This window comes from Amblyomma mixtum, chromosome 6 (assembly GCF_055824585.1).
Source record: "Amblyomma mixtum isolate Tamu chromosome 6, ASM5582458v1, whole genome shotgun sequence".
Taxonomy (NCBI): Eukaryota; Metazoa; Arthropoda; class Arachnida; order Ixodida; family Ixodidae; genus Amblyomma; species Amblyomma mixtum.
In genome coordinates, this window is record NC_143017.1 from 112780391 (window position 1) to 112924569 (window position 144179).

General features: G+C 45.5%; 4 protein-coding genes across 14 annotated transcripts; 3 read left to right on the forward strand and 1 right to left on the reverse strand.

The window, feature by feature from the left end:
* The first annotated feature begins 2590 nt into the window (after positions 1 to 2590).
* Positions 2591 to 22308, forward strand: LOC149340063 (acetylcholinesterase-like). Its single transcript, XM_089551046.1, has 2 exons — positions 2591 to 2692; positions 20808 to 22308. The coding sequence occupies exon 2, from the start codon at positions 20830 to 20832 to the stop codon at positions 22306 to 22308; it is 1479 nt and encodes a 492-aa protein (XP_089407172.1). The 5' UTR covers positions 2591 to 2692; positions 20808 to 20829.
* A 9397-nt stretch (positions 22309 to 31705) lies between these two features.
* LOC149340064 (acetylcholinesterase-like) lies at positions 31706 to 33938 on the forward strand. Its single transcript, XM_089550637.1, has 2 exons — positions 31706 to 32931; positions 33800 to 33938. Exons 1-2 carry the CDS (start codon positions 31706 to 31708, stop codon positions 33936 to 33938), a joined length of 1365 nt encoding a protein of 454 aa, XP_089406763.1.
* A 12476-nt stretch (positions 33939 to 46414) lies between these two features.
* LOC149340065 (acetylcholinesterase-like) lies at positions 46415 to 55781 on the forward strand. Its single transcript, XM_089550639.1, has 3 exons — positions 46415 to 46457; positions 50057 to 51556; positions 55607 to 55781. The coding sequence occupies exons 1-3, from the start codon at positions 46441 to 46443 to the stop codon at positions 55743 to 55745; spliced, it is 1656 nt and encodes a 551-aa protein (XP_089406765.1). The 5' UTR covers positions 46415 to 46440; the 3' UTR covers positions 55746 to 55781.
* Positions 55782 to 82944: 27163 nt separating this feature from the next.
* On the reverse strand, positions 82945 to 140144 carry LOC149340066 (4-vinylphenol methyltransferase 1-like). 11 transcript variants are annotated; one of them, XM_089548811.1, is made up of 6 exons: positions 140051 to 140143; positions 136183 to 136258; positions 96669 to 96710; positions 94837 to 95438; positions 92263 to 92422; positions 82945 to 86020 (listed from the first exon to the last, which is right to left on the reverse strand). In XM_089548811.1, exons 4-6 carry the CDS (start codon positions 95413 to 95415, stop codon positions 85848 to 85850), a joined length of 912 nt encoding a protein of 303 aa, XP_089404937.1. In that variant the 5' UTR covers positions 95416 to 95438; positions 96669 to 96710; positions 136183 to 136258; positions 140051 to 140143; the 3' UTR covers positions 82945 to 85847. The 11 variants fall into 11 exon arrangements, with proteins under 11 accessions (XP_089404937.1, XP_089404936.1, XP_089404934.1 ...); XM_089548810.1 differs by lacking the exon at positions 140051 to 140143 and adding an exon at positions 137254 to 137375; XM_089548808.1 differs by lacking the exon at positions 96669 to 96710 and having other exon boundaries at positions 140051 to 140144.
* Between the last annotated feature and the right edge of the window lie 4035 nt (positions 140145 to 144179).

Here is a 144179-nt window from a genome sequence, read left to right on the forward strand (position 1 = left end):
CAGGTACCTTGATCTTCATCTTCACCTTTGTCGCCACAGCTGGGCACTTGGCAGTCGCGTCTGCAATTGCGCTGGCTGGTGCTCGGCCGCTCCTCTTCGCCAGTTGTGGCATGTGTTGTGTCACGTGATTTGCTCTTGTGCTTGGCAGTCACGCTCGCCGCTACACCGACCGCCGCTCTGGACGCTCGCTCTTGCAATTGTGGCACGTGATGCATCACATGATTTGCTCTCGCTGAAGTCTTAAAGCAATAAAGATGAACCAAAGCCAAAACTTGTATAAGCAAGCGTAACAGAGCATTCGCTCTGCATATCCTAGCTCAGCTGAGTTCAGCCACAGCCACATTTCTGTCACGAGCATGGCGCTCGTGGTAGTGTGGTAACGAGTAACGAAGCCTGCCAGTCAAGGTAGCTGTTGTTGTTTTTAGCCTTTGAAAGGATGGCACATACCCACACTGGAGGATCGGCCAGGAATCGGGAGGTAAAGGTTTCTATTCACCTTTACATAGTAAAGGCAAAAGAAAAGCACACGGGAGAGCAACAGCGGCGGAGTCTACCCCAAGGAGGGCAGGGAGTGAAAAAAGGTAGGAGCTTGGATTGGAGAGAGAGAGAAAAAAAAATTGAAATATAATAAAGCATAAAAAAGAAAATACTGTAAGCTTTAGCAAGGCAGTCGACGAGATTTCACTAAGAAATTTTGAACGTCACAAACAGACCTGTCGCTGAACCCAAGTGTGGTGGCGCCAAATGATAGCAAGAGTGGGCTGTTCAAACTAAGGTCAAGATGTTGTAAGGGAAACTCCAGCAGTATTCTTCTCAAAGAGGTGAAACGACGACAATGGAGCCAAAAATGATCGATAGATTCAGGCTCACGGCAAAATGCACAGAGCGGAGATAACGCCAAACCAGACCTCTGCAGATAGAAATTTAGAGGGGGGATACGGCAGCGCAACCACGTCAAAGATACTTCTAGCTGGCGAGATTGACAAATTTTCCTGCTCCAGGAAAAAATTCAGGGGGCACTTTGATTGTCTGAAGTGCATAGAGGCGAAAGCGTTTTCCGAACCACTTTCGCTGCTTCTGTGGCACTGGTGGCGTCACATATAATTGAGTACTAATTACTAAGTGATGACAAATTAATAATTAATGATTAATTACTGATTAATGCCTGAATACTAATTAACTGCTAATTAATGACGCTTAAGCTTCGCCTTTAGGAGTGGAACGCGACAGCGTGTTGTAGCGCTGCCAGGGAGTCCACGGAACGCCACCACCCGTTCGGCGTGATGCCTTGCCCTTTGAACTCAAAGGAAATGGCGCAGTAATTCTCCGTCATCTCGGTGGACACCTGAACCGCACTGTAGAGGGAGGGAGGAAGTGGGAGTGAAAGAAGACAAAGAGGGCCCGTAATGAAGGAAATGAAAATTGTATTTGAGGAAAGGAAATTTACGCAGTAACTGTCTCACATATCTCGGTGAACACCAGTCAAAATTCAGGGGGCACTTTTTTACCTAAATTGTGGTCACTGATGTGTGGTTAAGATGTTAAGCTTCGCCTCTAAGAGTGGAACGCGACGTCCATAGAACGCCATTGCCCATTCAGTTCTACGCCTCGCTCGTCGGTAAATTGGTTTTTGAGGAAAGGAAATGTATCTGTCTCTCATATCTCGGTGGACACAACCTCTCCGGAAGGGAAGGGAGGAGGATGGGAGTGAGCGAAGACACCGTATTCACTAGACGCGCCTTTGTTCATTCGAAACCGTCGAGCTGGCATGGCGGAGTGGATAGCATGCTCGTCTCGCACGCCGAAGACCGGTGTTCGATTCCCGAGCTCCACCAGTTTCCTATTCTGTTTTATTTATTTATATGGCCTGACTAGAAAAGTTAATTAGGCTAATTCGGTAATTAAGCAATTAACTAAGCTCAGTCCCACTTGGAGCATCACTATACGATCCCTTCCATTGGTTGCATGGTTACTAGGCAAAGTAGAATTAACCCCGTTTGAAATTCGCGCACTGTGACGTCACGGCCGTTTCGACCAATTGAAAAGCGTGACATTTTCTGTCGACAACTGCTGCTTACAACGATGAGGCATTAAAGGCTTTCGCCTTAATATTTCAGATGCTGATATTCCGCCGATGTTAAAAGTGCTGTGTCTTGCGCGCTTGATAACACTCGTCGCCGGAACCTAGATGCTGTGATATACGCTGTAGCCGGGATGATGGGCAACACGGGGCCGCCTAGGAAGCCTTTGCGAGGTTATCCGCGATCTCATTTACTGTCCCGCTGCTGAAGTGAACAAGGCCATATCAAGTGAGCAAGGCTCAAATGTGAAGGAAGGAGCGATAAAAAATGCCTAAAGTGGGACAGTCAACATGCAATGCGAGGGACGAACACACGTGGTGGAAAAAAGCGCCTGAAGACGACGACGGGACAAAAAAAAAAAACAATGAAGAACGCTGTAACGCGCATCCGCTATGCACCCTGGCCAATCCCCCGCCGTGGGTATGTGCCATTCAGCCCGAGGACATCATCATCATCATCATCAACGCGCATCCAGCAGCGCGTGGCCTTGGTAGCGGCAGCCATATTTCGATGGAGCCTGCGGGGACGCGGTGATCGGCGCAGCTCTTCAAAATTTCCCCCTTGGGGTTCGCTCTCGTGTGCCGGCGGTGGGCATCACTACTAACTGAACGGTAAGCGCAGCGCAGTCGTCGTGAGTAGCTGTACAGTATAGTAGGTAGCTGTACCGTGAGGTTCGTTTCCGTCGTTCGTGGCTGATAGCTTTTTAGGCCCGAGATGTTCTCAGGGGGCGGGGAGCCTCGTACAGCTTTCACTGGAAGGGAACAGAGCCTCAGCCACTACTCCCCTTGTGTAGAAGGTATAAGTTGAATCTTTAATGGGATGCAATGTAAACTGCAGGAAGTGTGAGGTGCCTCGTCCTTAGTCCGTTCCCCCTCGTTCACTGAAGGATTCTTGGTCACGCAGCACTGCTGGCGTGTATGCGGTGTTCTTGGAACCTTTACATTTGCGGTCTCCGCAATTTGTACATTTGCGCAGACAGGTAGTATGTGAGGCTCACCCTCGTGGAGCTGCCCGTTCGTAATGGAGCCATCCAAGCGGAGGCTCCCGATCAATTTCGACCACCTCCGGGGTCGTTTACAGTGCATTACACTGCATTTACACCGCAGAGCACACGGGCGTGCTTGCATTTCGCCATGTGCAGCCGCCTCGGCCTGAATTATATTCCGCGATCTTGCCTCAGCAGTCGAATGCCGTAGCCACTGAGTCACCGCGACGGGGGCGAAGAAAGGTTTCAAGCAGCTGGTAATAAACTCTATATACGTAAGAGGCGATATACTTGGTGACGCAGCACCGAAGCTTGCACGCTAACATTTCTGCATCTCAGCTGGTTTGCGCGCAAAACAGTATCTGTACTCCATCTGCGAAAGCAATGGTGTCTTCAACTGAGAAAGGGTTCAACTTATATATATATTAAGGATTTGCAAAATTTAGAAACATTCAAATGCTAACTGAATATTCCCATGTTCGATTCGCTGAACGAAACATAGAGCATGTTTCAAATAATTGGAAACGAACGTATATCGTTCTAATGCTTTGAAATATCTCTTCACTATATGGCGCGCACTTCAAATTGGCCATGCCGTAGATTTGTTTGATGACTGCATAGAAAGCAGGGCCCAATCCGCGCAGGACAGGTTGTCCCTGTCCTAGGAGAACACTCGCATTCTGTACGTATCATTAGTATTGGCAAGTGACTGCGGAAACCGACTGTTTCTAAGCGTCGCGCTAGCTGCCTTCTGGTCAGCAAGAGTGCTAAAGCTTCCAATCGCTACCTATCGGCTTCAAGCAGTGTAGAGCGCGGGGAGTGGGGTGGAGCCGAGCAGTGTGTGTGTGTACGTGTGCGTGGAAGGCCTCCACGCAGTGGTTCTCCCTCAGGAAACAGCGTGTTTTGTGTTGAAATGCATGCTGCGCAAAGCAAGCCGGTGTGTGAATTTTAGGCAACCTTTTACACCAGACTCGGTTGTTGGTCAAGTTTTCATGCATCCGCGCACGAAAAGAAACTGCAAAACGCGAAATATCAGAGCACATCTCGTCAACGACAAGCTCCGAGTGCTTATACTATTCTCATAAATCTAAAATGCAAAACGAGTAGGGAGATTCTTTTCTGTCATTAATGAAAAACAATGGTATGCACAGCGAATTGTCTCCTGACAAGGTAATTTGCACGGAGCGTAACCACACAGCATGTTGTGGTGCACTCATCTTTTGCTTTGTGAAGAGAGAATATGCAGTGAGCCTGCATGCATACCTCGGAAAACTTTAACTGAAAGCGGGTCACATGCACTGTGTGGTATACGTGGCACATACATTACTTTATAAAAATAACAAATGCTCTCAGTAATTTTGCTCGCTTTTTCCTTCGTGGAAAGGCAATAATTTTATCAACTTTGTTTGAAGTGAACGCGTAGCCCTTACCAAAACCAAAAATAGGTAGCTGCACTGCACCTGTGACGCAAGTGTGCACAACAATGTGTGAGGGAAAAAAAAAAATGTCTTCTGCACCCACAGACAGCCTCACCTCCCCTGCTGTCCTCACAAACGACACGGGTCAGGCAGCACCTTGCAGTCTCTCCGCTTCCAGATAACAATTGTGAACCTACCATTACATCAGGCAGCTCCTTTCAATACCTGATCAAGTACTGTACAACAAGGTTCCTTGTAAGAAAGAGGGGAATAATATAAGGAAGGGTGGAGGGGCCTTGTACAGAAAAAGTGCCTTTACCTTCTATTCCACAGTGGGGCAGTGGAGGAACCTAGAGGTAGGGTGTGAGGATGGCTGGTGACACCATACTACAGTGAGATGCCTGCAGAGTGCAAGATACTTGCTTCATTTGCTTGGTTTAAGGGGTTTGCGTCGCAAAGCGACCCATGCTATGAGGGACGCCGTAGTGCAGTGCTCCGGGTAATTTCCACCACAATCCTAATCTGCACTGAGATCGCACAGTAGACGGGCCTCTAGCATTTCATCTCCATCGAATTGCGACCGCTGTGGCAGGGATTGAACCCGCTTTCTTCGGGTCAGCAGCCGAGGACCATTGCCACTGAGCCGTGACAGCGGCTTTATTTGTGTGATGAAAGCAATTTTAAGCATGAAATGCTTTTAGCTCCCGTTGTCGGCAGTGTGGTGACGTCACCCCGAGACCGAGATCCACTCATCCGGGCACTGAAACGAGAACATCCGGGCACCGTACGAGACTTAACGAGATTTAACGAGACTCTCTAAGCCCTCCTACGCGACCGGCATGCAAGCGCCGGTTGGTCTCCAAACGAGTCACAAAAAATAACTGCTGCTAGTGCCTTCTCAATGTTTATCAAGATATCAGTCGAGCTGTCGTTTGATAATGCACGGAATTATAATTTTCGATTTCTAATAACGCGTGCAAAAAGCACATACATGCCACAATATTCAAGCATGAAATGCTTTACGGTGCAGTTCGGGTGTCCACCGCGATGACAGAGAATTACTGCTCCATTTCCTCTCCTCAAAAAACGTTGCGTTCAAAGGGCAAGGCATCGCGCCGAATGGGTGGTGGCGTTCCTACCTTCCTGTAAGGTGCGGCTCGGGTGTCCACCGAGATGGCAGAGAATTACTGCGTAATTTCCTTTCCTCAAAAAGCGTCGTGTTCAAAGGACGAGGCATCACGCCGCACGGATGGTGGCGTTCCGCGGACTGCCTGGCAGCGCTACAACACGCTGTCGCGTTCCACTCCTAAAGGCGAAGCTTAAGCGTCATTAATTAGCAGTTTATTAGTATTTAGTCATTAATCAGTCATTACACACTAATCAGTAATTTGTCATTACTTCGTCATGAATTATGTGTGACGTAATCCAGTGCTAACATCACCAGTGTCAACGTTACGTTGACCAGTGTCACATACGCAAAGTGGTGCTGAAAACGCTTTCGCCTCTACGCACTTCGGACAGTTTCGAACGCGCTGCATATACATTCTTGTCAGGCCTGCGTCTCGTCGTGTCTGCGCGCGCTTCACATTATGCCCGTAAACATTTCATGCTTACTCTACTCTCGGTTACGGGAGAGGCAGAGTTTTTTTTTTATGGAATGTTTATGTCTGCGCACTCATTAACTGGTACATGTCACACAAAGCCTGAACATGTGTTTTGGGGCAAGGCACTCCAGCTGGTTTTGTACACAGTGTTTAAAGAGAGAACTAAGTCGCACCTGAATCCAAAGAGCTCAAGGAGAACAAACGTGACTCTAAACTTACGGGCACTATAGGCAAGGAGGAAATCATTTTATTTCCATACTCTGAAGGCCTGGAGCCATTGAAAACAGGATTTGGCGAACCGATAGAACTGGCAGCAACTTCTTTGAATTTAATACAGCCAGAGATCGCATCAATGGAGGCCGGAACAGAGCAGGAGAACCACAAGCTTAAGATAAAAGAGAAAAGAGGCAAAAGACTCAGTGCTGATGTGGCCCACACCAAAATATTTTAAAGGCAGCATTGCCGAAATCTAGTGTTCCGGCTAAGGTACTATAGGACAAAAGTGTCCAGGACGCACAGAATGAAATCTAACCACAGAGGGTAACCACAGGCTTTCAATGCTTTAGGTGGGTTTTTTCTTCTCTGCATCTCATAGGATGTGCTCAGGATAATTAAAAAACAAAGTACAACGTTCCACACAAAATAAAATATGTTCAGAGCACCTTACAGTGCACAGTTAAAACAAAGAGATCAGCAGAAATTGCGGTGATACAGTGAATGGATGTCCCCACATGAAGACTTCCGGCTACAGGTTTCGTTTTTTAGCAGCGTGATGAAGTATTGAAGTATTGAAGGCACCGACCATGCTTTGAACTTCTGTAATGTAGGGAAAACCCTTCTACTAGCTTTTCAAGGCCCTCGAGGTAGAAAATAATGAACTGAAGGCTCAGAATGAAATTCTAGTGGCTGAGCAAGAGGAGCTTAAAACACTGGCTGTTCAACATGAGAAGAGAACAACTGCCCTTGAGCAGTATTCACGTAACAAAAACATTGAACTGAAAAATGTCCCCAACTCTTCCGATGAAAAGCTAACAGATGTCCTTGCGAAACTTGGTGAAGCAGTAGGCGAGCCGATAGAAGAAAGCGACATCGATATTTGTCATCGTGTTCCTGCCAGAGATGCCCCTTTCCCACACATTATTATACAATTCCACAACAGGTCTAAACGGGATGCTGTGTTGGAAAATGCGCGGAAAATGCGTCTATCAGCTACCGACGTCGGCCTTTCAGAAACAACGCCCATCTACGTAAACGAGCATCTCTGTCCGCAGTTAAAAAAGCTGCTCGGTATGACAGTGGCAAGGAAAAAAGAGATGAGCTGGCTGTATGCGTGGACGAAAGGTGGAAAAATATTTGCCCGTAAAACCGATAAATCCGGAGTTCTTCAGATAACGAGCAGCAGTGACCTTGAAAAGATTGTTTAGCACGCTTAATCGTATACCAGATGGCACCACAAGTATCAACCTTGCCGCTCTTTCCAGAGAAGTACAACATTTCTTGCTTACACATAAATGCTCAGTCAGCCAGAAACAAACAAGACGAAATAACAACACTTTTTGACGGTTTTAAGTTTGATGCAGTGATGATAACAGAAACCTGGTACCGGGATGACTCGGAAGGGCTTCGTGTGCACGGCTATCGAACCTACCACTTGAATCGAAGTGGTAAGACAGGCGGCGGCGTAATGTTATTAGTGAAAGATACATTTGTATGCGACATTGTTGACATTTTTTCTGTAATAACTGATGATTATGAAATGCTAACTTTGCAATGTAATATGACCATTTTTTCTGTGGCATACCGTCCGCCCAAAGGTAGCAATAGAGCTTTTCTTTCATTTCTCGACACTTTCTTAGGTTGGATCAACGAAAACGCCTACAAACTAATTCTAGGTGGAGACTTGAACATTGACCTCCTACACTCGTCCCCACAAAGTGAAGAATTGTGCTGCACTTTAGAAACTAATGCTTTTATTAATCTTATAGAACAACCAACTCGTATAGAGCGGGATACATCTACACTCATTGACATTTTTATCACCAATGCTACAAATGTGCCCATCAGCTCAGGTGTTCTTCGAACACACATTAGTGACCATTTACCTATATATTTAGTGCTTAGTCATAAAAAGTTCCAATTAAAAGACGCGAGACCGACTGTAAGTACATTCCGGGAGATAAATGAAGATACCCTGGGGTCTTTTTATAATTTAGTTTTAGGGATATCATGGGAGAGTGTTCTTTCAAGCGCTGATGCGGAGGAGGCTTATAACATCTTCATAGACAAATTTATAAAGGTATATAATGATTGCTTTCCCTTCAAAACTCGTAACCGGCCACGCAAAGCACGCAAACCTTGGATTACAGCTGAATGTGTCAAAGCTATAAAGCTGAAAAATGTTCTTTATCAAAAGTTTTTAAAATCCAGAAACGAAAACGATTTAGGTGACTTCAAAAAACACAGAAATAGGACAAACAACCTATTACGGAGAATTAAAAAAGAGTACTTTGAAAACCTTTTCATGCAGGACACGAAGCAAACTCCGGAAATAATTTGGAAAAGATTAAACACACTCCTAAATCGGCACACTGGTGCAATTGATAGCCCGATGGAGATAAGTATGAATGGCACAACTCTTGCAGGAGAAGAATTAGCTAAAGCTTTTAATGATTTCTTCACATCTGTGGGAAATAGTCATCATGACCCAAGCTGCATGAATTTTATGCACCAACCAACAGAAGAGACTACATTTTTATTCCCGGTAACTGCAGATGACGTTGTGTCTACAATCTTATCTCTAAACAATACTACCAGTACTGATGTAGATGGTTTGGAGATTCGGCCACTTAAACATGTTGCTACTATTATAGCCCCTGTTTTAGAGTACATCATTAATCAAATATTTTCATGCGGCCAATTTCCTCGCCGGCTCCAAGTGGCCAAAGTTACTGCCATATTTAAAGGTGGTGAGAAATGTAACATGTCTAACTACAGGCCAATTTCAATACTCCCTGTATTCTCCAAGGTCGTTGAGAAGCTAATACATGTACGAATGAGCTCATTTTTAACCAAGCATCAGATTATGACACCGCATCAGTTTGGGTTCACCAAAAAACGCTCTACAGAAAGCGCCTTGCTAGTGCAAAAAGAAATCATTCTTAACGCCTTTGAACACCAATTGTATTCACTTGGAATTTTCATAGACTATTCAAAGGCATTTGACAAAATAAATCACGTTACACTATTAACAAAATTGGAATATTATGGTTTCAGAGGCTGTTTCCTTTCTCTTATTAAATCCTACCTACAATACCGCCAACAAAGGGTGCACATAAGTAACTCTTGCTCCAGCTTCAAACCATTGCTACATGGCGTTCCGCAGGGAAGTATTCTCGGGCCACTACTTTTCAACCTATACATTAATGACCTTGTTAACATAGATTTAAATACATCATTTATTATTTATGCCGATGACACAAGCTTATTTTTCTCCCATCACAGTTTACCCCTGCTTGTAAAGAAAGCGAATGCAGTGCTTGATGTATTGAACACTTGGTGTCTAAATAATTCCTTAACTATAAACGTCTCGAAGACAAAATCAGTTCTTTTTCGCCCTAAAAATAAACCAGTTAATTCAAATATTGTCCTGCAACTTGGTCTTTCAGTCATAGAGGTGGTACCAGTAATAAAAACCGTAGGTGTCCTTTTTCATGAGAATATGCAGTGGAACGCACATACTGACCTCGTTCACTCCAAACTATCTCGAATAGTTGGTATTCTTGCACGTTTTCGTAACTTTCTTCCTAAGCACATTAAATTGCTTTTGTATAACTCCCTTTTCACATCCACATTATCGTATTGCTACTTGATATGGGGCACCACAACGTACACAAACTTGTCCAAAATCTATCGACTGCAGAAAAAAGCTGTAAGAATTATTTCAAATGAACCCAATGACGCCCACACAAAACCTCTTTTTGATGACCTTAGATTACAACCATTACCAAACCTGTTCAATGCACTTCTGTTAAAACGTCATCATGCCTTTCATCTAAATAATGACCCTTTCCTTGAAAACCTTGCGACCCTGTCTCCGTTTGCGAAAGCATATAGCACACGAAGCAGTCAGACATGGAAGATTCCTCACACCCGTACTAACTATGGCCGCCAAATGCTGATGTACACACTACCAAATGCTCTTAACTCTTCTGATAACACCTCCAAGTCACCTCCAAGACATTATCACTTTCAATTATGAACCCGCAATGTTAGCCCTATCACTTAACATGTTTTTATGAGTATGTAAAGCCGTCGCCATATATATATATATTGCTTTTCTTTATATCGCTATCACTTTTTTTTGTCCCCTGCTGTATTGCTTTGTGAACGGGGTGCTAGCCTTTGTCAAGCCGTTACAGGCTTTTTGCTAGCACCCCGTTGCATCACGAGTTCTGTAACATCATTGTTGATGCTAAAAAATAAAAATTTGAATTTGAACTTTTAGGATACTGGGAGTGCCGCACTTCTTGGATCAAGGATCAACAGCAGACCTTGTGGCCTGAAGACTTTTGACTATGGCTGTACAATTCATTACAATAGGGGACAGCTAACTTGAACCTTGGAAACCAGAAAGTGATATCAAATATGAAGAACTGTCCCACTTTTCCCACTTTTCATCGAGGTATTGTTCAGATATATACATACTAGCGCCATTGTTGTGCCGCTGTGTATTGGCAGAGAAATGTGTACTGCAACCATGAGAAGCACTGAAGTTAATTTAGCGGTAAACGGGACACAATAAGGAATAGTTGACAACACGAGCGCTGTTCCTTCTTTGACATTGGATGCACTGATACAGTTAATAGCGAGGGAAGGTCCGAGTACTGGGTAAACTAGAGGCTAAATTGGAGGTCAGGATAGATATAAGTGAAACTGGTGCAATGAAACTGGTGCATAATATTGATTAAACAAATCAGCAGCAATACAGCTGGAGAAAAAAACTCCAATGTGTTGGTGGAACGGACGTGCATTCCAAGTGCTTCTGCATAAAATTTAAAGCCTACAAAAATTAGCTTGCTCTTAAAAATAAACTTGTTTGCTGCCAATTTTTTTTTCAAGCTCGAGCAAAATTTCGGAATAGACTTTGTTGCTGCACAGTGTCACTACAAACAAATTTGTTTTTGATATGCAAGAAAACTTCATGATCGCTGCAGGACATGTGATGGCTGTGGCAGTGGTGAGCCATTTGCTTCTGCCACAGAATAAAAGTGGTCAAAGCCTGCACACATTAGGGTCACAGAGGAAAATTACTCCGGGAGAAAGACCAGTTGTCACATATAGCAGAAGTGAGATGTGGTGTACGTTCGCATAAATACTGCCCAGTTCACGAAGTGGCAAAGGGAGTAGTTGCATGTGTTAAACCTAAGGATGGCAACGCGTCCACTGATGCCCCAGTCACAACAAAGCTGCAGAGAGGGAACAGATTGTCTGGGATTTTCGTCTAATTCGCCTAACAGTTTTAGCAGCAGCCACGAAGCAAGGCAGAGGTAACTAGGTCGGTGAAAGTGAGGCCTAACGCAGTGAAACGTCGAAAAGGCGGCCAGTGGCCTTGTCTTTCATGCATACAAGTTCGGCAGGTAACAGACATTAAACAGTTGCCTCACTTTTTGCCTGGAGGAAAGCTAGAATCACTACACGTAGCATTTAAGAGCTGCAGCAGTAAAAAGTGCATGCAGAGGCTCGAAATGCCAAGAGAAAAACCCTCGTTCGCTGTGTGGACACACACAAATAACTCATTATGAACCTGTAGTCGTATGAACAGTAGCCTACAAAAAGAGACTGCAACCTCAGCAAGATGTGGTAAATGCTGGCATACACATCCACTATGTTTTGAGCATGTGAATATACCTCACTGAAGCTGTAAGCACGTCGTGGAGTGCTCACTTTAACAGACATCGCAGACGGACGAACGGACGGACGGAAGGACGCACGCACGCACACGGGCACGTACGCAGACGCATGCACGCACACACGCAAATAGCGTTAAAGCGCATCTAGCCAGATTGTAGATGGTAGAAAAAAAGTCTCTTGGAGGCTTTCTGTGTCGTGAACTACAGCACCAGAAAAATCCCTATTCTACTAATAAGCCTCATCGGTCGTCACACATTCCAGTGACAAACTGAAAGTAAAATGTGGTCCTGTTCAAAGAACAGCACAAAAATTGTATCTTGAACAGCTTTCTTGCAGTGTGCAATCAAAGGCGCAAAAAATGTTCCATAGATCATAGCATGACTTCATGTGAAAACAATGGGAGTGAGTCCTGTAGCTGGGTGCAGACGCATGCGTTGTCACACAGTGCAGGCTGTTATCACCTTTGAAGCAAGAACCGTGTTCGATATGGAGAGAACTTGATCCCTTCGAAGACACTTGACGCCACCCTTCCAAGGAAAGATACCCTGCTTGACAAGCACTCTAGCTGAGAGATGAAAGGTGTGTAATCAAACAGCAGCACTACCCAGCACACGACTTTCTAGGATAGGAGTGATGCGCCAAGTCTGCGCAATATGCACACTTCCACGTGCATGGCTATCGCTGCGTTTAGTGCGCGAGCTTGAGTGTATTGAAAGTTTCACACAGACAAGAAAATAGAATCCAAATACTGTAAAATTACCGCGCTGCAATTACGAAACTAAAGTAAGGTTTCACGCATGACTGTAAAAGATGTAGAATCATTTACTGGCTCCCAAATAAGCTATTTCGTAAGTGTTTTTTTTTTGTTAAGCTCTATCAAAATGATGGAGGAATTAAGCCAAAGACCTGTGAAAACAGCTTCACTTAACAGCTCCACAGCTTCATTTCATAACCCTCATAAGCCCGCCAGGTCGCTACTGTTACCCTTACGTTGCGCTTATAATATAGTGTGTGTCGTTTCATTTCAGAATAAGAGAGTTGTTAGGCAGCGGTGTCTTTTTCTGGTTTCGTCTGTCTTCTATTGTTCGTTTTTTTTTTTGCGCAATTCTGAGATGCACCGTCTCGGTGCCCAGAAAGCATTGCTGGTAGGGTGCAATAATTCTGTCACCCTCGATGAACACTTAAGCCGCGCCTTAAGGGAGTGGGAAGATGGAATTGAAAGAAGTTGTGGAGAGCTCCTGATTAGCTTAGACCTCTGGATGTTGTTCATCGTTCGTTGGCATCTCGCTGCACAACTGTGCAGCGTCATTACGCTGGCATCGATTAGGGGCCGCTCTCACGGTCTAGTTTCGATCCCGCGATCCCGTTAAATTAAGGCACATTTTCAGAAGGTTTCAAAAATTCATTTTGGTTTCGCCATGTGTCTCGTATGCGCACTTAGAAGTATATCTACTTCCTGTCTTCTTACAATGAGTGCACGCTGGCCTCGGTTCGATAGAGGCGAAACGCGAAATTCGCCGTGTGCTCTGCGATGCGAATGCACATTAAAGATCCCCACATGTTCGAAATTATTCCCGAGCCTTCCACTGCGGCACCATTTTCTTCTTTCCCACATTCCTTTCTTCCTTCACGGTGCGGTCGTGCTGTCGGCCGAAAAGTGACGCAGTTACTTAGCCTTTCATTGCCTCAATAGCATTTTTTCCGTTTATTTTGCAATTAGTGCTGGCGACACACGTGCCCCACGTGCTGTGCCGTCAGAGCTCAAGCAAAAAACAAAGAACGCAGTCTGTCACAAACGTGCTGCGGTGGGGGGCATTTGCCGGTATAGCTGTATTGCTCAACTACGTTCTGTCCTTGTAGCGCGATGCCAAAGGACAGTACAATAGCTGATGGAGTGCTGTAATAAGTTTTCGGCATGCGGGCGCATGCGCACGCACGCACGCACACACGCGCACGCGCGCACACACACACGCGCACACACACGCACACACACTCGCACACACGCACGCACACACGCACGCACGCACGCGCACGCACACGCACACGCACACGCACACACGCACACGCACACGCACACACACGCGCACACACACGCGCACACACACGCACACACGCACACGTACACACGCACACACGCACACACGCACACACGCACACACGCACGCACACGCACACGCACACGCACACACACACACACACACACACACGCACACACACACACACACACACACACACACACACACACACACACACACACACACACACACACACACACACACACACGTGATAAAAAGTTAACAATAACTTAAAAGTTTATGGGTGCAGTGGTGGTCTATGGTTAGGATTTGTCGCTCTTAAATGAAGCGCTTCTGTCTGCAGCATTGAAACATCTCAACTAATGTATAGCCTCGTGTTCCATTTCGGGAAGTTAAACCGCTCCCACCATTGGTGTTAGTCCTTTGCGGTGGCAAAACTGCATGAACAGGTATGCCGATGCTATTTCAAGAACGTCGCGAGTCTAAAAGCGGGTTAATTGCATCCAATATTTTCGTCCGTCGGTACAGCAGACAGGCGCAAGGTTGCTCATCCACCTTGCTATAAGCCGAGTCAGACAAAGCACGGGGAGATGCGCTATAGGCGTCGAGCACGTCCGTGCTAAGCGAGTTTCACTGGTAGAAACATAATATAGCGCCAACTTGACCTGAAAATTCACACGAATGGCTCAAAGAGCAGTAGAGGAGTACGTCTGAAGAATTAATGCGCTATACCGCCCGTCAGTTACATGAAGATGTAAAATTCACAGAAGATTGATCGGTTGATCCGACGGAAATGTGTGATCACGGACTCGCTGCGACTGCATAGATATCCACACACGCTTTCTTACAGTGTTTCATTTATTTACTCTTTGTTGTACTGACTTCCGTTTCAGCGCGTGGCGCCAAGCTTGGGAACAGGGGCGCGTGACCCGCGTATGCGTAGTGGCGATGGCCCTGGTCTCACCACTGGGGCGCCGGGAGCCTCCGTTCCCACGGCAGGCGTCACCGTCCCCACGTAAAGATATTTTCTCCTCCCACGACATTCATTATGGTGGCGTAGCTCGCTTACGAACCCAAAGGTTGTAAATTAGAATCTCACTGTCTGCAAGCTTATTTCTGCTTAGTTTATGTTTATTTAATCGTTCCTTGACGGTCTCAGTAGACAAACACTTGTTCTCGACACAGACCCTCTAACGCTGACGCTATAAAAAAAAATGAAAACTCAGAATCACCAAAAGCATACCTCAAAATTGTCACAGCGCAGAACAGCACTTTCCCCGGCAACAGACGCGTCGCTTAATATCGGGAGCACAAAGCTCTTTGCGGCTCAAGGTAATACGCGTTCTACCAGCTGGGAGCGAAAAACAAACGCGCTTGCTACAGCTGTCGGACCAGTGGGCTGGAAACAATACTGGGCCACAGTGTCAGGTAACAAATTAAGCACACCGAAGCTGAAAGTCGAGGATACCCTCTGTATGCTGCGAACGTATCCAACTGCTTCCAGAACAGAGGAAATAAGGGCGCGTGAAAACTTTTTCCACTGAAAGTAACACTGCTTTGGAACATCTTTAAATCACGCCGAACTGGGTCGGCAAATTCTCAAGATTTCAATGCAATTGCGCAACGCATAACACTGTTCTGGGTCTCGCTTTATCCCGCAGTTCCATGGTGCACACCCGTCGTGGTGGCTAAGCCGCAATGACATTATATTGTTTGGCCGGAGGGCATGGGTTTGATTCCATCAATGCTGGCTTCATTGCGATGGATGTGAAACGCAAAAAGTCCAGTCTACAGACATTCAGGCGCACGCTGAAAGATCTTAGCTGATCGAAATTAATCCGCTGCCCTACTATATTAAAAAGGAACGCCTAGTAACCAACAATGCTGTCATGACATGTGAAATATCTACAAATCTACCATGAGGTCTGTGTAAAGCGCTGAGCTTTTTGATATTAGGCAAGCAACGACTACGCTCCGGAGTGCCATTGGAGGCTGCACATATATGCAAGCAGCCATGTTCTGTATAACTTCTGAACTCAAAACTTAGGCTTAATCACTCGCTGCTTTTGCCAGTTGGAAGAGCAGCTGGCGTACTGACCTGACAGGTAAGAGAAACGAGAGGTCTGGCGTCCTGTACGCATGCAGTTAGCCGGCAAAATTCAAAATGGAATGTTTCCAAACCAATTTAATATGTCACTTTGCAATTGTACTACGGCCCGGAACGCAGAGCTATCTTGTGTGTACTATGACACAGTGGGTTCAATGCTAAAAAGCAATTTGATTGAAACATTATATGCTTCACTCTACCCAATGACGTTTACCGCAGATGCAAAGCACATATGGAGCCAAAGGGTTTGAAAACCACCGTGTCAGGGGCCTTAGGGCTCGGGGCGCAAAGCTTCATACTGAGCAACAGCAGACATGACACAGCCATCGGAAAAAGAGACGTGAAAAACAGCAGCGTTTAAAGTCGCTCTGGTCGAAAGAGCATCGAAAATTGAACCTGTCATCACTTACGAGTGTATGCTTTTACCAGACTGTAAGTACGAAACATTTAGCTAAACTTTCTTCGCATTGCGGTGTCATAGTTGACTCGTAAAATAGATCCAGAGCTACGGCGGAAAGGATTTCTCAGCACTCTCTCACCAATCGCAAAGATTGTTCCGCGGCATTAGAAAGGGCCTGTGTCACTGAACTTCTTTCTTGCCGTATCCTGAGTCTGTCATCATCGTCATCACCCCATCAGGAGCAGCAGCAGCCTGACTACGCCGACTGCAGGGAAAAAGACCTTTCTCATGTCTCTCCAATTAAACCTGTCCTTTGCCAGCTGCGACCACCATATAGACGCAAACTTAATCTCATCCACGCACCTAACTTACTGCTGCCCCCTGCTACGCTTGCTTCTCTTGGAATCCACTGTGTTACCCCTAACCACCAGCTGTTATCTTGTTTTCTCATTACATTCGCTGCCCAAGCCCGTTTATTTTTCATGATTTTGACTAGGTTGTCATTAAACCGCGTTTGTTCCCTCACCCACTCTGTCTGCTTACGGTCTCTTAGCTTTACACCTATAATTTTTCTTTCCATAGCTCGCTGCTTTGTTCTTAGGGTGAAATTTTTGCTTAGCCTCCCCGTTTCTTCCCCTTAGGTGAGTACCGGTAAAATACACCTGTTATATACCTTTCTCTTTTTCTCTTGAGGGATACTGATAAACTGCCATTCATGATCTGAGAGAGCCTGCCAAATGCATTCCAACCCATACTTAGTCTTCTAGTTATTCCCCTCTCATGATCCGCATCAGCGGTCACTACCTACCCTAGGTAGACGTATTACTTCACCATTTCCAGCACCTCGCTGCCAATTCTGAACCGCTCTTCCCTTGTGACGCTGTTCATAGTAACTTTGATTTTCTGCATATTAATTTTTTGAGCCACCATTTTGCTCTGCCTTTCTAATTCATTTATCATGATTTGCAGTTCAGCTCCTGAGTGACTTAGTAAGGCCGAGTCATCAGTGAATCACAAATTACTTAGGTATTCTCCATTAACTCTTATCACCAACTGTAATGGTTGCAGACTCAGTCTGTTAGTTTGTTGATATCTCACCTTAACTTGTGGTAATTAATAAAACTTTAGGCTTAAATTATTTTGTGCCGTTTCTGACTACTGTTTCTCTCCTCAATATCCAGTGCATTTCTTTAGGACCGTGCTGACTGTTTTTGGTTAGTCTTTTCACATTACCAACGACAGTCTATATTTAGTACCTTATCCATACCACATTTTCCACTTCGTAATACTGCGCCTGTTTCGTTTCATCTGTACAGCTGTGTTCCTTTCAGAACCCTTTCAAATTTTCAAAGAAGCACATAGTTCGAGGTGCATTATGTTGTTACAAAAGCCTTTACCCGAACAGTCTGACTGTAATAAATGTTATTTAGTCGGTATTAGTTAAGCAGCCCATTGATTCGCAAGGCTTATCCGTTTTCTGATGCGTTACATTGCTGTCAGTGCTATGAAGAAAAATGCGCTCTTATAACCGAAAAGTCTATTTCTAATAATTGCAGAACATCTCAGGCGAAACACCCGGTATAGGACCCCGGTTGAAACGATGTATATACGGCCTTGAGTGCTCCTTAGAGTAGCCTTTGGGGGTTTTTCTTTCGCCTGTCCTTCTACCGCATGTGCTAGCCAATTTCTGGGGGCGATGAAAACCATTCGCAGTCCATATTTGTTGACCATCTTCTCTAAATTACGTGTCACCATCACGTAGATGCAGGGGGCAGGGGACATAGCTTCCAAGCTCGCGTCGGATGATGCGGGTCACATTTTCTGGCGGCGCTGGAGTTTCCCGGTGCCGTAGGTCTTCACATGAGGAAGTCGCAGTCATGCTGGGGAGGCGTGTGTACGGCTGGGTAGTGCGTCTGCTTTTGGCTTGCTCGAGGCGTCGACATTCCTTAATAATTCCGTCGACGGCAGTGAAGTTCTTGTATACGAGCAAGTTGAAGGCATCGCCGGCGATTCCCTTCAACAAGTGGCCCACTTTGTCAGACTCGGGCAAGTTGGGGTCAACTTTGTGGCAGAGGGCCCACATGTCCTGAATGTACGACACATAGGACTCCGTAGAAATGTGACCTCGGGAGGCAAGGTCCCTCTTAACGGCAAGCGTTCAGCCGAGCGGCCGTCCAAACAGTTCGCACAGTTTCTCTTTGCACACGTCCCGGCTGGTCAAATCGTCTTCGTGGGTCTCATACCAGACCCGAGCGGTGTCTTTTAGATAGAAGATGACATTTGCGAGCATAAGGGTCGGATCCCAGCGGTTGTAGGTACTCACGCGTTCGTACATGTGGATCCAGTCTTCGACGTCAATGCTTTCGGTGCCAGAAAATGTCCCAGGGTCACGAGGGGGAGAAAGAACGAGTGATGGCATGGCCGGTACTGAGGTTTGCTGGGAGGCGTCTTGGGTCATGATTAGCGAAGGCAACTGGCGGCCGCTGCGGAGCTCCGTCATCGGTAGGCGTAGGGGAAATCCGCACCTCCACCAAATATGTCGCGGGAAAGAATATATTTACAGATATTAACGTATAGAAAAGAACAGCTGCGAACGGCACCGAGAACACAGTCAGAACTTCGTTGTCGTCTTCGTCTCCTCCCACTCGTTCCATCGCTCATTGTCGTCGTCGTCTACCCGCTTCAATAGCATTCGTACATCAGGAATGTGACCCGTCCGCTAATAGGTACAGACACGCTGTGAGGGGCATATCTGGCCATCATAATTGCAGCCAGGAATAGGATAATTTTAGTGCACCATGACACAGGTCGTCAACAGTCATCTATCTGTTTAGCTTCCCTCTTAACAGTGTACGTAGCACTGAATGATACCAGGCAGAGCTCTCCTCCCTTTCCTCCCCCCACACCCCAGCGCTACTCCGCGACATAAATAATCACTATTATTATTATTATTATTATTATTATTATTATTATTATTATTATTATTATTATTATTATTATTATTATTATTATTATTATTGTTATTATTATTATTATTATTATGATTATTATTATTGATCACAGCCTTTTAAAACAGTCTGTACTTGTGCAGCGGTCGAACAATCAAGACCTGTGAAACAGCAAATTAAGTAGTCGGCAAATAACCCATCGTACCCTTATGTATAATACTGGCAGTCATAATCAGCATCCCATGTATTGTGCGATGTCAGTGGACGTTAAAGAACCACAGGTTGTCGAAATTTTCGCAGCCCTTCACTACGGCGTCCCTCATAGCCTGAGTTGCTATGAGACGTTAAGCTTCCTAGACCATAAACCATAATTAGCATCCATTTTTGCGGGGGCAAGGTTGCGATTATAGAAACGCAAACGCACTGTTGAAGGGGCAAAACCTTTTCAGTGATGCATCCTAAACGACATGGTAGTGAGGACGTTTGTTGTGGTTCAGTGCATATTGACGATTACAGACAAGTGCCAGTGATGTTCGATGCCGTAAACAAATATTTCCTTAATTAGACCCCAAAATATCTATTTCTGGCCAGTTTTTCTGTTCAGCAGTTGGAAAGTTTAAACAATGTGAAAAAAAAAACGATAAAATGCGCTTCTTAATATCCCCTTAAAGCTCGGTATAGGAATTTTCGGCAAATTATACTCTTAAAGTTATCTGAAAGGCGATTCTTGGAATTGAACGCTACTGACCAGCGCACATAATTCACTGCTGTAGACTTGCACATTCCGATTCAGGCGAAGAAAACCTGCCACCTTAGTGAATCGTTTCTGAATCCTAAGTCCTCGAGTAACCGTGTGTGCTTTTGAAATAACCGCTGCCGTATGCAGGAGGCGCTTGAGAGTGATTGTCGGTAGGTTTCACTCCGTCCCTGAACAAAAAATACTGTACTCCGCTGGCCTTGCTGGACGCACCGCTAAAAAAGCGTCACCTGTTTAGATAGTCATGCTGATTTCTGTGTTTGCCGCAATAAAGCAACTGACCATTGTTGGTAGCCTAAGTATATTGCGTCACTGCACACGCCGTAGGAGTTTCCGTCTTAATGTTGAGCTGTCCTTCTTTAAAACCGCGCAGGATGCGCCCAACCACATAAAATATATATGCCCTGCGATTTTTCCTTCAAAGATGTAGCATCATTTAACGCATTTAGTACTGAAATCAAGACGACTTAATTGGAGAGAAATTGTACAGGTGCCCTCATATATCACTTTTTGGCTGTTCTACCGATCTATAGCCAACATAATGATGATTTTTACATGCAGATGCTGTAAATAAAGAAGGACCATGGCAACCCGGAAGCACTCATTCATCTTGGCAGTACTCCTTTCTTGCGCCTTACCACAAGATGCAGCGGTCGTCTCCACAACCCATGGTCGTGTTCGTGGGCGAAGTGAAACGGTTCTTGGGAAGAACGTTGATGTATTCCTAGGTATACCATACGCAAAGCCACCCGTCGGAGAGCTACGGTTTCTCAAGCCGCAACCAATACCTCCATGGGATGGAGTCTACGATGCAACCAGCGTTAAAGACTCCTGCATGCAACCTCGAGTCCCCTTGATTTTTTACATTCCAACTAAACTCTCTGAAGACTGCCTGTACCTGAACGTGTGGACGCCTAAAGCGTCAGGAAAGACAAAGTTCCCTGTCCTGCTGTGGTTTCACGGAGGGATTTTTAAGCTGGGGTCAGCTTACGAAACCAGATACAATGGAGCCGTGCTGCCTGCACTAAACAACGTGGTTGTTGTGTCTTGCAACTTCCGTAACGGCGCCTTCGGATATCTTGATGCGAACAACAAAGCATCCCCGGGAAACATGGCCCTCTGGGATCAGCTGCTGGTCATGCAGTGGGTGCAGAAAAACATAAGGGCTTTCGGCGGAGACCCGGAGCTTGTAACTGTGTTTGGAGAGAGCTCTGGGTCCATGAACATTCACCTCCACCTGATTTCGCCCTTCGGCCGGGGCCTGTTCCGCCGCTATTTCTCCATGAGCGGAACGCAGACTACAAACTCCAACGTCGAGTCAGTGTTTGAGAGTATCGCCAAGGGCAACGCCGTTGCTGCAGCTCTCGGTTGTGCGAACTCCTTTCAAGACCTCACAAACCACCCTGACAAAGTCGTAGAGTGTCTTCGGACCAGATCAGCTGAAGAGATAATCGACGCCACGGAAAACGTAACAATGCCAAAAGTTCTGGGTTTTTTCCCAACCTTCAACACCGAGTATGTTCCGTATTTACCGACCATTGCCGCTGAAAAGGGGTTTTACCGTGTTGTAGATTCGCTGGTTTCAGTTTGTGCAAATGAGGGCGCTTTTCCTTTTGTCATGCAACCTGAAGCCCTTGCTCGCGATGATGTTAGCGGGTACGATTACAAGAAGTTTGTAGCCGCTATAAAGGAGATCATTCGGAACTGGCTTAAAGAAAATGTCGTCCCTTTAGGCTTGGCCTATTTGGAGGACAGCCCTTCTAAAACGAAGGAAGTACTGAGAGATAGGGCAGCGGACTTTGTTGGGAAGCAGAACTTCTACTGCCCCACCAAGATTTTCAGCGAAGGCAACTCGAATCGTAAAGGTGCGGTCTACGGTTTCGTGTTCGCGCACCGATCCCAAAAGTCGAGGCTACCAAAATGGATGGATGTCGTTCACATGGAGGACATTCCGTACTTCTTTGGAATTCCATTCTTGGACAACGTTAACTACTCTGAAGAAGACCGACAGCTGAGTACCTACGCTATGGACATGCTAGTCTCATTCGCTCGTGACGGGTGAGTATTCTTTCCAATCATTTTCGGCACGTTAATATATTTCTATGACAAACTCTGGTAATGCCTCATTTAATGAGATCATGGCGTAGTGATGTCGCTGTCCACGTACTTTAGAATGGGCGAAGCGAAAAAGAAATAGTGACACGCTGTCAGCACCGCGTGAGGCACGACGGGCAATGTCGACATTCACAGAACGAATGGAAAGGAAAGGGCTGGGAGGGGATAGGGAACAAGAGGAGGCGTAAGCGTTGCCGATTAGTCGGCGCCAAGCGTCTGCGAAAGCAACAATTTTCGGCTTTATCGCTCCACGGCTCTATGAAGGTGGAGAGGGCACTGGAGAGAGAAAGCACCGCCCATCGATCACCCCTTCTTCATTTTCCTTTTTGGAGCTCCATGTTGTTCTGCGGCCCATCTTTCGTTGTGCTGATGTGTGGCTCCAGAAAGTACAAACCACTTGAGTAAGGCTAAAACACAGTGAGCGACACCAAGGGCCCCAGATGCCACGGAGGTACCGAAATTTGCTGACGCAGACACTACGTAATGAACGCGATGTTGCGTTGCGAACAGATGAGCAGGGCTCGGCGAAATTCAGTAGTACGTGCAGACAAATATACGTACGTGCAGACAAATATACGTACGTGCAGACAAATATACGTACGTGCCATCGACATCGTGTCAAAACCACGTACGCGCATAGATTATGCCGTGTGTACTGCCGAAGCTTTCTGAAACTCGCGTTGCTGGTAAGTAGAGCGACGAGAAATTTTTTATGGAGTAATCTTGTGCAAAGACAATGCTCTCGTCAAGATTATAAAAAGCTAGCGGACTCTTCTTCACACAAAGTATGAGATTTTAACCATGCGAAAATTCCGTGGTTGAGTCCTTTTAACAAGTTTAACATTCATGCTGTTATTAATTGACAGGTGTAAGCGTACCATTCTTAGGCTACTTTAATAGAACTAGTACCAGTGTGGCAGTATGTAGTAGAAAAAGCTCCTGCATTCGTCTGCTTTTCAAAAACTTTGCTGTCCAGAGCCATGAGCGACGTATGAGTGTGCCAGTATAGGCTCCCAAGAATGCACCGTGGTAAGGGCCAAGCAGGGTTGGGATACGGAACGCTCTTCTATTGTCGGATGAAACCTTAGTCTGCAGTGAAGATCCGCTCATATTTATAACCATACAATTCCCAAGCGCGAATAAAATAGCCTATGAAAAGGTAATTATGAGGCGAAATTATAAGAGCAAGACTCTGATGCCTCTGGATTGTTCATAAAGAAACATTACAAAAGCGTTTTCGTTTTGGTTGATCATGGAAGCTCCTCAAGCCGTGGAAGCAGCTAGCGAGACTATGCGCGTTGAATAGATCAGATATCGAAGGGTCTTGGCCTATACCAGCCATAAAGTGACTTTAACCACCCCTCACCAAGACTGCCATCTAAGAGCCGTCCTGTAATGTGCTGCGTGTTTCCTGCCATGCATTTCATGCATGCATTTTCTCTAGATAACGAGATATGCTACGATTTTACACTTAAAGTTGCTATAGGAATGTTCAGCCACTTTTGCGGCGAGTGTTGAGCGTAAGGTAGAGTCCGCGAACATAAGTGACCTCGTCGCGAGTAGTGCGCATGTACGATAGGAAAAGCTGTAGGCTTTGGGAGTGCACTCGGAGCGTACGCGACAGGAGCAGTTTGGTGAGCACACGTGGTTCACCCGCAGTGACCCTGACGCGTGGGCTCGGCGAGCGGCGCTCTCTGCTGGTGTAGGTGGACTATCGCAACATGTACGCATCTGCAAAGAAAGGCGCAGGAGAACGCAAAAAGTAAATGTAAAAGCACTAATGCAACATCTTGCGCTCAGAATGTACATTTTCTTATTTAATGCAAAAGTAATAATTACTAGCCAAATAACACGAAATTCCGTCGGTGGCCGTCGTTGTGACGGAGAGATGGTCCCAAAATGATATCATCACGCCGTCTCCAAGCGAGGCGCGTGCGTTGCGTCAATGCCAAGAGCGCTACAGGAGGAGCAGATGGCGCCGCGTCAGGGGTATACCGCGGCAAAGACGCTTCAAGCCCAAGCGCACTGCAGGGTCTCCGCCCAGGCCATGTGCAGCTCGAAGTTTCGAACATTTGCAGGTCTTCGAACTATCTCTCAACAAGTACTTTAAGTGTCCCTATCCAACTGTTTTCGTTTGCGATGTAGTACCACTGACAGGCAGGTTGTAAAGAAAACAGTTAAGATAAGTATGAAAAAACTTATAAGAACAAAAAACTAGGAGCTGGTTTAGTTGGTTTATGGGGTTTCACGTCCCAAAGCGACTAAAGTTATGAGAGACGCCGTAGTGGAGGGCTCCGGAAATTTCGACCACCTGGGGTTCTTTAACGTGCACTGACATCGCACAGTACACGGGCCTCTAGAATTTCTCCTCCAAAGAAATTCAACCGCCGCAGCCGGAATCGAACCCGCGTCTTTCGGGTCAGCAGCCGAGCACCATAACCACTGAGCCACCGCGGCGGCAAAACTAGGAGGGTTTTCATACAAATTCAGTGTTTTGTATGACAGAATAAAACAAAAAGCAGTAGAAGAAAGACTCACAGCAGAGTGTTTTTTTTGCGTATGAAACGAAAAAGCTGTGGCAAATAGCAAATGCGCCTTCTTGTCAGGTAAATAGAGTGGATATTTGTGAGCTGAAATGTAGACAGCATTGTTTAGAGGGTTGAAAACGGCAACTACCATTTCTGACACCGACGACATAGTGGCGTACAATGCATGAATATATTGTCTTTCTGCCTGTAGCGCGAGTCCTTTCGTGCGCTCTTGACAATGAGTAACTTCCTACTTACCCAGTCTTGTGTTTTATCTTTATTCCTGTAGTATTCGCAGTTTACAATACATTTTTGTAGAGTGATAGCTTGATGGTTCACGGAAAATCAGGAGCTTTGGCTCCGATGACTGGGGAATGTATTTCCTTTGCACGCAGGAAGCCTACTGTGCCTCAAGGTCAGCAGTGGCCGAATTATTCGGTCGAGAGTCCGAAGTTTTTGTGGCTGCAGCACGGAAATTACAGCCTTGTGGATTTCTACGAAGGAGACGCGTGCGCCATGTGGAGAAAATTTTGACACTCTGTTGTACACTGAGGCATACAGTAAAAATTTGCAAATACAACTTTTCTTTTATTAAAAAGACTTAGAAACATGCCATCATGATTCTTGATTAGTTTTTTTTTCTCGCTCTGAATGCATTTATGGCAGTGATGGCCCAAAACACTGAGCTTAAACAATCCAGTTTACGAAGACAGCCGGTGCCTAAGAGGCAAACCTTCTGGTGCCGCTAGTACTGCTACCCGATCCTGTATGTTTGTATCGCATTTTCCTTGGCGAAAAATAATATCAGTTTTTTGTAGGCAACTAATTACGACGACAAAATATGAAATGCAATGCTCTGCCTGCTTACGTCACTACTGTGCAGCAACTGTTCTGTTCTAAAAACTGTCCAATCCTATTTCGCGGTTAGGGTACAGCGTGCTTGTGCAGTACGTAGCACTCCTGCTTGCTCAGAGTCTGCCGCTGACCGGTAATGGCAAACAAAAACAAAGGCGCTTGCTGTAAAGCGGTCAGGAAAACAGAGAAAGACCTATATTTCTATATGTCCAGTTTTGTAGAAGTTGGTATGAATGTTGCCTCACTATGTGTGTGTGTCACGAACAAGGGATGAGTCCGTATACCTGTGCAGGTGGTGAAGACCATATAAAAAGGAAAGGGGTGTGCAAAAAGTGCGCGGTATAATCCACCTAGCAGCACCTGTTGATGCGGAGGACAAGGGTCGGTTTATTTCCGAAGCCGTTCACTGCATTTCATCCAAAAAGAACGTCAGAAAGAGGAACAAAGATGTAATTTCTGCTATTAACTATCTTCGAAACAATGACTTAGCCCTGTTGTTTAGCGACAAGGAAGGAGGGTTTGTCGTCATGCCAAATTCTTTGTACCGTGAGAAGGCCGATCAGGCATTCAATAAGAATTTTGTTAACTTTACCTTTTCCCGGGCAAAAGTGAAAAAACGAGCGTTCGAACTACGTGAGAGTTTGAATCTACCGAATTTGTGCAAAAGTATCTCAGCAGCAAAAAGAGACGGGTTGCGTGCCTTTTTTTCTGCAAAAACCCACAAGGAAGGGGTGCCTTTTCGTGCCACTGTTACGGAAACGGACTCCTGGCAAGGTGTGGTATCCAGATTTTTGCAGAAGCATATCAGCTCGTTACCTTTCATGGATCCTTTCATGATTCGAAGTTCGTCGGAAGTCACAAGCTACCTAAAGAACAGGGGACAAGCTTCTGAGAGCCTGTACGCTTTCTCTTTGGATGTGGTAGATTTGTTTTATTCTATCCCACAGTCGGATATGCTGCGGGCTGTAAGAGATCTTATCGAAGCATCGGGTGCTGTCGCATTCCAAAACTCGACGGGTTTATCTATTGACAACTTCTTAGAAGTGCTTCGTTTTTACCTTGCATCAACATTTGTTATTCATAACGGACAGTCTTTTCTTCAAAAAGAAGGCATATGCATTGGTTTCTGCCTTGCCCCCATTTTATCTGACGTCTTTTTAGCCCATTGTGACACGTGCATTAGCGACAGCCTTGATAAATCTGTTGTTGTCAAAGTGTTTAGGTATGTGGATGATTATCTTGTGGTTATGAAATCGACAGAAGGTGGCCAAAGTAGCAATGCTATAAAAAATGTGATCAAGGTGTTCGAAAATTGTTCCCACGGTCTGCAGTTTACGTGTGAGGATCCTATCAAAGGCAGTCTGCAGTACCTTGACGTTTGTTTGACTCTAGATAAGGATAAAGTCTGCTGGGTGTATCAGCCGCGTACCAAAAAAGGCATTTTGAACTATGATTCGGCCCGCTCAAAGGTAGTAAAGAGGGGGATTGCCCTAAATTGCATACGTGAAGCCCTCAACAAATCGTGTAAGCATAAAGTATCGGCCTCTGTGCAGATGCAGTCACAGCGAGGGCTGGTTTCCCACAAGAAATCATCGCCTCTGTGGTGGAAAGCCTAGTGAAGGAGCTAGAACCTTTACTCATTTATTTAGGCATGCTCATTTATCATTACATGCCGTTTTATGCCCTGATGCAATAAACATCGCATTAAAAAAAAAAAAAACTCTGGGAAGCGAAAAGAAAAGGCTCCCCAGACTAGGCGTCCGGCGGTGATCCCCTACATACACAAAGTGTCGCACCGGCTAAAAAAGTGGCCGACAAGTGCGGGGTATCCGTCGTGTTTTCAGCGCCCAATAAGATCTCACAAATGTGTCGAGCTGTCAACGAGGTGAATGACCATCCTGGGTGCACAACGAAGCATGCCACCCGTTTCACAACCTGCGTCACAGGGGTGGTCTACGAGATTCCGCTCTCGTGCTAGAAGTCGTACATTGGCCAGATAGGCAGGTGCCTGAACGATATGTTGAGGGAACACCGTCGTGCTGTGCAAGCTGTAGCAACGGATGGGCACCTAGCAGAACACAGCAAGTAATGTAAAAAATGTAAAGCAAATGATCCGCACTTCAATGCCACACGCACGTGCGGTAAAGGAAAAAAGAGGCTTGACAGAGAAATTATAGAGGCTTATCGCATTGTAAAGAAAGCTGAAAATTGTATCAGCACTCCTTCCCTGACCTTATCACGCAAGGAAATTGCTTACCTTGATACCTGTTCACGCTAAACACACTTGAGATAAAGCCGATTCATTGTTTGGTTAATAATTTGTTTCCGCCCTCTATGTATCTGTATATATGTGTTTTTTTCCCGAGTAAAGAACTAGTTGATGTCAAGCGTTTGTCCTGCGTGCTTCTTCTTCTTCTTGTCCCTGTCTTTTTATTGCGCTTTGCTAAGTTCAACATGTATTACCAACTCGCCCAACTTTCCGCATTGCTTGAAGACTTATAGGTCGAGCAACGTATATCTGCGCCGCCAACTTCCGAATAAAGTAACTGGCACAGCGTCTCGTGTATCGCCCATGCCGCGGCGTCATGACAACCGCACAACTGGAGATAGGGCTACCTAGCTGCACCCGTCGCGAAGATACTAAGGTGCTGCATTCAAGAAAGCCAGAGAAGGCGCTTGATGGATTCGCCTGGTTCTATTATTCCGCGGCAGACAAGCTAAATACCCGCAGCGTCACCGATGTCGTACCTTAACTGCAGTTATTTATCGAACAGACAAGCAAAGATAGTATGAACGCGCTATCGGCTAGGTGTCGCCTCCTCTTGTTCTTTCAACGATTCCAATTCTTTTTAATCGTGGTTACTTTTGTGTCCATATTGCTTTCGTGTCTCAAGGCTGCGTTTCTCGTTTCTGGGCGCCTCTTTTTCCCATAAAGCTGTCCCTTCTGAACGCTCTACGAAGAGACCAGTCATTTTTGTCATTGGAAATGCCTTGTAAAAAAAACGTGGCAATTGTTTGGTATTTAAAGAGTCACACACGCATTTTCGGTTGCGCAAAGGGCGCAGGTTTAAAACCTAGTGAGACCTAAACATTTTCTCGGTGTATTTTATTGTCGGAAGTTTTTCTAGTGGTGTGGACGGACGGACGGACGGCGCGAAATTCGCGGACGTGAACAGGTGGAGGTGGATGCAAACAGGATACCTGCATTAAAAAACACGCCAGCGATACCCTTTTAAAAAGCAACTTGATCGGCCGAGATAAGCGCCGACAAAAGCAGGAAGGCTGGCCACTGAGGTGTAGTAAACATGTTGTGAACTCCCAAGGCACTTCCTGCCGCGTCTGGAACAGCTGCTGAAGTGACGCGCAGGAAAACTAAACGTGAACTGTGCGATGTCAGTGCATGGCAAAGAACCCCAGGCGGTCGTAATTTCCGAAGCCCTCTACTATGGCGTTCCTCACGGCCTTAGTCACTTTGGGATGTTAAACCCACAAAAACTATGAGCAGTTTAGTATTTGACGATGCGTAGAAAAAGGTAAACCGCCGCAATTATGCTACGTGAATGAATTCATTTAGTTTGCCTCCGCGGCTACAAGTTACTGCAAGGAACATTCAGGTTCGTGCCGGATGCGGGTCTCTCGCCGACCAAGGGACCGCATTATCGCTCGCTCCTCGACTTCATGAGATCGGCGAACTTTTTTAATTAACCTAACTATACTTTCCTTTCATCCATCATTACATACCCTCTTCATGCCATGAGGCAATAAACATCGCCTAAAAACAAGTGTGCTGGCCTCGAGGTATTTTTTTTATACTTACATACATATACATACAGGAATTTTATTGCAAGATATATATACACAGTACATAGCGTGTGCCCCCAGAAGCGCAAGCGCTTGTGGGCGGGCCACGGCAGTCACAACAGCATGCGGTGAATACAAAACGCTGAAAGTGCACACTTTACAATCCATAAAGAAGAAAAAGAAGAAGAAGAAAGAAGAAAAAAAAAAGCAATAACAAAGTCGAAATATTACATATAGTTCAGTCAACAAATTTAGCGATTGAGAATTATGTAAAGCAAAGAAAATCTGCAGTTAATAAATGGAACACAAATTGAAAAACAAGATAGAAATTACAAAGCAACTCAGTATTTCCTTTCTTTGAAACTTTCAAACCACGCTTGCAGTCCAGATTTCACAGCCGTCAACGAATCACAACCAAACACCTGAGCAGGTAGTTTATTAAAATGGTAGGGTATATAGAACTGTCGTGTCCTTTTACCATAATGTGTGTAAACCCTGGGAACTTTATAACGCGCTATATGCCTAAGTGACTCTGGTTTTTTATCTGGCTGTTTAAACTGTGCTGAAAAGTAATTTCTGAGAACTACCACCTGTAAGTACAAGTCATGCAGAGGAATAACTCCTGCTTTAGCCATTCTGGTGTTATGGTCGGACTTCTACGGAATGTTGACAGCGCAATTCATACTTGTCAAATAAAAAATGATGGAAAAATTTGAGAACGAAATTTGCCGGTGACATCCCATATGTGATACCCATGAGCTCAATCACAGCGTTGTAAAAAACGCGGGCAAATTTTTTTTTTTCCTGTGTATAAGAGCACATGGGTAGCAGCCTACTGCAAAACAGATGTGGAAACCAGCAGCGCTCGCATGTGTAGCGGGCGAAAATCACTTTATAGGCTCACTACCTGTACATAGAACGGAGAAAGATTGGCGGCATGAGCATGAGTTTCATCGAACAGTAAGTACGATGCATTCGACTTCCACTGGATTGCGCGAGTTTTCAGCAAGTTTTCTGACCGATTTCGTGGCTACTGATGACAGCGTTTAGTCTAGGAGTTTCATCTCCTGTGTGAATTATACAGCAGGAGAAAGACTTAATCTCTGTGAGCAGTAAGTGGGAATAATTGACTGGGGTCTAAAGTTTTTCAAAGCTCTGAGAAATTCGACGCATATACTAGTGGCGGTGTCTTCATGCCAGTTGTTAGAACCTGTAGAGGCTATCAACTACAGAAGACACAATCGTCAAGACCAGCAATACTTTTACGGGCCATTATTCAACCCACAACGTACTTATTGTTCTCGAAAACCAGCATCTGGTAAAGAGGGGTTCATTGTGGTCACCGATAACCTAAGCCGTTACACACAGACTAAAGGCCCGGCCGGTGATAACACAGGTGAAGCTGCGGAATTTTTCCACGGGAAATGCGGGCTATAATACGATGACCGCAACCACCCGCAGCCAACTCTGCAATGTTATCGACTGTACACGATAATATACTAGTGGCCAGAAAAGTTTCTGTAACAGAAAAATTACAATACAAGCTAATATATGGGCAGTCTAAGCACGCAGCAACGAACTAACTAAATGATGTGCTTTACATGCACTTCCCTGCGAGACCATGCACAGTGCAGCACTCAATGCCTGCGTGCACCTTTTGGCAGGCAGGGAATACAATTTTTTTGTGATTTTTCATGTCCCCGAAACATTTTTGGCCACCTTATTAGGCAACGTGTAGAATGTTCGAGTCATGCATGCATAAACAGAGCGAAGCCGACTGTCAGTTTTTCTGTAGACAGAGATAGAGAATGTGGAGGTTAGATGTTGTGATGGTTCTTTCCGGGAACCTATATTAAAAGAAAACTTTTCACAATTTTTATGTGCAGCACCCGCGTGGGATCTGAGACAGCGGAAACCTGGAAGAACTCATTCATCGTCGCATTGTTCCTTTCTTGCGCCTTACCCCTCGATGCAGTGGTCGTCTCTACGACAGAGGGACTCATCCGAGGGCGAACTGAAACAATCCTTGAGAAGCCAATCGATGAATTCTTAGGTATACCATATGCGATTCCGCCTATCGGAGAGCTACGTTTCCTCAAGCCACGACCAATACCTCCATGGGATGGAGTCTACAATGCAACCGATGTCAAAGACTCCTGCATGCAACCTCGAGTTCCCTGGGTTTTTTACATTCCAACGGCCCTTTCCGAAGACTGCCTGCACCTGAACGTATGGACGCCTAAAGCATCAAGAAAGACAAAACTTCCAGTCCTGTTGTGGTTTTATGGAGGTGTTTTCAAATTGGGGTCAGCTTACGAAACCAGATACAATGGGGCAGTGTTGCCCGCCTTAAACGATGTGGTTGTTGTGTCTTGCAACTTCCGTAGCGGCTTATTGGGTTATCTCGATGCGGGCAACAAAGCATCCCCGGGCAACATGGGCCTCTGGGATCAGCTGCTGGTCATGCAGTGGGTACAGAGAAACATAAGGGCGTTCGGCGGGGATCCCGAACTTGTAACTGTCTTTGGAGAGAGCTCAGGCTCCATGGCCATTCACCTCCACCTGATTTCGCCCTTCGGCAGGAGCCTGTTCCGCCGTTATTTCTCCATGAGCGGAACGGAGACTACGAGCTCGAACGTCGACTCAGTGTTCGAGAGCATCGCCAAGGGCAACGCTGTTGCGGCAGCCCTCGGTTGTGCGAACGCCTTTCAAGACCTCACAACCCACCCTGACAAAGTCGTGGATTGTCTTAGAAGTAGGTCAGCCCAGGAGATAATCGATGCCACGGAAAATGTAACGTCGCCAAGAGTTCTGGGATTTCTCCCAACCTTCAACACCGAGTATGTTCCGTATTTACCGTCGATTGCTGCCGAAAACGGGCTTTACCCCGCTCTAGAAGCGATGGTTTCAGTAGATTCAAATGAGGGCGCTTTCCCATTTATAATGCAGCCTGATACCGAGTTAGCTCAGGATGACGTTAGCGGGTACGATTACCAAGACTTTGTTGCTGAGGTAAGGAATATCCTCTCGAACTGGCTTAAAGCGAAGATCGTTCCATTAAGCTTTGCGTACCTGGACGACAGTCCTTCCGATACGAGAAGAGCACTGAGACAGAGAGCCGCCGACTTCTTTGGCAAACACAATTTTTACTGTCCGAGCAAGTTGTTCAGCGAGTACAACTCGGATCAAGGAGGCAACGTCTACGGTTTGGTGTTTGCGCATCGGTCCCAAAAAGAGACGCAGCCAGAATGGATGCGCGTTGCACATATGCAGGAGATCCCATACTTTTTCGGAATTCCTTTCTTGGACACTGCTAACTACACTGAAGAAGACCAACAGCTGAGCGTGTTCGCCATGGAGACGTTAGTGGCTTTTGCTCGAGATGGGTGAGTGTTGATTGCGCAATTTGAACTCTTCGTTGAATACGAGGAAAGCCATATAGACTTTAGGGAGCCTTTCCAACAGTACATTTCCAAAAGATTTTCCTTTGAACTCCCAATGACAAGACAGAAGTTAATGCACGATAATTACCTTTTTTTCTTTTTCGTCCATCCAGATGCTCTTATTTCTCTTTCTTCGTCTCGCGCCTTCAACAGCATCTCCTGGCATGAGAAGGCGTGGCCTAACATGCTGGCCTAACACTGCTGTAATACGTCATGATTGCTGGTTGAACATTTTGAAGAATTCGGCTAATTTTGTTATTGTTTATTTCAGAATGCGTCTTGGCTTTTTTTCCTGCCAACATTGTTTTCTACGGATCAATTACTGCTTCGTTTTTTTTTGTTTCAATGATACAACGCATTATTACTGGGTGGTTAGAAGCCCCACACAGTGTTTATCTTGGACTTTTTTCAGCTCAAGGAGTCGACTTGCCCGTAATTACAAACATACGGTCGCGCTAAAGTGGTATCGTCATTAAAAAAAGTTGCGGAAGTTAAACGGCGAGGGTGTCAGACAAAACGCAAGCGGAAGTTTACTTCTAAAAACTAGGTTGTCACTTGGGTAGCTGCGCTGGCTTAAGCAAGAGGGCGGGCGTAAAATGGACGCCGTGTGGACAACGAGAGAACCGCCGCGAACCGTCGCAGTAACCTAAACGCGACCATTTATATAGCTCCTATGCATGGTTTTGCGTCAGTGTTCTCACGTGCAGCGGTGGAACTGCCGCCGTCTCATTATGCCCCCAGCTTCAGTAGCCCTCGGCGATGGGTGAAGGTAGCTTCCGTTGGCGAGAAAATGCATTTTCTTAACACGCAGGAAACCGGTCGACCCGGAGGGACTGCAGTGGACCACCTATTCAGTCGATCGGCCGAAGTTCTTGTGGCTGCAACCCGGAAACTACAGCATGGTGGATTTCTTCGAAGGCTGCGCGTGTGCCATGTGGAGAAAATTTTAGTTCCACACGCTTCAAAGTTCAACCATTGCTAAGCAAGAGCATTCCTGCGCTTTTTTCTCCAGTCAAAAAGAAATAGGATAAAATTATACACTCCAAAATATATTCTGCGCTTAATAAAGACAACAGAAACAATTGCACTAGAATGGCGTCTCGTCACCTTTTTTTCTTCAGGCATGAAAACGTGTGTCTAACTGATTCATTTCTTCGTATTTGTCAATTTATCTGGCCACTTGCGTGGAGCGCTGAACTACGCATCATTAACGATCTGCTTCCGGCCTGCAGAGTAACTTTACAGTGCGCGTTACAAGCCGCGCATTAAAAATATCGTGTGCGCCTAAATGAGTGTCTGTGGAGTAGGCCAATCCATATTTTTTTGAAGGAGTGCAACAGGGCATGCGTATATAATCTTAAGTTGGCCACTGCTTTGGCTGCTCTAACGCTGTGTGATAAAAAAAAAACTGCGCTAGCAATTGCGATCTTTGCCCGACTTAATTAGTGGTTTTGTACAGTATCCGGAACAAACTGAGGTTCTGCACCTCAGACTGCGGACGCAGTGTAACGCCCGAAAGTTTTGTGTATACCTTAGCATAAGTTTACCTTAACTGTACCTTAGCAAGTTGCCACTTCGAGCCCATGCAGTAAGTGAAAAAATACTGTACCCAGGCGCCAGGAACAAATAACTGTAAAATGTGTGCACCTTTACAAACATGAAGATGGGTTCCACAAAAGTAGCGGCCAAGTGAACTATACATCAAGTGATCCCCGCAGGGGGCGTCTGCCGCATGCAGACGTTGGTGAGTGGCGCCACCACGGGGTTAACCCGAGTATCCGCAGGGACATCCCCGCAGGGGGATGATGGTGAGCAATGCGTCACCACGGACCCGAGCATCCGCGCTTAGCCGTGCGCGGCATCGCCGTGTCCGGGGAAAAGGGGATCCTGGTGGTTGAGCCGATGCCGAGCGTTTGGACCTTTAAGGCCCCTCGGCGGAGGCAACACACCACTTTGGCACCAGCTTCCTGTAGACGGCACCTCCGGCCTGACCCGACCGGGGGAAATCGGCAGTCGCCTTTTCCTTTCCTCCCCTTCATCTTTCACTTTCCTATTTTCTTTCTCGAAACTTTCCTGTATTCTCCTCTCTTCTTTGTTTTTTTTCTTTTTTTCTTGGCGGCGAGGGTTAACCTTGTGGGACCAACTACCCTGAGTTGAGTCATATTGGGTTATAGTTGGGGTGTACAGCTGGCGAGGGCAGGACTTGCTTTCAAGTTCCTGTCGCGTCCCCTTGTGGGACTCCATGGTGAGTGGCTGGCACCATGACCGAAAAACTAAATTTTTCTATGGCTCCCCCCCTTTCCAAACCAGATCGCCCTCTCAAAAGAGGGCGGACCGATGTGACAGCTCAGTACATTCAGAAATCTAAAGAAAATTTCACCAAATTCCATGTGCTCCACAGCGAAGAGACAGATAAACCTGCCCGAACGATATCTCCATTCTTGGTAGCAAAAAGCCTGACCGATGCCTTGGGCACGGGTTACAAGCTAAAAAAAATGCCTAGTGGCGACCTCCTTCTGGAGCTTAAAGACAATGGGCAACTTTCCAAGCTCTCCACCGTATTGTCAGTCGGGGAAACCCCAGTCTCAATAACTCCACACCGTTCCTTGAACAGTGTCCGTGGTGTCATTTCCGAAGCAGACTTTGTCTGCCTCACTGAGGAAGAAATCCTTGAGGATCTCAGTGACCAGAATGTCACAAACGTGCATCGTATTAAAATAAGGAAAGACGACAAGGAAATCCCGACGAAACATATTGTTCTGACATTCAACTCCAGCACACTTCCAGAGACTATCGAAGCATGCTACTTGAAAATAAATGTACGTCATTACATACCGAATCGAAGAAGGTGCTTCAACTGTCAAAGGTACGGACATGGGTCACAGAGCTGCCGTGGCCACAAAACTTGCCCTAAATGCGCCTCAAAAGACCATGCTTCTGAGAACTGTGAAGGAGCAGCAGTTCACTGCGCAAACTGCGAAGGTGATCATCCTGCATATTCTAGGTCATGTCCTTCTTGGAAGGCTGAGAAAGAAATCATAACAATGAAAACAAAACAGAACATCTCTTTCAAGGAAGCAAGACAACTCTACCACGCGAAGAACACCTTCACGTTCTCCACAAAAACAAACTTTGCTGACGTGGTGCGCAGGGACGCTGTATCACGCAGCACCCCGGCATCTGCCCAGGCCACCTTCACGGAGCCTATGGCAGGGCCATCCACGCCCCAAGCAGGGACAGCGAAGGCTGCCCTGCCATCTCCAAAGCAGGGAGTACCGGCCCACGAGTCGGCACCCCGCAGGACTTCCCCCCCGCCGGGAGAGGCCCGACACCAACACATCCGCGGCTTCGCGGTCCTCCAGCACCTCTGGTGAGGTGATGGATACAACTCCCACTCCGCCCGCTTTGCAGCGGCAGACCGGCTCTCTCGAGCGAAGAAAAGACAGAACCCCGGTAACGAGCCCAGAACAGTAAATTCCTTCCGTTCCATTCCCACCCTAAAACACAAACATGACATTTGTGGTTCAATGGAACTGTAGAGGAATGTTGAGGAACTACAGTGATATAACACATATTCTAGGGTCAGTGATGCCTCTAGCTTTATGTCTTCAAGAGACCAATCTTGGTCCACAACATTCAAATATCTTAAAACATTATAAAACTTTTAGGCGTGATCGCGAGCATGCAAATAGACTCTCGGGAGGCGTCGCAATCGTCATTCAAAGCGGCGTCCCGGCTCAAGAAATCAAATTGAAAACAAAACTTGAGGCGGTTGCGGTTAGCGTCATCAGCTACAAAACCATAACAATATGTTGTGTATATCTTCCCCCACACATCGCATTAACATGCCAAGATCTAGAAGGCCTGATCGATGAACTGCCGGAGCCATTTCTGGTAGTTGGCGATTTTAACGCTCACTCTCCGTTTTGGGGAAGCGAACGCTGTGACTCTAGAGGCCAAACAATCGAAGATTTTATACTTTCGAATAATGTCTGTCTTTTAAATACGGGAAAAGCCACATATTGCTGCCCAAGCTCAGCAAAAATGAGCTTTCTCGATTTAGCTTTCGCATCACCATTACTTTTTAACGATTTTAAATGGGTTGTTTTAAATGACCCCATGGGCAGCGATCACTTACCTACTGTCATCAGGCTCTCATCGTCCACTCCAATCATCCCCACAAGACCACAGCGCTGGAAAATTCACCTCGCCGACTGGTCACTTTTTACAAAAAGTGCCACTCTGGAAGAGGAATTTTGTGACCACCTCAGCACAGATGAAATTAATGAGAAGTTTACTGAATGCATAGTATCAGCCGCAACACTCGCTATACCACAAACAAATGGACTTGCACAGAAGAAACATAAAGTGTGGTGGACACAAGAATGCACATTAGCAAAAAAACAACAAAACAAAGCCTGGAGCGCTCTGCGTCGATATCCCACTGCAGAGAACTTACCTTTAAGAAGGCAAAAGCCAGAGCGCGGTATGTGCGAAGAAATGCAGAGAAAACCTCATGGCAGAAATATGTCTCCTCAATAAATAGTTCAATAACATCAAAGAAAATGTGGGAAAAAGTTCGTAAATTTACTGGTGACCATACCCCTTTCACACTTCCTCTCTTGACAGCACCCGGGACACAAACATCTTTAGAAGAACAGGACAACATATTAGGTGAGCATTTTGCTGAGATCTCAAGCTCATCCAATTACACAAGCACATTTCAGAAACACAAAGAAATAGCTGAAAAACGAGAATTCCCATCCGGAGCGGGTATACATGAAGATTACAACCAGCCTCTCACACTCCAAGAATTAAATAAGGTATTATCTTCTGGAAAAAAGACAGCACCAGGGCCAGACAACGTGCACTATGCTATGCTTGCCCACCTCTCCGAGGCTGCTGTAGAGGCACTGTTAAAATTCTTTAATAAAATCTGGATAACTGGAAATATACCTGACGAGTGGAAAAAAGCAGTCATAATACCTTTTCTCAAACCCGGAAAAGCACCAACAAGTCCTAGCAGTTACAGACCAATAGCCCTCACCAGCTGCATTGCTAAATCTTTCGAAAGTGTAATAAACATTAGACTGACCTTCGTACTTGAATCTCGGCAACTATTAGATACACACCAATGCGGGTTTAAGAAAGCATGCTTGACCACAGATCACCTTGTCCGCCTAGAAAACACCATCCGTGAGGCGTTTATCCACAAGCAGCACATTATTGGGGTCTTTTTTTACTTGGAGAAGGCCTACGATACCACGTGGAAGTTCGGCATCCTCCGTGACCTAGCAGAGCTAGGTATCCGCGGCAGGATGTTGAACTGCTTGAACAACTTCCTGGCTAACCGCACATTCCGAGTCCGCCTAGGAGCAACTCTCTCCATGACTTTCACCCAAGAGAACGGCGTACCCCAGGGGTGTATTCTAAGCACGACACTCTTCATAGTAAAAATGAATTCCTTAGCTAAAGCAATACCCAAGTCCATAATGCATTCAGTTTATGTAGATGACCTACAAATAGCATGCACATCCTCCAGCATATCAACCTGTGAGAGACAGATACAAATCACACTAAATAAACTAGGTGCTTGGGCAGACAAAAGTGGATTTAAATTTTCTCCTCAAAAAACAGTAGTTGTTCTTTTTTCATTGCGACGAGGCCTACAGGTCGATCCCAATTTATACCTGAATCACAATGCACTACCAATTAAACAAGAACACAAATTTTTAGGCGTAACTTTCGTCAAGAAGCTCACATTTCTACCACACGTTAACAACCTCAAAAAGAAAGCTTCTCAAACCCTCAATATCTTAAAAGTACTCTCACGGAAACGGTGGGGGTCTGATAGAGCCAGCCTTCTACAAATATATCGCTCTCTGGTGCGCTCCAAGCTGGACTACGGGTGCATAGTATATGGTTCGGCAAGAGCATCCTACTTAAAAAGATTAGGCCCCATTCATAATCTTGGTCTGCGCCTGTCATCTGGAGCATACAGAACATCACCAGTAACCAGCCTTTACGTTGAAACTAATGAAGCCGCTCTTGAGGATCGAAGAATCGCCCTTACATGCACATACGTCTTAAAAATCCGTTCTCTTCCGAAACATATCTGCCATCCAATTGTCACCAAGTGGCCATCTAAAAGATTATTCATCAACAAACCACATTCTATCAGGCCATTACTACTGCGCTTTGAAGATAAATGCGAAGAACTGACAGTACTAGATGCCCTACCGAATATTGCACAAAGGAATGTATATTTGCCACCATGGTACAGCCTGCCTTCAGTATGTGACTTCACAATGACACATTTAGACAATAAGCAAACGCCAAACGAGTACATATTACAGGAATTCTTTGCACTACAAGAAAAGTATGACACCTACATTGAATTTTATACCGACGGCTCAAAAAAGAAGGTCATGTTGGAAGTGCAGTAATCCAAGGAAAAAATAAATAGACAATGCGACTACCAGAATGCGCATCGGTTTTTACTGCTGAGTATTATGCCATCTTTGTAGCTGTAGAAAAAATAGTAAGAGAGAACATCAAAAATAGCATCATTTACACCGATTCCCTAAGTATGCTTAAAGCACTGCACTCCAGAAATGCAGCTGAACCCATAATAGAAAAAATCATACATAACATGGTTAAAATCACAAAACAAAAGCATAACATTAAATTCTGCTGGGTTCCTAGCCATAATGAAATTGTAGGTAATGAGAAAGCAGATGTATGCGCTGCACAAGCCCGGCAAGGCCAAACAAAGCAAGTGAACATACCGCACAGGGATTGTTTAAAGTTTATCTACAGTAAACTCAAAAATAAGTGGCAGGCTGCATGGCAAGAGCACGTAAACAACAAATTACATTCTGTGAAGCCAATTTTAGGGGCATGGCAATCATGTAGGCATCAAGAACGTTTTACCGAAGTTATTTTATGTCGGCTCCGCATTGGACACACCCACCTCACGCACAGCTTTCTGCTAACCAAACAAAACAAACCTCTCTGTGAAATGGGTGTTGTTGAACTCACAGTGAACCACATTTTAATTTCATGTATCAAACTGGAAGAACTACGAAAGAAATATTTTACAACATTTTACAGGGAAAGCATCCCATTACACCCCATGTTACTTTTAGGTGATCGAGCACTGGTTGACATCTCATGTATTTTTAGGTTTCTCAAGGAAGCCAGCGTTTTAAACAAACTCTAAGTATAAAAAGCTTCACCGTTAACAAAAACTCCAACCTTGTGTTTGGCGCATCATAGCCTCAGTTGCTTTTGCGCCATTAAATCAATATAACTAACTAACTATACATCAAGTGACATGTGAGCAACGAAAGAAACGCAATACCAATATGAGAAAATGTTTACAAATATTCAAATCATACATCAATGCCGTATCAAGAGGAACAGACGTTTTAACGAGATTCTAGTACAACAAGAAAGCACAGTTGGAGTGTAGCACTACAATTGAACTCATTTTCCCTCTCAGTGGGAGCATTGCTGATATTAAAAAAAAATAATACATTAAAGCGACGTAAGCGACGTACGTTTCTCCGCTTTGCCACCTGCCAACCGTGGCAGGTGGCAGCTGGCAAGTGAAGGCTACATCTACAGATAGGATTTTTTCTCCAGCGAGGAATCTAGTGCTGACGCACCAAAAATTTGATCAGTAAATATAAGTTGATTATGGTCTAATTATTGAGCTCTGTCCCATACATGATGTCCGCCTTGGTGTCCGCCATTGCGCCGACATGGACAACCGAACCTCGCGGCTCTTAAAATAAATATTTGTAAACTTAAGAAAAAGACCCCCGGCATATCTTTAGCCTTCCCGTTTGGAATCGAAGTTTAGCATTTTCTGAAAAGTGGAAGAAGCCTCTCTTGTTTGGTAATCACAGAATTGCAAAATTCCTGCCGCGCGTTTTATATTTACTGCTAGCAAGCTAAACGCGTATATACCTGGGCTTTAACCCCTTTTACCTATGTAAGCCCTCGGTTGTAAGTAATTTTATTTATTCGCAAGTTCAGTTCTTTACTTTTGCGTCTGCTGAAAGAGCATGGACGAGGCGCGTTTTGTTTCCTAGCTTTTTTCCCGAGAGGTCAGAGCATGTGGGATAACCAATAGGAGCGCGGAATGAAGCCTCGCTGCCTTTTTCAAATTAAGAAAGGAAATAAAGAAGTTAGGTCGCGCTCTCTCGTGCACTACAGCGCAACTAAAGCCTGAGCAGTGTAAACAAGCTACGGCAGGCGGCGCTGAGGTCTCAAATCCGGTAGGATTCATCCCGCGGGAACTACGGGTGTCGGATTAGGCGGCAGCGAAGAAAATGTAATTACGGAAGCCAAGGGCAACAGCATGATCACCGGAAAGATCAGCAACAGAAAAATCCACATGCTATGATACGGTGTGATGTGACAAATCTGCGTTAGGAGTGTTCGTCGTGCATTTCGCTTTCACATTGATCGCCTTCTCATTGCGTCTTTGAATTTGTTTTCAGCGTCGCATCTTCGTTGCGCTGATGCGTGAGCTACTACAGGATGGTGGAGGCTTCTGGCAGATGCATTTTCAGCGGAGGGCGGCCCGGATGTGCATGAAATGCGCGCACGCACGCGCGCGACAGAGAAGTGACAGTTACTTTGCCTTTAATTTCCCCGAAAGCAATTTTTTTCCTCTTATTTTGGAATTAGTGCAAGCGCCACACGTGCCCCAGGTGCTGTGCCGTCAGAGGTCAAACAAAAAACAAAGAATGACGTCTATCACAAACGTGCTGCGGTGGCATTTGCCCGGATAGCTGTATTGCTCAACAACGTTCTGTCTTTGTATGCGGGATGCCCAAGGACAGTACAATAGCTGATGGAGTGCTGTAGTAAGTTTGCGGCGCGCGCGCGCGCACGCACGCACGCACACGCACACGCACACGCACGCACGCACACACGCACGCACACGCACACGCACGCACACGCAGACGCACACGCACACGCGCACACACACACACACACACACACACACACACACACACACACACACACACACACACACACACGCACGCACGCACGCACACGCACACACAGGCGAAATCCGCGGCCAAAGCGTAGTCCGCCATGCAACCAAATTGAACACAGGCATATTTCACTGTGGCAGATTTCAAGAACCGTGACTGGCAACCGTTGTACTATCTCTTGCCAGATTTTCCACCTGCGACTCACCGTGACTTCGAGAAGCGGAAATTAGTGTGGCGGTATGATACGCGGCTTGTAGGATGAATGGCCCTTACTGCATCCGAGCCTAAAAAGAAGTTCACACTGGTTGAAAATTATAGCCAGATGGCCTGAACAACCAGCGGCTCAGAGCTCCGACCAGGATTTTCAGCGCTACCATCTCGTTTTATACCGCTATTCGTTTTCGTCTAAACCCCCAGTGAGGACTCGAGAAGAACAAACGATACGTGGCGGAGTGATATGGCATTGCGGACGCTCTACTTTCGCAGCCTCCTGAGCGGTACCTGCTATGTATGAAACGTAGTATAGTGGGTCCCCAACGTGCGCTGCCAACGCAGAGCACAATGGCATTTTGAAGCGAAAAGCTTCACTAGGCTAGTCAACACCGGGTCTGGCGTGCACCGTGATCAATTTTAGCCCCAGCGGCGCATGCGCGAGTTGGCCGCGTCACGTCACTGGAGAGGCGCACGTGGTCGGCGGAGCCGCCGCCGGGCGCGGCTCCGCCGGTCGACCTTCGCCGTCGTTCGCGCGCTCTGCGCGTGTTTACCGAGTGTGCATCGGCGCGCGCTCGGCTTCCTCGTATGACGCTACTTGCAGCCGCGTGTTTACCACAGTTACTACGCATGCGGAACGAGGGCTATACAACGCGCTTGCCTACACCGTTATCGTGGTGCTCCCAGGGCATTGTGCGCGAACTGCGACAGCCATGACGTCAAACAAAGCATAACTGCAGCTTTTCGCTTGTATATGCAGGCTTAACCAGAGCTAAGCCAGTGCCAATTTTTTGTTCATATCCGATGACACGGCTTTTCAATCAGAAACCGAAAACCAAAGCCATTGAGCAACCGCGGCTGGCCTTTCCGAAAATATTAGGAGAACCATACGCCACAGACAGTACAGGAAAAAAAGGCAATTCATGACTATGATTGGAACTTGGGTATGTTTGCATGTTCACGGTACAATGCAGACCCGCAGGTGTTTAACCATGTTAGAAATGTTTTAAACATTTTGCTCACAAAATGAGGAAAGCGGTCGTTTGTCTTCTTGGATTGATGCCGTGAGCCTACCATCTTTGCATATTTTCAAAATGTTAGGTGGTGATAACTCAGTGTCTCTGGATTTTGACTAAGCACTCGCTCTTACGACCCTATTGTTGAGAGTTGCCATACGCCATAGTGGAAAGGCAATGCGCATACTGCTTGGGAGGGGATAGTAAAGGTTGAGCTGATAGCGCTAGACACAGGAGGCGTGCTTCTTTTCCTTAGTTACATATATGGTTTTGTCACACTACTACGCACGAAGATTTGGATTTCAGCGACATGTCTTTGGTAATTACCAAATAACTGCTTTTATTATGCTCTAGGCCATAAATCGCGTCATCGTCCAAATGACGAAGGCTAAGCTTTTCCAGTATTACTGTGCGTCACAAATGTCTCTCCGTATAGTCAGCATTTTTTGGATTAAGAGGTCTGTTAGCCTCAACAAGCCAATAGTGCGCAATACCAGTTCGCCATTACAACTTGTGCCTGATTGCACGTTCCTTGAACGAAAACGAAAACTCACGCGTAATGCAGGCCTCTGTGTTCGGCCTCTGTACTAAAACGTAGCTCCCAAAGCATCGTAGTGCACGAGATTTGCCGATGACACAGGTTCGCCGCTGGTCGCTGCTGTTCCTCCTAGTTCACAGTTTGATGTTAACGCAGGAGCTAGCGTCCCTTTCTTCAGTGCAGGTGTTGCTTTTCAAGGCCTGTATTCCGACGGCAGCATTTTGTAAAACTGTGCCGTTTTATCGGCAGTGTCTTTCTTGTCTTTTTTTCAATTGCGTTTCTAAGTGTCCACGCTCTTTTCGAGGAAAGGTGTCAAGGGCGCTCGGCTACGCTCTTCCCTCGCCGCTCCAGTGTTTCGACTGTGAGGCCGAGGTTCTGGCACCTCTTGTTCGTTCCAACCGAGTTACGCCGCCACGGTTATTCGATGTATGTGAAACGTACTCCCATTGCCCCCGTTCATACTTTGATGATAGCGCCGCTCTCATTCGTAGTAAGCGATCGTTCGTTATAACTGCGGCCGTTTCAAGTGGGCTCGACTTTGGAAATAATCTTTGAGTGGTTAGGGTTTTTTTTATTTTCCCTCTTTGCTTCGCAGGTTTCGAAGTCAGGAAGCAGAACACCTAAAAGATAGTTCAAGCTCGTTAAAACGGGGCTGTGAAAGATGAAGTGCATCAGGAAGAAGCTCGGCAAGCGCTTCAACCCTCTCTCGACGCAAATCCACCAAGTTTTCATTGGACCTTGAAGATTAGTTAAGCGGAAGCATTCCTCTTTGTTTTTTTTTTTTTATGGTGCAGCTTGCTTGTTTCAGTTGTGAGCGAAATTTTTCAAACATCGACAGGAGTGACTGGTGCGACGGAGGCTGTGCCCATGCGAATACCGTGTCAACATACACCGAATACCGTACAACATAGCGGGCATCATGTACCTGATACAGCTCTATAATTAAACGACGAGCTAACTAAATTTACCTAATTAACTCTTTATTATTTTATTTAGGGGCCAAGATCATGCGGAAAAATTGAAGACCGGCAAGTTCGAAGCTGAGCGCAGTTCTTAAATTTTCTTAATCGGCACTGTGGTGAAGAATATCTAACTTATAAAATGCCCATCCTAAAGCTGTTTCAGTGGGCTTTCACCCGTTGCATATTTACAAAGTATTGTCGCTGTCATTTCTGATGCATCAAATAAACAACCCGTTTGTGTATTTATGAGGGAAAAACAGTGATTTCCGCAACAAGACTCCGCGCCGATACCATTTTATAAACCAGCCATGCATGAAAGCCAACTCAGCGAGCTTTGAAATGCGTATTTTTGTCGTTCAACATTTCGAAACACATTGCCGACTGAGAAATTTTAAGAACTGTGCTCACCTTTGATCATGCCAGCCTTCAATTTCGCAGTAGAATCTTGGCGCCTTAAGTCAACAATAAGTTGATTACTTAAATTTAGTTGTTTAACTGTACATTTATGGAGCTGTATCAGGTACGTAACGTCCGCGAAGCTGTAGAAGTCACTGAAAAAACCATACTGTCTTATCTCTTACGCCTTTCCAAAGAAAAATCAGTGTTGAATAACTTGAAACACCCGGTATATGTCTTGCAAACTGGCTGTAGCGTAGCGCTGGCAGCGAGTGCCGTGAAGTGAGCCATGCAGCACACTTGTGAATCTAGTTTTAATGGTGGCTGACTGAGTTCTATAGATAGAATCATAGAACAGTTCAGACATTTGGAAGCTAGCAAAGTTACTCATTTCTTTAGTGCTACAATCGTTGAATAAATTGATTATGCGTACTTTCAGTTTACTGTTCGATTATTTACGGCGCGCAGCTGTCACGATAAGACTTTTGCCAATTATGACTTGAGCGAAAATTCCCTGTAAATATTATTTTCTAGCCCATTTGATACACTTAAATTAATCTATTTCTAGGAATGGCATTCGTTCACACAGCCACTTTCAGACGTACCACAAAATTTTACTGCGTGCGCATTCTCAGAAAAAAAAAGTATTGTAGCGTGGCCTCGCAACTAGTTGACTTGACAATCAAGTATTCTTACCAGCATATGGAGCACGCATGTCCTGCCATATCTTCACAATTCTCAAGCGACTGCGCCGAAATAGTTTTTTTTTCTGCAGTCGACATTCCGTAACCTTTGGCTGCCATAGCACACCTTCCGCTCAGAACCCAATGTAAGCATGAGTTTTAAGTTGTTTACCGTCCGTCCTTCATTAAGAGAGAGTTCAGACTACACCGAGCGCAGCTTGCAATCCAACGTCGGCGCTCGTATTCGCTCCACAGAAGGCACTGCAACTGAAACAGCTAGCGTGTACACACATGTAACAGCTGTTCATGGAGCTGGCACGGCTCTGCAACTAATTTCTTTCTCTTTCAATAGTTACTGCAGCTTGAAACAACTCAGCTTTAGCCTAACTACTCTGCATCTCGATTCACGGCGATATCAAGCTCAAGACGGTCTCCAGCAAGCTCGTTGCTCAAAACGTTGTGCATCAAATGCGTACTCAGCATATCATGTCGTGGCACATCCTTCCCCTCTCTCCCCCGCCTGCGCATACCGTAGAGGAGGATTGGCTTCGCGCGCGCCGAGTTCGAGGCTATTTTCCTCGTCGCCGCGAAACCGGTCTATGCGTCATCAAGAGAAGGGTAACACTGAACAGCATGCGTTGCTCCAAACTGTAAGTAGGAGACAATTTTTTTTGCTTAGTGGTGTGCATGTATCGTTTGTAAAGCGGCCTCAATCTGACGCGCATTCCTGCAAACATTTTGTCTTCGTTTTCTCAACAATCAACTTTTCATTTCTTTGTTCAGCCTTTACCTGTGCCTGCCCTAGTTTTGCAGTAGCGCTAATGTTGCGATATGCGCAATATACATCATTTCTGCTTTTTGTGAGTGCGTTTGACTTCTCTTGTTGTCTGCTTTTTGCCGTGGAAAACACCGGTTCACTGTACTGTATACACAATAGATTCATATCCAAGAGCAATTGTTCACTACAACTGGAATACTATCAACTGGCGCTTCTTCTCTGATCGATGCGGCGTTCTATATATATATATATATATATATATATATATATATATGGGAAATTCGGAAGCGCTTCATTGCTAGTTGATGGTTCGGACAGAGCCTGTCCTTTTTCTTGAAAAAAGACAGGCTCTGTTCGAAACGTCAGCTGGCAATAAAGCGTTTCTAAATTTCGCATTTTACCTCTAGCAATCAAGTACGTTTATCTTCCGGAAGGCAGGTAGAAAAAGAAAGTAAGCGATAGGAGACATGCGAAAGCATGTGTTTAGCCTGGTGGGCTAAAAGTTTTGCTTTGCTGTGTCGACGGCACGTATGGCGGCGGTATCCGTTCGATAGTAGTATTAGTTGATTTGTTCGCGCCGCCGCGGGTTACAATCCAAAACGCAGCAATATTTATTTTATTTTCTATTAATGGTTTGGCCAACGTCATCCTCAAAGTCAAGCTTCCGATGAAGAAGACGATGTGTGGTGCACAGCGCGAGTGTGTGTTGCAGTTTAATACGAGGTGTAATCGGCTGCTGCGACAACCTAATGTGTACTGACCAGCCAAGCTGATCTGTCCGCGCCGCCGTGGCTTTGAATGCGAGACGCGGCAACATTTGCTTGATTTATTTTTGCTTATTTATTTCACTAGGCACATAACCACAAACATCGCAAAATACTTAGCACAAACCCACAAATATCGCAAGATCTGCGCGAAGCCTACCCATTGGAACAATGCTTTCGCACTTATATGTTCCACTTGCGTGTGTGAGGTAGAGAGAAATATAACATTTGTTGATAGTGCTTGCAAATAATTCGCACACAACGCAGCTCGAGGATGCACCCCGAACAACTGGCGACAATGCCTGGTTTTAGTGCCAGATGTTCTCTCACAAGTGAAACAGGGTATATATATGGTTGTGTCAAGTGCTCGAAGGCACTGACCTGGCTTCACAAGCAGAAACAATAGAGCGATCATATCCGGTAACCTTTGTGGCCGTAGTCATTTTGAAATCATATCGCGAGGAAGGCGGATTGGATATAATCTATGATAGTAACACTTTGTTGCTTATGACTGCACCTCAGAAGCAAAATCGAGACATGCGTTCGACGTTTCTTCACTTCGTAACAACTGATCGGCCCATTCAGTTGGTAGGGCGCCGGACGCAAAATTCGGAGGTCGTGTGTTCGGATGTCACCAGTGGCATAAGGTTGTTTTGCTTTATAATAGATTATAATTAATTGAACTACTAATCTCTGATTCACCAACACCAAAAAATTTAAAACATACCCTATGTTCCTTGGCCTCAGTGACTGTTGTATTTCGTAATATATATCATAACGAGCACCTCTTTTCGCTTCTCTGGTCTATTGAACAAAAAGTGTTACATTTAAGATTTTTCTGAATACTTTCTCCTGCAACAAAAGCTAATTACTGACGCAAGTTCTGCTGGCGGGAGATCAAATGCTTTCCTTTCTTGCTGATTATTTTTCAGGAAAAACCTATAAATGGACAGCTTATATACATTGCTGCGCAAGTCTAACATATTTTTATCATTTAATAAAGTTATTTCATTCCATTTATTGCCGTGTGCAAAGCAACAGTTTTCCCCCAACAACAGTGTTTTCTACATCATCAGTGCAAGCGTTATCCATATGGACCGACGGCTGGGCATTCTCGATACCGTGCATGATGTGGTCACGTGATATAAATGGGCCACGAAGGAAAGGAAATGGCAGCTATCGCTATCGCTATCCTTCCTAAAGCTGACAAGAGAGCGTGATGTCTCGGAGCATTTCTAGACATGTGATTTTTGCAGCATGAAGATCTCAAGCTCTCAAGTCCTCTTCGGATAACATACGCAGACGTTAGAAACGCATAGTTATAAACAAGTTCACAGACGACATTATAAGATATACCGAATATTCTATGCAGCCTCTGAGGGAAGGATAAAGTATTTCTTATTTCTAGTAAACAACTAAATCAATGAAACAATATCAAACAATGAAACGTGAGAAAATATACATCCTTATCATTGCTAAGAACCGACAAAGCACCGAGGAACTCTCACTAAAACAGGCTACCTCATCGACTCGTGTATGCGCTGAGCTCGATTTTATTGCTAAATATTATCTTCTCTGAAATGTAGCCCTCCTTGGAGCGTTCACGCAAGCGCATCCGTCGGACGTTTTTCCTGCTTTAAATAATTCTTCAATTAAGCCTTTTCACAGTATCTGCTAGCAGATCTAGCTGGTTTTCTTTTTCTTCTTGCATTCTGGTTTCCTCCTATAAATGGTCCCTCCTCATTATCGCGATTTTTCCCACGCACACGGTCTTGAGTAGCTCTTGATTCACTTGAGACAAGGAAAAAGTTTATTTTGGCTTAAATTCGTAGAAGTGACTAAGAAAAAAAAATTCCAAAGAGCTGGTTCGTTCTGTACATTTTTTTTTTGAGCCATGCTTCGGAGCCATGCGTGCAGAACTCCTGAGGTGTCATAGACGCTGGCCTGCATGACGACGCAATAAAAAGAGAAATAAATGTGAGCAATGGGAATAGCCTCAGCGCCCCCTTCGCACAGGACAGAGAAATTAATTCACAGCGAAGGCTTGCCCCCCCTCCCTTCCCTCCTCAGACCGGAGGGGAGGCAGACTGGCTCGATGCAGACATAGTCACTCCTGGCTTCACGGACTTTTGGCTTAAGCAAAACTATGTTCACGTGTCTCACGATAAGGTTATAACAAAGTTTTGCTTAAGGCAAAAGTCCGTGAAGCCAGGAGTGACTATGTCTGCCTCGAGCCAGTGTCACGTATATAAAATCAAAGCGTTTTTTTTTACGGTATTGAAGTCATAACACGTGCGACTACAGGCGTACTGCTTATGTGGCTGGCTTTTTCGTTTCCCTGCTCAGTGTTATTGTTTTTTTCGTGTTCAGAAGAAGTGCCTTAATTCGAACGTTTCGCAGAACTCCAGAGATTTAGCATTTGACTGAGTAATCTGAAGTACTTTAAGAAACAAGAAAATGATACATATAACACTTACAGTGAGGCGTGGCTGCTAACAGCACTTTTTCAGCTTTATTTTTATAAATGTGCCTTTTTTACAGGACTTTCGTCCGAAATGTGTGCAAATTGATTAAATACGAATTACTGAACCCACACACCGCTTTTCAATGAATATTATTTGCTTCCAAGGCGAAAGTGCAAAGAACTAGGAACATACTACTGCTTTGACCATTGATTTTTTTAAAAAGTTACAATTTTTACATGCAGCTCATGGACACGGAGGCAGACCGAAAGAACTGCAATGCGCTCCTTTGTCGTGGGATTATTCCTTTCTTGGGTTTTGGAATCGGATGCCGTGATCGTCTCCACCCCTAACGGACTTGTGCAAGGCTACTCTGAAAACGTTCTTGGAAAGAACATTGAAGCATTCCTCGGTATACCATACGCAACACCACCCGTCGGGTCGCTGCGGTTTCTCAAGCCACAGTCCGCGTCTCCTTGGGATGGAGTCTACAATGCCACGCATGTGAAAGATTCCTGCATGCAACCTCGGCTTCCTTGGGTATTCGATATACCGACGGCTCTCTCCGAAGACTGCCTGTATTTAAACGTGTGGACACCTGAAGCATCAGAGGAGAAAAAACTGCCTGTTCTGCTATGGTTTTTTGGGGGAATTTTTAAGGTTGGGTCGGCTTATGAATTGAACTACAATGGCTCCGTGTTGCCTGCTCTGCATGACGTTGTCGTCGTGTCGTGCAATTTCCGTGTTGGCATTTTTGGTTTTCTGGATGCGAACAACGAAGCAGCCCCCGGAAACATGGGCTTGTGGGATCAGCTGCTGGTAATGCAGTGGGTGCAGAGAAACATACAGGCCTTCGGCGGCGATCCGGAACTTGTAACTTTGTTTGGAGAAAGCTCTGGGGCCATGTCCATCCACCTTCACCTGATGTCACCATTTAGTAGAGGCCTCTTCCGTCGAGTGTTTTTAATGAGCGGGACGATCACTACAAACGGGTTCGTTGACTCAGTGTTCGAAAGCATTGCAAAGGCCAATGCCGTTTCGGCAACTCTCGGTTGCGTAAATGCTTTCCAGGACCTCACAACACACCCAGACAAAGTTCTCGATTGCCTTCGAAGTAAAGTGGCCGAAGACATAATTGATGCCACCGAAAATGTGACGGAGCCAAAAGTTTTCGGCTTTCTCCCAACTTTCGACACTGAGTATGTACCCAACTTGCCGTCTATTGCTAGTGAAAACGGGCTTTATTCAGCTGTTCAAGCAATGGTATCAGTTGTACTAAACGAGGGCGCTCTTTCTTTTATCATGCAGTCTGACAGCAAGCTGGCTCAGGATGACGTAAGCGAGTACAATTACTCGCAGTTTATGGCTGCCATTCGGCAGATCCTTCGGAACTGGCTAAAAAGGAAGATATTTCCTTTGGGGTTAGCTTACTTGGATGACGGACAATCTGACACGAAGACAGCGCAGAGGGAAAGAGTGACCGACTTTATAGGCAAACACTATGTTTACTGCCCGACCAAGTTGTTTAGCGAGGACAATTCGCAAGACGGAGGCAAAATCTACGGTATGGTGTTCGCCCATCGATCTGAGAAGTCGACAGTGCCAGAATGGATGCGCATCATTCACATGCAAGACATTCCGTACTACTTTGGTATTCCCTTCTTGGACACTGACAGTTACACCAATGAAGACCGACAGCTGAGTGCGCTCGTGATGGAGATGCTGGTATCCTTTGCTCGAGATGGGTGAGTGGCAGCTGTAATCGTTTGTGTTAACGAAAGTGTCTTGCGAGCGAGTTTGTAAACTATTCCCAAATTTTGAGCACAAGTAATTAATTACTTAAGTGGGGCTCTGCAAACAGTATTACGAACGTCCTACAGGTTAATTCTTTAATAGTGTCGATACTATTCACCAGCCTCCGAGAAAAATTGCGCAAGGAATTTACGAGCGACCTTGAACTCAAGTGCCGCCTCTGCTTTGGCCCGCTAGCGAAGAATCAAGGAATTAAAAACCCATGCCTTGTACTCATAGTTGCTGGTTGCAGATTTATTTCTTATTTTTATGGTGAAACAACTGCAAGAAAATGAAGAAAATCTTTCTAAGTTCTTCTGTAACGAACCGAAAAGAAGGAGTGCTCAATGTGATTCTATAGCTGTGTTTATCAATAGCGTCCATTCTAACTTGAACCCCCTGTCATCAGCCGAAAACTTAAAACTTTAAGCGCGCGTCCTCTGTCCCCTTGACATATATTGGTTGATGGACACTTGAAAAACCCATTTCGTTGCCGCTCTTTTTTCTTTTTTTCCTTTTGTTCCTCTTCCCACGTGTAGGGTAGCCTGTTGGGCATCGCCTGGTTGAGTCCCTGCTTTTGCGTCCTTCTGTTTCTCTCTCTCTCTTTCTTCCTAGTGACATCTGCAGCTGATGTCAGCTGTGGCACTGGTGATTCATAGTTCTTGTTTTCAAGTACGTTCATGCTCAGCTGTGAATTACGCTTCTGTTTAGCTGCAGTTCTTTCGGATATCTTTTATGCCACGGGTTGCTTCACGCGCAATAATAAGGTTTTTCTGACCATGGCTTGCATCCATCGTTTTTTGTATAGGTAAATAGATGCTGCTTTGGTTTACTTGTAATTTAATTCAATACCAACTGCACATAATCTCGACTTCTTTGTTGCCGCACTCCACATAAATAAAGGCTCTAACTTTTTACACGTCTCACACTGTTGGGCATGTTGTTGCGCACCTATAACAAGTGTGCGCAAGTATCTTCGCTTAAGGACTGCGATTGTTCATCGACAACACATTAGCACACTTATTCAAAACGCTCAGAAGTGTTACGTGCTTGCTCGATAATTAAAAAAAAATCTGTTAATTTACTTCCGTCAAAAAGGCAGTCGTCCACGCCTTGGTGTATAGTGCGCTTAGATATGGTGTGTGTTGCTTCTTCAAGTATTACGACATATGAAAAAGTAGAATTAATAGTGTTTTGAAAAACACTGCAAAAGTTTTTCTATAAACGCCTTGAAAACATCTCTAACAGTGTATCACAAGCAGCCGGTTTGCTTTTTTTTTGACAAACTATTAAGGCAGAACGTCGCGGTAAACTATATTTACAATAGCACATATAGCCACAATATAGACACAAAAAAGTTAAGCCTGCACTTTTTAGATATATTCCCCATTATGTTACTCCAAGAGTGCGCACTCAGTATAGCAAAGCAATAAGGTCGTACTATATTTCCTCTATCTCTAATGAACTGCTGGACGGTGTGCTTTATTTAACTTCTAGGAAAAAGCTGAGAGCTGTCGCTCAAAAGTTAGATAATTTGGAATCCTCTCTGAAAATTTGGCGCGTTGATATTGATTTATTGTATTGTTTTTTTTTTCTCTGGTTTGGTCAAAGCGCCCGTGATGTTTCGCGAATACACGGTTGGTTGGTTGGTTTATGGGGTTTAACGTCCCAAAGCGACTAAGGCTATGAGAGATGCCGTAGTGAAGGGCTCCGGAAATTTCGACCACCTGGGGTTCTTTAACGTGCACTGACATCGCACAGTACACGGGCCTCTAGAATTTCTCCCCCAAAGAAATTCAACCGCCGCGGCCGGGATCGAACCCGCGTCTTTCTGGTCAGCAGCCGAGCACCATAACCACTGAGCCACCGCGGCGGCTGCGAATACACGGTTACGGCCAGGAGGCGCCACTCAAGCCCATTTGTGGCTTTGGCGAACCCGTTCTTTATTCTGTGGCTATAAACGCTGTTCAAGAAAGGATTCTACTCAAAAGGATTCTATGGTTTAGAAGGCAAACATGGCGCGTTGATGTTTCGTGCAGAGAGCAAGGTGAGGAAAAACGGGGAGAGTAATAAGATAGAAGCATGTCGTTAGTTGTGTTACTTCAAGGAAGAAGACACGGGTGCAGTAAAGTGATGAATAACTTGAAGGAAATCGTGAGGTGCTGGTCTTGTTACCCCATTTCTGGTTACGATGTCGTCCGCGAGGCGGCCATATTTAAGAACGAAAAAGTGCATTCAATCTTCTAAGCACGTAAGTAGTTAAGCGAGACTATCGGAGGTCTACATTTTTTTTTTTTTGCTCGTTTGACATATCGTGCCATAAGCCAATCGTTAAAAAGATTAGTGTATACCAAACGTTTGATCAATTTGTGAATATTGCTCCAAGCGCAAATCGCTGTGGCAAGATGTATTTGGTAGATAAAGCAAATTCTTTCTTTTTCCTGTAATGAACAAATAACCTTGAATAAATTACCCTTGTCGTAGTAGTGCTAGTAGTAAAAGCTTGTATTGACACATTGGCGCAGATGAGTTTGAGTCACGAAGTCCCTTGGGCCCCCGCATGGCCCCATTGCATTCAAACTTTCATGTTCCTGCGGCCCTTGACGTCCGCAGCCTGGTCGGACCGGGCTCTCTGTCGGACCGGGCTCTCAGAGTGTAGCAGGTTCTCCATGTCCAACCAGCTGGTAGGGTGCTCCAGGCCCCGCGGGGGCGATCCGCCGGGCTTTTGAATAGAATATGGCCGAGGGTGGCGGCGGGGTGGTTGCAGAGGGTGCAAGAGGGGTTGCTGAGGGTTTGGTAGTATCGGGACTTAACATAAGAGGATGGGAGGGCTCGCGTCTAGAGGCGGCACCATAGGCTTGGTTGTCGTTGCCAAGGAAGTGGTGAGGCGTGGGTAGAGCTGTCTCTCGGCTGTTCGTAACGGACAACGGAAAACCTGATTTGAACTTCGCTAGCTTCCTCATTCCGTCAGCAGTCGCCGCTGCTTGTACAGACGTGTCGGGTCAGTTTTAAAAAATTATGTGCTGTCAGTGTCTCTGGCGGCGAGTTATCTCGGCCGATGTCGCCGCTTGGTCGCTAGGCTAAACTTGGTTTAGTGCTGCCTCAATGGCTCAGGGATTTTCTGCTCCAATACGTTTAGAAATGCAGGGTCTTTCAGTGCCGAGTTACGTAAACAATATATTGTGCTAAGTGAAGGACGGACAAAGTCTACGTGAAGATAACGCATTTAAATGCGATTGGCTTTCAAGCAAAACTAGGGAAGTGGTTTGAAATATGCTCTCATGCAACACTCCAGCTTCCCTTCTCTTATGGTACTATCGCGCTCAATAAGAATTGCAACGTGCGGTCATCGACCGGGGCTCGTTCCGTGGTGTGCCTCCTCCAAACAGTCGCTCGGAATTCTGGGAGAAACTTTTTCCTGAGCGGGGGTGCTGTTGGTTCCTGGAACAGCAGTTTCTCACAGAATTCCGAGCGACTGTTTGGAGGAGGCACACCACGGAACGAGCCCCGGTCGATGACCGCGCGTTGCAACTCATATTGAGCGCGATAGATTATGCATTGTAACGCTTTGGTTAGGACACAGGGATAGTAATATGTTGTTCCTAGAGGTTGTTTTTATATCTTATGCCTGTAATTCCGGAATAATGTAAAATTTCTTTTTATGTACAGGCACCTTTTATGTAAATTACCTTTTCATGTGAAGGTAAAAAAGTTAAAATTTTTTACCTTTTCGCCATTTGTATTTTTAACAGTTACAAATGGCGGAGTCTCCATAATTCTTGCATCCATAGAGGTCAATCGCTCAATCACATTATCTATCGAGAACTGAGTTACAAAGACGTTCAAATGGCGAAGGCTAAGCCAGACTAAGCCTTACTTCGTGTGCCTGTATGTTGCGACTGGCTTACAGTACAACTGCCATTTTTAAGACTAAGAGGCGTGTCGACATTCTGCAAGAAGAGAACCTGGCTTTGGCAGGAAAACGCATCTTCTTTTTCACGCAGGAAACCTGTTGCCCCCGACGGACAGCAGTGGCCGGCTTATTCAATCGAGCGGCCGAAGTTCTTGTGGCTGCAGCCGGGAAACTACAACCTGGTGGATTTCTTCGAAGGCGGCAAATGTGCAAAGTGGAGGAAATTTTAGTGCTTAATAATCAAGAAGTCGTAGCACATCAGAGCATTCAGCCATTTTTTTTTTTGCAGCGCAGAGAAGCCGAAGAACAAAAGGAATGGAACCGCTGAAATACTAGATATGTTCATTTAATGTAACCGCCAAATCTCCGCAAGCAAATAAAAAAGTCTACATGGCCAAAGATAGACCAGACATCCGTATACATTTATGCTGTGTTTTTTAAAGCAAAAAAAAAAAGAATTCCTGGACTTTTTACCCTCATCCAGTGTACTCGCTTGGGTCGTTCCTCATGGAAAAGATGGGTGAACGCTGACACCCGCTATGTTGGTCTTCAAAAAAAGAATGTAACAAATTGTGGCTTCAAGTTGACCTCGGAGTAACACGAGTATTATCGTCAGGAAATGGTCTCACGTAGCCGAAGAAGTGGTAATTTTAACAGGAGCAATACTAGTACTAATAGCAGCAGTGGTACTTTCACTATAGTTGCAATAGTAGCAGGTGTGGTAGTAATAGTAGCAGTAGCAGTAGGAGTATTAGTACTGCTTCTAGTATTTGTAGTAGCATTAATAGTTGCAGTTGCGGTAGTAGTAGTAGTAGTAGGTAGTAGAAGGAGTGGTACTACTACTACTACTACTACTACTACTACTACTACTACTACTACTACTACTTCTACTACTGATAATAGCAGTTGTAACAATCGTAGTCGCAACAGATGGTGTTAGCCTTGCAAAGAGTGCTGTCAAATGGTTCTCCCGAGCGCCGCCAGTAAAAAGTAGCGAGCGAACTGTGCAGAACTGCTCGGCTGTAAAAATGTCAGTCGATTTGGCTAATTAGGCCAAATGCGGATATGTGCGCTAGCATGACGTCAATTGACGGTTGGAGCTACGACTTACTTGGTGGTACCAGGCTACCACATAATTGTCACCCCAACGTCTTCCGTTGAGCTATTGTGCAAGCATCATTCGAATCACGTTCTCCCCCTGACCGCTGCTGCTAATTCCACTTAGCTCGGTGCACATAGGGGCGGTGCCTCCTAATTAGCACCCCAAGTCCTCACCCGGTTACCACTAGATGCACCTCTGCGAGTAAGCCATCCGGTGGATAGGTGAGCAGTGGCGCAGTGGCACAAGGCAAGGGGTATGGTATGACAGGTGTTCATGATGTAAGAATAGCGCGAATGAGACAAAAAAGACGGACAGGACGACGCAGACATGTGCTACTTACAACCGAGATTTATTGCCGAATGTATGCCACTTATACCGGGTGTCCCAGCTAAATGTAACAAAACTTTCGAGAGGCTGGGCGCAAGCCTCTCATCCCTTATTGCAGGAAAGGTTCCCGTGAAGGGCAATAAACAAAAGGGAAATAACAGCTCGAAATGTTCGGCGTCGTGTTTACACACACTCAACAATTCTGGAAAAAGGTATTTTGGAATCAGAAATGGTATATGAACCAAATGTTTTAATATATTGTAAGATTTCACTGTAACAATCAATATAACCGCAGTCCTTCCGTCTTCGGGCTTGCATTCTTTTGATATTAACGTTGTCGCTATCGTCCAAAGCGTTCCCTATTGGTTTTCGATGGCAGCTTTAACTGCTCGATGCGAGCGATGCAAAAACTTTAAAAGGAGGATTTGGTTACACGCTGGAGGAATGGACCACTACCTTCAATATTTCCATAACAGTACCTTACAATTCTCCAATATTGAAAGTACTTGCCCAAATGTGTTGGACATGATACAAGCGCACCATTCGAGAGATCACCTGTACGATTTGACGCAGCGTTGTGCCTTACATTGATCGCTACAAAAAAGAGCAATCGCAATCTATACTTACACCTTACTCGACGACACTGGCACAATATCCGAAAGGTTCCTTCAGTTGTATTGATATTTTTTCTATTTTATGTTCTTGCTTCCTGGTTTACAAAACATGAAATTGAATATGGTAGTCAAATGTTGAAGAGGGCAGAAAAGAAGCTCAGACAGAGCGAAGGTCATCCACAAAAAAGAAAAGAAAGTGGCGCTAGAAAAAACAAGAGAGACAAGCCGGGCGGAGGAACAACGAAAACGGGGCATACGCTGCTACCTCCTCGAGACACAAAACTACCAGACGTTCCGTACACCATGGGGGTGAATGAAGCGAAAGTAGTTGTCTTTGCTTCTTATTGGTTCAGGTCGCCTGTTTCAGCTGTGACTTAAATTTCTCAAACAGAGGCAGGAGTGACTGGTTGAACAGAACACCGTGTCCATTCCAGTGACGTTTCTACCCTGAAGGAGTCACATCCCGTGGGCACAGGGTTAACATAAAGAGAGTGAACTACACGCCAGCGGCCCTTCAGGGACTGCCGTGGTTTGCACCGCGGGTGGACAGTGGAAACGAACCTGACACATAAGGAGACTGATGGAAGGAGGTCACACGAAGAACCGAGCGAAAAATTTCCCTTCTTTTGAGAAATAGACAGCGGAATAACGAAAGTAGGAAAAGAGAAATAGAAAAAAAAATACGCTTGCTTTTAGCGTACCAATAGGATCATTTCCGCATTCAGGACAAGCGCAAAAACGGACGGGTACACAAACACTAGTCCTAATACGAGGCCTTCAAAATGTGGAGCCAGTGTCTACGCTTCACCGTGGGTAGTGCAAACAGAAAAGAAGAGCCAGCAATGAGGTGATCCCTGCGGCAGTGAAATTGAAAAGATAGCGTGATGCGGAACAAAAGGGCTGCGAGAACAGAAGGTGGCCGTCCGCAAGTAGGAAAAAAAAAGAAAAAGCAAGATGAACGACTCGCGGCTGAATGTGATTGTATGCTACAGGAATCAAATCGGGAAGAGAAAGTACGCCAGCATGCGGGCGCCTTCTGAAGTGACATGAAAGGAATGAAGCAAAATGCGAAGCGCTCTATCCCATCATGTCCGTGCGCCGCTCGGTCTACCCCCGGGGAGCGTCCATCTGGGAGAGGCGATTCGTTCTGCTCGTACTCGTCGTCTAAATCGGGAGTCGGTAGGCGGAATAAAAGAAGCCAAGCTATGCCCCAGCCTGGTTTCGCAACTGGGAAGTCAGTCGGTGTGGGCTTTCTTTTGGCTGATAGTGAAATCACGCTCCCGTTTCCACCAAAGCTTGCCTTTGCCCTCCCCACCTTCCATTCCTTTCCTTGTTTGATCCCGGCGCCAAACAGTGATAAATATGCGCTGGGGCGTTTACTTGTTTCTCGTGGTACCCAATCTGGCGGCCGTGTTTCCTGCAGAACCGTGTGCCCTCGCTTTTCGGGCGACCCGAGAGAAGACGAAGAAATCTGCCTAGCTTATACGAGAATGTGGAAGCGGCAGCAAAAGAATATCGCAGTAGAAAAAAAAAATGGCCAAGCAGACATCTTCTTCTCGCTGCATTCTGCGACAAACGAAACGGACCGTGTTCGCAGCAGCTCGCCCTTTCTTCTTGAAAGAAAAAAGAAAGGAAGAAAGTAAATGCCGCGGGGCATGCCCGTCGTCTTTCCTTTGTGTCCTGTAAGCTATAGATTTTCCCAGAAAGTCGCTTTTATTTAGCTGCGTGCGCCGATTTTCGCGTTTCTGTGTAGGATATTAAATTTTTTAGTGAAGCCGTGATTAGATGCTGGTAGGGACGATCTTATCGATGCTCTTCTTATTGTTAAAGCGGTCCGGTAGCACTGTAATCGAAGCTGGCATATCCTGCTGGGTGTAAGCCAGCTATACTTACATTATATGCAGCTGCCACGGTGGCCGAGTGGTAAAGGTGTTCGGCCGCTGACCCGAAAGACGCGGATTTGATCCCGGCCGAGGCGGTCGGATTTCAATGGAGGCGAAATGCTAGGCCTGTGTTCTGTGCGACAACAGTGCGCTATAAAGAAGCCCAGGGGGTCGAATTCAGCTGGAGCCCTCCACTACGGCGTTCCTCATAGCCTGACTCACTTTGTGACGCTAAATCCATAAAAATATGAAAAAATATATTATATGCTTGAAGAGACTACTGTTGAATGCTGGCACACGTTTCTTCTTCTTTTTTTTTTTATCGGCAACCAGAGCCTTTTGGTTTGCAGGTCTTGTGCGCACTGCTTCCGGATCGTGTGTTCCAGACTCCATTTTGCAACGGCTGGCGCGCGTAAGTCGGCGCTCCTCAAATTCTCAAAAATAACAAGTAGTCAGTCTAAACTAGGAGTTGGAAAATAAATAAATAACCTGCAAAACGCATGGGTCATGTCGAGAACGCTAAGCAACGAAGCCCTAGGCTTGCTCTTCAATTTTCAATGAGATTTTGTAGCGAGAAAAAAAATCAGCTAATGTAAACAAAAGCGAAGGAAATAGTAATTTGAGCACGGAGTGCGCGGAGCAAAACATTGCGTGTTCAATCTATAAAGAAAGTATTTTTCATCTTTTTTTTCGTATAACTTTCTTTTTTACCGTTCTTCACATTGCGGAGGAACTGGTAGATTCTTACAAGCGGGCTTAGCAGAGAGAAAAGCTAAAGAGCACACTCAGAGCTCCGGCCCCCTACTTCTGCCTGTTATCACGATTTTCCATTCGGCTTGACAGCGAGCACAGACGACTAAAACAGCGTCAGCAATCCCTACTCTCATTTTAACTTCTGATTACCCATGATCAACATGCAGGCCCGCCTCACACATGCGTGCTTCATAGTCGTGTGCCTTCGATTGCGTTTTTGCAACATATACCATGTTCGTAGGTATACTTCCGTAGCATCGATTTCGGGCTGATATCATTGCTAGCACGGAGTTAAAATCTTTTTGTAGCTCGTTTCTTCGTAGGATTTCGGCAGAACAGGAATAAAACTCAAGTCCGCAGTTTCCAGTTCATGCATGCAACCACCGAGTTTTCGTTCTTATTGACCTCAGTAAACCCGCCACATACCCGCCTGGGGGATTCCTTTCACGTGTCCTCTCCTCTTTCTCCTGTTTCTTCAAGTTGAATTTTGTTCATATGGATGCGCTGGTAGCAAAATAGAATAAACCCTCGTGATATGAATTGATGAGAATTAAACGAAGCAAAGAGTAAAATCTCAATTAAGAAGAAGAAACCTTCTGAGCTGTTCTAACGCCTTTGCTGTGAGGAATCGTGCAGAGGAGAGCTACATCTTTGAGTGTGGCTTGTTACGGAAATATTTTTATATGGACCTTACACCTATTCGCCTTTAACAAGTTTGACCGCCGCTTTTGTAGCACCTAACTCCCAGCCTTTTACTGAGCTGTTGGATTTCTGAGTAGTTGTAGGACGCAAACTGCTCGAACCAGGCAACGATGAGTGTTCAACACACCGCATCCTCTCAGGCTTTTCAGAAGAGTGACTGCGAGTCATCCATCATTCCACTTGTATTTGCTATTTTATTTTTCAATGTCAGCAATGCAGATATTTCCTGGCCACTGAAGAACTTTTTCTTGTAATTGTGTAAGCAGCATTTTATAACTTTCTCTGGAATAAAAGCAAAAGTGCATTCATAATATTTGTTTTGGCATAAGTACCTAAAGTCATACGATTACCACTTATCAAACTTGCAAAACGTACAATACTATACACTTATAAATCGTAAGTACTGAATTATAAACCTGCAGTATTTCTTTCGGGTCAACGCGCAGAAAGCAGAAAACGCCACTGAGCATGCAATCACATTTACTACCGTTTCACGAACATGCATTATAGCTTAATAGGAACCTCAAGTATTGCTTTAGTGTTAAAGACACAGTAAAGAACATCTTTTCTTTACGGGTCCGCCGCAATGACTCAAAGGCTTTTGCGTTCGACTGCTGATGTTAAGGTCGTCGACATCGAACTCCGGCAGCTGCGGCTGCGTTCGAATGAAGGCTAAAATGCAAAACAAATGACGTACGATTTATCATGGTTAGTCCGAATGCGATTTAGGTGCGCCAGCACTTTCAGTTTCGGTTCGAGGCGGGGTTTCAGGGTCAAGCAAGTTTTAGTCATTGTTCGGAGAAATCGATGAGGCATTAGTGCTCGCGCACTGGAACTGGCGGGGAAACTTAAGCTCCTCCCTAAGAGTATAACGTATCAACTGTTAATTGGTTAATGCCAATATATGTGGAACTGGTCCTTCTCTACTTTAAATTCATGGATCGCTTGGAGTCTTCATACAAATCCTGGCGCAGTGGTCCACTGTCCTGCGATGCCCGGTGCTGCCACCGGTGGCTTGAGAGACCCAGGCCGCTATTCCAGAGTAACCTCTCGCGACAAATCATTAATTCAACTGCCACCTGTGGCGGTGAGGCGTTTGCCGACAATCAAGTGGGCAGGCTGTGACGACGTCAGAAGGTCACGTGACCCACCTGCTACCGAGGGCAGGTTGCCCGAAAACTGGTGAGCACACAGAACACAGAAGGACCTGGCAGGAAAAGGCTAAGTGGCTGAGCGAAAGCTCTGATGCTAACGCATTGGAACTTGAGCAGTTGCAAACACCCGCGTACGGTGCAATGTCGGTGCACTTTAAACGACACCAGGTGGTCTAAATTAATCCGGAGCCCTCTACTGCAGCGTATCTCACAGCCGATGTGCCGCTTTGGGACGCGAAAGCTCACACACCACCGCAACCTTTTTTTTTTTTTTGACACATTATGCCAGTTTTGCTTGCCATAATCATACGGCCGCTGTGTCATTTGAATAATGTAAAAGGGCACACAACACGCCCTGGTTGTCTTCCCATGAGCGTGAAAGATATGAACCTCACAGATGTCTCAGAAGTATGCACACACAGATAAAACTCAATTTAACGAAGAGATGAGCAGGCTCGAATCATTCTGTTAAATTGACAAATTCGTAAAATTGAGAAAACATTTTTCAGCCCATTGAAATCTAAAATTGTAACATAACGACGTCCAAAAGCTACCGCGGCATTGTATTTGCCGCTAACCCGTGCCTGCGCGTCCGCGAGTGCGACCCGGATTGATAGTTCGTGTAACCAGGAAGGAAAAAACACACACCTCGGTGTTCTGGAGAGAATTGCGAATTTAGCTTGCCGTGAAAAAATCCGTGATTTGCGCCTGTGTGTGTATCACTAGCAGTGAGTGTACACACTTCTCATAGCCCACAAACGCTTTCATTGCGCCTTCGGCTCGCTCGTGGGCCCCACTAAACCACCTCAAGAGGTCGACGGCGTCGATCACCTTGCTTGGAGTGGGCGCGGGAGCTTCGGCGTCTTCCGCGTCGTCCCCACGTTCCAGCCGCTCTTGTGCACCGGTAATAAGCTGGACAATGCATTCGTCATCTGAGACCTCAGTTGTGCTCTCGTAAGCGTCGGCATCTGCGGCCGCAAGCTGCCGCATTACACTCTTAAGGCTTCTTAAGTATCCCCGGAATTCTCGCTCGCACGCTGCCAACAAGATGCGAGATATAATGGGCAAAATAAGTAGAAATCACCTTTTCTTCCTACTCCTGTCTTTCCAAAAAAACTTCGTTAGATCGAGTTTAGTGGCCGAGTTAGTTTCGCTAGTTCGGGTTGATGTGAACATTGAATCCTTTGGGTACCTGCCGGGGAATGAAAATTTGTTCGTTAGATCGGGAACTTCGTAAAGTCGGGTTTGGTTAGGTCGAGTTTTAGCTGTATAAAAAAAATGATACGTGTAACGTTAAGAGATCGGAAGCAGGCGGAGTGGGTGAGGGAACAAACGCAAGTTAATGACATCCTAGTCGAAATCACGATGAAGAAATGGCCTTGGGCAGGGCATGTGATGTGAAGGCAAGATTTAAGGGTAACGGAGTGGATTCCAAGAGAAGGCAAACGTAGCAGGGGGCGGCAGAAATTTAGGTGGGCAGATGAGATTAAGAAGTTTGCTGGGATACGGTGGCCGCAGCTGGCAAAGGACAGGGTTAATCGGAGAGCCATGAGAGAGGCCTTTGCCCTACAGTGGACGTGATCAGGCTGGTGGTGATGATGAGAGAAAGAGTGTATGGCTTTTGCTGCTTAAAAGTGAGCCGACAACGGAGAAGCAGAGAAGCGGGCATGACATCGTTCCTCCTGCAGCAACCCAGGGGAATGCGCGCCCTCTTCTTTTCTTACCAAAGAAATTCTTTGCGAAGGCTAATCAGCGTGGGCGCACCGGTCGGCTCACATTTCCGTGGGGTAAAAGTTTATAATTACCCACGGGACATAACGACCGAAAGCCGGGCAAGAAGCAGGAAAGCGTGCTTAGCGCCGAGCAAAGAATGCTGCTAATTTTAAGCCACCACTTCTCGCTCATTGGCAGCGCCTGCAGAATGATACGTCCTTATGCGCACGGCCACACAGAAATAGCAAGCGCCTTAATTGTAGCAAATTTAGCAGAAGAAACCTTGATTTCGAAGCCCAGGCGCATTTCAAATCGCTGGAAAGAAGCAGGGGGTGACCTAACGGCAAGCTGAGATAGGTTTCCGAATACCGCTTCACTTTTGGCAACGAAAATTTTGTGTGGCATCCAATAGTGTTCCACGAAATGACGTGGGGACTCTCCCTCGGCCTGGCGACAGTTCTGTACGGCAAGAAATAACTGCTTTCGAAATGGGAGTCTGAGCATTCTTTGGCAGATCGTCGTTGCTTAGCTCATACAGAGGTCGGTATCTTAACGCAAGCGTTGACCGAAGTGGATGCTGTTAGTGTACTTAGTTAAACAACATACAGCCATCGTGCTGCTTTCTTGCAAAAAAAAAAGAGAATTGAAAGGAACATTTTCCCTATGATTTCTCTCATTCCTTTTCTTACTTTCTGAAATAATACTGACAGCAGCTAGCCTATACTATCTACAAGGAAGTCAATGTTGAGCTAACGCGTTCTTGGTCTCAGCGCAGAAGTCTTTAAACGAAAGAACTCTTTGCCTTAAGGTGCAGAGGAAGAAATCGAGTCGGTGAAAACGAAATTGAAATCCAGGTAAACAATTTTTTGAACAAAATGCTGGTCACCCTTCCACAGGAAAAGCTTACACACTCCGGTTTCTCTGGATTTCTGCCAGGCCAAATTGCTCTAGCTGTTTGCTCTGCTTTTATTTCGAACTATCGCCGCTTTTGTTGAAAAAGGCAAAAAAAAAAATGCATTTCCTTTCGAGTGGAAACAGGTCCCAAATGAAAACACAGCTAGTTTTCCGCGCCATATCTACTCTTTGGCCTAGTTCATGAAAAAAAAAAGAAACCTAAAACTTTGCTCGGCAGCCGTATCTGGAACGTAGCTCTTTGGACACAAATGGGCTTCGTACATTTCCACTTAAACCTTACTTTTTGTATTGTTCTTGTAGCGCGCGTTGCAGTTCGAACAATCTTCCATTAGAGGTTTATAGAGGTTTACGGTCCCGTTGAGGGCTTTGACAAGGAGGGAAAAAACGTAATCAGAAACGTTTTCGGCGCTTGCGTTTTTTTTTTCGCTCCAAAGATTGCAACGGCTGAAAAATAAGCGCGAACTGGTTCACTTGGTAGTGTGCTTTCTCCACCTACGAACTCGCGCATGCACAATAAGTTTAAAAACAGTCCAAGGGGATAAAGACAGTAATTACACAGCAGTGCGAACTGTTTTTTGCTTGACTATGTGGCGAACCAACCATCCCGCCGTTAATACTGACTTGATCCGCTCTCGCTAAACTCAATTTCTCGAGGCCATTCTTCAACTTTGTATTTATTTCCTTGACATTACAGCTGGTATTTAAATTTGCTGTAATCGTCAGCCCTCTTAATAGCGGTTCACTGAGAAAGAAAAATTTGTCCTACAGAAGAAAAACTGTCACTGCTCAAGTTATAAATTCGAGAAGTTTTATTTGATCTTCTGGCAACACTGAGATGCGCCGAATTTTTATCTTTGCGTAAGTCGCGGTGTTAACAATGTGTGCAAGCGCTCCCCTGATTTTGGCACGTTTCGCACAGTTAGTAAGGTGCAAACTTAGGCTAACTGGAAATGGCAATTTAAATTCATTGGGTCTAGCTATTTAGAGAAACGCCAAGGACAAAGCAGAACAGATGTAGAAGTGAATAACACTAGTCTTCAACAAGGGAGGGGAAAACCTCAGGTTGCTTGAGCCAACGTTTCGACAAGGGGACTTGTCTTCGTCTGGGCAAAGCGTTCATCATTGGCAGGGATTAAATAGGGCCTTCGCTCCGAGGAGGAAGGCCCCGGGGTGGGGAAGGAATGTGGTGTGAGAGGGGATGCGTGCCAGGAAGGGGAGGGAGGTGAAAGGCGGGGGACATTTCTTGGAAATGTCCCCCCCTTTCGTTCTCCTTCCAGTGCCAGCCTATTTTGTTTGCCTTGTTCTCATTTCCCTGTACCACGCTGACTAATCCTCTTATCTGAGTTTTTCAGGTCCACCCAGGTCCACCCAGCGCCAACCCCCCGTCGCAGCCCCTTCAAAGCCTTTGTTCATTACACACCCCCGGGATATAAGTTTTTTCACTATTGCAGCTTAACGAATCAAGATTCACCTCCCTCCCCTTCCTGGCACGCATCCCCTCTTACACCACATTCCTTCCCCAACCCCGGGGCCTTCCTCCTCGGAGCGAAGGCCCTATTTAATCCCTGCCAATTATGAACGCTTTGCCCAGACGAAGACAAGTCCCCTTGTCGAAACGTTGGCTCAAGCAACCTGAGGTTTTCCCCTCCCTTGTTCATTTTGTGATCGCCAAGGACCATCTACCACACCCTCTCTCTACCATGGACTAGTCTTCAACTGTTGTTCATTGGAAAAAGTAGGCATATATTGCTGCCTTAATAGTACTGGTCTAATCAATGTCACGCACACGCAGTATCCAAGGAACGTGTATAAGGCGACAGCTATTTTCCTGATAGAGGTACGGATGATGTGCTGACACAGTTGGTCCTTCCCTCTGCTGAGCTGAGGGCTTTAAAAGCTTCCCTGTCTGACTGCATTTACCCTGCCTGATTTCATTGCAGGCCAAGACGAGTCTTATCCACAAATGCAGTGAGTACAACCTACAGTGAAGTTGAAATTTTAAAGGAAGATGTTTTAAGCCCCCTGCATAGGAGAAGAAAAAAAAAAAGTTGTGCCGTCTCTAGATCTACGAGTAAAAGGGCTCTCAGATCATTCGGTATAGATATTGCACATTGTGACTGAATGATTACGCCACTCTTTTTCAGACTGCGATATGTGCACTGTTTTTGTCAGATAAACGACAGTTGGACTAGCGTCAATTCCGTCTACACGTGTTCTGTTTGGTCTGTGACGTCCACCTGATACGTACTGTGCGCGCGGCCGTCTCACTGATACGTGCTGAGATATGCGCTATGCCTTCATTTCCCTCACCCAGTTCTCACACAAGTCATGTGACCGTTCTGGCTGTATATATTGCGCGAGAAATTTTAGCCCGTTGTGCCTAGGAAGTGTGAGCAGGGCAACATTATTTTTCTTTCTTTTACTCTGCCCACACTAATATATGCATATATTGCGCGACAGAACATTAAAAGGGGCCATTTCTAGGTCACCATGCACGAGCGTCTGTCTGACCGGTCTTACATGGTCCTTTGTCCTTTACTAAAGCGCGAAGCGTGATGAATTTAAACGCATAGTTAGGCCCTTTTGTCATCTCATACCGCATGCCATGCAAGGTTGTGAACATACAGCCAGTTGCCTTTTAATGTGACAGAGTGGATTTCATGGGACGTGAAATGCAGCCCCGAAGCTGACCGAGCTATGCAGGGAGACGAGACGAGTTGAGAAAATCTGCTGGGATGGAGTGATCGTGGCTGGCATGACACATGACTAATTGAGGATCAGTTGGACTGGCCTTCGTCCTGCAGTGGACGTAGTTAGGCGGATGACCCTGGGGACAAAGGGCACTTATTAACCAGAATTCTTTCCAAGACGCACACTGGAGGTTTAAAATCCGCGATGTTTGAAGCGTGAACGCATGTAATATGCCTAGATGTTGTTTTAGCTTATGTCCCTCTGTTGCAGTGGTGGGTAGAAAATGAAGGAACTGTGCTTGGCCGAAACTAAACCACCTAACTCACATCTACATAAGAGATGCATTGATGAAAGGCGGGCGAAACCACTCGCCCGCTTCCAGTCCCAAGTATGTCAGAGTGCTTGGCGAGGCATAGGAATTATAGGTATGTTTTCGGGCTTTAGCACTAGCAATGGGCGCAAAAAAAAGAGCAGATGAACACTGTGTTCGTGTTTGTACTGCTATAGATTCACACTCTTCTAACGTGCTGTTCGGTTCAACGAAATGTGAGTTAATCCTTTGAAACAGCTCTGAATGGTGCGGTACTGAACGAACGCACTGAGGTAGCATGATAAATGGACCACTGTAGCCGTGAGCACAGAATTCAGTCATAAAAACCTGCCCATCGGCACATGAAGGGGATGTCAGTTTCTGCACAGTTCTAGTGAAATTGCAAATGTTTAAGTTGGAGGACGTTAGTTCTTTCAGAAAGTAACAAAAAATAAGTCAAAAGTGTTTTTGCATTGTTTTTATTCTCTTACAAACAACGTACACCTCATACCATATTAGGTAAGAGGGAGAGGAGGGAGGAGAAGAACAAAATTACCTGCTCCGGGCCACAATCGCACTTTCGTTCGTGTTCGAGTTCTGGCGATAAGTAATTTGCTCCCGAATGTCGTTGCGATTACGTCGGCGATGGTTCAGCCGCAGTGATAGATGGCACTTCCGCATTTTCCTCGCGCACGTCGGATCCCAATTAGGTGCCCGGTTGAACAAGGGGCCCGATGTGATCAATGGCCGCCGCCTCGTTGAGTGGCCAGCCATGACGGCCGCACGAATTGCAACGTTGTTACCCTTACATTGCTGCCTCTCTCGCTGCAACCTGCTGCCCGATTGGCTAGTTTGTTACGCTGTGCTGTCTTGTGATAGGCTGCATTGAACCCGCTTTGCTGCGATTGCCGTATCTGTTGCTTCCGTCATAATCTTGAATTTTAAATGTTTGTGGCAGCTAGAGAGTAGATTTAGGCAATTTTAAACCTAGACGCGTTAGGCTGCCTTGGCATCTTCGTGTGCGCCTATTGCCGCGGAGCATTTGGAAGGTCACAACTAGCGAATGAAATATAACGTGAGACGAAGAATTAACGCTAGAAACAACAACGGCTACAACATACAGTGCTTGAGGCTGCGGCTTTGGCCAAGTGACTGGAAATCGAAGATGCTCTGTTTGTGCCGGCGCTGGTTCGACTCTTGCTCGAGGCTGGAGCTTTTTCTGCTGGTTACGATTAGGACACAGGCGTTTTATGGTATCGTAAGATTCGACACGGTTGCAGTGAACTAGCGAATACTTTTATACATGCAACTTAGCATTTGAAAAAAAAAATATTCCAGGCGATCCAGAGGCTAGAAGTGAAATGTACAAACGTGCCATGACAATGCCAGGTGTACTGGATCCAGAAGTCGTTGCTTTCATTCACCGATGGGGTATTATTTTTAATTATATTACTTGTTATCACCAACTGAACACATTTTGTTTATATTCCGCATTAAGCCGCACTTTTCGCCATCAGTATTTCTTGTCAGCTCGTGCTACAGCTCTACATTTCATAGCTGAACTGGTAAAAGAGAATTCTTAATCTAGAGGTTGAAATCTTCAGATCATTGAGTGGAAGGCGTATCAAACAATCAAGCTCAAATATAACTTTCAGAAACTTTTCGCATATTTTCTTTACCCAATAAAGTTCCAAAACGCATCGAATTGGAAAAAGTTTGATTCAGGCACAGAGCAACGACAGTCAGAGAAATTGTTTTACTGCGATAGCATTACCAGTGGCATTTCGCAAAAATACCTGCTTTTGTCCGTGTGAAGAGTCGCTTGGTGACACCCCCACACTCCAGAAACGAACCCGTCAGCCCATTCTTCACTGCATCCCCTAGATGAGCAACAGCCCACCCAACAACCGCCACTCTCGACACCCCCATGCCACCACATCCTCGCCACGACACCCCCGCCCACGTTCAGAAGGGTCAACCCCCAACCCCCAGATCTACCCTACAGAAGGTACACCCACCACCAGTCTACCTACCTTACCCTTCACAAGGCCTGCACCCACTGGAAACCAGAGGGCAGAATCTAACTTAAAGAAGCAACGGGAAAGCCAGCCACCCTCCTGACACCACTCCCTAGCTATGGGTCAAAGGGGCTAGGGGGGCTAGGGTGCTGTGCATCTACCGCCACTCACCGCTCACGATCCACGTACCTTCCCACCCAATCTCCAAATTATATAAGCGCTACCCGCCTGCCCACTTATCCCCCTTCACCTTCCAGACAAAAATTGCTTGTGAGGTCTCGGCTTCACGTGAAAGCCTAAAAATAATCAATGAGGTGAAATCCAAATGCTGTTGCAACTTTCTCGCATCATGTTTCATGATCGACCTAAGAATTTGTTTAGGAATAACTGCTTGTGTCATATTTTAGAACCTTGTGAAAAAATTTAAAAAACGGTTGCTAAAGTAAATAGTTCATCTGTGCAGCAACTTCACGCACCCCAAACGCACATGCAGGTAGGCATAGTATATAAAAGAAAAATATAAAACAAAAGAAATATAAAACAAAACACGGTAAGATTCACTGATTTAATCACATTTCATTTTACGTTCGTCACCGCTCACTCCAAGAAAGGAAGAACAACAGTTTTCGACTGAGAAACTGACCCGCGCTCACTCATTTATCGCCTATCTTGTTTATGTCATAAGCTTGCGCGGCAGCAGAAGATGAGATTCTTGTAGTATGTATGCAAATGTATTCACCTAAGAATGTACTGTCTGCGCACATATTAAAAGGGTTTCCTGAATTAATTAACCTTACCGGATTTCTGAAAGCAAACGATGAGGAGTGCACGAAAGCTGTTTTCGTACGCAGCTTATTCGACCAGGCGTATACATAGTCAGACGGCAATCGTCGTCGTCAGCCTCCTAATTAACTAAAGTTAAAAAATTAAGTTATTACCTACTGCAGCTAGTGTGCACGCTTTTGTTATAACTTGGAGACGGTCGTATTTCCGGAGTATTCTATTTTTAGAATTCTCCCAGCACGCACGGTGTGTGTTCAGTAATGATCGAGTGCAAATTTTAACCCGAATCAAAGTTATTATGCATGCAAGGCGGTTACGATCCGCGCAAAAATCCTCCGGCGGACGTTATTTTCAGTAATGCGTTTCGTCTCCCAACGGCGCACAGCGGCAGGCGAAGCTGATAACTGTCTCTCTCATATTCGGCTATGGAAATGAAAGGAAGGCTCTAGCAACAGCTACGGGACCCCAGGGAGAAGCTTCACGTTAATGGCCACCGTCTTGCATGCATAATTATTCAGATTAAGTTGAAACTGGAGGTGGATATGTCACAATAGGCGCATCTGAGAAGAATTCTCCTAAGTGAAGTTGCGTAGGAATGAGACCATCTCCAAGCTTCCAGACCAATGAATCCGACAGAACCTTTAGTTTCGGCGAGAGGTCGCCTGAAATGCCACTAACGAAATTTGTTTGGACATTTATCTTTGGGGGACGCTACAATAATTACTGGTCACTGCGATCATGCTTAACGAAGTACGTTTGATTGCCAAATAAATGTTGCGCCACGACAATCCCGCTGTACAGGAAATGTACAATCCATCGGCACCTTAATCAACTTACATATCAACCGACAGATTTCCGGGCGGAAGGTCACGTGTCGGTTATTTATCACGCCACCCAACCAGCACTGATCCGGGTGGGATGAATGGTCACCGGTTCGCTTCGCCAACTCAAGAACGTCCTCCTGCAATCCGTGCAATGCCGTAATTTCTAAGTCCTGTAATAAACAATATGGCCCTACGGTCTCCGCTTCTAAGACAAGAATGGCAGGATAGCATTGTAAATTTAAAGCGGGCATAATGCCTAGGTGTTTACTTTTTTGTACTGGAAGAGGTAACAAAGGACGATGACCTCTGAAAGAGTTCTATGCGCCTGCGCTGTTATAGAATCTCTGCATGTCCTTAGCTTTCGATACTTATTGGCGCTTGTTCGCATAATCTCTCTGGATTGTTATCTAAAACCATACATGAGGTCCCGATACAGTCGCTGGCTAAGGCACACTTGTTGCTGTATAGTACGCTCCGCACAACAGTTACACATTTCAATAACAAATTATTATGATTTCTAGGGGTATAGTGTATAGTGGTATGTAAGTTATGGCATTAATGTCGAGACCAAGATCGCTTGACAATGACCTTATAGGCTATTTTTCGTACTTGGGGTATGTCAGAGACATGACGCAATTCTTATCACATGGGAATAGCAAAAGCGTCTGGAAAACATAATAAACGCTGTTGGAACAATGGCAATATGCATGCTTCAAAGAACCTAGCTAGTAATCCAGTCTATTAGCTATTTTATATGGAATGAAATTTCTCGCAGAAACGTTACGAGTTAATGCGTTCATTGGTGTAGGTTAGTTTTGCTATACTAGATATACATAAATTTAAGGTAGTCGAAATTAAGGGCTTTCCATCCGGACGCCGTGGTCGGCAGCTTACGCTGAGTCGTACAGTGCGTATCCTTGCCATCCCCAGCCGGCAAAAATGCGCCTTCCCCTACTAGCCGTCATCCATCTCCACCCTACATAAGCCACCACAACCATTTACACACCACACACCACACCTCATTCACCCTTTAGTAGCATCTACCAAGCAGAAGGCCATGAAGTACCGGAACTAAAACGTGACGGTAAAATAAAATTCAAAGGCATTATGGGAACGGGATGAATGCAAAACTTTTACTTCTTTCGGTAGGTTGGTTCCGTGAGTGAGAGAAGCAGTAGCCAGTCTGGCGCAGGATGCCAGCAATACCTCCTTGACACACACGAAACAAAATAACATGATCAAAATGAAAACCAAAATGAAAAGGCTACCATAGGATGTGATGCGACCAATTTGCGTCAGTAGTATTGATTGTACATTTGTACAATCAATACTACTGACGCAAATTGGTCGCATCACATCCTATGGTAGCCTTTTCATTTTGGTTTTCATTTTGATCATGTTATTTTGTTTCGTGTGTGTCAAGGAGGTATTGCTGGCATCCTGCGCCAGACTGGCTACTGCTTCTCTCACTCACGGAACCAACCTACCGAAAGAAGTAAAAGTATGACTAAAATGCATCTAGAGGAAATGAATTCGTCTTAAGTCCCGCTCCATCATTGCGCTACATGGCAAGTGAAAAATAGCGTAATTAGTAGAAACGAAATCAGCAACCTCGTATGTCTGGACAGTAGGGGACCGTTCCAGACGAGAAGACTGAAACACCGCTGTTGACAACTGTTCGTTTATTTGTGCGTGCCGAGCAGTGAATTAAGCTATAAGAAGGACGCTATCGAGGATGTAACAATTTTGATAAGATAAGATTTTGGTAATTATGAAGAGGTTTTCTAAGAGAAGGGGGTAGGATTGAGGGGGAAGGGGGAATACATTAGTGTAATTATTTTAATCCATATGAAGTCTTATTTTGAGCGTCAAAAAATTAAATACGCGCCACTGGCACGTTTTTGTACGCGAGGAGGTTTAAACCCATGATTACGCGTGAATCTTCGAGAAGTCCCTGTCATAGTGAAACTCGTGTCAAACGCGTTAGATTCTGCTGTCTCTTGCACCGCGCGAAAATTGACGTTATGCATTATGAGAGTAGTGCAGGGGCACTACAGCTTGTATGCGAGTAAATGCGCGTACCACAAAGGACCATCACCAGATCTAACCCTCTGCTTGCATAGTTTGTCGAGGCAGAGAACATTTTCAGCTCTTACACGCACGTTCTGCTTGCCATGATGGAGTACCACCAGTGGAATATGTAGGGTTAATTCCTTTTTGTGAATTTTGAGTTCACGTAGGAACTGCATATTTCATTTTCACATCAAGAAAACGGCGAAAACGGGGGCCGAATAAATGGATGAGTGGTTCGCGTTAACCGAGAACCATCTCATAGACAAGAGTGATGACCGGGCTGCATGATTGTGTGCACGCATCCAGTGCGCACGAGTTCGTGGTATTCGGGCGACTATGAAAGGCACATAGAGCTTTTAGGCGTGAGCGCAGGAGATGGATGGTCATCCTGTTCCCGCGGTTTTTCTAAATGCAGAGTAACGTGAGTGGCAAGGCCTATGGCATTCGCCCCTTACTTTCTTCAAATAATGAAAAAATAAACCTACGATACACGAATAGCTTTGCACAAAAATGTAGACGGCGCTTACATCAACTTCCCGCTGCAAAGGTGCACCATCCAAACCGTTAAACACACGTTTTCAGGAAAGTCCTGAGAGGTTGCGGTTTCTCTGCGTACCTTTTATAGAAACTTCCTGAGATTTTTATTTAAGTTTTCTCTCTCGGGTTGTACGCTACTGCCACATGAACTATCCGAACGAATTATCTGGAATAAAGGACCAAACAAAATAGATATATGACAGCTAGGCTGTGCTTGTAAGAACACTTGGAATTCTCTCGAATGTACGGGGCTGAGGCCTATAAACCATATATTATCCCAAAAATAGCTTCTTGCGCTTTTAAGGTTAATGGTGCACTGTTAATAAAATGGTGGTGAACTACAGCACGAAGACCTCGATCGCATCTGTCGAGGTGGAACAGCGCCCACGAGAAGGTCTGCTGCGCTAAACAGTGCATTCGCCAAGCTGTGCGACTATAGGATCAGCTCCGGTCTTAAGAACGCGTTTTTTTTAACAATCACAATAACTAACGATGTGATATCTGAGGTGCTCGTTAATCGTAAGCGACATCGTTATCAACTGTATCAGCTTGGCGTCCGACAGGCTGACAACTGCTCCAGAGTCAGAGCGAGCAATGACGTACGAGATTGAGCCTAAGGAGCTTAGAAGGACCTCACATTATCTAAAATCTGAGCACAGTGCGAATCATCCAGTTTAATGCAAGCAGAAAAACTGTATAAAAACACACTGCTAGCTCTTACTGTATGATCACGCTGTTAAGAAGTGCTTCAACATACGGCACGAACCAAAAATCTGCTTATATGATCAAAAATATCCTGAAGAGATTTGTTTTGTAAAAGGTCGCGCGAAACACGTATTAATCATAAGTTTCCTGGGCTAACGAAAAATCAAACTTAAATACTTCAGAATTAAAAGAGGAAGGCGAAACGAGCATAAGAGAGTAGCAAAAAAAAAACACTGTAGCGACAATCATTGTCGAACAGAGGAAATTCTCGATGGAGACGAAACGGGCCATGAAGGTGCCGTATCATACATCCCAGCAATTCCAGTAGCAAGTCTTGCAGTGTTCATTTGTGGATCTCCGAAAATCAGAGATGGGAAAAAAATGTCAGCACAGAGAAAAAATCTGTGCCTCTCCCGTAAACGACAGTAGAGTAAGCATGAAATGTTTACGGGCCTAATGTCATCTCGGTGGACACCCGAACCGCACCGTACAGGAAGGGAGGAACGCCACCACCCGTTCAGCGCAATGCCTTGCCATTTGAACGCAAGGTTTTTTGAGGAAAGGAAATGGCGCAGTAATTCTGGAGATAGCGATAGCCCTAGCAATGAGGGAGGGGGATAGAAAGGGGAGACCCTTGAATATTTTAACAGACTCACAAGAAGCGTGTCGAAACTACACAAAAGGAAGGGTAGGCAAAACGACACTCAGGATCCTCAGCGAGGGGACACCCTCGGGGAGGAGAGAGAAACATAACATAATTTGGATACCAGGCCACGCGGGGGTCTGGGGCAACGAAAGGGCGGACGAACTAGCTCGAGGGCTTACTATCCGAGCTGGGGGGTCACAAGCCCCGGAGGAGCTAGCCTAGGGGCTGGGTACACAAGCCTAGGGGCTGGGTACTCTGAAACACTAAGTTTATACAGGGGGCTAAGATACAAATACCCCCCACCACACAAAGAGCTAAGCAAGGAAGAAGCCGCAAAATGGCGGAAGCTACAGACAGGCTCCTTCCCCAACTTATATATACTAAGCAAGATGTTCCCGACACAATACCGCGCCACATGCCCTTGGTGCGAAGCGAGGCCAACACTATACCACATAACATGGGAATGCGACAGAAACATATCGTTCCACAAACACGACACACCAAGTGCGGAGCAATGGGAGAGCCGGCTCACCAGCTGCGAGCTAGAGGCCCAAAGGGCACTCATAGCACACGCAAGCGAGGTGGCCAGACTCAGTGGAGCCCTGGACTAGGGGACCACCCAAGGCTAAGGAGGCAACCTCAAGACTTGAAGAGAAGACTTGAAGAAGACCTCCACCGCAGGCTAAATCTTATAAATCAATAAAGTTTCTACTCACTCACTCTCTGCCATCTCGGTGGACACCCGAACCGCACCGTAAAGGAAGGGAGGAACGCCACCACCCGTTCGGCGCGATGCCTTGCCCTTTGAACGCAGCGCTTCTCCCCCGGATCACGTATGACAACGAAGTGTAACGTGGCATTTATGTGCTTTTTGCACGCGTTATTAGAAATCGGAAATTATAATTCCGTGCATTATCAAACCCACAGCTCCACTGATATCTTGATAAACATTGAGAAGGCACTGGCAGCAGTTATTTTTTGTCTCATTTGGAGACCAACCGGCGCTTGCATGCCGGTCGCGTAGGAGGGCTTAGAGAGTATCGGTAAACGAATTCTCGCTTCGGCGAGTGCGGCTTCGGCCGCTTCTTTTTGAGCAGCGTTCGCTCCGGCGGACGCAGTTGTTGCTGCGACGCGCGTCTTTTCTTTACTTTTTCTCTTTTACTCTGATCTTTTAACTCTCCTCAATCTGCACGTGGCAGCGGTGGTGGCTTGGCTCGAGCCAGTAGCAGGCCCGTGCAATTTCCTCTTCATCCTTCTCTCAGTCACAACAACAACAACAAAGGAATTCTCGCTTCGGCGAGAGCGGGTATCTGTTCTCGCTTCGGCGAGCGCGGCTTCGGCCGCTTATCTGTTTTTTGAGCAGCGTCCGCTCCGGCGGACGCAGTTGTTGCTGCGACGCGCGTCTTTTCTTTGCTTATTCTTTTTCCTCTGCTCTTTTAACTCTCCTCTATCTGCACGAGGCAGCGGTGGTGGCTTGGCTCGAGCCAGTAGCAGGCCCGTGCAATTTCCTTTTCATTCTTCTCTCAGTCACAACAACAACAACAAATCTCGTTAAGTCTCGTACGGTGCCCGGATGTTCTCGTTTCAGAGCCCGGATGACTGAAATTCAGTGCCCGGATGAGTGGATTTCAGTGCCCGGATGACTGGAATTCAGTGCCCGGATGAGTGGATTTCAGTGCCCGGATGATGGCTCTCGGTCTCGGCGTGACGTCACCACACTGCCGACAACGGGAGCTAAAAGCATTTCATGCTTAAAAAATGGCTGTGGCTTAGCTTGGTTAAGCCTCGTAATTGCGAAGCAAGGCGGCATCTGACAGGCTTGACCAGAGGAGCGAACCGGCGTTGGTGCCTACCAGCCTCGCGCTGCGACGGCGCGAGATGGGGCCCCGTTTTTACACAGATGGTATGACGTCATGCCAAAGGTCATGCCAAAGGTCAAGTGGTGCCTACCACCGCCTCGCGCTGGAACGGGCTGAGGTGGTAGCTAAAGTAGTATTGCTTCGCAATAGAAGGGGTAGGATGTGAACGCAGCTTTGCGAAAGCATGTACTTAACTGGTTTGTTTATGGTTTTGGTTTGCTGGGTAGACGGCACGTCTGGCGAAGATATTAGACTCAGGTTAAGCTTTGATCAAGGTTAAGCTGGTCTGATCTGTTCACGCCGCAGGTGGAAGTTGATGAAGAAGACGATGTGCAGTGCAGAGCGCGAGAGTGTGTTGCAGTTTAACACGATTCCAGATCGGCTGCGGGGATAGCACAGTGCTCTCATGCAGTGACCAGCGAAGTGCTTTGTTCTCTCCGCCGCGGGTTCGAAACCTAGTCACGGCAATATTTATTTTATTTGATTATGGGCTGCCGCTGTGATAGGTTTTGCAAAGGTCACCATCAAGGCCAATCACTGTTCACACTAACTCGGTGAGCCGGTTAGACCCTGTGAAGTAGTGCTTTTGCACTATTATCGTTACCAGTGGAGGGATGCACCTGCGGCTGAGCGATTACATGGGTGAGATATAGCCGCAAGCCAAAACTGGGAGCATTACAGTTTTCGCATTCATCTCATCCCACCTTCTGGTGTCAAGCACCGTGACCTTACCATCGGTTCATGGTGGTGGCGCATTCATTGTGCAACTAAAGAAAGAAAATCACTTTATTTTTGAGCGTAATATTAAGCTATGAGTTGATGCGGCTATAGTTTACGAAGTTCCGATAAACACGCTTTGCGGCATGTATTCTTGGCCGCTAGCCGATGCTGACGCCATGCGGACTGCGCTGAATCATTGAAATAACAATGCCACTTCTTTGTTTCACCGCTTATATTCGCTGAATACCGTAGCTGATGTTAAAGGATTACAAATGGAACAGGAGCGTAAAAAAGAGAGGAAAAGAGGGCAATGTCCTTACGCTTATAGAATTGTGCGCACCTCAGGCGTGCTCCTGGTTCGAGTGCTTTAAAATAAGCATTGCTTTAGGTGAAGGTCTAAACAAGCAAGTACTAATATGGAGAGCTGACGGAGCTGGTATTTTATTTTGAAACCAGTGCCTCCAGCATCTCTTATCTGGAGTGGCCCAGACAAGAGGTGAAGACAAAAACGGGCACGGCAAGTGCTTGTGGTGCCAGTATCTTCCTTTGTCACTGTCTGTTCACACTGTTGTTTTGGAAAATATTACAACGAGGAAGGCTTCCGGCGGTCATTTGAGTGTGGAAAAAAGAAAACTTAAAACCCTACATGTCTTTACGTTGTTTCCCTAGAGCTGTAACATATTGATAGATTTTCGCGGTCTCATGGGTTGCGGCTGCGTCTTACCGCTTTTTAAAGAAAGCCGGGTGTCCGCAATTCCTGAATCGAAAGCCCCAGCCTCCTTCTATTAATATTTCCAGCGCACAACACCTGCATGGCTACTGCATAGCACCCTCGCAGACTGTACGTTGCTACTTTTTCTTGACAATATTCCGTGCCCTGAATTTACTCTTCTTGCTTCTCCAAATTCCAGAGGCGAAATACGCTCCAGTTTCAAAGCCACTAATTTTTACTAGACCAGGCTGTTTGCAGGCGTTTGATGTTTCAAAACCACTAATTTTCGCTAGACGAGGTTGTTTGCAGACATTGCAAGTTACAAGAGCGGATCGATCCCAGGTTTACTGCAAACTGAATAATCTCCTACAACGGCACGAGCCCCCTCATACATTGGCAGGAGCCAAAAATAAAAATGCGAGGAACACCTGACCTAAGCCCTCAGGGTATGACGCATTAGCGTTAATGGGTTCGTTTAGCGTCCAGGGTTTCCCGCCGCTACTGGGGTTTACAGGGTTTATTTCGCAGTGCAAACACCGTCGAACAAGAAACACAAGGCCTCTCTTTAACAAAGCCGAACAAACCTGCCTTGATGGCCCGGGGTAGCGTGTCTGCGACCCAAGAGTGACAGGTTCGCTTCCCATCTAGTTATCCCAATTTCTTTTCAGCGCAACTAATTTACATCCTTACATGCTATGATTACGCTTCTGTCGTGTTGTACCCTCACAATCGCTCTTCAGTTCCGCTGCTCAAACGTGTGGCCTCACGGCCCTCTCGTCCACTCCGGATTTTCTGATCACGCCAATGCCAACTACGATGCAAGGTTCTTCGCTAAACGAGGCCCTCAACGTTTTCGCGTTAGAAAGAGTGCAGCTGCTTCAGCAGCCTCATTATTACCGTGCTGGTCGGCAAGATGAAGATCTTCATCCTTGCGAATTCCTTGCATTATTTATCTTCGACGTGCACCGTGCGCTCCGTCTGTAGCAGCAGCTCATCCGGCGTTACCCAGGCGCCTACGCGCTGACAGCTCTCTCAATAGGGCGTTGGAGTTGGAGTCGAGCAGTCATAGGTCTTTAACTAGCGGCTCATGGTTTCTTTCATTTATGCCAAAGTGCGCAAGATAAAACATCATTGCTGTAGTCACACTTGTAACGGGAACAACGGCGCCATTGAAATATCCCAAGAAGTACACGACGTGAGGCCATCTCGCTAGACTTTACCAATAGTTTTTAAAGCTTGAAATTGCTGTTAGAATATTGCCAGGGAGAGCTTTATAGTTTGTCTCTTTTTGTGTTTAGAGGGGAGGATATTTTTATATTTAAGTGCTACCGCACCACTTTCCTTAGGTCGAATTTGCTGGAGCTAGGTGGGCAGATCCCATGGTCGAGTACACTCATTCGGCGAGGGACCGTGGGGCGGCGAGATAATTTGTCCCCAGTAAATTGTTTTAAATACTTGGTACATATTTCCTGCTTTTAAGCCATTTGTCTGCTGCGTTACGAGGGGGTACCCAAAAGAAACCGGACTAAATTTTTTGGTCGGCAAAGCTTCTGTGGTACCGCATTTTGCCACTAGGAGTGCATAGAACGAACATTCCAGAGTCAGTAAGCCGAGTGCCGTCGTTGAAGGAGGTCAGACTAGTTTAGGCAGAGTTTTAGAGTGACGACTGTTTTGTGTGAATGTCGTTTTTGCAATGGCTGATTTTCGTGAACAGCGTTCGCCGATGAAATTCTGATTTTTGCCCGGAAAAAGTTGAATGGAAACTCTTGAAATATTAAGGAAGACGTACAACGACGATGCTATGGGGACAACTCAAGTGTTCCTAAATCGAATCCTGAATCAAAGCAACAATCATGCCAATGGAAAACTTCAAATTCACCTCGCCTCAAGAAAGCTCGTCAGGTGAAACCAAACCTCGAAACAATACTGATTTGTTTTTTCGACGTGAGAGGAGTCGTCCATTGAGTATTTGTTCCGCAGGGTCAGAGAGTTAGCGAGGCTTTCTACTTGGATGTTCTGAAAAGATTGGGCTACAGTGTGCGGTGGAAGCGGCTAGATTTGTGGCGGTCGGGTGACTGGTTTTCCCATCATGGGAATGCCCCTGCTCACACAGCCCTGTCTCTACGACAGTTTTGGACCAAAAATGGCATGACCCCTATTCCTTAACCCTCATACTCTCCCGGCCTTTCCCCGTGCTACTTTCTTTGTTTCCTAGAATGAAAAAATAGGTGAATGGAAAGCGTTTTGCTGATGTTGCTGGGGTGAAGAAAAAAACGACGGAGGCACTGTCAAGCATCACAAAAGATGAATTTAAACAATGTTTTGAAAAATGAAATGAAATATTCGACAAGCGTATCATTGCAAATGGGGAATACTTTAAAGGAAATTGAAGGTCTGTGCTTAAAATGTGAACAAATAAGTTCAAACAAAAATAAGTCCGGTTTCTTTTGGGTACCCCCTCGTACCTTCTGTAAGTGATTGTGCACAGCGGCCGCTCGCGCGCGCTTATTTTCGGACAAAGAATGGACATCTGCGCGTGAGCGGCACGAACTTGATTACTTTTGTATTTTATAAATAGAGTACAAAGCTCTCCCCTGCCCTTTCTTGCTGTCACTCCCCTCTATACTTCCCTTCACTATAATCTACCTTTCCCTTTCACTTCCGTCGGCTGCCGCTCGGGTGCTTAAGATATTCGATAGCAATTGCCGCGGCCGGCAACATTCTTTTCCTTCACCTTTTTTTTTTTTTTAAATATACCACTACCACCACCACCACCACCACCACCTTCTCTGTTACGCTGGGCTTTTAGACCATTTGCTGTTGTGTCATGCGTGGTCGAGAAAAAACTGTATTAAAATCTCATATACGGTCCTTACCATATTAATACTCTACTCATTGTACGAGTGGACACGCATATTAGAGAATGCTGTTCAAAGACTAGAAAGCGTGCTAGCATGCTTTGTCAATAAGAAGTCTAGTTTTTGTTGCTCCATGAATGATTTGGTGGAGCAAATATTACACCTCCTGAAAAGTTCCTCCCTCCCTGATCCAGCGTAGAAAAGGGAAATTTTTTTTCCGCAGAAAAAAAAAGACAGACGAAAACAGATCCCGTATGAATAGAAGCGTGTTTAAAGTTAAGCGAGCCCATTCCCCTTGCAGGCAAGAGCGACGTCAGCCCGGAGTGATTCTTTTTAAGCTATCTAAGCGCACTATAGTTAATGACTCTCTGAAAGGCATGCAGGAATTTTAAGGGTGAGCATGAAAGATGGATGCCCACCCTGTATAGGGCTGTTTCTAAATGCAAAGTAACGCGTTAGGACTGGTCCTACGCAATTCGCCTTCTGTTGTATTCCAAAAATAAAGAACACCAAAGAAGCATGAACTGTTAAGCACTGAAGTGTTGACGGTACATGAATCACCTTTACATTGCAAAGGTGCACAGCCCAAAACTGCAAACGGTTAAAGTTCCTGTGCAAACATTTCCCGTGAAAACATTTTTGGAAGCTCTGGCTGAACGAGCTGCTGAAGTTCGCTGTGCACAAAAGGGTCATTCGTTCTGGCTGTTGCTGCAAGCAAACAAAGTGTCTTGGTCACTCGGACCCAACCTGTTACTTGGGTTGCTACTGAAAACTAACGCAAGGAAATAAGTGATCCGAATAGTCGTACGCATGCTTCCGAAGTCCTCAATACTCCGACGAACTCGTTGCAGCTTTGTCATAACAGGTTATTTTCAAAATGGCCTAAATGATGGAACAAACAGCGTGCCTCGTGCGGGTATGATTGTTTCGTTTCATACTTGTAGACAACTTACCTACCTCGTGAGTCTGTGTGGCTCACAAAATAATTTATGTACTAGAAACCAAAAAGAAAAAAACACATGAAAACTTATTGCTCTTTTCTGGCTATTGAGAAAATGCCGAAATGCCGCTTAAGTGCTTCTCGGCGAGGTACACTGAGGTGAATGCTCAATGGCACATGACGCTTTCGGCAAACTAGAGTGGTATTCTGATGTCATTCCAGCGGTAAATAGGATGGTAAGCGAACTGTTTTCTCAACTGATGGAGTATAGACACAAAGAGAGTGACGCAGAGGCGCGAAGAGCTGCACTGCAAATGCGTGCCATATATTCCATAATGAATACTGTACATTTGCTGCGCTGGTTTTACAGAATGGCACTTAATTTCTCAACAAATAGCATTCAGTTTTATTTATCAACTATAGAAAAGCGTGCCTGTACTTTTTGCAAGGTAACCATTGCTTTGCTCTTTTACGTCAACCTTTTACAAAACTGTAATAAAGCTTGTTGTTGGGATGGTTGCTGCATATCTTTATAAGATGAAAACAGCGCAAGGAATTATGGATGGGAGAAAAGAGACAAGAACAATCGCTGATTAACAACTCCTCGCTTTATTTGTCGCTTTGAAATATATAGGAAGAAAGATGGCGAAAAGACAAATGAACGGCACACATACATATCACATAATCACCATGATTTAGATGGATCACCGAAGTGGCAAACAGTGACCGGTCAAATAACTAAACGTGAACAAAACTAAACAAAGCACTGCTATCCTCCAAGATACCTGATTTTATTTTTTCTTCAGCTACCTCGATAAGATTCTCCCCTCCATGATTCCTTCCGTTGTTTTCGACCGTTATAAAACAACTTTTTGCTTCCGTAAAGTGAACTCTTCCTTTTAACAGTACGAAGGGCATATTACATTGTTGCTTGAAATAGATAATTTTGCGTCTACCTGCCAACGGTTCCAGGGATTCTTCGTGGCCGGTAAAAAATACTGCAGACACGGGATTCTCTTGAATTCTTAGAGTACAACTCACTATATTTCCTTCTAATGGTCTTGTAGAACCATCGCTTAGGCTGACGGAGACGACGAAGAGGCAGGGGCACCGGTCTAGCGGACGTGGCCTCTGAAGCGTCCACCTTGCAATCCGAAATAAATGCGGCAATGGTTGCCTTCTTATTGGTGACCCGGTCGAGACCCCGAGCACCTACAACCAGACATTCGAAGCTTGCGTAGCCCACGTCCGAGACCGAGCGTTAACGCCCGCGCTGTTCCGTCCGTTTAGCCATGACGCCTGCAGGCCATGGCCTTACCGCCGGACGATTGGCGTTTACCCCATCCTAGACAAACGTGCTACGCTGCGTCTCCCGCCTTTCTGCACGCCATCACCGGTAGCCTGGCTTGCGCGGGCCAAGAACCTGCTTTACGTCAACGGCGTCGCTTCCTAGGCAGGCGCCTTTTGAGCATCAAGTGGAGCCTGTCCGGTGAGCTTTGCCCTCACCTCGACCTGCCACCGCCAGATTAAACGCCCTTCGGCACCCTGAAAGCTGCATTTTACCGGCATTTTGGAGGGTCTTCGTTCTGTCCACGTGCAGCGGCCCACATCACTCCAGTGCCTCTCGTCGTCTCTACGTATGACGCTCCGCTCCGCAACCTATCTCGCCATTGCTCAACCTGCACATATTTTCACCGACATTTAACTATTGCGGTGCGGGTTCCAAAGCCCCTGATCCCTTGTTCTGCTAAGCAACTTGCTGCCTCAGAGCTTCCTGCCCAGCTCACGTCAGCGCCCACAATGAGTGACGCGCAGATCGTCTACCTCACTGCAACTCCGGAGCGCTGTAGACCGCGTCTTCCTGCGACACCGCATCATTCATTCCTGGTACCACCACCTTACCCAGCAACGGTTGATGTGCCCTTTGACGAGGCTGACAACACCCTGTCTCTCAAGCGCCTCCCCAAATGGAGTGTGCAGTTTCCGCACACTCAACATGACACCTTTGGAGCTGCAATGACATCGCTTCGCTGGTGGCCACCTGACCGTATCAACCACCACCGAGAACGCGGCTGCCAACGTCTTGGTGGCAACGTTACCTCGCCACTATCCTCAAGCCGTACTGTCGAGCTGTAACCCGAATGTATGGTGTCAGCGGCGACACCCGGAGGTCGATGACGTTATGGCTTTTCCCCATCGCACGTATTACCAAGGCTGCATCGCATGACACCTGCTTTTTTCGCACCTTGCTTGCCACCTCGACAACTTCTGCCTCGCTTAACGGCATTCACCGCACCTAATATTAAGCGGCGTCACATGTAGCAGCGGAAACACTTGCACGACCTTCGCTGCAGCGATATTATCAGTTTTTAACGAAAACCTTCACAAAATTGTCCCCTTTTCGGCGTCCCGAATCTTCCGTCCCGTCTTTCTACTGACATTCTGCCTGCCCAATCAACTGATATCTTCAGTGCCATGTGTTTTCCTACCTTTGCCACCAGTAAAGCAATGGCGCCTGCTCGTTCCTTCAGTTTCACCCATCCGCAACCTCCAGAACGTCCCACTCATGTCGCTTTCGTTTCGCCTACGGCTACAACCGGCACACAGACCTGCAATGCAAATAGAGCTCCTGTGTTTTCAATGACTTGTACTTAGACTTAGTTTTTCCGTCTTCGTTTGTCAACCTATGGCCTGGGATGAGGGCTTCTGCCGCGGCACTGTTTAAGTTTGAGGAGACGATGAAGAGGCGCTGGTAAGCACGCGCACATGGGAACGCATCCCGTTTCTCAGCGGACGTCGCCTCTCCAGCGCCCACCTCGGAACCTTAAATAAATATGGTGGCCGTTGGCACAGGCTTAAGAGGAATCTATTCTTTGTATGCCTTCACGCATTTCGGCAGCATGTTTTCGTCGCGTCTGCAACGCAAAGAGCATGTGGTAAAACTCTGCCCTGCGTTAGCGCTAGTTGTCTGTTTTAGAGCGCCACCAGCGACGATGACGGGGGGGGGGGGGGGGGGTCTCTTGATACTTTCGTTTGCTGCGTTTATTTATTTATTTCATAATACTGCAGGCAGCTGCTGCCCAGGCAGATGTTCGCGAACTTCATTTTCTTTTCCTCCAGAATGCAGGTATTCTCAGCTGCGACTCATATATGTACGCAATGCAGCGTGTGAATGGCAACAATAACAGTGTGAAACACCGTAAATGCACGCGCCTAAATTTTTTAATGTGGCGAAAATGGTCAGAACACAATATATTAGCATAACTCCATATAATCAAAAAATTTTCCCTGGCCTTGACGCTTTCCTCTGGCAAATGCAGCGAGATGTGTTGAAGTACTGTCGGGATACATTATTGCTCCACCGGGAGCAGATTATTGCAACAGAATGCTCTTTACAGAAATACATTTTGAGAGCCGTCATTTGCAACGGGCGAAAGAGAAGCACTATGAGTTGTTTTCCGTGACGGCTGGCCTCCCTGGCGCAGAAGGTGGACTATGGTGCAGGCTTGTAGGCGTGGATTACATAAGTAAACCGCTCGTTAGGGATGCTACCATCTGCTACTGCTTGAGCTTGGTCAGAGAGGAACTTTTCAGTGAACTTGACCAGCTCCTCTTTTTCCTCGTCGTTCAGAAGAGTGTAGATCGGGTTGAAAGAAACGATGCGATCTGAAAAGTAGGAATGCCGAAAGAAAAATCAGGCACGGAAAAAGAAACCTTGAAGGGCCTTGGAAAACCTAGTGTACCTTAACAGGATCTAAAAGATGGCAAGGTAACTGCATAGGCCACTGCATTGTGTTTTCTGTATACACGCCGCCGTGGCTCGGTGGTTACAGGGCGCGGCTACTGAGCCGTAGTATGCGGGTGCGAAGCCCGCGGAACGAAAAAGACGCCCGTGTGCTGTGCGATGTCAGTGCTCGCTAAAGATCCTCAGGTTGTTAAAATTATTCCGGAGCCCTCGACTACGGCACCTATTTCTCTATGTTTCTTCTTTCACTTCCACCTTCCTCTGTTCCTTTACGGCGCGATTGAGGCATTCATCGAGAAGTGAGACAGAAGCGAGACATTTCCTGATAGTCAATCAGTTTTGCGACAGCATCAGGTGAGTTCTACAATGCAGTGGGAGGATGGGGATAGGTTTTGAATAGACGGATGGTGTGCTTACTCGTTTCAGTGGACACCTCAAGCGTCATCCTAACACTGATATCCTAGCGCATTCCAGTCATCCCGGGACTGGTTTGATCTACCGCAGTACGCCGGGCATCATATCAACGCCACACATTTTAAGAACGCTATCAAGACCATTGCTGTTTAAGTGACACGCCCATCCCCCATGTAACGGTTCATACCAAGGGCCTCTGTGGTACCGAAATAAAAAAAAGAAAGATAACTGCCATCTTGTCAGATAGTATTTTATACTCGCCAAGAGAGACCACTGCGTTTAAAATGCTTTAATATAAATCAACTATTCCCTCTTCCATGCCCTTTCCAGTGAAGATATCTGTTTGCGTGAGTTAAGATTTACGATTTCAATGCTTTCTGCAACAGCAAACAAGAAGTTGCTATCAACCACTGCACACCTGCACGTACTAGAAAAAAAAAGTATTGAACAAAAAGTTATGGCTCCTGTTGAAATTCTTGGGGAAGTTTTCTTGGTGCGAATCTCTACATTTAATTCTGTAAATTATTCAGCTCTTTCAACGTACTGCGTATTATGCTAATTGGTTCATTAGCTCAAAAAATACTTGATTTGATTTTATATATACAACTGCAGTGTATTAGGTCTATATAGACACGCTGTATCGTTGCTGAGCAAAGCACGGGTGTAAGGTCCCTGTCAGGCAGAGCATATCTGCCTTTTGCTCCATCACCAGAGACCACTTTTGTGTCTAAATAAATTTTCAAAATATAAAATTTCACTCCGTCTAAACCATTCGAGCGGGTCTTCGTCCCAACCCCTAATAATTTTTTTTATCAACTTGTGAACCTGACTTTCTTCGAAACCAGTAGTCGGGACAAGAGCTTATAACAGAAAGGACGAATTACATTAAATGACTCTTATTAGGAACAAATGCAACATTACCAACAGTGATGAAATATTCAGAGAAGTACACTTGCAAAAAGCAAGTCGGCTGATTGTTGTCAATACACTGTACTGTTGCAGACGTGAAAAACTTGTTTTTCAAGTGGAGTTGTGGGTTACATACAACATTTTGTTCTAGTGTGCCGGTGTTTTTGTATGATGTGGTACTTTTGTGCGCAGCCTGAGGAGATGAAATGTGTCTTTAGAATGTGTTGCTAACGTGATGTTTCTTACATGTCCCCGAACTAAGAGGTGCGCAGTCATATGAGTCCTGGATTTGTTGGAGGACGTCGGTCTAACGGGGCAGTGATAGGCGTGGTTTGTCTATTTTCTTTCAACTACGCTCCACAGGCGAAGCAGCTGCCGACGTCATCAATGTATGGCTAACCCCGCCTGCTCCTTAACGCAACTACCGGCCAACCAATCAACGCGAAAAAGCTGAATAGGGGGAAACGTGCAAAGGAAGCAAGAAAACCTTACATGCACAGCACTCTGTACGCCTCTCTTTCTGAGACGTAATTCAGTAGAAGCGTTTGAGACTGCACGCTTCGGGAAATAAAAGAAGCGAGGCTCATTAAACGGTAACTTGTAGTTTACTGTTTCTAGTCATATGCATTGCAGTGCAGCCATGTGTTGGCAAAATCTGTAAAATTATCCTGTTTGGAAAACATCATTTCGTTCTGCGCAGCTAGCAACAACCAACTAAGCGAATGTTCGCAATTGCTGTTTTCTAAGTTCGCAGAGGATCTAGCGGCTTTTTGAGTGTCGTAAATCAAAGAAATGCTTTGCACATCTTCGCCTTACAGAAGACCTCCACCTGTCGCTACCCTCCAGAAGTGTCCTTCCACAGAATCCCATAGAGGAGCGGAACGATACCCATCTCCACCCATCATAAGCCCAACAAAGAAAAGCATCACCCACCAACATCTACTTTCCACCCACCCTCCCCATTCAGAAGGCCACTACCCATCTATACCCGCCAGACGCCTCCACCAACCAGAAGCGCACGTGGCAGCGGAGCGAAAACCGCCTTCAATAAATGCAAGCGCATCAAAGAAGCCCATCACCCATCACCCACTACCACACCAACGTTCACTATCCACCCACCTTCACAACCCAGAAGGCGTCCACTCATCTACACCCTCAAGAAGCCTCTACCCGCCGGAAGACCCCGCAGCAGCGGAAAAACATGTGATGGCGTAATCAAATTTAAATAGGCAATTGGAAGGCAACGAATCTAAAGCAAAAGGCAATAGCCCTCTGCAGTCGCAGGCTCGCTGCATCAGTTCTTATCAACTTCCGTCACACTTTTTCCTCCTTTGTAAGCACTGATGAGTAAATTATCGTGGGCTGCTAATGGGTATGCACCACCTGTTGACACTAGAGTGATGCAAGAATTTTGAGAGGTCACAGTAAATTTTGCTGTCACGAACACTTTCTTGAGGTAAGGTAAATTTAAATGGTCTTACTCTGCACGAATATCTGTCGTAGGCTAGCATATTGCCATAGTGGTTTACTAGTTGAACATTTTCTTTAAAGAGTCTCAGAAACAATTTTTATCATCGTAAATGAACTGGCACAGTTGTTAGGTCATGTTGCCATCAGGGCATGAAATAAGTAAAGTACTGTGGCTTAATGCTGCACCTCCCTGCACAGTGAGGCTACATAGCCTGAGAAATTTTGCATTAGGGAGAATTGTAATCGTCCTTAGAATTTTTTCTTTGCTTCAAAAGCAACGTTCAGGCACCAACATGTACAACAGTCTTGGAGAAAAATTTTGAATAACAGAAACCGGTAAGGTACTGGTATAGAAATATTGAAGGTAATGGTGAGTTCTTCCGACACGTAGCAAAATATTTTCTTTGATAGTGTTTCCATCGGCCACGTCGAGCATTTAAGACTGCCATAAAAAACCAATGGGGAACGCTTTTGACTATAGCAAGAACTTTAACAGCAGATAAATTTTATCCTGTCGACAGATCTGCAGATATATTGATTGTTAGAGTAAAATAATACAATATATCCAAAATTACGCTCATAAAGTCTTTCCCGTTGAAAAATGCTTATGCCCAGAATTGTTGGGCGTGACATACTCACAGCGCCAGCCGCTTCAGCTGACACTATTTAATGACTTTTGCCTGATAACAGTAACACTGTAAATCACTTTGGTTCTTCGTCTGACAGCCCGTCATTTGAATCTGGCAGTCAAGCTTCAGTTATGAGAAAGTAAAGTGTGCCATTCTAGTACATAAATATAGGAAGCGCATGAAAAGAGAAAGAGGAAGGACGGTCGTGCAGAGAAGCGGTAAAAAAAAAAGAGTTACTCGCGCCAGCATACCGAGTGCCGTGAAACGTGCAGCAGGGCATGTTTCATCTAAAAGAATCGATAACAAAAGGGCGCATTAATTGTTTTTACTGGCCGGAGTGCTTGCTTTTTAGGTCGTAAGCAGTCATCCGCAGTGCTTGAGTGCGATAGACCTCTAGCAATTCATGTTTAGTATCTGCAACTTCCGAGGAATGACACACAGTGAGAATGCGATTTCATTAATAGATCCTGTATTTAAGAATAGAGTTAAGGAGAACTTGAGATTTGGTAAATTTTCATTAGCCTAAACGCAACTTGAGTATAAGCCCTGATGGCCACTTCAACTCTCGGTCACTTGGTTAGGTTTGGTTTATTGCGGTTTAACGTCCCAAAGCAACTCAGGCTATGAGGAACGCCGTAGTGAAGGGCTGCGGAAATTTCGACCACCGGAGGTTCTTTAACGTGCACTGACATCGCACAGCACACGGGCCTCTAGAATTTCGCCTTCACCGAAATTCAGCCGCCGTGGCCGGAATCGAACCCGCGTTTTTCGGGTCAGCAGCCGAGCGCCGTAACCACTGAGCCACCGCGGCGGGGCAACTCTCGGTCACAAGTTTGCTCTCTTGTTAAGAAAGACAGGGTCGTTTAGCCGACATATAAGACGTCAATGTTGCAGGCGCGGGTTTGGAGCTAGTTACGAAAGGGAAAGTATTCACACTTCTCACTGCAAAAACATTCTTGTGAAGCTTTTTCTTGACTTCTAAGGCGTTACTAACGAGTGAGAGGAAAATAAAATTTCGCCAGGTAAAATTTACCCCAGAGTATTTTACTCAGCTTCATCATAAGGGAAAATTTTAGCTTTGTACATATATCACCTCTGCACTGTTATCGTCCTGAGCTACTTTACGTCAAAAATTGGTAGTGGTATTTCGGTCACGCGAGCGACAAAGCCGAGGGGAATGTCTTAGTGATCGTTATACAGTAATTTGATGTTGCATTCCGTGACTAGACATTCCAACTAGCAGTCAATTTGCCGAACAAGTTTCACAAATCGGGAATGACAATATGTATACATCAAGCAAAAACTGCCCTCTCAAAAAACTCGTTCGTGGTTCTGATGAAGTTCTAAGTGGTTCTAAGTGGTTCTGACCAAGGAGACGCTTACTGATGGGGCGCAAACACAAAGCAAAAACAAAATACGAGCACGGAAAGCGCGTGGCTCGTCTGCTTTTATCGAAGCGAAGCACGGAATGTGTCATTGAAGAAAATCAATAAAGAAGGCGCATATTAATTGTTTTTACCTGCCGGGGAGCTTGTTTTTTTTAGAACCTAAGTGGTCATCAGTAGCGTTTCAGTGCAAAGAGACCTCTAGCTAGGCAAGTTTAGTGCCTACAAGGAATGACACTCAGCGATGAGGCAAATTCTTATCAGAAATGAAGTTTGTGAGATCTAGGGACTCAGTTAATTTTTTTGAATCTCAAACGCAAGTTGAGTACAAGTCCATCTTTTGCCACAGCTGCATTTGAATCTAGTTAATGCATTTCTTGGTAAGCAACGTTCAGGTAAGGCAAACGTACAGACGAAACGTGAAAATAAGGCAAAAAGCATACGATGAAGCGCAAAACTATTTTGCCATTTTGACCGTTAAGTTTGCGTTTCTCTTGTCCCTTATGCCCTGTTTGTCTTTTCATTATATTGAAACTTTGCTCACTAAAGTGGGTGCCATCAATCTTTTATGGAGATTTCTTTTAGTGCTTTAGTCAGGAGACATTGGTGGAATACTAAGCATGATAATAAGTGACCATAAGCGATTCCGCTTAGTATATGGAACGGCAAACAGCACCATGATGAATGGAGCGCTCGAGCTGGTCCTCCCTATCAGCTGCTGAGTGGAATCACCTTCCTGCATCTACCGCTACCATTACTGACAACCAACGCTTCAAAACAGCATTAGAAAACTTTGTATAAGTAGGAGCATCATCTTTTTTTTTTAATTCTATATTCTTGTTGTTTTTTGTACGAGCGTTTTGTTTGTTTGTTTTTCACTGTATTGCTGCGCTGTATTTTGTGTATTATATACTATTAACCAGCACACCAAGAACCCAACAGCTAATAATGTATAACTAGGAGCAATCATTTTTGTATTACTAATTAGTTTGCTGCACTGTACATTTTTTTTCTTAAATTTTTGTAACCACTCCCCTCTATAATGCCTCTGGCCCTGAGGGTACACGAAATAAACAAATAAATAAATATTAGCAGCTCTGCGGTCATCAAGGCCTCATGTTACCAAAGGGAAAGGCATGTTGCCAATGGGTATCAATATGAGCTGGTTGATGCATGCTCACAGGACACGAAGACAAAAAACAGCGCTAAACGAAGGCGATCACACATAAACGAGAGTTTCCCTTGGGTCTCATCTCGTCATTAAAGATTCATTTTTTTCTCCTACTTATAATGAACCTAAATGTATGCATACAGCTCTTGGCTTATAAGAAATGAATTCGGTGAACGTGCACATACCAGCTGCGTCTTCAAGGCTAGGGACGTTCACTCTTGGCAAGCGAAGCACTTCGCATGCCAGAGGCTTCAGATTTGTTGCATCCAGAAGGTTGTGCAGGTGCTCCCTCATTGCACCGAAGTCCGTGTTCCGGGCTGAGGCCGGTACGACATCCTCAAGAACCTGTGCGAAAAAAAAAGTGAATCTCTCTGAATATTTCACTGCTATGGTGAGGCAAGAAAAATTAAATACCGAACTTCTTAACACTCGTGCATACTCAATAAACGTAACAGCGGAACGTCGAAAATTGCTAATTACAGCGCAACACAACTAAAAAAAGAAACATAGGGCTATATGACAGAGATGGCTTGTGAATTGCATGGACTGTATAAACAATGTAGTGGAACCATCCCTTTGAATACCAGCATTTCTTCAAAAACATTACGAATTATAAAAAGATAAATCATTTGAGTAACCGAGTTAAGTGTCGATATCGCTGAAACCTCGGCTAATTGCTGTCGGTTTCATCGAATTACAGTTAGTACTATCAAAGATAACACGAGACATCTGCGGTTTGGAAAAATAATGGCTTAATAAATAAATAACACATCTTTAGAAGTTTGTGGGAATGAACTTCTAGAATGTGATGCAATGGCTTTGGAATAGAGCGCAGCACGATTATGCATGTCCCTCTTACTGACTCCAGTCTGCTTCAGGAGGATGTAATATTAGGTATGCAAGAAGGACACTGCCCAAAAATTATCCTAGTTGCAAGGCAAATATACCGCGAGCAGGAACCACCACTGTGGCTCAGTGGTTTTGTCGTTCGGCTGTTGAGCCCAAGGACATGAGATCGAATGCCAGCCACGCAGGCCTCATTTCGATGGAGGCAAAATAAAAAAAAAAGCCGACCATTTTTGGAATACAGTTCTTCATCATAGGGGTCTTACACACACACACAGAAAAATATGTGCTGAAGCATGTGCAGGAACAAGCAGCCCAGTTTGTTTCTGGAGACTAAAAAATCAAGAATTGTGCTGGAGTGATTCGAGAAGGGTTTGATTGGTTATTAATAGAAAATAAAAGGAAATACCTCAGGTTGTGCCTTTTCTACAACTTAATTACGCACAGAGCAGGCGTTGATAAAGACATATACATTAGGCTACCAAATTACGTGTCTGCTTGAACCAACCTTTCAGTGAAAATCCGTGAACATAAGTACGAGTATAAGGTGAAAATATCTGGATATTATTGCTGCCCGAGAACTATGCACGATTCGAATAACTTACCAGAGTATAAAGTCACCGCTTCCCTTTATTATAATTTTCTACTAGCTTGCAAAGCTGCATGTCAAATCTTCAAAGTTCCTCAGTATATGAATAGATTCTTTCGCTGCTAAAGCGTTTGAAACATTCACATTTTTCCTTACGTTGTTCGTCTGATGAGATTTCTTGTGCATTGGTAGGCTTGCTTGTTAAATATAAGCGATGGTATTTTTTGGGGTACAGCAAAACGAGATTCCTTGAAATGTTGGTATCTCTAGGGTGGGCATCATATTGTAAGATGCATGTCGTGTGTATATGTTATTATCTCTGCTTATCATTATTTTGCAGACACTTCCCCTTGCGTTAATGCCAGTCTGGACGCTGTAGATACTGACGATAACATGTAAATAATAAAATAAACAACGTACACTAGCAGCCAAGCGGTCACCCGGAGATTAAAAGGAAATGGTGCTTTTGCTATTACTTTACCTTTTACTGCCCTATGTCGCGATTTCACGACATACTGTTTGCACGCAGTGTACTGATTACTACACCGAGTTTGGACACAAAGATTGATGTTAATGTGCCCTCAGAAGCAAACGCATTCCGGTCATAGTTGTTGACGTCGCTTTCAGCAAGCAGTGTGAAGAAAACTGGGCGCTAATGCGCGACTTCCAGCTAGCGTGCAACAATTGCTTGTACCTCATTTTGTAAAAAGCATGGCGGGAAAATAAGAATGTCTAATAAATAAATAAATAAGAAATAAATAAGAAAATAAGAAATGTTCTATGTCTATGGAGAACAAAGCATTTCTTTTGTGTGGCCCTTGGAGTTGGTTCGAAGCCTTTGATTTGATTTTGCATACAATTCAAAACTGCTGCACAAAATGGATCTAAAACTATTTGTTGCCAATTTGTGAAATACCGATATGTAAATTTTTAGTAGCGCGAACTAAATTTTGATATTGCCTTCTTAATGTGGGCAGTTTGCTAGTAAAATTTGGAAGTAATGGTTTGTTCTTCGATTTCTTCCTAATTTCGACATTAAAAGATTAAGCATCTGAAGGCGCCGTCAACTGCCGTGCCCCGCTCGCAAGCGTTGTAGCTTGATAAGCACTGCTGAAAAAAGTCGTCAGGTTCTATTTACATCTTGATAACACCAGTACCCCGCGTTACGGGGTTGCGAAGTTTCTGTTGCGCTTGTTTTACTCGCTCAAAACTTGTTTCTTGACTACCTATTTTTCAAAACTAGTCCGGAGGCAGTTAACAGTGACAGATCAAAATCCGGCACTTTGTTCCTCTATTTCCTTCCCCTGCAGATTGGAAGCTTTACCTTGGCGTACTTCTTCCACCGCTCCGATTCAGCTAGGGCCATATTGACTTCGAACATGGGAATGTTGTGCTGGAAGACGATGAAGCACTCTCCGCCTGGAGCCATGAGTTTCTCAATGTTCTTCAAGGCGCGCGCACGGTCTTTCAACCAGTGCAGCAAATTGAAGCTGAAGACGCGCGCAAAGAGGCCGTGCTGTCTCACGAAACTCTCGATGTCACCGTCCACGATGTCAAGGGTGTCATAATTTATCTTTTCATGCTTGTGATGCAACTTTGCGAAGCGGATCATCGAGGGGTCCTTGTCCACCGCAACGATTCTTTGGCAGTGTGCCAGATAACGGGGCAGAAGGCTGTTGAACGTGAAGTTGCCAGCGCCACAGGCAATGTCGAGGAACTGAGGTTCCTGCAGTGTGTCGCTCCTGGTGACGACGCCATTGTAGTTCCCAGCAAAAGACTTCTCGAACATATCTAGAATGTCCAAACTCGATTCTCTGTACGGACCCATGGTGGCGCTGTACACACCTGGAGACCGTGCCTCGACGATGGGACGGGCTTCTGTGTCTGTAGATTTTTTAGTCATGTTGCAGCGACAGGGAGGGACGCCTGAAAAGAATAAAAGGAGGAAGGGGGTGGGGGGTTACGAACTGAGGCCTCGGGAGAACTGCACTGCGGTAAGCTACCCGGAATCGATAAGTTCCTCAAAACACACCGATAGAGACTTAGCTACCGTTTTAAAGTTACATGGACTAGACCAACGGTACGCACCGGATTGGTAAGGGCCCTTCGTCGTTAACCTGCGTTCTGATCCTGCTCACCACCGCCGGCGGCTTTTGAGCGCTTTGCGGGACGGCCTGCGGCGCAGTACGCTTGGCGTAGGAGGGAAGAGTACACGGCAGGTGCTTTGATACCCTATGCCGCTAGTGTTTTTTGCCCTCGTCTTTCGTGGGATGCAATCACCATTGCACAGATGGCTTTTCATTTTTTTACGTTTAGCTCGTGGCAGCTGGCGGGAGCATTTTTTCTGTGCTTCAGAGGCATGTGCAGCGCGCTGCCCTCGCGGTACTTAATTCATATGCGCTCTACCCTGTCGTCATAAATGAGCACCGTTAAGCTCGTAACAAATGGTTGGTAAGTTAGTTTTATGATATTGGATGAAATTTTGGCAACATCAGGTAATATATTAGTTTAATTTTATTGGTATATAAGCACGCGAGCTATCAGTAAACATAGAGTTGTATGTTATGAACGGCTGACAACGCGTTTTTCGTTTCCTTCATACATGGATTGCCATCCAAATGAGCGTTTCTTACTGTGAGACAAAACATCACCACAGTAGAATTACCCGAGCACTTTTTTCGTTCGTAATGTTGACCAGTGTGTGTGGAATAAAACTTCATTTAGGACGCTGGCTGCAGCAACATAAAGGGGAAAAATACCTCAAAACCTGAAATACAAACTCTTATTACACTATTAAGCGCAAACTGCAGCTGCTCAGGACAGAAAATAGCTGGATAACATATCAGTACGGCGTCTACTTCAAACGCAGGATGCGTAAAACTTTTTTTTTTCTCACGGCCATAGTCACTGAACTTTTCAGCTGGCGTATGACTGTCGCTTCTTGATTACTCTGTCCTGTACTGTTTCTATACGCGTTATAGTTTCCCAGGTGCATTGAATTCAAAGTTTCTGCTGCTTATTTTTAACGGTTGCACTGCTGTACGCCCCGCACAATTCAGACTGGTCGTTAAATTAAAACTGCCTGTCTAGAAAAAGAGGACTGCCTGACTCTTTTAATCGTCTACTGAAAACGAAGACAGAAAAAGTTCCACTTACCCGCGTAATTGAAAACGGAACACTACGTTTTCTATGAGTGTCCTGTTTAAAAAAAAAAGAAGAAAGAGAGAAATGAAGTTCTCAGCGGGAGCAGCATACAACGCAATAGACAAAGCTACTTTGCGCACGGAGGAGGTCTGGCCGAAAAGCAGGCGGCCTCTCCGACAAGCGACCAGGCTATTTTGTATCCTGATAAATTTTTGCGACTTACTTTTGCTGGTACTATGACAAAGACGACACTAGAGGCGCAGGAGTTCGATTGTAAAGAGAAGATATTCTGCAGATTTTTTTTATTTGCGCTGTTTCGTTCGGGAAGCACGACAAGACAATGCAGCGTTCATGTGAGGAAATAAAAAGAGGTGGAGATAAGACTGAACAGGAACCTAGTTCTCACCTAAAAAATCACGTGTCCCGGATTCCATGTATGCTCTCTCGTCGGTTCAGCGACTGATATCTGTGTCAATCCAGGGCACAGAGTTATGAGTGCTCCCCATTGTTAGCGAGCTCTCCTGTTATTCGGTGCTTGTAGAGATAAATCTAAGAAAGCAAAGGCAGCACGCGAGATGCTTTCCGGACTGCATGAACGTATAAATAACTGTAGGCAGCTTTTTATTTAGGCGGAATTTAAAGGATCTCACGTGTTTGTTGGTTTGTTTATTTGTTTCCTAGGGTTTAACGTCCCAAGGCGACTGAGGCTTTGAGGGAGATCATAGTGGAGGGCTCCGGATAATTTTGACTACCACAGGTTCTTTAACGTGCACTGAGACCGTGTAGTACACGGGCCTATTGCGTTTCATTCCCATCCAGATGCGACCACCGTGGCCGGGATCGCAATCTCATAAATAAAATAACTTCATTCTGCGAAGAAACAAATTAAAGTGGAAACTGTGTTCCTAGCGCAGGCAAAAAGTAGAAAGCTTTCGACCACTCCATTCCCCTTTTTTGCGGCAGCGCGCACATGTTTTCCCAGGCTCTTGTAAGTGAGGAAAAAGCGTGCGCAGCTGCGTTGGGGCTATTTGATCTACCACCAATTGCTTTCGTAGGGCAAAATTCCCAAAAGAACTTGCACTGAGGTTGCTGCTCCTTGGCGTATGTTTTAATATTTTTACGACGCACTCGACCGCAACCAATGTGGGTCGCTGCATGTTAGATTTCTTGCTTTTTTTTTCACTGAATACGTGTTTCCGATATTACAGATAACGTTTGTTCCTCGAAGTAGAAAACACTCTGAGCACCTAACACCCGTACATTGAGCCCTCCAAGAGTTTGAACCAAAATTGAACGCGCTTTACAGTGGGAGTTCAGAAGATGCCGCAAAGAATTGGTAAGCAGGAGGTGCACCTGAATTACCCTACTCGTCGGAAAATGCAAACTCTTATAGCATGCAGGCTTATGTGTGTTTTATGTACTTCTCTCCATGCTAAGCACCAGAAGGAAGGATTTTTTGTTTATTTTCTGCAGCAAAAAAATAAAGAAAATAAATTTAAGGGATACTTAAGTTCCGCTTTAAGAATATGACTCGATAGCAATAATCTTTCTCGCAATCACGCCCGTCGAGGCATAAACACGCGCGCGCAATAACAGAATACTCATGCCATAACGACACGTTCATGTATTCGTACCTTCCCCTCGTGATCAGAGAATGGAATCGCCTTGATCCCTCAATCATAACTGCAACCACATTATCTCAGTTCACGTCACGGATAGAATCCTTATCAATTAACGAATAAAGCAGTTTCACTGACATACTCAACTGCCTCTCATCAATTCATTAGAATTAATCGTGAAGAAAGCCTCTCTTATTTTTTCCGCTGCTGTGTTCCCATGTGCTCTAATCGAATTCCTTATGGCAATGCTCCACCCGACTCCTAGACATGTATTTTTCTTTTTCCTTACTAATGTTTACGTTTTCTTTTATTTTGCTTGTTCCTTTCTGTTCACCTGTGTTTGATTTGTATTCACTTTCTTTTTTTTTTTGAATTCCAGAGTGCACTGCTCAAATTTTTATCATGTTTGTCATTTTTGTTCGCCCACCTGCTATGGTCCCTGATGCGACTGGCAGTATTGTAAATAAATAAATAAATAATAAATGAGCTAATGTCAATATATGCGGAATTGGTCATTCTCACCTTTACATTCATATGTTCCTGGGAGTCCTCATACCACTCCTTGCGCAATGGTACAGCGGTTAACGGAGGCGCCACCTCCCTTCGATGGAAGGTGCTGCCGCCGGTGGGTCTTGTGCGACTCAAGTTGCTCTTCCCGAGCAACTTCTCCCGATGAACCAATAATTTAACTGCCACCTGCCAGTGCGACTAGTTTTCTCACAGTTCGATGGGTAGGTTGTGATGACCCGACAAGGTCAGGTGACCTAGGTTGTCCACATAGGTTGCTTTTTCGGTGGTGGCTGCCCTGGCCATCCTACGCCACCCTATTTATCGCTCACAACGCTGACAACGTCGGCGCCGGATTTCCAGCGTAACGGGGGCTTTAACGCTGTCGCGGTAAAATTCTTAGCGCCGCGTTTGTTAGTATTGATCGTTTCACCATGTACGTGCGTGTCAAAAGAAGACAGAACATGAGAGGACTGTTAGGCTCCGCCTTAAGGGTAAGACACGATAGAGTTAACTGCTCCCGTCAGAGGCCTGAAGCCCTTCTTTGCGTGTCACTTTTCCTAGGTTCTGCCTAGGTCACCATATAGGCAGAGTTGCTCATTCTCTAATTTGTATCTACCAATCGCAGGGAGTCCTCATACCACACCCGGTGCAGTGGTGCAGCGGTTAAGCAATGCGCCACTGCTGCGGCAGCTGGCTGCTTCAAACACAGCATGTGGTGGGACTTAAGGGACCCAGGTTGCTCACCCCGAGCAACTTCTCGCGACCAATCTTTAGTTCAACTGCCACCTGCCATGGTGTGCAGTTCTCTCAGAATTCGATGGGCAGCTGCACGCCTGCCACGGTGATGAGGTCATGGCGACGTCACAAGGTGACGTGACCTAGGTGAGAGGAAGGCCACCGCCTTTTTCGTTCACAACGTCGACAGCGCCCACCACGCCAACACCGAATTTCCTGCAGGATGGAGCCTCAACTCTATCGCATTAGGCTCCAGCTTAAGGGTATAGTGCAATAGCTTTAATGGGTTAATGCCGTGTACTGTGCGATGTCAGTGCACGTTAAAGAACCCCAGGTGGTCGAAATTTCCGGAGCCCTCCACTACGGCGTCTCTCATAGCCTTAGTTGCTTTGGGACGTTAAACTCCATAAAACCAAACCAAACCAAACCAAACCCATTTATGTGCAATTCGTCTTTCTTTACTTTGCGCTCATAGACCGCCGCCAGTCCTCAAGCCACTCTTGGCGCAATGGTGCAGCGGTTAATTGATTCACCACGGCCTCGGCAGGTGGCTGTTTCAAACATAGCCGCCGATGCAGCTTGTTGTTGCACTCGAGTTGCTCATCTCTAGCAACATCTACTTATTTCGTTGCTGATTTTTCGCTCACGCCGCCGGCGCCGCCAACGAGGTCACCGACGAGGACGACTGATGGTTTACCGCTGGATGGGGCCCTTAACTCAATCTCGTTAATGATGTGCCGTCAACCAAAGATTGTGGAAAAACCGAGGTTTCTTGTAAGCTTTAATATCAAAAGGCAGAGTGAATAATAGCCGCATAGTTGGCGACAAATACCACTAATGGTACTTTCTTTAATTGCTGCATACATCGTACGTATGTGCATAGTCCTGGTTCTGCAATGTACTATCAGAGTAAAACAAAACGAACAAGGGAAGTCAAATATGAACAGCAATATTGTATCTTTGTTTAATGAGATTAGATAATGTTGGTTTTACTCTTCAGTAGTGTCATGACGGTTCTTTCGAGTTGGTAATAGAATGTCGCAGTAATTTTAACGCTACAGCGTTAAAGAGCTCGTGTCGCAGAAAATCGGGTGTCTCCGTCAGCGTCGTTGACCATAAGCGAAAAATCCACGAGAAACCCCCAGAGAAGCAACGTAGGAGTCAGCTGGCCACCTAGGTCCCGTGACGTTATGGCGCCATCACAACTTGTCCAACGGATTGTCAGCAAAGAGCGCACCGTGGCAGGCGTCAGCTAAAGTATTCACTGGTCACGAGAGGTTGCCCACGAAGAGCAACCTGGGCCGCACAAACCCCACCGATGGCAGCACCTGAGATCGCACTGACAGTAGCTCTCTGCTTAATCGCTGCACTTATTTGGGTTTGCAAGTAGATCAACAAATAAAACTTAAGCGATCCGTCCAAGTCCTTATAAAATGTGGAGGGGTAGCGGGGCTAGGGACGAGAACTGCCTAGAGCACTGTGCACTGTATCGCTGTTAATGTACTGAACTCATTTCTTTTTCTTTTGTTTCTGTGCTGAACGTTTGCAGTTTCGACCAAAATGAATTTTCGAGTTTGGTACTCTCGAAAGAAATGTAGAGTCCATTGTTCACATGCTTTGGAATCGCTAATGGTGCTTATGTTTGAACCAAGGAGTAACGGTTGAAATAAGGTCTTCTTTTTTGCAACATACAGCAGCAGGTTTCATGCAAACTCAGGGAAGCATGAAAGACCGTCAAAAGAAAAACTACTGCGACCACACTGCCTCAATTTTAGGTAGGTTTTATGAAGGACAAAATGTCGGAGCGGCCACGAGAGTACCGGCAAAATTTTACGCTGAAAGCAAAAGAAAGCGCTTTGTGCGCGCATGAGAAAGGATAGAAAAGAGCAGAGGTTAAGAGGTCAATTTAACGGATGGAATAATGCTTTCAAAACGCGCCTGTGTGCTTTATTAGTTGACTGGAAATTGATCAAATGCTGGCGAAATTAGACAGAGAATCTATTTGCAGTAAGCATAGAAAGAAATTGGGAGTAGCAGAAGAAAAAGCCATAATAAAGCTGCGGGCTAGGACGAACATTATTTTCCGTGAGCGAATTCAGCAGTGAAACAAAAAAAAAAGCAAATTGAATCAAGTACTGAGTCCATTCAGGGTAAAGCAAGAGTGTAGGTATTCTGAATACTACCGTACTCATTGTGCCTGGCGTTCTGTAAGTGAATTCTGACCATCTCGACAGCTTTTCGACCTGAACAAAGTGAGACGTAAACCGCACAGAAGTTCTGTACCCTCAATCCATGCACAATGGATGTGTTGAAGAAGCTATATTAACCGCGAAAGAGTGAAACCGCTCAATTCCGAAAGCTACCGGAACGGGAGAGGGTTCAGGACTCGGTAGAGCGCGTAATTACGGGATCCATCTTTTCGTAACTTCAGCTGAGTCGGGTAACCTAAGCGTCCATGAAAGGCCGCTTTGATGTGCAAACAGCTTGTGAAAATTCCGCTTCTCTAATTGCTGATGGCTCCGGTAGCTTCATTAGTACCATCCCACGCACATTTCAGCACGATGTTTGCCAAGGCTTACAAATTCTTCATGAACGAGACAAAAGAACACATCCTTTACCGTTAGGGCTGTATTGTTCTTTGCAAAGTAAGCATTCTGGGTTATATGAGACAGTCTAGGCGAGGGGCTCCAAATTTGTTAGTCACTTGGAGATCTTTACCGGGAGCTGAAATCCCGTTGCACAGGCCAAAGTCTTTAACGTTTGCTAGAGATGTTCACTTGGTCATTTGGATAGCTGGCTACTCCAATTGTCAAATGAGCAGGCCATGCTACGCAGCAGTGCTGTATTGTGCTTTTAACACTGCAAGAGCGGGGGCTAGTTGGTGCTTCATACTGATCACTTGATCAGTATGAAGCGAATTGATCAGTATTGTGCTTGTATGCAGGACAATTATTCCTTCGCTGCTTTGTAATAAGAGATTTTTCTCGCCATTCAGGCTGCATATGTCTTTAAGCTATAAATTTACGTTCTAACTAACTGAACCGACTCCGTAGCATGACATTGCCTACACCATTAGTGTGATCTTGAAGGTGCTTAATTTAACATATTCACATCTTATTGTCTAAAACGGCATCACATGAATATAAAAAAAAAACATTGCTGGATTCAGCAGTACTCAAGAGGATTTAGTGGCGCAATTAGCTTTTGGTAGACAAAAATAGGGCAGCATTCAATTTGGCCTGAAGCACATCGGTTATACCGTGCCGCAGTACCCTTAGACACCGGACAATATATGCAAAAAAAAAAAAAAAAGACGCCACTTCTTGTAACTAGCAGGTTAATTCCCATCGTTTTATACTGTCGGGCTCGCATTGTTTCTTGCAGTGAGTTTCAATCGGATATTGCTGGTAAAAGGCGGCATGAAAGAGCGGATGGTTTCGATACGGAACGTTGCATAACTTCGTGCAGGTCCAAGTAGTGCACTGCACGGGCTCGAGCCGGCCCGAAAGCCCAGGCCCGGCCCGGCCCGCGGGCCGGGCCGGGCCGGGCCGGGCCGGGACATGATCTGTTTTGCCGGGCCTGGGCCGGGCCCGGGCCTGAAGTTGCGGGCCCGGGCCGGGCTCGGGCTTAAACCTGCGGACCCGAGCCGGGCTTCGGTCCGTATAGAAACGGCTGGTGTCCGACTATTCATTCACTATTGCAGAGTGAAGTACACAATTGCGGCATTGGAGCAGCGGCACAGGTGAGCTATGGGTTATAGTACGCGCTGAGAAAAGAACTAAGCTTTATTGATTGACTTATTTATTTCCTTGTTTCCGCACCGCGGTGGCTTAGTGGATAAGGTGTTGATTACTGAGCCGGGGAACCAGGATTTGCTCCTAGCCTCGGCGGCCGCATTTCTATTTAGGAGGCAAGCATGACAGCCATGTACTTTGTATTATCATTGCTCATTGAAGAAACCTATGTGGTCGAAATGATCCGGAGCTCTCTGCTTCGCTGTCTCTCACAGCCTGACACCCCTTGGGCCCTTAAGCCCCAAAAACATCGCTTTCATTTTATAGCTATATTTTTCTCGTGTGAGAAAATTCACAAACTAAAGCGCGTTTGGTTTTCTTTTTGATCAGCTGACCGGAACGTCTCGTAAATGAAATAGTCACAAAAGCTCGCGAGAGTTTGTAAATCTCATCTGATAACCACATCTATCCCTCCTTGCTTCTTCAGCCTGGTTGACATGACAAGTGTTTTGCCCTGTAAGTTATCACGTGGTTCGCGCGTTATCTTCTGCTCCACCAACGAGAGTAAAATTTAACCGGTCTTAATCGCCCATTGATCGTTCGTCATCCCAAAACATACCTATACACTATTAGAATTGCATTCGGGAAGGACATATTAGTTTAGGACTCTTATAGTCTTCTAAACACACACCGTGAAATACTCAAGCCTTTTAGCTTTTCGTTTCTGCTGAAAAGCGACTAGTTCGGCTAAGAGTTAAACCTGTGCGATCGCGTTCACTAAAAAAATGTCACCCCACTGCTGGCTAGGCAGCTTTAATGTTTATACTTCGCGGACGGCAAAATATAACTGATTAAAATCATAGGGGAATGCAAAGTAGTCTATTACGCGCGTATGCAGCCCTTTTTATTTGGTTCTCGGAACTTCCGAGTTTACCTTTGCGCACGTACACGAGATCAGTGTCCAGAAGAGGGCCTGGCGAGCACTACTCTTAATCACTTCCTTCTGGGTCAAAAAGAACCAAGTTTCTGCAAGCCAAACTCAGAACCTTTGTCGGCCAGTTTCTTATCGGTCTAGTAGCAGTCTACTTGCTCAGAGTGAGCAGTATACCTCAAGCGGTACTGTGAAGCGGGCCGGGCCGGGCCCGGGCTGGGCTTCACTCCGGGATTCACGGGCCGGGCCGGGCTCACTAGAGCGATAATTTAGCGGGCCTGGGCCGGGCCCGGGCTTGAAGCCGCGGGCCTGGGCCGGGCTCGGGCTTCAGGTCGCGGGCCCGGGCCGGGCTCGGGCCTCAAATTCAGGCCCGTGCAGTGCTCTAGGTCCAAGTACACGCAGTGACAGCAGAGCACTTGCGTTTATACGTATACATCCACTGCATCCACTCTGGCTGCGAACTTGTCGACCGATTAATCGTCCCTCATATGGTTTATGGGGTTTATCGTCCCAAAGCGACTCAGGCTATGAGGGACGCCGTAGTGAAGGGCTCCGGCAGTTTTGACCACCTGGGGTTCTTAAACGTGCTCTGACATCCCACAGTACACAGGCCTCTAGAATTTCGCCTCCATCGAAATGTGCTCGCCACGGCCGGGATCGAACCCGCGTCTTACGGGTCAGCAGCTGAGCACCATAACCACTGAGGCACCGCGGCGGCAATCGTCCTCATTCACGACGTGGTTGACTAAGAGTCGACCATGATGCTTGCGTATTGACTGCGCCCTTTGTACAAGTTTCTTCATTATTAAGTTGTATGCAGTGATTTCAAGACTCTTTTATGTGTTATTATATTTGAGTTTAAGGATCGTAAACAGTAGATTTGTGCTACTGACCGAAGTTTTTTAAAGAGAGGTTCAGCTGGCCTTTTATAAAAATATACCCCACAATTCAGAGCCTGTTCTGTACTTGGGAATAAACTCATGAACCCTGCCTCGAAAAATATTTATCGAGCGTTTTATGCATTCAGTAGACCTATTTCTAATTTTTTACTGAACATTCTTTGTTTGCTACCTGCAGTATCTTTCGCCGCCTGTAGAATGGGTGCTGATGATTCTTACCAGTACATTAACGATGAGGCTTGCAAGTAAATGATCCCGTGATACTTACTGTGTGTGAACTAGAAACAATTGATGGTCCTATTCTTTTTTCCTCATTGTAACTCAGTTCATTTACTCCAGCACTCAACTAATTAAATTCTATGATTAGCTTTCGTAGTGCCATCACCCTGCTTTTGTGTGTCGAAAAAAATTGGGAAACGTTTATTTAGATCGACCGCAAGTCTTACGTTCGGAAAAATACAAAATGGGCTTCAGAGGTTACCCTCCGTGCTACATTAGCAAAATATTAATTATTTTATTTCCTTTTTGTTACATTACGCGCTTTTGCTAGAAACTGAGAGTAGGCGATGCCAGAAAAGAAGTACTGCTGTGTTTTGTCAATGAACGTGCTTTTGGAACCAGGAAGCTTTCTCCCATTCCAGTGCTGGGAGCTGCAATTTGTGTGTTAAAATGCGGGACTTGATAAGCGCTTACAGTTCCACGTTTATCATTCTTAACCTTTGTTACATCGATAGACCGGTGCATATTTCGCTTGGGCTAAGCGGGTGGTGGCATTGGAGAATTGCACGTCAGAAGAGAGCCTGCAAATAATGCCTGCTCTCGGGCATCAACTGGCTCATCAAAGCTCCTCAAATAGCAAAATGCAAGACAGAAAGACGGTTCTCGTTTTGAATTTCAGAAGGAAAAAAATCAGCTTCTAGGAATTCACGCGCGTTCATAGTGTTTTAGTTCTTATCGCCTTTTTAGCCCGCCTATTTGTGATAAAAGGTTGCGTGCTTGCTACTCCAGGAGATCTCTTGAAGCGAGATGAGCAAGTTCTGGCAGCCGAAGACGAACGAGTTAAGCCGGCGCGGCGCATTCATCACACTTGCAAGTGGAATAAAAGTACTTGAAGGCAGGCATCACAGAAGAAGCGGAACACGAGTACAGTAGCAAGCTCTCAAGAAGCATTACACAAGCGCGGTCTTGCATGGTGCCCATCAAAGGCTCGTGACGAACCAAAAACAGAAAGTACAGAGTGTCTACACCGTCAGTAATGGATCGCCTGTGTTTTCACGTGGCATTCACGTACTTGAGTATAGGCAGTACGCAACTTCGTTTTGGTTGTTGCATTGTCTGATCAAAGGATGACGTCCTTTGGCGTAAGTGTACTCCTCGCAATACAATGAAACGCACTTCTGATTATGAAGAAATATAGAAAAAGAGGTAATGCGTCTTGTATAAAAGCTTCAAAGCTAAATGAAAGCCTTGATTATGAAACATATGGCATATGTCAAACTGAGCACTGGATGCATGGCGCTCAAATGCAGTATTGTTTCGGTTCAAGCTCAGCATTTACCAAGTAGCAAATACTTGAGTGTACTTGCGCCCGGCATTGTAAAACGTTTTTTCGTAGAGGTTATGATGTGATGAACAAAGAGTTTACACGCAAGCATTGTTAGTCCCTTCAGAACATTTAATAAAAATGCGCAGAAATAAAAGCTACAAGAAATACATAGCGCATACGGCTGCGTTCTCAACGCGATTATTCCCATTTCTCCTAGAGGAAGTCGTTTTCTTTCAAAGAGCACAAAGTGAGATGAAGTAGTGTTAGCGGTACCCACAAATTCTTGAAAATGAACTCCTCCTTGATGTCCGCAGCTAAGTTTCAATTGAATTGAAATATTATTTTTCTTATGTATGGAGGGAGGACAAAAATGTGCAAATACAGCTTCACAAGGGTCCCGCAACCGATAGCTTGGCTGTAAAGCTGTTTCGAGTAACGCAGCTATTTATGCAAGAGAGAAATGTCTTATACACATACAAGTGCAACATACAGTCGGGTCGGGTGAATGTAATTACATTTTACAAACACACTTACGAAGAGATTGTAGGAAGGTGTATGTCTGGTAAGTCGTATCGTTACGAGATGAGAAACAATAAGACTCAATGTTAAAGAACAGCGCTGATATTAATACCAACAATGCACAATAAAATCAACGTACTAGAGGTAATGGATCATGACAATAAAAACGCAGAGGTGAAAGAGGGAAATATACACTGGATAAAGTTTGGAGTTATACAACAATACGCATGTTCTGTGGCAAAAGCTTTTGACATCATAATTTGAATGGCCGACATGGTCAAATTTTTCTTCATTTACAATATTCAGAAAAAACGCTTCCGTATAAGATAAACATTGCTTGCTGTAATTAGCGTGAGGCGTCGCCGTACTTTATATATTCTTACGCCTAGTTTGATGAGTGCTCATATTTTTCTTCAGTTTTGGTAGGGATATAATTGCGTAGTTTTTGCATATAACTTTTAGCAAATAACTAGCCTGTAATTATGTAATTATGCAATGTGGCACTATAAATATAAATCGCTTGTGGTGTAGCAGTAGGAAGCATTTTCCCTACAAAGTAACTTTTCTTCTGCAATAAATGTAATTTAGACAAGTTTGTGCTACCGGTCGTATACCGTACAATACTACAGTAGTGAAGAAGGTTTCTACAGCGGAATTTATTGGGCGATTTTGAGGATCCTGTCAAAATAAAATGCCAAAATAATAATTAGAAAAAATAGACATAGTACAGCTATAGGAATGAATTTAGCTAGTTCTGAGAGATTCACACGACCAGACTTTTAATCACCCTCGCTATGTAGTTGCGAAACATTCCATTATATTGTTGACTAGTAGCTGTTCGGTTTTTAATCCTGATGAAAATCGCGATGTTTTCAGAGAAAGGGTTGTTTGGTGGTGGACACAAGCAACTCGTAAAAACTGTCTCGCAATAAATGTCTGTGATTGTGGCTTCCAAAAAGGTGGGTGGAATAAGGGGAACAGACTTTTAGGGGCCGGGATTTTTGTTTCTTCATGGTTGCTTCGTGCGCTATCAGTAGTGAACTTCGTTATGGATTTGAATTTGTTTTGAAGAAAAACATCTAAAAAAGCTGGAATAAGACTAAAAAATATCAAATGGGCGCAAACAAGGTAGTCCTGTCTTGTGCAATGTACTCGTGTCAACGATATAGAAGACAAGAGATCAACAATCAGCTTTTATGATGTCACACCTACGTATTTTAGTAAACACACGTTCACGATCTGATGAGCGCTCTGAGGGAAACTATTCATACGGAGGAAAAAAATTAGAGGATTTCAGTCTATTTCAGTCTCCTGGCCTGTAGAGAAGGGATGTTGTTTCAAGGTCTTATAATTGCTTGCTAAAAAATTTGGCTGAAATTTTTTGCAGGTACAGCGTACTGTTGGTATCATGTAAGAGTTATATGTGAAGATTATAAAGACAAATGATGCTCATTTAGTGCCTGTATGATGCTCATTTAGTGCCGTCAGCACTTGTGCCGAGAAGCTTCGGCGAAAAATCACAGAAAGGTAACACGAAGAAGAGATTCTAAGACTGTCTGTGCTGTAAAGATCAAGCGTAAGTTCATTCGACAGATCAAAACAAAAAACTATTAAAAATATAACACCGTGCCATTCATTAACTGTGCCTTCTTCACAAATGCAAGGTGTCGTGCTTTCAGGCTTTAGCACTTTTTCTGTCGCAGATTGAACAGTGACGTAAATGCAAAGAAGAAACTTAAGAAGGCAGGCCACATCAATTACAAGTGCTACAATGCGGTATAATTCAACTCCTGGTAAACGCTTGTTCATAAACCCGTAGGTCGTGTTTGACAGAATGCAGACCTTATCCCACTGCGGCAGAATTTCTCAAACATCATCTCTGTCTCACGTACACGCACTCGCTTGAAGCCGTGCGCACATTAGCGGTACTTCGAACCTCTCAGCGGAAGCGGCGAAGCGGCTATGCAAACAAATTGACGCCATACTAGGGATACTCGACAGCTTGGACATCTCCAGCGACACGGCTGCGTGTTTTATTGTAGGGGATAGCTCCAGGACACGTGAGGTTGCTTGAAGTTATTAAAAATACGTATTAACAACTTTTGTTACGTCACTTTCCTGTACTAGCCTGTAAGACTTGGGATGATGCTCAGAGAAATGATGGGTCCATTATAAGAACCACATGTCGTGAGTACGTGCCTACTGAGGTGGAATGGAAGAAAAGGCATCTTCTTATCGCTTCTAAGGAACTAAGCAGGAGAATCAGCAAAGATTTATCTCTTGGGGAAGGAAAGAGAAACCACTTGGCTTCCGGGATTATTTCTACTTAAGTGCAGCCCTCGAAGCGGCAACCACACACTTTATCGCGGTACTCTGCACCCTGCAATGGCAGTGTTGTTCTTCCCTCGGCTGAGTATATACGCAGTAACGCAGGAGATAATCCGACGGGAAGGAAGGCCTGGGAAGAAGTGTGCCTCGTAATGATTAGTAACGGGCAGTACATTTTAAGTGCTCGAGAGAAAACCGAGAAAACAGTGCCGAGCTTTCGAGTTATGCCAGGCACCGAACTTCGCAACAAGGTACTACACCGTCACATTCTTAGAGTTACGTATTTTTTTTTTAGTATTGCACCACGACACAAAAGCCCTGCACGCCTGACTACGCGCTTGTATTTCAGTGTCTGCGGAATCAAACAAAGGGGTTATCTTATAAAAAATCGAGGAGTGGTAGGCACTTCATGCATTGCTTGGTACGTGATAAGCTCCATGTCTGAAATTATTGTTACGAAATGTATTGCTCACAGAGGCTATTTGCGCAAAATAAACTGCTTCTTTTTGCGAAACCTGTGTATTATCGTTTAATATTCATGAAATACTGGCAGCTGTCCGCTCGCTAAAGGTACAGCGGCAGGAGTACGTTTCGAGACGCACACCATCTGAAGTTAGAACTGCGTGGCCCGAAATAAGACCAAACTAGTCGTTCCCTCACAAGCTGGCTGTCTTTGTTGACTTGAAACCGCAAGAACACGGCACTCTCTAAATTATGGACAACGTAGGCAGGACTTTGGCCTAAAATGTAGCTCATCGTTGAATATTTAACAGCCAAGAGCACAAACTCCGGAACTCTGCAGGGCTCAGATTCTTGCACTCTCGTCTACCGTGCGTTTCAGGGTAGAGTTCTTTTGAAAACAACAAGAATTTCGCTAGAAGGAAAGGAAGGAACAAGAAAGCCGAGCAAGTTGGCCGCACTGTCATGAAGAAAGTGCAAATGCGTGAATTTTTTAGTGCACAGGGCCAAATGGCTGAAAGTGCACGCTTTGCCTCCTGTTTCCCGTCACAATGAAAGGCAGAAGAGTTGAACTCAAGCAACCCGCGTGTGCATCCAGATGGCCTCCACTCAGCGCCGTTTTTTTTTGGTGCGCGTGCAGATGTAAATTCGTAGGCGATGTTCCCGTCAGCGAGTACACATGCTTTGCTCATTTTACAAGAAATGAATTTACGTGTGCCTGCTCGCAGTAAGGTCGTAGCAGCATTTTTAGAGCGAATCACCATAGACTTCCTAATAGCATTAGGAGTTGAACAGTGGTGCAGAGAGTGATTCAGCAGGAAGCAAAAACATGTTGGACCGATATTTTGATGTTAGAATGTAGCATCTAGATTCTACACGCTGCTGCTTACGGCAATGTGCTCCTCTGCGTCTACCTTCTCAGCGGGGCAGTGACTTTCGAGGTTTTTCCTTAGCTTTCAAATGCTAAATAGCGTTATTACGCTGTCATCTTGCCTCCTAACGCATTTAGTGCACGAGGCATGCACAGAAGTATCGCAATAAATAGTACCGAAAAAAACGTCCGTGGTGTCGTGAGTTGGGAGCTCTCTTTTGGTTAAACTTCTCTCAGGTCCCTTTCGTCAACAAAGATAGCAAAGAAGGAACCAAGTTGCGCTATAAAAAAGACAGCCACAGGAAAACGCGAAGCAGACAGACAGAGCGCAGAGAGATTGCGCTCTGTCTGTCTCCTTCGCTTCTTCCTGTGGCTGTCTTTTTTATAGCGCAACTTGGTTCCTTCAAAGCAATGCACCAACTTGCCCAACAAGAAGTTCTTCTAAAGATAGCAAACATTCTTGTTTCCTTTACAAGTTTTGGGCCTCATCTACTTAAACATTCGAGGATGCTGTTTCTAGCGGCACATTTCAGTGACTGCTGAGTTAGTTTTTCTTGCACAACTAAAGTGCTTTTTAGGAATATCTCGGATGATCTCCAAATTTCTCGTGTCTTTGTAATTTACGACATGCGATACATTCCTCACTCAAGCAAAGAAGCAGAGCCGCACTTCTGTGTGGTTTGAAACATTTGTCTTGTGTTTCCCTGCATGCATTCAGAGTTAAAACAAGCAACCGAATAAATTTGCAGCTTAAGGCATATAGCGCTTAGGGAGTACAACATGATACTCAAAAAAGTGGCAGATGATTTAGCGCCGTTAGGCAGAATGCGGATTAGGTGCGCTAGCAATTCAGCTTTCACGGTTTCGGTTCCACGCTCGGTTTTCAAGGTCGAGTAGTCGTCATCGCAGAAATCGGATTTCAACTCCGGCTTCAGATTATGACTCGAAAGCGTTAATGGGTTAATGCCCATGCAGGAGGAATCGGTCATTCTATACTTTACATTCACGGATCCCTGAGAGTAGTCATACCACTCCTGGCACAGCGGTGCAGCGGTTAAGCGCTGCGCCCCTGCCCTGCGATGACAGAGGCTACCACCAGTTGGGATTGTGTCACCAAGGTTGCTTCCCTAGTGAAATTTTAGATTGGCGGATTTAGGGCTAGCGGACTAAAAAACAGCTTCGTCTTTCTTCCCATAATTACGACACTGTAAGGACGCGGCTGTGATGTACGAGGGGGTACCCAAAAGAAACCGGACTAAATTTTTTGGTCGGCAAAGCTTCTGTGGTGCCGCGTTTTGCCACTAGGAGCGCATAGAACGAACATTCCAGAGTCAGTAAGCCGAGTGCCATCGTTGAAGGAGGTCAGACTAGCTTAGGCAGAGTTTTAGAGTGACGACTGTTTTGTGTGAATGTCGTTTTTGCAATGGCTGATTTTCGTGAACAGCGTGCGCCGGTGAAATTTTGATTTTTGCCCGGAAAAAGTTGAATGGAAACTCTTGAAATATCAAGAAAGACGTACAAGGACGATGCTATGGGGACAACTCAAGTGTTCCTGTATCGAATCCTGAATCAAAGCAATAAGCATGCCAATGGAAAACTTCAAATTCACCTCGCCTCAAGAAAGCTCGTCAGGTGAAACCAAACCTCAAAACAATGCTGATTTGTTTTTTCGACGATGTGAGAGGAGTCGTCCATTGAGAATTTGTTCCGCAGGGTCAGACAGTTAGCCAGGCTTTCTACTTGGATGTTTTGAAAAGATTGGGCAACAGTGTGCGGTGGAAGCGGCCAGATTTGTGGCGGTCGGGTGACTGGTTTTTCCATCATGGCAATGCCCCTGTTCGCACAGTTCTGTCTCTACGACAATTTTGGACCAAAAATGGCCTGACCCCTATTCCTCAACCCTCATACTCTCCCGACCTTGCCCCGTGCTACTTTCTTTGTTTCCTAGAATGAAAAAATAGGTGAATGGAAAGCGTTTCGCTGATGTTACTGAGGCGAAGAAAAAAACGACGGAGGCACTGTCAAGCTTCACAAAAGATGAATTTAAACAATGTTTTGAAAAATGGAATGAAAGATTCGACAAGCGTATCATTGCAAGTGGGGAATACTTTGAAGGATATTGAAGGTCTGTGCTTAAAATGTGAACAAATTAGTTCAAACAAAAATAAGTCCGGTTTCTTTTGGGTACCCCCTCGTATACGTGTAAACAACAAGATGCCGTGAATATGACTCTGAAATATACTGAGACAGAAAACCACATCGCAAAGAGGCAAAGTTGACGTACCATCCCAAGCAGCAGAGGTAGTCGGCCCAATATAGGAAATGGAAAGATTCACTGTGGTCCATTGTTGGACTTTGCCAATACATTTGCAATATTGGGCCGATTAACTGTGCTGCTCGGGAACGCATGACGCCACCGATAGAAGTCTATGGATAGCTTTAGAACTTTCTGTAAAAATGACATCTTTCCAGATGTCTTTTCTAACTACGACTCAGGCGTTTCTTCTACTAGATGAGTTCACGCTTACATAACACCCCGTCAGTAGAGGATAAGATCACTGCATGCGACTTGAACACTATCACTATAATCTCTATGCTGTAGTTACAAGCAGATGCGGTTCGTTGGTATACGCAAGGTACACCCGGCCAAATCTTTAGCTGGCGTGCGTGACGGCCGCTTTTTCTGCGCTCGTGCGCTTTGTGACGAAGTAAACATGGGGAAAGCTCAATATTAAGCAGGGGTTTAGTGAGCCTCTGCTTAAATTTGATATCTTAGCAAGTTTGCGCCGTCATAAGCTGCAGGAGCACGGAAAACGCGGCCGTCGCGCACGCCAGCTAAAGGTTTGGCCGGCTGTACATAGTTGAAGCAGTTTTAGCACTCGTAAAAGAAAAGATTACAGCATTCTTTGATTGATTCATTTGAGTTGGCTTGGCATCAAACACAATAAGGCACTTGCCCTTGACGTCTACGATAAGTTTTTTCAACCGCTAGTTGATCTGCATTGCAGGATATATGCGCTTATATAATAACTGCAGCTAAGTGCCGTTTCGGGCCAAGTTACCTAGCAGATTTTAAAATTGTTGATGAATAAAGAACAGAAATAGAATAGATAACGCATGCTCAGAAAGTCAGTATTATCATTGCTCCGAGTGAAGCTTGCTTCTTCCTCCTAAGCGCTGCAGTGCACCTGCTCACAGTTCAGTTTTATTTTTAAATACGATAATTCTGCCACTTGTACGCGACCTATTTGTCATACGTGTGAGTTCGCATACTTTCCCGCCTGCTTTAGGGAGCGAATATAAGTTCAGAAAAAAAAAAAAAAAACGGGAGCTCCAGGCAGCAGCCAAGGCCGGATCGTTCGTCTTGGCGTCCAGGATATAGAAAAATATAAAGGTACCCTAACGCGTTTACAGTGCAACCCATTTCTGGAAAAACCGCTTTACCTGATTTATAGCTTTCATCACGCACGCGCCAAGAGGCCATTCTGCCAGCTCCGTGATTGATATGCCGCCGTTTTTTCCCTTGACAGTGTTGCCCTCTGCGCTGCCCTAACCAGGAGGCCGTTAGGAATGCTCGAAGCTTTCGGTTTAAGATCGAAACGCCACCGTTTTGATAGTCCTCGTTGCCACCCTTCACTTTAAGCTGATTGAGTCCTGAGAAGCGAGCCGCCACGAGTCGACTGAACGCTATCTATGAGCGTGCAGGAAGTGAGTTCCATTCCGGGGTCAGAGCCAGTGCTGGAAACCTTGAGGCAGATTTGGTTGGTTTTGCTGATAACTTGGGCACATAGCTTTCATCTTAATCAAAATCCAATAGCCAAGAAAATTACATAAAAAACGGTTGCATGGAAAGACTGACTACGAACGTTGAGAATTTCTCTGCACGAAAGCGTCCTTCCTGTTTGAGTCTTTCAGTTCTCAATATCTATCAAAGCTGAAACCTGTGAGAGCCAGGTTGCTCTTCCCGAGCAGCCGCCTATCGCGACCAAACATTAATTGAACTGCTACCTGCAACTGTGGGCAGGTTGCAAGGAGTGGTCTATATTAATATATATACATACATATACACCTTGGCAGGTTGCCTATAAAACGCGGTGGTCAGGTGGGCAGCCTGCCAAGGCCTCATAAACAAACAAATAAACAACGACTGTATGCGGGGATTGGACACTGCAAGTGCTAGCGCACCAAAAACCGACGAAAATATAAAAATGCTGTAACATGCAGGACAGGTAGAAAGTCAGGAACGCACGTACGCACTGCTGTAAATTTTCGAATACTTGCAATACGGAACACTCACAACTGCTTACCCCCGCAGTTCCCGCCTTTTAGAGTCCTGCGTCTGAAGAACACCAGCTTCTGCACTAAGAAGTGCATAAAGAAAAATATTGCACTGAATTACACATCGCTGAATCCGGCGGGATGACAGCGTTATGGAGCAGAGCACAAAAAATCATGTTTAAACTCCGGATCTGTGTGCCCCTCACCGAAAGACCCCTAACGACAGCGAGAAGGTAACAAAGAGCGGATTTCTACCATCACCTGCTCTGCGCCGAAAAGAACCTTGCCCTGGCCGGCGCAGGCTCTATGTCCGCGCATCGCAGCTGTAGGTTCCTGCCGAGCACATACATGGCCACGCTCAGGCTGCATCGATCTCTTCCGTTACGACAAAAGCTCGGAGGAGCTCGAATGCCACTAACCAAAAAAAAAAAAAAGCGTACCAAGTTTTGTCACCTACCGCAGCTCTTAGTGCCCCAACAGTTTTCAGTTCCGCTTTTCACGCAGGTTGCGAAAAAGGAAACCGTTTTCAATGAACAGAGCGCCCAGCGTTGAACAGGCAACAACGTGAGTGCAAAAGGAAAGTGTGGACCTTTACACTTCCTGCCACCCTAGGCTTGGATACCAGGTTTTCTAGGTTTCTGTACACATCGGGTGAAACTTATTTTCCGCAAAAATAGGAGGACTGCATTAAACTAAGCGTGAACAAAGAACTAACAAAAAACTTTCAGCGCATTTTTTGAGATAACATACCAGAGTAAGAGAATTGATGACCGTCGTCATCCTGAGTATTCTGCATGATGTCCTGATAGGCCATGTAATCCCTCTAGTGTAGAGACATAACGCTAAATTAACAAAAAAAGTAAGTTCATTTTAAAGGACCAAAAACACACGTAAAAAGAGAAAGTAAATCTACGGTTTATGGGGTTTAACGTCCCAAAGCGACTCAGGCTATGAAAGATGCCGTAGTGAAGGGCTCCGGAAATTTGGACCAACTGGGGTTTTTTAACGTGCAGTGAAATCACACTGTACACGGGCCTTTAGAATTTCGCCTCCATCGAAATTCGACCGCCACTGCCGGGATCGAACCCGCGTCTTTCGGGTCAGCAGCCGAGCACCATAACCACTGAGCCACCGCGGCGGCCCTAAGAAAGTAATTCTGATGGTCCTTATTGTCCAAGGCAATCCGAATATATCTGCAATCTGAACTTGCGCGAGAAGTTGCTTGCATTCGCGAGATGTAGGAGAAAAATGACTAGTGTGTAGAGATCGCACCATATGTTTGAGTACTTTGTCAGGATGGCTTGGTTTGGTTTATCGGGTTTAACATCCAAAGCAACTCAGGCTATGAGGGACGCCGTAGTGGAGGTTTCGACCAGCTGGGGTTCTTTAATATGCGCTGACATCGCACAGCACACGGGCCTCCATCATTTCGTCTCATTGAAATTCAATCGCCATGACCGGGATCTTTGACAGAATGATTGGTGCAAGTTGACACATGTCATAGAACTATTATTGCTGTTTGCATGGTTAAATGATGGTCCTTTATAAAGAATGCTTCAGTAGTTGTTCTCCAATGAGGTGTCCAAAATGGCAGAGAAAGATCAGCTTGCATGGTCGTTACGGGCTTTATAGCATGGCTAAAGTTCGTTCATAACGAAGTGTTACTGCACAGCATTGCATTAAAAATTTAAATGGTATAGGCTATGAAGTAATACGCGCAGACACACCTTATCGAATGCGTTATACAAGTTGGTGAAATACAGTCACTTTCCGATTACATCAGCATACGAATGATGTTAGTAATTATTAACAGGCTGAGCTCCACAGGATAACGACTCTCTAAAGCAATGCAGTGTTGATGCAGAGCATGCGCCACACTTAAATAATAAAGAGTTAGAAAAATTTCATGTGTAGCAGTTTATATGAAGTATTTGCAAGGAAGATAGGGTTTCATTCGTTGACGAGTTTTAGCCCATGACTGGGAAACGGTGTCTGGAAAAATAACCCGCGAAAAATCATGCCTCAAAGTCTACATGAACTGGTGTAGTTTTAAATTATATTCTTTCATTCCAATACGGTATTTTGAAAATGATCGACCGCGGAGGTGGCAAAATGGCCGACGAGATCATTCTCTTTCGACGTGAGGAATAAATACGCCAATACAAAGGATTTTGCAAACCAGCTGAAGGCAGTCTGACACAGCGTGAGAACACGCTTTTTCAGATTACAAATTTTGTCCTTTCCTCAAGAAACAAACTTGATATGAAACAACTCTGGCCATGCAGTTGACACACTCGAGCAATTGCCGCAGCGTGATGACTAAGAATGGCATCAACAAAATTGGAAACACTGCGAAGAAAGGACACATCGTATGAAGTTATGTTTGAAGTTGCTTGTTTTTCGGAGTTTATGTAGACGGAATTCTGGATATACACTCCTGTAGGCGTTGTGCGTCGGTAATAAAGTACAAAGCAAGCAAAGAAAGGAAGCCGTGAGCACGTCTTTGAACCTTTGTTTTCCTGGGTCTTCTGTCAAACCAGTTCGTTCCACCGCCACACAAAGCTTAAGAAACGCCCACAAATTGAAGTTCTAGCGAACGTGCGCTGGCAATCTTCGGAACCACGAAAGTTGCGAGATAGCGAAAACGGCATCATCCATGCTGCGTGCTTCGTTCCTAAGCCTGGAATGCTGTTCGCACAACTCTGCGCTCTGCGCAATCCCTCAAGCTTTGCAGTAAATGCGATGGAAACAGGATTTAAAGTGGTCGATTCGCTGTTTCCAGTGTACTGAAGACCCACACTTCAACTCTAAGCGGCTCAGCAGTTTTTATAAAGCAGATAGATGTTTGCTTGCTCCAGCCTTCTTTAAGAAGGAATTCAGTTGCGATGATAAGCTCTAGGTGTTTAAAGTTGGCGTATGTCCCAAGAAAGAAGAGATGATTTTACGAACATTGTATTGCGAAAGTGTGCCTGGTTTTCTTCGTCACCCTTGAACATTTCATTGTACACACAAAAGCATACACAATAATCCTAAAGCACAACTATTTGAAACAACACTGCTGCGCTGCAAAGAAAAAGAACAACTTTTCATATCTTACGACGCCTAAATATTCTTGTCAATATCCATGCATTTTCGTGAGTCATTACCGCTTCATTTGCCGCGCAAGATACACGTTCAAAGTGTGTGAGCTCGTTACGAAAGAGAGCGCCTAAGCAGACGATGAAAATGTCACCATAAGTTTATACTTTAACTTTATTCGGTGCTAGAAACAACAGACAAAATTTATTAGGGACCATTTACTGTACATGCTGAGCTGCGACAGCCTTTAGCACCCACTTGACAACATTCGCCTCTGTGGGCTACACTACGCTATTTTTTTTCCTCTGCTCAGCGCCTTCTCATGGCCCATTAATGCAAGAAAATGCCGCGAAACTTTGTTATGCTCATTTGCTAATGCTTAAAGCCTCCAGCAGGGGGCCCCCCCGCGGTGGCTGAGTGGTTATGGCACTCGGCTGCTGACCCGAAAGACGCGGGTTCGATCCCGGCCGCGGCGGCCGAATTTTGATGAAGGCAAAATTCTAGAGGCCCGTGTGCTGTGCGATGTCAGTGCACGCTAAAGAACCCCAGGTGGTCGAAATTTCCGGAGCCCTTCACTACGGCGTCCCTCATAGCCTGAGTCGCTATGGGGCGTTAAACCCCAATAAACCAACCAAACCAACCTCCAGCAGGCGACTTTACCACTTTTACGGCTTCTGCATTGTTCGAGATTGCTTTAGTTGATTTTGGTGGCTTACCTGGAAGGTTGTTGTTATCTTTAAATTTAGCATGGCAGAGAGCAGCGGTGATTCTGTTCTTCGACGAACACTCAGCAAGTCTGTTGCTATTGTGGCCGCCAAGCTGTTCGGCTATTTGCGGGCGCAAGTCAGCCCAATATAAGTGTCCTTAGGAAGCCTTTTACTGTCTTCCTGGGACTTCCGTCACCACAGCGTGCCATATGATGGAGGATCTGGGTGCAGTTCATTTACAGGGCACCCCCTGCAATCTGTGACAACAGCCCTCTTGTTTTCACTCCTGAAGATTTGTCTCCAGCCTACCGAGCCAGCCATCGACTTCAAGCGCTGACACTGCAGCATGGGGTACTCTCTTACCAACCCCGGCTACAGAAAGAAGCCTCAACTTCGACGTCAGCTATGACTACGATACATCCTTGGTCATTCTTCACATTCCCCGTGAGTTCCCAACTTTCAACGGCACTCCTGGCGAAGATCCTGAAAAATGGATCGACCAGCGTCATCGTTTAGCCGCTTTCAACTAGTGGAATCATCTGGGAAAGATTGCAGCTCTTAGGCTTCCATTCCTGTGTCGCGCATTGTCGTCGTCGTTGTCACCGTAACCAGCAGATGTATACCAAAGCGAAGAACATGCCTTATGTTTAAATTAGGACGTTAACGAAGGGAGGGGGAGAAATAAAAGATGAAGGAAGTGTAGCGGTTGAAGAGAGCAAGGCGGAAGCATAAGGTGGAAAGTGGAAGAGGAGGTCACGGCGGGGGAAGACGATAGGGGTCGCACTCAGCTTGCTTTGCCTGTTGCGTAGCGACTTTCTAAACGCACTTTTGGTTAGAAAAAGTTTTAATAGATGTTAACATAAGAAATGCGACGAGTGACCAGGACGGTAAGGAAACAAGCAAATGAAAAGTGCACATAGCATATCACTTGGCAATAAAATACATGACAAGGAGACCTGAAGGAGAACGTGCACTGCAACGACCTGCGCAAAAGCGCCTGCAATTGAAGAGATTGTGGGCCGATACCTCTGCTACCCGTCTCGTTCCAGGCCGGCACACATTGGAGCGTTTGTGAAAAACGACACATTGCCTTGCCTAAGTGAGACTATTCCTTGAGCAAATATTGTTAGCCCCTTAAGGGCTCACAGGTATGTGACTGATTATGTTCGAGCAAGCTTAAGATCTACCACAAACTGCTAGTCGTGACTTGAGTCGACCTTGAATCATCAGTAGAACCGTCAAAACTAGCATGCCTGTCTATGGGGGCTGGTCGGGCGCCCACGCCGCTTACCGTGGAAGCGGGCGCGCGACGAAACACGTGGACCGCGCCAAACGAAGACGCGCCCTTTGTGGATACAAATTTACACGGCATGCAATCGCTGCGCAAGAATGAAATTTACATTTTCCACAAGTTATAATAACAAATACGATCACGCAAAGTAGAAACGCGCCAATACGACCCACGATACCACTCGACACAAGTTGCTGCGGGGCGCCGGCAGATTCCCCGCGGTCTTCGCAATTCAGGCGGTCACATCCCACTAAGCTTTGTTTGCCTCAATAAATGACAAAATAATGCTGCGCTCAGATTTAGCATCAGGGGACACCGTCATCATGGGTCAATTTTTATGTAGCGCCTACAGGTCTTCGAAAGGAAATTCAGTAGCTTACGAAAACCATCCGCTGCAGAAGGATGACGTTCAGCCTTGAAATTACCTTGATGCCATATGTTAGGGCTAGCAATTCAGACATTGCTATCAGATAAAGGCACCGGAAGCATGCCTGCCGCCTGCTGTGTCTTCGTCTATCCCCCTCTATTTTTCTGTTTTGGCTCCCTAGCAGCATTGAACGATAGGGTAGAACTTTATCATTTAAGTACAAATTCCAGTTATTTTAATACAGACCGTTCTCCCGTTGCCACAAGTAGGGCACAAACCTTCAGCTTCACATGATTTTGAATTTGCTGTGCCGGACTCATTTTTTTTATTTGTAGGTTAAACAATGCCCGATAGATTTTGCTGAAGAGAGTTTTGCTGTTAATAAAGGCTGGCTCTTACCTTCCAGTTACAAATGTACCTCACATAGTGTGCAAAAGGGAGGTTATTGCTTCATCTGCTCTCTGTGAGTCATAGTAGTTGCTATCTTCTTTTTATCAAGGTCAGAAGTGAAATCCTTGTAGGCATATCTTTCCCACGTTGTGCACTCTTCTCGGATGTACTATGTGGACCTATAATTAAATATGTAACTAAGATCGCGCTGACGAAATACTGCAGCCTTGCCTACCATATTTTACTTCACATGACAAAAAGACACGTACCCTTACTGTCACTGGAAACGGAAAGCTGACCGCGAAATACGATATGTGGAGACGGGGCGTCAGTGTGTGGAGTTGACCTGAAGTGCGCACATCCTGTCGCATAAAGTTTTTGTCACTATTCAACGAGTGCTTGCTCTTCATGATAGAGCGTGTTTACAGCTATTTTATGAGTTGCTGAGTGTAAAAAACAATCATCCTTTATCACACCATTTTCTTATTGTGGCAAGCGAGAATTCTTGCACACTGTCGCCATGCCAATGTGTTTTCAGACGCCCGTTCCACATACGCATTCCACCATTTAGAAAGCATCAGCAAAGAAACCGCAGGTACACCAAACTTTCACTCAAGAAAACAGAGCGCCACCTTGTGTCTCCGCACTAAACGTTCCGTTGATGTGCTGGGCTTGATGCCCATGAGATTAAAATATGCAATGATGGACACCGTAGTGGCAGGCTCCGAATTTATTTCGACCACCTGAGGTACTTTCATGTGCGCTTTAATCGCGGCTCCCACATGCCAGTCTCTGCATTTCGCCTCCATCGAAATGCACCCTCTGCAGTCGTGCACAGGAGCCGAACGCCGTACCCACACCGCCTCTTGGAATGGGTCTGGATGCTCTAACGCGACAACGCTAGATTTCCCGTTCGACGGGTACACCAGTGTCTGTGGGGCGATAATTCCCTATTGGTTGGAAGGGACTGTGGCATCCCAACCCTCGCAGCGAATCATCTTTGGCGCCGACGCCAGAGGTCACATGGTAGTTTTGTACAGGAGCATGACGTTATTCTACCACCATTACGTAGTGCGTATGAAGAAAGAAAAGCAATAGCACTGAACAGTAAAATGGCCCAGCCTGTACTCGAGCCGCTGCCCCTTGTGTCGTGTGCCGAGCGCGCTGCCCCTCAAGCACTGAGGAAAGTTGTTCGGACATGGTTAAAAAGAGGCCCGCCGTGTCTTATGGCAGATATATATATATATATATATATATATATATGTATATATATATATATATATATATATATATATATATATATATATATATATATATATATATATATATATATATATATATATTCCTGATGCCGATAGCGAGAAGCCGTAGCGCGAATGTCCGGTGATCGATATGTCGATGCGAGTGACGAACGAAGCATAAATGTCTAGATCACCCCTAAATCCTCGAACATAATTGTAAGACTATCCGTGCTGGTGGTCGCCAGTAAAAGGGAAGGAGTATTTTCAAACACCGAGGGCAAAACGCTTGCCTAGAACAGATTCTGTGTGTGTTTCAGGCTGGACACACGATATCTAGCAATACAATGTGGTTAAAAATTATCTGGATATGAGCCTGTGCAGTTAAGCTTATAGGATTTCATCGTGATATTTTTCCTTCCTTGTCGCCGCGGCTTGAGGAGCTGCGGAACACACAGTTCGGTCGTTCTAGACATGTGTATTGCCCTCTGTACTTTTGCATCCTTAATCAAACATTTGGGACGCACAGCTGTATGGCATGCAAATGGGAATAAAGTAATGAGTGCACTAACCTGCACAGATATAGCCCTATATGAACAATAAAACTCTTCCGGCAGTGCCGAAATGCTGCTGCTGCCCTAGCGCAGCAATGAACCCCCCTTTCGCGCTCAGCAAGAGAGCGCTACAACAGCAGGGTTCCTCCTACTTGTAGCCCTAGTACGCCTTTAGTCATTGCCAAAATCCACCAGCTTTTTGAAAATCACCTATACAGGGTGTTTCACGTAACTTGAACCAAGGATTTAAAAAAAGCGGTAAACCGCAGCCTGCTGGAACCAATGATACATTGTTTGCTATCATGTGACGCTTCTCAGAATATTTTTTTATTGCGCTTAATTAGTTAATTAACTAAGACGAATTATGCAAATTTTCAAATATTCATTTTAATGCCAAGACCGTTACGTTAGGTTGTAGAGCAGGTTTATAAACAACCGATGCAGTTTTTTGTACCATCGTATCTCCTACGGGGTCCTTTTTTCCGGCATCTAAAGAAAGCCCACGAAATATGAAAAAAATACCACGTGACTACGCTCGTGCGCTACCAAATCGCAGCGCTCTCAACGGCGCTTCGAGCAAACGGGAGCGTGCCCGCTGACCGTGGCGAATTGAACGGCCGCCGCTCTCAGCAGCGGCAATCGGAAGACAAACGAAACGATTTTTTTTTAAATTCTTACCTTCTGCAGCAACCCTTAGTAGAACGTATCTAATTTTTCAACAAGCGTAGTTAGCCGAAATGTGCGACTGAAGAAGTTTCAGGGCGCCTAAATAAACTAGGCGAAAGGCGAAGTTTCTAAAAAGATAGATTTATTTGAGTCGCTTTTTTATGCTACACAGAAAGAAATGAAAACCTCATTGAAGAGCACGAATTTGCCTCTGGAGACCTGGGAGCCACTGCATGTGCTAGAAGTTGGATGAGACACGTAAACGGATGGGTAAATCTCATAACAAGTGAGACCCCTTAGAAACGAAGTGTTGAGGGGTACCACTAGTCTCAGTATTTTTGCTACTGGATATTTTTCTGGCTTGAACACGTAACGTCTTTGCATTCACACCGTTCATTCCAGTATAAATCTCGATAGCTTGTGGGCTATAGCGCACTTGTGTCGTATAATCTTTCTACGTCGTTAAACTGCTTATACGCCACCGTTCTACAGCCATTTTAATGCAGAACGCAATTAACTCTTTCCTTACCGGGAAAAAAAAGGGCGATTTCAGGGTAGTGTCCATAAGAAATTGATTCTGCCATAATTTAGAAATGTTCCTCTATTCCAAAGCATCATAGTGTAGCTAACGAAGCTCACGTTTTCAGTGCCGGCTGAGCTCCCCACCTTTTTTTTCTTTCCATTCAACTATGCTCTTTGTCTCAATGTTATTAATGACATAAAGAAAGAAACAAGATGTATATCGCTTAAGAAACAAAATACATAATTCGCGAAATATTAGACGCGAAAAAATTCGAAAGTATTAATTTTATTCAGTCAGAAAATAAGCGACTAAAAAATTTGAATATTTTAGCGGAGGCAGCCGCCGCGGTGGCTCAGTGGTTATGGTGCTCGGCTGCTGACCCGAAAGACGCGGGTTGGATCCCGGTCGCGGCGGCGGAATTTCTTTGGAGGAGAAATTCTAGAGGCCCGTGTACTGTGCGATGTCAGATGGTCGAAATTTCCGGAGCCCTCCACTTCGGCGTCTCTCATAGCCTTAGTCGCTTTGGGACGTTAAACCCCATAAACCAAACCAATTTTAGCGGAGGCAAGTGTACAAAGTTACCGATCTCTTCATGCTAAACTTCACGCTCAGAAAAAAAAAGAAAGTCAGTTTCTCGCGTGAGGCATTTTCGGTTACTCGGAAGTCCGGTGCTAAGACAGATCAAGGATCCAGGGTTCTCTTGGAGAAAACTCTCTCCGCGATACTAGAGGTGACAGGGGAATCGTTGAGAACATATCCAGTGCCTTCAAAGCGGCTTGCAAAGCAGCTGATCTGCTAAGTAACGCCGAAAATGAAAGTTTCAGACTGGCCTCTGGTGATACTCCGGTTTTGACGGAGCAAGCCTCTGTCCGAACTAAAATCAGTCACATTTTTGAACAAAGCTGCAGCTTATATCTGCAATTCAAGTACCGTTGATGCGGAATCGCGAGATCACCGTCGTTACTGAGGAGCATCGGCACAAGGCGAGAACGCCCCTTTGGACACCATGCCCGCCGTGATAGCTCCGAGCTGGCAGGACGTCTGGCAATTTAAGAAAAGCCCCTCATAAGATTGACGAAAAGTTCTTTTTCAGCATACTGGATGCTGGATACTTATGAAGAAGCGGCCTTGATTACGCAGAATAGGCAGCATTGAACGATTTGCAGCGTTAAGGGCTGCGTTATGGGCTGCTTACCGACAATTCTTGTTCGCAGTTCTTGAAGCAAACTTTCGCAAAGTTTAGTCTGAGAGGAAAGGGAATATATGTCTACATTTGAGCCTATAATGCAGGGTACACAAATGTGAACGATTTAATATGAAAGCGAAGTAATGTTCCTACACAGTATAAAACTGCTGGGCAGATAGTTGAAACCTTTCATATTCATAAGACTTGCGTCAAGTGCTTTTCTGTTATATGCCACACTACTGCAGTGTGAGAGTATGCTATTGTAGAGCGCGTCATGAGCATGGACGGATGACGTTTTGATTACAAACTGTATACACTAATTTTCCTGCTTTAATAAACATACAGTTTAGGGTTAGCGCCTATCTGTCCTCATTTTTTCTAAAAATGTCCGCACCTGAGAAATAAAAATAAATAAAACAAATGCACCTGGAGGACGGGGTATTAGTGGCTTGTAAATGATTGACCTTAATTACTTCGGAAGCCATTGACGGGCTAGGTGAAAAGAAATGATGTTGTACAATTTTTCACCACCTATTTTAAGTGCCCTGGGTTTAAGTTATCCTAGTCAATAAAATAAGTGCACCTCGGTGTTCTAAACAGTACGTCGCAACGTTCGGTTTTCATACTGTCTTAAGAGGAAATTTGTTAGTCACTATTAAATGACCGTTACTTTAACGGACATATAAGATGAGGCGGTAATATCAGAAATGAACATCAAGATCCTCCTTGGACGCTCAGCCATTCATCGTATTCCTCTCAGCTATAATAATCCTAAGCACCATCATCGTCGTCGTCATAGCTGGGGGCTCGGCAGCAGACATATTCAACAGGAGGGAATCGAGGTTTTTTGCTGCTCTTCATCCACTTCGTGCCACGGAATGAGCCACGTTACCTTCGTCAACCCTGAACTTGGTGGCCGTAGGAATACCGTTTGCTGTAGTGGCAGCATCTGGCTTGACGAAAGTTAATCTTAAGCAAATACTTTTGATTGTATCTTCCTAATGACCGCATCAAAACTTCCTCCAACAACAACGACAGCAGCAAAATATCGCCGCAAGTCGTGGAATATTGAAAACAGCGCTTTTCCCGAGACCGTTAGAAACTTCGCATGATCTCATCACAGCGCCATAAACCCACCGAATGGAGCTACCGCAAAAAAAAAACAAAAAAAAAGAGCGGCCATATGAAAATTTCCTTGACTCAGTAGTGTACCAATAAGACTTTGTGTATTACAATTTTATCACTTATTCCATACCATACGAATTACAAACACAGCTGAAAGTCCGCCGCCTATACTAATCCGGATTAATTCCCAAAGCAGCAACCTGAATTTTTAACCATTGTCTCACAGACATTTATGACATGTTGAATAGAAGTGAGTAAGGGCAACATGGTTAGTATTTTGAAGTTTGAATCATACCTTACAGTCGGCTTAGTGAACTGAAATGTAAGTCAGAGTTTTTTGTCTTGCTTAAATCATCTAGTCAGCGCGCCACTGTAAAATATTTGTTTGAGTAAGAAATTAAATGTCACGAAAGGGTGATTACGTAGACATTTCGCTTTTGCGTTTTTTTTTTTGAACGGATATCTTGCTCAGCCCAAGCATTGAACGGTATGATGACGTTAGCTTTGTTTCTGGAACTGACTGGCCTCTTTCGCAGGATTAAACTTACATAGTTGGAGTGCAAATTTGGTGCGGCTTTTCTGGAACACGGTCGTGTTGCGAGAATCCTACTAAATGGAATAGTCTAGTGCTTTGAGCGTTCCTACTTTTTTTTTTAAAATTAACGTTTAATGCTAGCTTCAGTGACTAAAAATTTCAATACATAAAAGTAGCATATTAGTAGATTAACGATGACAATTATTCCACTACTTTGTGTCCCCATTGTCGCAGAACTGAAGTGTAAAAAAGGGTTTCATGGGCTGCGCACCCTTTGTTTTAAAATGCCTAAAACCCAAACTTGGAACATTATAAATATATGCGCATGCTGTTCTGGCTGGGCGGCCATGACAGCACAGAAAAAAGACGTACAGAAAGACATGCACTTCACTAACCTGCGGCGGAAAAGCACAGCTTCTTTGACATATGCACATAAATCATCTTCACCCGTGCTTAGTGAACTGTCCTAGCCACGGAGGTACCCTGAATGACATCATCACATTTGTCAGCAATAGCATGCATTATCTCCACAAAGCGTAAAGGTAAACTGCGCGAATAAGACCGGAAACGAGATATAAAAACGAAAATGATTCACCTAGCCCACAAGAACGTTCTGCTGTTATCTCCAATTGCCTGCTTTCCGGCGCGCGTGTTAGCCTACATGTAGAGGCACGTGTGCCGGGTCAAGGTTTGCAGCAGTACGGAGCGCAGCTGAGCGGAGGGAATGTGCAGCACAAACTCACATCGCGGTTAGGGGAGAAAAAAATGCGACCCCGAGAGGGAAATGTAAAAATAGGAGCGGCGCTGGCGGTGTTTTACACGTGCGTTGAAGTGGAGGCTGACTATTCTTAATATTTTTTTCTACGGTCATAGCAGTCTCAGGAACCCTCTGAAGGTCTACGGCGTCGCTCTTGGATGGTAGAACAGCGAGTCACTGCGCTTCCAAGAAGGAGCTGTGAGGAATTCAGGCGTACAAGACGCTACATGCAGATCAGGATCCGGGCGCGCTCTGCCCTACGCAGCAGAAAAGTATTGTTTGTTCAATGTCGGGAACTATACAAGGGAGGTACGCAAGTATGTTATGCAAACGGCAGTATTACGCATGAGGGCCGAAGTTGCTTTACCTGCCCTCTTGTTTTTATGTCATTTTTTTAGCTTTGTTCATCGGACTCACATGGTACACAATGAACTGCTACAACACAAACAGATAGGTTACAAAACATTTTTTTGGAGGTTAAGATGGCTATCGATCTTTCATACCTTACAAATTATTTCACTGCATCTATCGGCTGTAAAAATATATTAGTGTGGTATTACACGTTCAACAAGTGACTCGAGATACGAAATAAGTGTTTGCTGCATACAGCATTCACAGTACTATTGCCCTATAACCGGGTACTTAAGATGGTTGCCTTAAGAAAATAAACTGCCCATAAGCTTAGAAATCTGAAGGGCTTAATCCTAATCTGTCACCTTCCTGTTTAATAAAGAGCAAGGAAGAATTGATATTTCTGTTTTTAACGTAGTTATTCAGACAGAATCAGTACTTCTCGCTAAAAATCATTATGGATTGAGTTCAGGCACAGATTTGGTTTATGCATTCACTTTAGAATTTCTGCTTTTGGTTATGCGGGCTGCAACGACAACATAAAAAGAAAAAGATGGAAAAGCGTTCCAGTTAATATTGCGTGTCGCTAACACCCAAGAAGAAAGGCTCCCTTTTCTCGAGCAGTCACATTCTCTTATAATGCTGCATACGACCTTGTTTTTCATTTGATCTGAGATTTATAGCGGAAATAGCGTTTCGCAACATAGTGATTAATGTATTTCTGCTGTATGCGCACAGCGTTCATTGCGCCGCTGTGACGCGAACCACTCAGACATGCAGATCAGGATTGTTTGCTTGGACGCTTCGTTGCTTTCCGTCAAGCTGCACATGAAAAATTGTACTTTCGAAGTGATTACATTAGAAATAAAAAACGCGGAAATGTGATACTTTCAATAAGCGGGAGCATAACCCGGCAGGTTTGAAGGGAACTCCTATATAAGCATACGTCAGTTGATATAGTCTGGGTGTTCACGTTCACCAGTTTTCTCAACTTCTTTTGTTTCTTCTTTGTAGCGCGAGAATTCCACTTAGCGAGAATTAATTTTTGAATCTGACTAGAGAAACTGGTCTTTTGCGAGTATGGAACCAAAATATAGCGCGCGAAAACCCAGACCGTCGCTTTAGGCCAGCCCGTAGAGTCGCTATCAAGTTTAACGACGAGTTGAAGTACTGTGTATTTCCATTGACTCAACACCCAAAGGCGTTTTCACGGAAAGGAATGATGCAATAGAGAAAGCGCTGTGTTCTAAAAGGAGCTTTTTTGATGCATTGTCGGCGATCGAAGCGTTGCATTCATTTACAAGAAAGGAAGGAAATTTAGAGGAAGCTTTTGAAAGCGAAGGACGCGCCGTATATTTTTCAGTTTGTAACCTCGACCCCCTCCCCCCATTTATTTGTTTTAATCGAAGTGCCTCAACGTCGCTTTCTCCCCCAGTTGTTAATATTTGTGATACTGAATGAGTAGGCTTGTTAATTGGAGAATATTTGTCAATTTACAAGAATTAGGAACCATTTATAACTCGAGTTCGGACTGCTTAAATAATTCTTGTGTTTGAGTAGCGGGAATAACTTCATTTGTAGAAACGAAGTATGTAGCTTCCACTGACGACAGTGTCTTCATGAAATGAGATAATGACTTCACTGCAGACCTCATTTTATGCTGCGGCATGCTGAAAAATTCATTGTTTTCCCGTGAATAATCTCTGCCTTGAGTTTTTCCTACTATCCCTGCCGTAGTCAGTTCATCGATGGAAGTGTTCCAGCCTTATGTGACAAATGGAGACTATTTGAAACCGTATGCTCTACGCAGACGGCAAGAGTTAGGTTGTGGGGCCAGTGACATCCGCTCTTCTTTCGTTTATCAAGTTGGTCACTACTACGTGCCTTCACTCAAATAACATTGGGTGCAATCTCGCCATATTTTAAGAGGTCCCTTACATACGAGGGGGTACCCAAAAGAAACCGGACTTATTTTTGTTTGAACTTATTTGTTCACATTTTAAGCACAGACCTTCAATCTCCTTCAAAGTATTCCCCACTTCCAATGATACGCTTGTCGAATCTTTCATTCCATTTTTCAAAACATTGTTTAAATTAATCTTTTGTGATGCTTGACAGTGCCTCCGTCGTTTTTTTCTTCACCTCAGCAACATCAGCGAAACGCTTTCCATTCACCTATTTTTTCATTCTAGGAAACAAAGAAAGTAGCACGGGGCAAGGTCGGGAGAGTATGAGGGTTGAGGAATAGGGGTCATGCCATTTTTGGTCCAAAATTGTCGTTGAGACAGGGCTGTTTGAGCAGGGGCATTGCCATGATGGAAAAACCAGTCACCCGACCGCCACAAATCTGGCCGCTTCCACCGCACACTGTTGCCCAATCTTTTCAAAAGATCGTAGAAAGCCTGGCTAACTGTCTGACCCTGCGGAAAAAATTCTCAATGGATGACTCCTCTCACGTCGAAAAAACAAATCAGCATTGTTTTGAGGTTTGGTTTCACCTGACGAGCTTTCTTGAGGCGAGGTGAATTTGAAGTTTTCCATTGGCATTATTGTTGCTTTGATTCAGGATTCGATTCAGGAACACTTGAGTTGTCCCCATAGCATCGTCCTTGTACGTCTTTCATAATATTTCAAGAGTTTCCATTCAGCTTTTTCCGAGCAAAAATCAGAATTTCACCGGCGCACGCTGTTCACGAAAATCAGCCATTGCAAAAACGACATTCACACAAAATAGTCGTCACTCTAAAACTCTGCCTAAACTAGTCTGACCTCCTTAAACGACGGCACTCGGCTTACTGACTCTGGAATGTTCGTTCGATGCGCTCCTAGTGGCGAAACGCGGTACCACAGAAGATTTGCCGACCAAAAAATTTAGTCCGGTTTCTTTTGGGTACCCCCTTGTAACTATGCACTCAAAGACCTAAAGCGCTGAGTGTATGGTCATGTCCATGGTGACAGTAACCTCTGCCTATTCTGTAATCAAAAAATTAAAAAAAAAAAGAGTGCCGAGATGCGCTTTCCGGCAGCGAATACAACCATCCTGCTAAACCAGCGCTGTCTTCGTTAAAACTTGCATTTCATGAGCGGCGCTACCATGATGCTTTGCACGCAGGATAATCCGCGTTAATAGCACACGCGATAGCGTACCAAAGGAAAACAAAGCCATAGAAAGCAACATATCACACTGCAGATAGAACATCAGGCCAGTTTTAAAGCAGGCCGGTTCGAACGCGCTTTATACAAAGCAGGCGGGGCTGTTCCAGCACAGTTTACGGTAAACGGAGACCAAAAAGGAGGCTAAACGCCACATTACACTTATTGGGGCTCTGTTTCCTATACGCAGATCTTCAAGTAAGGCGCTCTACTGGATTTAGCAGGCAGGAAGATCGATAAACAGGCGCACGTTCCGACAGCTGCGTTTCTGTGGGACACCCAGGCTTCTGCCGGTGTGTTAGCGTTTATGGATTCTTCCTGTTCCTCGCACAGCTGATGCCCCTGAGAGCTAAAGCAAGGCTCCGCTGCGTGGTCGGTTTGGCGTACAGATTTAGATGCATCAATAACTGTGCTAGTTCGGACAACAAACTTGTTTAACGCTTTTTCCATTCCATCGGTCGCTCGAAGCGCACTGCGGGACACGGAAGTGAGAGGAAGCATGGCGTCCTTTTCCCTACTCATCTCGCTCCACGTGGATGCTTCCCGTTCAGAGCATCCGGGATTTTACTGCCGGTAGAGGCAAATCCAGGACTTCGGGAGGAATTGTTTTGCGCAATTCACATTCGGGGTGAACTTTGTGCGAGTTGATAAGCGCTTTCAATACTCACGTTTTTTAAATTTTATAAATTTAAATTCGGAAGTTTATTTCGCTGTGGCGAAAAAAGCTACGGGGGAAAAAGCTGGATTATAGTGCAGCTTGACAGAGTTCCCGCCACCCGCACAGCAATCACTTGTGGAGCATATGCAGTTTCGTAGCTTAGATCTCAAATGCCTGCATACGCTACTACACCCACTTTCTTTACACTGAAGCATAAGGTCGAGTCTATGCAGGTGCGATTAGTCGCTTAGGGACTGAATTCACAGAGTTTAACTGGCGTGAGAACGCCGAACGGGTGCCCGCAAGCCACAAAGAGCCCTCCAAGCGCGATTGGTTAGCTTGCAGGAACTCGACATTCCTGAGCGCTCTAACTCAAAGGTCGCCGTTATACGTGACGTCAAGAATAACTAACTAGTTACTTAATTTAACGCCGCATGGTTACGGTCAGACAGAATACATGGTGTGTGGCTAGAGAACGTTGCCAGAAGGACAAGCAGAGAACATTCTATTTGCAATGCCATGCTGAAGTCGTATTAGGCGAAACAAGAGGAGCGTTCTCGTTGAAGCCATATGAGGGGCCATGTTTTTCAAGCAAGAAACAGCATCAAGCAAGACTGAAGAAAGCAGTGAACAACGCGAGAACTGCTGCATGAACACCAACTGAACCTCAGATCATCTCGAAGTCATTTTGAGTACCCGAAGTTCAGAAGAACTTCGTTCACCCCGGCTCTTCAGGCGAAAGCGTGTCCTCACCTGTAAGCTGTGCAAGTGAGTGCAGGAATCAAGGGGGTACGGGACACTTCCAAATGTGGTGCGGTATGCACGCATTGTTGAAGGGCACTGCTTAATGAAGCACGTTAAGCAAGACTTTTCCGGACGTGCTTTGTTGGAGGGCAATTGTAATTAAAAAATTTACCTCTTACCCTCTTCGCATCATTTCTCCTAGCACAAGCCTGCGCGGTGGCTCAGCGGTTATTGTGCTCGGCTGTTGACCCGGAGGACGCGGGTTTGCTCCCAACCGCGGCAAAGGCATTTCAATGGAAGCGAAATGCTAGAGGTCCGTGTGCAGCGCGATCTAAATGCACGACAAAGAACCCCAGGTAGTCAAAATTTCCGAAGCCCTCCAGCACAGCGTCCCTCATAGCCCCAATCAACTCTTAGCACGCTTGAACCTATGGGCCTCTCCCCCAACCCCACCTAGTGAGACGTCGTCATTGGCGCACTCATGTCGCAGTTTTTTTTTCGCTTTTATTTATCTCACGCGGCAGCTAATTTCGGCCATGGGGCAGGTGATTGGCCTGTCAGCTGGCGGTGCATGGCCTTGCTTTGCCTACAGATTCTTTTTCGCTGAAGTTCGCGGGTGACGCTCGCGTGAGGGCGGAATGTAGGTGACGAATAGCTGTTTCGAAAGCAACACACGTAAATACGTTAAGCGGAGTAGGCTCGAATTTTCAAAGCCGAAAAAAAAGAGCTATTCTTCTGTCGAGCGACATTCTTCCTTCTCTGTTGTGTATCCAAGCGTAATATTTAACTTATGAGAGAAGCCAACAGCCACAGAAACCAAGGGGCACAGGGAATATTTAATTAATTTATTTATTTTGTGGTGTTGATCAATTTATAATATTACTGAATATGTTATCGCTTAAAGCTAATTGATTAGAAAAGCAGAAGAAAAACCAACCACATGCCGCCGGTGGGATCCGAACCCATGACCTCCGAATTACGCATCAGGTGCTCTACCGCTGAGCTACGGCGACGGCTGTCAAACCTTCTGATTTCGGGGGTATTTATGTTTATAAATAAGCTAACCTTGGGAGTGTTCACCAGCGCCACCCACGTTCTTAAGCGGCGGACGTACCACGTCCTGAGTTACCGCTGATGTGACGTAGAACGTCATCGAACGGCGAGGGTGGAAGCTGTGTGAGAACCCTCTTATGCTTCCTAAGGCATCAAGGCTGCCAGAACCGAGGCCCTCGTTAAGCAATTAAGCAGACAAGGAAAGGGGAATGAGGGGCTCGTTATAAATATGAGAGAAGCCAACAGCCACAGACACCAAGGGGCACAGGGGATTTTTAATTAATTTATTTATTTTGTGGTGTTGATCAATTTATAATATTACTGAATATGTTATCGCTTAAAGCTAATTGATTAGAAAAGCAGAAGAAAAAACAACCACATGCCGCCGGTGGGATCCGAACCCACCATTGTTCAAGACAACAGGGTGGATATAACGACTAGGTAAGTATATTTATGGCGTTCGAAAAACGTGGCAAGGTCCCTTCGTGTACGCAGTCTCATCAACTCGTCTTCGCTCGGTCAGCAGTGAATGAGAATATCGTTAAAATCAGAGAGCCTTTGCAGCAGTAATGCTGTGCTGCCCACGCAAATGGTGTGGGGTACAAGCGCATGATTATGGAAAGTGAACGTTTAGCTAGTACACCTGTCCTAATTTAGTTCCAATGCTTCGTCTAACTTGAAAAGGCATTAGGAAGATCATGCGTTTAAAGCAACGCCATAGTTATTCGATCTACTATCACGATGTACAGCTCTACTGTCCCCTAATAGAAGTTTGTAAACTCTGATCTAGCACTTGAGAGGGAACTACCTAAACGAAACACCTAGATTGAATTGGTGGCTCAGACAACCCTGAATATGTGTGTGGCCATGACGACCAGGGTAGAACTCACCTTCTTTTGGAATGAAAGAACATGACATTTGAAGGACGCGATTGGTAAGGGACCTGACAGCCCTTGATAAAAGGCCTTTCAGAATTATACAGCAATATATTAGGCCCATTAACGACGCGTGTGCCATTTAAACGAGCAATAGTGGCGCTGAAGTCATTTGTCGAAGAAAGCGGCCCCCTTTCAAATCACTAGATACTGGCTAATAGTCACCGAAACCAAGGAACAAAGGGAGAGTTTTTTTTTTTTTTACAAATAAGTTGTGGTGTTCATCAATAGGAGATTAATAGGGTAAGTATTTTAAAGATAATTGCTAACAAAGCAGAAGAGAACACAACGAAATGCCACGGTTGGGATCCGAACCCACAATCTGCGAATTTCGCGTCACGTCCTACTTAGGACAGGTAGTGACCGCAGATTCGGATCATGAGAGGGAAATAACTAGAAGAATAAGAATGCGGTGGAGCGCATATGGCAGGTTCTCTCAGATCATGAATGGTAGCTTACCAATAACCCTGAAGAGAAAAGTATACAACAGCTGTATCCTACCGGTACTCACCTATGGGGCAGAAACGTGGAGGCTAACAAAGAGGGTTCAGCTTAAGTTAAGAACAACGCAGCGAGCTATGGAAAGGAAAATGATAGATGTAACGTTAAGAGATCGAAAGAGGGCGGAGTGGGTGAGGGAACAAACGCGGGTTAATGACATCTTAGTTGAAATCAAGAGGAAGAAATGGGCTTGGGCAGGGCATGCAATGCGAAGGCAAGATAACCTCTGGTCCTTAAGGGTAACGGGCCGCCGCGGTGGCTGAGTGGTTATGGTGCTCGGCTGCTGACCCAAAAGACGCGGGTTCGATCCCGGCCGCGGCGGCTGGAATCTCTTTGGAGGAGAAATTCTAGAGGCCCGTGTACTGTGCGATACCCCAGGTTGTCGAAATTTCCGGAGCCCTCCACTACGGCGTCTCTCATAGCCTGAGTCGCTTTGGGACGTTAAACCCCATAAACCAAACCAAACCTTAAGGGTAACGGAGTGGATTCCAAGAGAAAGCAAACGTAGCAGGGGACGGCAGAAAGTTAGGTGGGCGGATGAGATTAAGAAGTTTGCGGGGATACAGTGGCGGCAACTGACAAAGGACAGGGTTAATTGGAGAGACATGGGAGAGGCCTTTGCCCTGCAGTGGGTGTAGTCAGGCTGATGATGATGATGATGATGATGATGCTCTATCAACTGAGCCAAGGCGATGGCTGTCCAATCTCCTGCCTTCGGGGGTATTTATGTGCATTCAAGCCAAACCTTTAAAGCGTACCCCGAAAAGACCCCCGAAGATACCCCCAAAATAGAAGAGTAGACAGTTGTCGCCGTAGTTCAGTTGGTAGAGCACCGAGCGCGAAATTTGGAGGTCGTGGGTTATGATTCAGCAGGTGGAATTTGGTTGTTTTTTCTCCTCCTTTGCAATTAATTATCTTTAAAATAATTATCATAATAATCTCCGATTGATGAGCACCACCAATTATATACATACAAAAAAACATGCTCCTTGGTTTCGGTGACTGTTCGCTTCCGTCATGTATTTAATTACAGGCCTATCTTTTCCTTTGCTTTGTCTGTTCAAATGTTACTGGAATTACTAGTAAGCCTATTCATGCCTTGTGACTGTATGCACTTCATTTAGTGTTTGCGTTCCTGTATTTAAATTACTAGTTCAAGAGAGCGATGGTTCTCCGCGTGGAGAGACATCTGCTCTTCTCCACGTGGTCTGGAACTGCCCAGCCCAACTTACTGTGTGACAACACACATATTAGCTACGACCAGTGGGAGACGAAGTTGGCTCACTCATGCAGAACTGCCGTTACAGCGCCAGCTCCTTCACCAAGCCTGGCAAGTGGCCTTCGCCAACGGGATCCCGGACCTGGGAAGACCACCCGAGTGACACAAAACGATGAATAAATTCATTACTGCTACTATTACTACTCTGAGAACCAGTTTTGAAAGACACTTTCACGAATGTATAGTTACAATCATATTCAATCGTTCGTGCGTCCTTATATATTGCTATATCTGTTAGCTTTTTAGCGAATGGAAAGCTGGGCTAGTTGTAGGTTGTTCATAATGAAAATTTGTGGGCGCGAACAAACAAAAGACAGCGAAGAAACCACAGGACAAGGCGCTTGTCCTGTGGTTTCTTCGCTGTCTTTTGTTTGTTCGCGCCCACAAATTTACTTTTTAGCGAGGCTAGGTAATAGAGGAACGAATAGATATGGGTAGAATGACAACAAGGTTCAGTTAAGAATATTGAAGTTTAGTGTATTCATAATGTGCAATGCCTCGATTACACACAATTCAGCAATATCGCTCAGCGCAGCGCACCGGTGATGCACACGCTCGGGCTCGCATTAGAGCACGCTACTTTCACCCGTTTGGTGCCCCGGCTTTGGGTCATATAAAGGTTGCCCTGGTTCACGTCAACATTGACATTATCGCAGTAAGTAATACACATATATGCTGATAAAAGATGTGCAGAGCCGCCGCGGAGGCTCAGTGGTTATGGTGCTCGGCTGATGACCCGAAAGACGCGGGTTCGATCCCGGCCGCGGCGGTTGAATTTCTTTGGAGGAAAAATTCTAAAAGCCTGTGTACTATGCGATGTCAGTGCACGTTAAAAAACCCCAGGTGGTCGAAATTTCCGGAGCCCTCCACTACGGCATCTCTCATAGTCTTAGTCACTTTAGGACGTTAAACTCCATAAATCAAACCAAACCAAAAGATGTCCAGAAGCGTCCCTTCCAACCAACGTCGGGAAGGGAGCCATCGAGCGTCCGAGCCTCGGCCGTTCTGTCGGGGCCTAGTGCGCAAGTCGAAGCACCCTCGTCCGCCGACTCTTGCACAAGAAAACAAGGCACTCACCTCCTTGCTAGTAAAGAAGATAATGAAGAAAGACGGATGGTCGTCACGGTTTTCATGGGTCGCAAGGAGCGTAGGACTTTACTGGTCGGCAGCTAGGCTGCTTTCTGGATGCGCTCAACCAGCTGCTCACTCATTTTGTAGGAGCCCCGGCTTATCACGCCGATAAGAAATTGCGGTGGCACATGTCACTTCCTCCACCGCAATTCTGAGAGTCAGGATGGCTGGTATCGGTACGTCGACCTCCTATCTCGTTCAGGGTGCCACCTCGTAGGAATGCTTGCCCTGACTACAGATGTCGTTCTAGTTTCCTTGACTATGGGTGATGCTGGCGGTCAATCTTCAAGGGCTGGATAACATACGCCAGCGTTGTCCTCCTCCGCAAATGATGACACTGTTGCAGCAGAGGCTCGAAGAAAATGGCAATTTGGTCGCCTCCACGTTCAGGGTCCGTTGGGTGTCTGAACCTTGTACTCGTAGGACACTGGTCCCGTCCGCTGCTAGACTGTTGCGTCAAACCCTCGTGGTTCGCTCCGGAAATTGCGCACCAAATCAGTTTTCATTCACTTTAAAGAGTGTTATCAGCACTGTTATCAGCACAGTACGTGATAGAGCGGGCTTGAGTCCGTCCAAACGAATGCGCAGTTGACGACCAAGAAAGAAAAGACGGTGTTTAAGTGCCGTCGCATACGGCGTGTTCCGATACGTCATCAAAATTTTGACAATGTTTCTTCGAGGGTGTCTATATCAGGGCCTTTGCATAAGGCGTTCTTTACCATCTGCAGAAATCTTTCAGAGAGTGGATTGCAGCTCGAGTGGTAAACAGAAGTCAAAACTCGCCGAACTGAGTGCTCTTTCATAAACACCTAGAACTCGGATGATGCCAATTCTGAGCCGCTATCACGACAGCCTCCGGCTCGCCGTATGGAGCGAACAAATTACGTAACCTTTCCACGGTTGCTTGTGCCGACGCAAATATCAGGTCATACATCTCTGTCCATCTTAAATTGCTCGTCTACAGCAACTAGCAGTATCCGATTACGCAATGGGTCCGAAAAGTCAATATGTACACGCGACCGCGCTCGCACACGCTACGGTGCAGTGGTGCCTTTTGGGGCATGTTTAGCTGCTGTAGGAAAGATATGCAGCGTCTCGCTTTATTTTCGAGGTCTCTTTCCACAGATGGCCACCATAGCTAGCTTTGGGTGAGCTCCTTGCGCAGCACGATACCTGAGTGCCCTTGGTGACGCTGCTCCAGGAGTACATGTTGTAGCTTTGTCGGCACTTCCACTCGTATTTCATGCATCGGGCAACTTTCATGGATCGACATTTCACTGCGTCTGTCAAATTGGTGCTTCAAGACCTAGTCTTCAAGATGAGAAGACCACCCTTTCTTGGTGAAGTCCAAGACAATTCTGAGGACAGGATCACGAGCTGTCTTTGCTTGTGACAGGCAGAGATGCTAAACGAAGGGCATAAAATGTCTCGCTCGTACTGTCTTCGGCGTCAATAGTTGCTAACGGCAGTTGCCTTATATATTCCGCGTCCACTTTGTCAGCTGACTTGAAAACAACTCCATTTTGCCCAAGAATAGTTTCTAGCGCTTATGGTCAATGATAGACGTGCATTGCTGGCCATATATTTAGAAATGAAATTTCTTAGTACCTATGATTGGTGCAAGTGCCTCTTTTTTGATCTGCCTATAGCTCTCCATTTGATAGTGCCCTCAACGCGTAAGCCACCGGCCTTAACAGTCCGTCCTTCATAACGTGCTACAACACGGCACCAAGACCGTACGCCAACGCATCGCACGACAGCAGCATCGGTAGTGCCGGGTCATAGTGCGCTAACATCTCGGCTGATGACAGCACTACGTTGGTGGCTTGGAATGCGTCCTCGCATTTTCGGTCCCATGGCAAGGAGGCTTCCTTCTGTAAAAATCTGTAGAAGGCTTTAACGAGTGCAGCCAGTGAACTTGTCGTAGTAGTTAATGGCATCAAGTAGCGAACGCAGCTGTGTTACGTTAGTAGGCGGTGGGGCTTTCAAAAGAACTTGAACTTTTTAGTGGGTTGGTTTGACGCCCACCTCACTAATGACACGCCGACTATCCTGAAGGCGTTGCTTTAAAACATTTTTGGCTTTTAACTGGAACATCTTTCCGCGCCAGTGTTTGGAACACAGCTTCAAGATTCCTGAAGTGTTGTTCCGCCGTAGCTCCTGTCAAAATAATGCTTTTTAGATACCTTATAATCCCCGGCACTACTTTCAGTATGTTATCCCGAATGCGCTGAAACAACGCAGTGCTGAGGCGACTCTGAAGGGTAGTCTGTTTACAGCAATCAGCCGGTACGGAATAAGCCGGAGGCAAACCTGTCGCGAAGCGATTCGTTAAAAGAGCTGTCAAATTCAGTGGTTCGAGCGATTTTTCTGAGCTTGGCTGCATACGTTGCAGAAGTACTTGCTGTTGGGCTAGTTGGTTCATCATAATTTTTTTTTTAATTTGAGAATTTTATTCGGATACATACTCTCCGGTAACTTCATGTGACAGCTGACATCTTCTACGAAATTTTGCTCGCTCTCAGATCACAGACACACTCGTGGGGAAGTGATTGCGAAGCAGTTGTGTTAGCTGGTAGAAACTCTTTTCCGTTGGCTTATGGTGTGCAGCCAAAGACTTCAAGAGGCTATACGACTTCGGCCCAATGAAACAAAGCGGAGCATGCACTTTCAGTTCGCCCGGAATTCTATTCAGCGCAGAAAAGGAATTCAGGTGTTCTTCGTAAGGCAGCCAGTCACTTACAGTTTCGTCGATGGCTTCTACTTGACCACTCTGTCTGGCGACTGTTATTTCGGAACATTTGTCGCCTTTTGTCGTCGTTGCAGTTGCTTCCATCCTCGCTCCTCAGAATGTTATCACTCAATCTGCAGTTCTTCTCCAGTTTAATCCTCAGAACATCGCTTCGCTACTTGTTTTACCCGGCTTCAGGGCTTCTTCTCTGCGTCTTGCCTTGCTTATCGCCGGTTGTCTAGTTCGTCGGTCGCAATAAGCGATAAGAAGGCTGCGTAAGATCATTGTGCAGCAGCTAGGCTGCTGCTTTCTGGCTGCGCTCACGCAGATGCTTTTCTTTTGTAGAGCTCCTGCTGAAGTCACTTAATGCGTCACTTATCACGCCGATAACGAATTGTGGCGGCACGTAACAGCCGTCTAGGAAACAAACGCATATAATGAAAATCACTCTTGCGAAAACTTCTCATGTCCTTTCTAATCGCAACAATCTTGTGTCCTTGCTTATTGTTACATTAATTATTGTTCATTTACTGACCTAATTGACGATTTAGCACTTACACTTACTATGCTCACTCATTACTTGACGTTATTTGTCATTTTTAATTATTGCTAGTATTTCTGACTCGTGCACTGTGTTCTGTGGGTTGTGCTGTCTGTTTTGTGCGATGTAGTTGCAATGTGTCTTGTTACGCATTATATCGTCAGTTCTAGTTTATTTTTCCTGGGTGTGAAAATCAGTAGCGGCACCGTTGTAAGCCAGCAAGCTCTTTATTTCTTTCATGTCCATCTAAAAAAAAAGTGAACACTGAGCAAAGTAGCTGGAATTTGTGGGGATTGAGCTTCTTGGGCTACCCGAGTGTGCGCCCGCTTCTGCCGTTTCGTTCGTTAGAGAGACCCCCCGTGGGGTGTCCGCGAGCGGAATGGGGGCAGCCGCGCTGCTTGTCCTCCCTTGCAAGGGAAGCTCTTCCGAGAACCGCAGTAAATCACCCTCCCTTCCGTTCTTCCCGCTTCGACCTCGCGTCCCCATTGGGTCACTCCGAGTGACAGTTGGGGGCGTTGTTTCGGCGAGAGGTCCCGAGCGGGAAATGAACGGGGAGATCGCCACCGACTCGGGCAGCAGAAAGGTGCGTAGAGTTTGGCTCCCGGGCGCCCCGGCCTTTGCCGGGGGCCCAAGAACGCGGGTGCTTTAACGTGCGCATCTAGTATGAATGCTTGAGTCCAGGCCCGAACCTCCAGAGTCGTGTAGCCCGCCTGTGCGGCGCCGACGGGCTCCGGATTCGGGAGGGCCTGATTTGGCTGGTTCTCCGTCATCGCCGGCCATCGACGTGCGACCTGCGTCGTCAAGATGTGCTCCGCGTATACCCCATCCTCCCTTGTGTTGCGTTGCGCGCGATTTAACCCTTTGGTTGGCCGCGCGGCGTGCGATCGCCCTTAGCTGTGCCGCCACGCGCGTAGGTAGTCTTTGCTTTGCGCGCGCGGCTCCGCGGGCCCACTTTCGGGTGCTGCGGCGGGGCTATGGGCTGTACCGAGGTCTGGGGATTAGTGCAGTGTTATGTAATGCAGCTTTCTGTGTAATAAACACTCGTGCTTTCGAATAACTGCTCCTTCCTTCGTTCGGAGCGAGAGCGCAGGCGCGCACCAAACACTGGCAGTGCCCTGAGCTTGCTCCGGCCCGAACCCGCGATATGTGGGCGAAGTGCTTCTTAATTAGCACACCGTCACTCCGGTGATGACGAGCCCACAAATTACACGTCTCACTCATTCTAGAAGAGCACTCGTTGACTGTGGGCTAGTAAAGTGCTACTTTCAATACTGCCTTCACCTGCGCATGCAGATAACGTAGGCAACACTGGAAAGTTTTTGTTACGCCGCGGAGAGATAGACATGTGCTCATGTCTATATTTCTTACAATCTAGTTACGCTTCCGTTAACCAGGTAGCGCCCTGATACTTAGTACTTCCTTGCTTCACTTCCTTAGCGAAATTTGGGGGCCGTGGCTACCGTCTGTAAAGCATTTGAATTGATGTTGATGCGGCTTGTGACTAAAAGACTCCGGAAAGTCATAATAATGTATATAAACGCTGCAACAAAATAAAATAGAGAAAATGCCAGCATGCAGTTTATCGTCGGCAGCTTTATCGTAATTATTACTGAGCTACATATTGGGCACGATGATATTGTAGACTCTGAAAAGGAAATTGAACAAGAGCACCCAGGAGTTCGAATCTGTTGTTAGGTTTAAGGATGAAATTAAAAAGATTCTGTGGACCGAAAGGAACATAAATCAAAAGGTACAGTCTTGTTTTCATTGCGCAAAAGAACAGTCTGGAAAAAAAATTGGCTGTGGTTTGAACTATGGCCGTCCCGAGTAGAATTGCGGAAGCAACGGCGCGGCAATCGCAGCGGCGGCGGCATCTCAGGGGGGCACTTTGACTGTCTAAAATGCGTACCACTGGATGACGTCACACATAACTAAGTACTAATTACTAAGTAATGAAAGGTTACTAATTAATGGCTAATTACGGATTGATGACTAAATACGAATCAACTGCTAATTAAGGACGCTTAAGTTTCGCCCTTAGGAGTGGAACGTGACAGCGTGTTGTAGCGCTGCCAGGGAGTCCACGGAACGTCACCACCCGTTCGGCGCGATGCCTTGCCCTTTGAACGCAACACTTTTTGGGGAAAGGAAATGGCGCAGTAATTCGTTGTCGTCTCGGTGGTAAATAAATTGGTAAATTGGTTTTTGAGGGAAGGAAACGGCGCAGTATCTGTCTCACATATCTCGGTGGACACCTGTGCCGCACCGTACAGGAAGGGAGGAAGTGAGAGTGATAGAAGAAAGAGGGGCCGTAATCACGGTGTAAGAACAATGCACCGTGGCCGTAATAAAGAAAATTGAAATTGTATTAGAGGAAAAGAAATTACGCAGTAACTGTATCACACTCGCTCCTCGCGCATGCGCAGTTGGGGCTCTCAGGGGCTCCGCGAAATCGCTCACACCTAGCGTAGTGTTGCTTCCGCAACAATAAAAGCAACAAAAAAATTGGCGGGGGCTTAGCTTTGGTTAAGCCTGGTAGGCTGCGAAAGCAAGTGTTTTATACTGCATATTGGTTTGGTTTATTGGGGTTTAACGTCTCAAAGCAACTCAGGCTATGAGAGACGCCGTAGTGAAGGGCTCCGAAAATTTTGACCACCTGGGGTTCTTTAACGTGCACTGACATCGCACAGTACACGCGTCTCTAGAATTTCACCTTCATCGAAATTCAGCCGCCGCGGCTGGGATTGAACCCGCGTCTTTCGAGACAGCAGCCGAGCGCCGTAACCACTGTTGTTGTTGTTGTTGTGACTGAGAGAAGGATGAAGAGAAAATTGCACGGGCCTGCTACTGGCTCTAGCCAAGCCACCACCGCTGCCACGTGCAGATAGAGGAGAGTTAAAAGATCAGAGGAAAGAGAAAGAGGAAAGAAAAGACGCGCGTCGCACCAACAACTGCGTCCGCCGGAGCGGACGCTGCTCAAAAAAAAAAGCGGCCGAAGCCGCGCTCGCCGAAGCGAGAACAGATACTCCTCGTGGCCGAAGCCGCCCCTTGCCGTAACCACTGAGCCACCGCAGCGGGTTTATATTGCGTATGCAGCGCCTCTAGTGGGAAGAGCGCGGCGCGCCGTGCAAGCGGCCGCCGTTACCCGACGAGCGGAGTTGGTAGCCCGTCTCTCGCTCCTGGTATGACGTTACGCTGTGACGTCACTAGCATGATATGACGTCAGGGGTCATTCTAAAGGTCAAACGTGGCAAGTGGCCGCCGCTACGCGAAAGACCGTTCTTGGGAGTAGTATTGCTTTCTCAATAAAAAATTGCAGCATTAATTTCTGGGAATTGAAAATGAAAGGCAGTACATGCTCGTGCTTTGAGTACGCAAAAAGAGCGACAATAAATGGCGATGAAAAGGCAAAACATCGAAGAGCTTCACAGGGACACAAAGTTTTCAGGGGCGATTCACTGCGCAGAAAATTGATTCCCTTAAAGGCGTTCGCTGCTTGCTTTAGAGCTGTCAAAGCGGGCAGCCTCTAGATCATGTGATTTAAGCCGCGTTCTACAGAACGCACGCGGACCTAACGTTTATTTTCCCCGAGGCTGCGGT

What these genes read in the sequence shown, in the direction of transcription:
- LOC149340065 (XM_089550639.1), top strand. An exon ending in GTATCCTTTGCTCGAGATGG is followed by an intron (nt 51,557 to 55,606) that starts GTGAGTGGCAGC and finishes TTTTTCACGCAG; the next exon opens with GAAACCTGTTGCCCCCGACG.
- LOC149340063 (XM_089551046.1), top strand. Translation starts at nt 20,830, where the DNA reads ATGGCAACCCGGAAGCACTCATTCATCTTGGCAGTACTCCTTTCTTGC.
- LOC149340064 (XM_089550637.1), top strand. Translation starts at nt 31,706, where the DNA reads ATGCAACCTCGAGTTCCCTGGGTTTTTTACATTCCAACGGCCCTTTCC. An exon ending in GTGGCTTTTGCTCGAGATGG is followed by an intron (nt 32,932 to 33,799) that starts GTGAGTGTTGAT and finishes CTTAACACGCAG; the next exon opens with GAAACCGGTCGACCCGGAGG.
- LOC149340066 (XM_089548806.1), bottom strand. Translation starts at nt 127,186, where the DNA reads ATGATTTATGTGCATATGTCAAAGAAGCTGTGCTTTTCCGCCGCAG. An exon ending in GCTGTGCTTTTCCGCCGCAG is followed by an intron (nt 95,439 to 127,140) that starts GTTAGTGAAGTG and finishes TATTCTTTTCAG; the next exon opens with GCGTCCCTCCCTGTCGCTGC. An exon ending in GGTGGAAGAAGTACGCCAAG is followed by an intron (nt 92,423 to 94,836) that starts GTAAAGCTTCCA and finishes TTTTTCGCACAG; the next exon opens with GTTCTTGAGGATGTCGTACC.